Source organism: Mustela lutreola, chromosome 5 (assembly GCF_030435805.1).
Source record: "Mustela lutreola isolate mMusLut2 chromosome 5, mMusLut2.pri, whole genome shotgun sequence".
NCBI lineage: Eukaryota > Metazoa > Chordata > Mammalia > Carnivora > Mustelidae > Mustela > Mustela lutreola.
In genome coordinates, this window is record NC_081294.1 from 42,153,515 (window position 1) to 42,292,903 (window position 139,389).

The following is a 139,389-nucleotide window of genomic DNA, read 5'->3' on the forward strand; positions in this document are numbered from 1 at the left end:
ATCCACAAGTGATCGTCTCTCTCCCCACCTCCCCCACCTCCAACTGTGGGTCCCTTGTAGCAGACAGGATGGGATTAAGTGGGGCAAAAAGGCAGTTGCCATGGTAACGTCCAGTGGGTGCCACATTCTGGGATGGTCCCCAGGAAAGACAGGATGCAGTTACCCTGGCAACTTCATCTCCTCTGGAGAGACAGGTATTGCCCCGTTGCCCTGGCAACAGCCGGGTTCCAAGGTTTACAGGAAGCGATGGCTAATTCATTGGGATCTCTCTCCCAGTGGATCACTGTAGTCTGTAACTGTCTCTCTGCTCCCCTCTGTATTTTGTTTTTTGCCTCTGTCTCTGTCTTCCTTATTGTGTTCTCGTTCTCTGCCACCTTGTCCATCCCACTGGTGCTCTAGCTTGAGGGACAAGTGCAGAGGAGACATTGGGATTCTGGAGGGAACGGCCCTGCCGGCCCGCTCACCCCCACCCCTCTCCTCCATTCCATGCCCCCAGAGGGACCATGGAGATCTGGTCTCCTGGGGCTCATGTCCCAGTTTCTGCTTGTGCTTCAAGTCAAGGTGAAAGAGGCGGAGGCGGCAGTGCGGAGGGAAACATGGCCTGGCATGGAGGGGAGTGGCCATGGGCCTGCCCTGAAATCCTCATTCTCTCTTTCTCATTCCCCTTTTTCCCTGCCAAGTTCAACTCTTCAGGGCAGCAGCCAGATCCATGGCCCCAAGATCTCACTCAAGCCTGGGGGTGGGGGAGGTGTGGTTTGGAAGGAAAATGGTTGGAGTTTAAGGATCTGAGTTCAACTCCAGTTCTGCGGTTTGTGAGCTGTGTGACCCTGGGAAAGTCACTGCCCCTCTCTGATCCTCCGGCGTCCTTTTCTGCAAAACAGAACAAAGTTGCCACTGCAGAGGAAGGCTGTGAAGAGGGAGTGGGTTAAGGGCTGTGGAAGCCTTTGGGAAGTATGTAAACATGAGGCCTCTTTTTAGTTTCTGGAAGAGGAAAAGGAAGGTCTAAAGCGGGACCATGACCACCCCCATCACTCTCGCTTGGACTCAGAATTTCACACCCACCTCCTCCACTCAAGCTCATTTCACAGCCCACCAGGCTGAGGTCTCATGCCAGCATTTGCCCACAAGGAGCCCAGGTGAGATAAAAGGGTCCAAGATCCCAACCTTCGGAGCTGCTAACCCACCCTTCTGAACCTTCCAATTGCCATACTGGTCACCTCACTTGCTGAACATATTGTCCACTTCTTGGTAATCCCCAACCCTAGCGGGTCCCTGACTCACTACCTTGGGGCCTGGGGCCCCTGGAGACGTCTGGCTACCCTCTCCCACAATTCTGCCCCTCTCCCTGGGCATCAGGGGTGGGAGAGAATGATGGGATTGGCTCTCCAACTCAGGACGTAGCCACTTCTTCCCAGGAGAGAAACAGGAGGGAGGCCGAGGGGAGGGAGAGGAGGCGAGCTAGGGAGGAGGGGTAATGGCTTAGCCACTAATTGCACCATTACCACCTTCAGAAAAAGGAAAAACCACTCCGTTTTGTTTCTGCGCACAATATGCTTCCTGCTCCTGCCGCCAACGTTGCAATTCAGAGGCAGAGAAGAGAGGCCTTTGCTCGGGGCCGCACAGCTGGTGGGAGCGGGCTGGGCATGGAAAGCTGAGGCTGCCAGGGGTGAGAGGCAGATGCAGGGGAAGTGGGGGAAGGGCTGCACGGCCACCATCCCGCCCAGACCCTCTAGCCCTTCCTGGGAGAGGCATCCATTCATGAAGGTGTTGCAACAGACCTTAGTGACCTCTGAGGCCACCTCGGTCACTGTCCAGGGGAGAGGAGAGGGGCTCCACCATTTATAGGCTGTGGGATTTTAGATGAGTTGCCTAACTTCTCTGTGCCTCAGTTTCCTCATCTGCAATATTCCCTATCTCCCGGGCTGTTTAAGGAGGAAGGAGATGAGCAGATGAGCACAGCCGCTGACACTCTGTAAATGCTCAGAGATGGGAAATTATTACTATTAAGAGACTCAGAAAGAAACCTTCTCTCCTCACTCTGCTCTGTCTGAATCGTGGAAGCACGTATCATGTCTTTGCTCCTAGCACTTTGCAGTCCCACTGGAGTTGAGTTCCTGGTTTGAGCATCACCTGGCCCCAGCCAGGTCCAAGCAATGCCTGTAGGACAAAGGACAGGGGCTGGGATGAGAGGGCTCAGAGACCTCTCAGCTCACTTAATGAGGCTTTAGAAGTTAATACATTAAACAAATGGCAAACAGGTCCCTGTGGCTATATGAATGGGAGTCTAAAGTTCCAGACAAAGGAGGTGAAAGTTCTGCTCAGCTGGGAGCTGGCCTGACCATCGAGTTCCTGGGCTCGGGGCCCCAGCCCCAGCCCCCCACTGGTGAAGAGAAGCAGGTAGAATGCAGAACACCTGTCTGGAGGTCTTGCCCTCAGGTCACTGGAAGATCTAGGGGGACAAGAGGGTCAGAGGCTCATGGCCAGCTCCCTCCCTGTTTCTGACAGCAACCATGGAGGTGACCTGTGTGACTTCAGAGAGCAAGGGCGACCTAGCCCTGCACCACTCCATCCCGCCCCCCACCCCTCTTGGTCACCCTTTCCTACCTCTGTCTTCTTTTTCACTCCTCTTCCTCCTCTCCTTTCTCTTTCCCACCTTTACCCCACTTTCCTCCTTCCCCAAAGTGCTTTCTTCTCAATCCTCCCTATCCTTCCAGTGCCTTCCCCCGCCCCTTTATTTCTCCCTCTCTCCCTCCTGCCTCCTCTTGTCCTCCCCAGCCCAGACCCCGTGCAGGAAGGTGGGACACGGCATGACACGCAGGACCTGGTGCCAGAGAGATGGCTGGAGAGGAGGGAGAAGACCCAAAGGTCTCCTTGGCAACTCTCTCTTACGCACACACCCGCTTGGAATCTTGGAGAGCTTAGCTCAGGGTATGGGCACTGCCTTGGACGGGCCCTCCCGCCCCATCCTGGATTTGACTGTTGCCCCCCACGACAGCTAATTCACTGCCTCCCCTGTGCCCACAAGCCTGGCAGCTCTGCCTGGTGGTGGCGGGCAGTAAGGAGCCAGGCCTGCCTCTGGGATGTGGAGAGAATGAGCCGATTGCATGGCGGGGGACCGTTCCTGCCAGGGCCATGGCAGGCATGCGAGCCAGCACGTGTGTGCCCATCTGCAACATGCCTGTGGTACTCGAGAGCTGGCCTGCCCGCCACAGGCTGGTGGCTGGGGGCGGGAGCCCCAGAGGTCGCTGAGCACAGCCCCAGCATGCTAAGAGAGGGAACGGGAACACAAGCTATACCCCATGTCAATGGGATGGAAAAGAAAAGAACTAGGGCCATGGCAGCGGTGGGGGGTACAGGGGGAATCAGAGCTTGGGAAGCATTGTGCCAGCCCACTCACATCCCACCTTGCACAGCCCACATGTACACACTCGCACACACACACCCGAGTGCCTCAGGGTCCTACAGGGTCTGGGCAGGGTACCACAGAGAACATGCCATCGGAAGGGTCCCCACAAGGCCTGTCCCACTAAGGGCAGTGAGCGTGGGGGGCAGAATCGGTGGAAAGTGGGCCAAGGGAGAAATGATCCTGCAGGGGGTCTGTCTAGGTGGAGGGCCATTTGGTTCATGAATGGCAGCAAGTAAAGCCAGGCTTACACTTGGGAGAGAAGTCGGGGGGCAGGGGCCAGCACTGTCCCCTGCAGGGTCCCCCGTAGGAGGCACTGCTTGCAGAGCAGAGGGAAGCAGGGAGCCAGGGGACAGAGGGCCATGGCAGTTAGAAGACACAGCCTGCAGTTAGAGGACTCAAGTTCAAGTCCGACTGTTGGTTAGGAATACTTATGGCAGGTCTTTTTCCCACTGGGGCCTCCATTTCCTCCTAAGAAATATGGGGACAAGATGTTCCCTCGCTGACTCCAAAAATATGAAAAATAGTTATTTCTGTTTAGAGCCAGGCCCAGTGCTAAGCATACTGTACAATTTATGCCTCACAACACATATCTGTGGGATGGGTTCGGTCACCGCCTATTTTGCAGAGATGCGACAGGACTTGCCCGTGTAGGGTCTGGGTGACTTCTGCACCTCCGTCCTATGTTCTTTGGCCTGCATGAGGACTGGAGGGGCCCTGACAGAGCCCAGATGGAGACCAAGGCCCAGAGACAGGAAATGGCCCTCCCTCAGTAGCAGAAGTCAGGACCAGAGTCAGGACATAATCCAGAATTCCGGACTCCTGGAACAGTGCTCCTTCCCTTACCCTGCTCTGCCTACTCCCTTCCTGCTGCTGCCGGGCTGCTTGCCTGAGGCCCAGGGTAGCTAGTCGGTACCAAGTGAGAGGAAGAAACACTGCCAAGGTCCAGGGTGGATCTCAGAGCCCTGCTGTCTAGCCATGTCCGGGGCTCCCTCCTGGTTCCTAGGGGACTGGTCACGTCTGCTCAAGACTCCACAGGCAGGGCCTAGCTAGGATAGGGCCATCCCTGGCTCTAACCTGGCTTGCTGGGAGATGTGCTGCCATCTGATCCAGCCAAGGGGGAAACCGAGGGTCTGTCTGGCATCTCTAGGGGAAACCGAGGGTCTGTCTGGCATCTCTAGGCTCCATTCCCTCAGATCAGTGACCCAAGGGGCCAGAGCTGCCTCTGGTCCACCCTTCCATCCACTCCTCCTTACCATAGGTGTATGAGCATCTGTTCAGCAGTAGCAGTCAGGGGCCTGATGCAGAGTCCAGAGCCAGGTGCTCTGCCTGGAGGAGAATCTCAGGGGCCATGGGAGACAGGAGGAGGTGGGCAAAAGCCACACTGTCCGCTGGACAGAACAGAAACCACGACAAGGAGGCTGAGCCTTTCCTCCCAAGGCCCTAATCCTGGAGGCTCCTTATCCCAGTCCCTTCCACCCGTCTCGGCCCTGGGTAGGCAGGCTTGGGGACAGCCGGACTGTGGACCAGGTTGCAGGCTGAAGCTTCAGTGGGGCTCCTGGGCTGTCTGCTGGGTTCTGGCTTATGCAGGACTCTGGGCCAGGCCAGCTCTAGGCTGGGTTTGAGATGCTGCAGAGCTTCCTCCCCGGGGCAGCCTCAAGGCCCAGCTGGACTCTGTTGAAGGCCAGGTTAGCCACAGGGGGTAGGCTGTGGTGTCCAGGGAGGTGCAGAAAGGGTTTTTTATGGTCCTGCTCTCATGGCCCCAAAGGGTGGAGGCCCAGGAAAAGAAGCAGGGCTGCAGCTCAAAGTTAGGCCACCTAAGGGTAGTCTTAGGAGAGGCCTCCAGCGAACTGGTGGGAGCCGGGAGCTGCAGGAGAGCCCTGGAGCCACTTCTGGAAGGGCACAGCCCTACAGCTGGGGAAGCACCCAGTGGAGCTGGTGTGTCCTGGAGAACGGGCAGACTCTGACCAACCCATCTGTGGGATATGCTGGGCCCAGGACACCATCCCAGTGGACGACTTCTTCAGTCTCCCTCCTGAGCAGGCAGAAGCGCTGGCGGTGGCCGGAACCCAGAGGCCTCAGCCAGTCCCGGCCCCTGTGCTCTGTCCTGCACAGCGTAGGCATCAACCTCCTAGAGACAGAGAAAGATCCCGCTGGGGGCAGAGGAAGGGGCCCAGGCTATGGTCCATCACCTCGGCCCTGCAGCCCCAGGCTAGACGCTCGCTGCTGGGCTCAGCTAGCTCTGCAGAGGGGATGCACTCTGGAACCCGTCCCCAAACCCCCTCCACTGCACCGCACCCAGCCCACCCCGCCCCGCCCGTCCTGCTCATCCACAAGCTGACGAGTCCTAACAGGCCTCCTTTGCCAGTGACAAAAATAACTATTTTCAAAATTCACAGCAGGGCTTTCGCCTACACACGCTGCACCGACTGGAACCTGAAGGGAGATATGCAGAACGCAATGTGCGGATAAAGGCACGCTCTGCAGCAAGCAGGCTCTGAGCCCCCTAGGCCCCTCTTCCCGCCACTCAGCCCATGCTCCCCAGCACACACGTACAGGGGTCCCTGGAACGACCAAGTCGGAAGAGCTCTTAAATCATCCATTGTACACAGGGGGACACTGAGGCCCAGAGAGGCTCTGGGATTTGCCAGAGGTCGCCCGGTGGGCCTGTGGCAAGGCTGGGCCAAAACTCGTACATTCTGCTTCCCCACCAGCCTGTCTACCTCCTCTCCCACAGACTCGGTCAGTGGTGAGCTCCTACTTGCCCTCAGGAAGCACACACCCACACCGGTGCTCACAGACAGCCCTGCAGCCTTGGCGTCCATGTGACTGCATTTTAATCAAGTTCATGGGCTCCTCCACAACCATTACCTTGGCCAGTATATCTCTATAGCCCTTTGAGGTAGGCGGAGCTAGGGCTAACAACCCCATTTGCAGATGGGGAAATCAAGGCCCAAAGGGGAAGGGTTGGGTCCAAGGTCAAAGCAGCACCCAGTGTCCTGATTGTTAGTTCGGAGCTCTTTTCACAGCTGTTCCCATCACCCTTGATCCTGCTGTAGCTAACAGCCCAGTCTGTCCTCTGGGTGCTAGGGGCCAGAAGGAGAGCTTTCTCCCATAGCTCCCAGCACTTGTCTGGCCTCGAAATTGGCCCAAACCATGGGAGGACCAGGAAAGTCAGCCGCTATCCCTCCACTTCCGCCCTCAGCACTCTGGCCCGACCACCATGCCTCAGCGAGGGTCCAGGCCTAGAGACGCCTCCATGTGGCCCCTCACCCAAGCAGTATCCCAGAGGTGCAGGCTTCAAGGGCAAGGTCATCGAAGAGCTGGGAGGTGGCAAGGTCAACGGGAACTCCATCATGGCCCCAGGCGCCAGGTTCACTCTACGGAGCCACCAAGTCATTACAGCTCTTTCACCTAGTAAGACACGGAGGCCCTGAGAGCTCACACAGGCCACTTGAGGTCACAGAGCAAGTCAATGGAGAGGTGGGACTGGAATCCAGGCAACCGTGTCTAGTTTATTCTCCCCCAGGCCAAGCTCCCCACCCTTCAATGGAGGAACTCTCTGCTCCCCATTTCCCTACAGGTGGGAATTTGACCTCAGGCCCCTTGGTGGGGAGGGGCAGGGCCAGGCCTGATTGGGTAAATACATCTAGGGGGACAGAGATCATGACGTCCCCCCATCAGATCCGCTGGGACATCAGCCTGGTGTTGAGTTTACGAAAAAAGGATCGAAGCTTGCAAATCTTGCATTTTTTCTTGCGGCGCCCTCGGGAGAAGCTTCGAGCCCTGCCTTCCTCTTCCTCCTCTTCCTCTTCTTCCTCATCACTGGCCCAGGGCCCCCAAGCACCCCCATTAAAGTCGGGATGGGCCCGCGGATTCTCAGCTGGGTAGCGCACAGGGATGGCTGTGCGGTTATAGTCCACCAGACGGGCCAGAAGGGCACGGACCACATCGGGCCGTTGGCCAGCCAGGTCCTCCCGTTCGTAGGGGTCAGCGCTGATGTTGAAGAGCCACACCGCCTGGCGGGCACTGGCCATGCGCTCGAGGTTCCACCAGCTGCCGGGAAAGGCGGCCAGCGTCTGCGGTGGGATCCAATCCCCATAGCCAGGGTCCCCTGTGAGCAGCTTCCACTCACCCACGCGGATGGCAGCCTGCACAGCTGTGTTCCAGATGCCAAAGCCAGCCTCCAGGGAGCCATGCCGGGCATGGTTGTAGAGGGGGTCGATATTGTGCAGGATCTCTGTGCGCGGCGAGGCCCGGCCCTCACTGATGGTGGGCCACACATCATAGCCATCTAGCCCATCCGCCACCGAGGCAGTGCCACCTGCCAGACCCACCAGGGTCGGGTACCAGTCAGTGATGTGCACCAGCGCCCGGCTTGTCCGGCGCTTTCGCTTGAGCAGGGGGCTGTGGACGAAGCCGAGGCCACGCACACCCCCTTCCCAGTAAGTGCCCTTGCGTCCTCGCAGCGGCCAGTTGCTACCCCCGGAGAAGGTCTGGCCGCCGTTGTCGCTAGAGAAGATGATGACGCTGTTGTTGTAGAAACCGTAGCGCTTGAGGGCCCCGGTGATGTTGCGCACGGCCTCATCCATGCAGGTTACCATGGCCGCATACTTGCGCCGGGCCACATTGCCCATGCCGCGGTAGCGGTACAGGTACTCGCGAGGGGACTGCAAGGGCGTGTGCACGGCCTGGAAGGCCACGTAGAGGAAGAGGGGCCGCCGGGGGCTGTGGCTAGCGAGGATGTGGCTGACCCGCTGGGCGTAGAGCATGGTGGAGTACTGGCCGCTGAGCCCCCAGGCCACGCTCTCGCCCTCGTGCAGGTCAAAGCCACACACCCCGGGCCCGTCACAGTTGTCGTAGGTGTAGTAGTCCACGTTGCCGGTGAGCGAGCCCAGGAAGGTGTCGAAGCCCCGGCGGGTGGGCAGGCACTCCTTCCGGTAGAAGCCCAGGTGCCACTTGCCCACCATGTGGGTGGAGTAGCCTGCCTCCTGCAGCTTCTGGGGCAGCGTCACCTGGTCCAGGGGCAGGCAGTTAGGCTGCCGAGGGCGGATGATGGAGTGTTGAAGTCCGGTGTGGATCTGGTACCTGGTGGGAAGAGGACAGCGCGTGGAAGGCACAAGGAAGCTACGAACCACCACTCCAGTGCCCTCCCTGCGGGGGGCTCTGCTCCCAGCACTTCCAGCAAATGCACAGTAATAGGCATGCAAAAAGCACTCCAAATGCGTTGTCTCAACAGAATCCTCAAAATCCTCAAAATCAACAGAAGCTGATTATTTATTGTTTGACAGATGAGGAGCCTGAAGCTTGGAATGGTTCAACCACTCATCCAGGATCACGCAGCCAGGAAGGTGGGGGAGTTAAGAGTCGAACCCAGGTTAATCATGACAAAAAAAAAATAATAATAACTAATACCAAGTCCTCTCTCTGTGCTCGGCATTGTGCTAAGCCCCTTATACTAAGCATCTCACCAACTCCCCACTAACCTAGGGAGTGTATGCGTGTCATTATTATTCCCATTTTCCAAATAAGGAAACTGAGGCTCAGTAAGTTAAGTCATTTGCCAAGTGATTCAAACAATTAGTAACTGGAGTGGGGATCTAAATCCCAGGGGTCTTCATAGACTTCAGAATTCCTAAGTTCTTTCAAAGAATGAGTCACTTTTGTTTCTGGGTTAACATTTAGTACACATGATCATCATCCTATGTGGCCATTGGGTTCTGCTTAGTTGTACGTGCTCGTGGGTCCAGTGGTATGTAATGGGGCTGTCCTTTACTCAACTTTGTATTCCCGGCATTCAGGTGATGTTTAAACAATCCTCAATTACGTCTGGAAGGAAAGAAGGAAGGAAGGAAGGCAGGCAGGCACTCAGGATTTTAGAGGCAGAAGGGATCGAAGTCAATTTCTAGTGTATTTATTCTGTCTTTAAAAACACAGGTCCAGGGCGCCTGGGTGGCTCAGTGGGTTAAGCTGCTGCCTTCGGCTCAGGTCATGATCTCAGGGTCCTGGGATCGAGTCCCGCATCAGGCTCTCTGCTCCGCAGGGAGCCTGCTTCCTCCTCTCTCTCTCTCTGCCTGCCTCTCTGCCTACTTGTGATCTCTCTCTGTCGAATAAATAAATAAAATCTTTAAAAATAAAAAAAATAAAAAACACAGGTCCAGGAGCACCTGGGTGGCTCAGTTGGTTAAGCGTCTGACTTTCACTCAGGTCATGATCTCAGGACCCAGGGATGGAGCGAGGAGTGGAGCCTTGCATCAGGCTCCACACTCAGCAGGGGGTCTGCTAGTCGCTCTCCTTCTCCCTCTGGCCCTCGCCAGTTCGTGCGCTCTCTCTCTCTCTCTCATAAATAAATAAAATCTTAAAAAAAAAAAAAAGACAAACAAACAAACAGAAACCCCATATCCAGAGGAGGGGAAGGGCCTTGCTCAAGGTCACTCAGGGGTCAGGGGCAAAACCAGGACTTGAACATAAGTCCAAGCAGAGTCCAAACCCAGACTTGTCTCCAGCAAACTCAGCTGCCACGTCTCTTCCCCCATGGTGGCCTCAGTGAGCTCACATAGATGGGTGAGCTGGGTAGGATGGCAGGTCTCTGAAAACCCTCCAGTTCCCAAATTTTATGAGACCAGTTCTCACGTGCCTGCCTATACATTCATGTGGCCCCTGGATCTGGGTCACTCACCCAAGCTGACGCTCTGAGGCAGGAGCAAATGGGTTAGCAGAATCCTGCATTCCTCATCTATTCATTCAAATCCCTTCTGCGGTCAAGGTCCCCATGTGATCTGCTTGTGGTGTCCAGCCTTTACTCAGGTCTTAAAAGCCCAGAGTAAATAAGAAGGCTAGAACTTCACAAGAGTCTTAGAATCCCACAGCTTTTTCTCACCCCAGAGGAATCCTAGTTAAGCCAAGACCTGACAACCTGACTCCTTTAACCCAGGCCTGGGGCGGCGGGGGGGCGGGGGGGGCTCTCCTATTTTTGGTTTCCTTAACTTAGAGCTCTCATCCTTAGTATCACTAGCTACTGTTGCCATTTTTATATTTGTCTCTACACCACATATATTATTTCATTTAAACTTCATTAAAAGCTACAGGGAAGACTATTACTATCCCCATTCCACAGCTAATGAAACTGAGGCTCTCAAAAGTACAGCACGGGCCCAACTGCAGACGGCTAGCCAGCAGGGGCTCCGAGCTTGGAACCCAGGTCTACACAGCTTGTGCTCAAATCCTCTCGGTGATGCTGGCTCTGCAGCCCCCAATCAAGCTAATGAATGATTCCATTTAATATGGGAAGTACCCCAGGGCCAAGCGGTGGTGGGGCCTCATCACAGGGCTGGGTACCTCGGAGGACCTGTTTGTAAAGTGGGCGGACCAGCTATGGGTCACCGAAGCCGGCTGCAAGGGGGTAACATGAGAAACACTGACTCTCTCCAGCATTGCAGAGCACGACTGGATGCCTTAACAAACACTAATGAGAGTCGTCAGCATCAGTCAGATGGAGCCAGCTGCAGGGGGCGGAGGGCAGACGCTGCCCAGCCACGCTCAGCTAACTTCCCAGATCAGGGGGTTGGAACCCAGCCCTGCCGGCTGCTCATTCCCCTGCTTCAACCGAAAGTCACCTCTCGAGAGAGAAATGCTAGCTTGTGCACAATTCTTGGAGATGCAGGTTCTTTTTCCCCTGCTGGAGGTTAGTCCACATTTGGCCCTCGCCAACACTACTGACGCCCCAACCCATAATACATACACCAGCCCCTCTTCCACACTTCCCCGTTCTATCTCCCTCCCTCTCTGTTCCTGGAGCTGAATGCTGCGCTGGGAGCGGAGGAAGAAAAGGGACCTATTCGACTCCCAGCTCTGGGACCCCTGCCAACCACCTGGCCGCTCAGCCCCCTCTCCCACTGACCCCGAAGTTGGGCAGAGGCATGAGTTGGCCCCCCCATCCCCGACTCCATGCCTCAGTTTCTCCCACCCAGGGAAACAGGGAGAGCAAGGCTCTGGTTCCTGAGATCACGCTAATGGCTTTTGGGGAGAACTTTGGAGAAGGCATGACTTGGACCCTATCCAAGGAGGATTAGCTTCAGTCTTGCCAAAGGATTTTCTCCTAAGTGGCCAGAGTTTGCCTTCCACACCCCCACCTCCTGTTACCCTGCTCTTTTAATCCTGTAATCCAGCCGCCTTGCCTGTGGACAACTCCTTACGGAGAAAGCAGCACGTCTCCTGGGGGCTCCCAGCCAATTTAGGAGGATTTCGCAGATGAAAAAACAGAGGTTTGGAGAAGTGAAGGAACTAGTCACAGGTCAAAGCATCCTGTGTGTGTCTTTCTGCCCCCGCTACACGTTCCTTGGTTTCCTTTCCATGCAGCCCTCGGTTTGGGAACCCTGATCCCTCCGGTGACCTAGAAGCTGCCATTTATTATAGCCAAGCAGGATACATACAATTCATCTCATCCTCGCCTTCTTCAGGATAAACACTGCCCTCCACTCTGTTTACGGACAGAGAAGGAAGCAGAAGCTTAGAGAAGCTGAATGATTTGCTCATGGCCTCCGGGTCTGTAATTAGAAGCAGGGTTAAAACCTAAGCGTCAGAGACTGCTGTGTGCCTCTCACAAAGGGATGCCCAGGTGTCTCCTTCGCATGGTGTACAGTGTGTGTCCTAGAACATCAGAAGGAGGAGACCTCAAAGATGATCCCATCCATTCAGTGTACAGTTGGAGAAACTGAGGCCCAGAGAGGGCAAAGGACTTAACTAATGATCACACAAGGCAACTGGAGATAGAATTGGCGGAGTCCTGGTTTCCCAGGTCCCAGAGGGGTTGGGGGTAGGGGGGCTTCTGGGAATGCAGAGGAAATCGACAGGCAGGATTTATTTGGGGCACACGGGGCCAGTCCCAGCAGCCTGGGGCATACCTACCTGCCAGTGAGAAGTTGGCTCCGCGAAGGCGTGCAGATGGGCTGAATATAATAATTCTCCAGCTTGACACCCTCAGCTGCCAGCCGGTCCAGTGTAGGGGTCTCGATATCGGAGCCGTGGTAGCCCACGTCGTGGTAGCCCTGGTCGTCGGTGAGGATGAAGATGATATGGGGAGGCTGGGGTGGAGCGGCCGTAGGCTGCTCCACACCGGCCTCCCCAGGCCCGTCAGCCACCAGACTCGGCTTGGCCCAGTCCCAGGACAGGTAGCCGAAGCTGAGCAGGCTGACCAGCGAGAAGCCAGTGAGGGCGTGCATCGCCATGCCGGCCCGCGCGTCCCGGCGCACAGGGTTCCCGGGGCCTCTCCGCCTCGCGCGCCCAGGGCGCACGGCCCGCACAACGGCCGGCTGGCCCGCCTGGACGCTGCGAGATCGTTCAGCGGCCCCGGGGGCAGCCCAGAAGTTGGATCAGGACCGGAGGGGGGACCTGCGCGGCCGCAGCGGGGCGCTCTGGGGAGGTCAGGCCCGCGCAGAGCTGCCTCCCGCCGCCCGCGCGCCCGCCCTGCACCGCCCTCGCTCCCTCTTTCCCAGCTCAGCCGGGCCAGCCTGAGACGCGGCGTGGCTGCTTCCAAAAAGTGCTCTCCACCATCCTCTGACTCTCCCCTTCCTATTAGCCCTCGATTTCTCCCGCCTCCTAATTTCTCTCGCCTCTGCTTTCCTTTCCTCCTCCTCCCGACCCTCCAGCCCCCGGCCCTGCCTCTCGCCCCGCCCGAGTCCTGAGAACAGTCGGGCTCCCCGCAGGGAGGCGGGCAGGACCCCAGCGGGGAAGGGGAGGGAGGCACGGGTTGGGCGGGCCTGGGGACGGGAGGGGACACCGCGGGAGAGAATGCGAAAAAGTTGTAACATCTGCCGGGGCAGAACCCCAGGTGGAGGGGCGGGACGGGGAGCAGCGGCTCCGCCCCCCGGGCGGGAAGCCCAGGCCCGGTCGGCCCTCTGGCTCCCTGGCTCCGGCCCCCTCCCGGCCGTCCCGGGCGGAGAACAGGAGGGAGAGGGGCTGCTTGGAATTCAGTGGAACAGCTCCGGAATGGCCCGGTCAGACATTCCAAGATCTTGGAACCTTAGCACCCCTGTGTGCCAGCCCTGGAGGGGTCGCGCATAGTTTTCTATTCCAACCCGTTCGTTCTACAGTTGGAGAAACTGAAGCCCTGAGATAGGTAGAAACTGGTGTAAGTCACAGGGCATGTTAGTAACTTCTTCCCCGGGGGCTCGGTGGCTGCTAGAGTGGCAGTAGAGACCGCAGTGGAGAACAGGGACGCCTTTAGCAAGCGCCTGAGGCTGGAAATCAGGAAACAAGGTTCTTGACTTTGCCAGCTTCCCTCTCCCCATCCCGACCCCTCCCCCTCTTCATTCTGCCCTTCGGGGATAGAACGCCAGCGCTAAAATCCAGAGGGCTGGGGCTGTTGAATACATCTTGTATCCACAGGATCCAGAAGTTAATCAGCACGTGTTGCATGAATGAATGGATGAGCGGGCCTCCCGCAGGAGTGCAGGCCAACTCTCACCCAAGGAAATCTCCCCAGCAGAGAAGGCAAGCTGGAGGACTTCTATGCCAGGCAGGTATCATAAAGGGGTAAAGCAGGAGGATGGCTGTGTTGCCAGAGGGAAGGCAGGGGCTCCGGAGAGCCAAAGACAAGCCAAAGACCTCAGACTTGTGTCCTGCTGACCCTTGTCATGCAAGAATGTGGGCCAGTGTTTCCAGATCTTCTGATTTTCCAAGAACACCCAAATCCGGATTATTATGAGAAATATCCCAACTGTTAAGTGCTAGCAACTAATGTAAAGCAAATTTAAGCACTGCAAAGGCCAACTCAAACCTGAGGAATATGTTAGGCCGTCAGGTGCCTTTTGCCACTTCCGTTCTGCTTTATTGTTTTCCAAAGTTGTCCTAGGCTGCATTTTTAAATGGGAGAACTGAATTAAACAAAAGCAGTTAGGCTCCCTTACCACCAGCACTTCAGATGTTGGCTATGCTGAGCTCCAGGAGGGGAGCTGGTAAAGCTGTATTTTCCAATCTTATGTGGCCAAGGACCGTCCTTTCCACAGGGCTTCTAGAAGGGCCAGTGTCTGGGGAATTGAGGGGAACGAAGAGTGCCCAGGTGTGTCTTCTCTGCTAGCATCTTTCCCCTGCCAGTATGCTGTCATAATCTCTTCCCTCTTCCTTAAAACCACTGTGTGTGGGGAAAGAAACCAGACCTCCGGAATAGCAGCCGGAGTGAACCCACATTTTTTTGAAATGAGGGCTGCATGGAGCCGGCAGCTCCCGTTTTACTCAAAGCCCCATAGTGAGGGTGACCAGATTTATCAGAAGGGAAAACTGAGCCTGTTGTTCTGGCCAAAAAAACGTTGAGGACAGACAGGAAAAATACAGCCTCCTGAGGGGAAATGCTGCTAAAACGGTGTTTCTGGAGGCTTCAGCCTGAAGGCTGTGCTGGAGGTCAAAGTGGGACAAGTCACGAGGGTCAGACGGACTTGGGTTTTGAAGTCTTCGCATTGTCCCAGACCTCGGTCAGGAGGAGTAGAAGTGGCCCAGGGAGAATGGCAAGGGAGGTGGGTTGGGGAGGGATGTAGCCTGGAAGGAAAGAGGCCTGGGGACATGGGGAGGGGAGATCACAGGCGGCAGATCTCGGGGTGGGGGTGGGGAGGGGATGGGGTGTCAAAGGTACAATACAAGCTGAATTTCTAAGAATTCAAGAAGGTGGGCTCTGACATCAAACTGCCTGTGTTCAAATCCTCCCTTTTATTTGGGATCAGGCCCTAGGGCAGATTATTTGGCCTCCCTCAGCCTCAATTTTTTCTTCTATAAAATGGGATCATAATATAAATGAGACACAGTACAGTGTTCAGGAAAGTGCTCAGCCCAGAGTAAGTACTCCGTGAAGGTGAATGATTATGATGGTTGTTCTCTGCGGTTCAGGAAGAGAAGACTAAGTCCTGTGGTTGAATGTTACCGGGAGGCAGATTTCAGGCCAATTTAAGGGATTACTTTTGTAGGAAATCTGGCGGTTTTCTTAATAAAAGGATGGCAGTGATGGGTGAATCAGCACATGGAGAGGAGTAGGTGGGACTCTGGGGCCCAGCTCATGTTCCCCAGCATTCTTGTTTAAGGGCCCCTTAGTACTCCCCCAAACCCATGGTGGTCTCAGGGGACATCTTTCCCCTCTAACGTTCTAGGCAAATGGACACTGGCCAGCAACTCTGAATGCCATTACACAGCCGGACCAGGCTGGAACACTTAGGCCGGACATTTCCAAAGGCTTAAGGATGCCGGGGCGGGGGGGAGGGGGGCAGGGAATAAGCAAGGACTAACGTGAATCAAGTCGTATCAGTGTTAAGACGTGACTCACTCATCTTCCCTTTATGTTCCCTACAGGATGCCTACCTGCCTTCTTCCCTGAGACAATGTCCATCAGCCCTGTTGCCACCCAGATGGATTCAAGAACTCGAAAATGTCTCAAGTTCAGGCCCAAAATAAGTCTCAGAGAAACAGAAGTTCCCTCTTGAGCCAAGCTAGCCTTTGCAGTTTCTGTCTCAGGACCTACCTGTTTCCGAGGTGAATGACAGCAGAAACATCCATCCTCTACAGAGTGGGGAGATCTACCCCCTCCTTCACACAGGTGCACACTTCCCCATCACCCACAAAGAGCAGCTGCATTAAAACAGGACCAGAAACCTAACACCTGCTCACAGAACGCAGATCAGACAAGGTGGGGGTATAGCGCTGTTACTTCCCGCTGGACTTCAAAAAGCTCTGAGCTCCGTGTTACTAGCACAAGGCAAAAGGGGCAAAAAGTGCCCATCTGCCCAGGAGGGATAGAGATTCTGAACTGAAATGGGGAGCAAAACTGAAGGACTTTGAAAGTTCTTTCCAACTTGAAAATGTTATGATTTGGATTATTTACCCATAGAAAACTGTTTGGGATGCAGAGATCTAAAAGTGAAAAAGTGGGTGGGTCCGTTTTGTGGCTTTGTCTTTCATTGCTGTGTGTGTGGTGTAGGTGTAGGTGTGTGTGTATGTTTGGCCATTTTTGAGCTAAAATTAACTCAGTACAGATAATATTTTCTTCTGACTTAATTGACCTTGGCAAAGATCTTTTGCACAGATTATGCATGCTCTTGTCCTCTGGAGGTTAATCTGTGTAAACTGGGCCCAGTCAAGGACTGGAAAGATAACACAGAAGTCGTCTGGACAGTCAAAAATGTCTTAGAGTTCAATTCCTTAATTCAGAGTAGAGCTCTTCAGCCTTTCCCCAGTCCAGGCCTACTGACTCTTGCTTTGTATGCAATAGTTACAAGGCTAACGACTGTGTCTCCAATCTGAGAATATTGGAGAAAGTTCAGAGGGAATAAAGTAGACGGTGGCTCGAGGCACTTGCCTGTTTTGTAGTAATACAGATTCACAGTGAAAGTGTCAGGAAGAAACAAAAGAATAAACATAAAATCAGACCAGTGAATTTCCCCAAAGCCAGGGAGGTTAGGGCCATTTGGTGTCCAAGCAAAGAGCTATGTCCACGGGCACCACCAAATCATGGCCATGCCACAGAAGGGAATGTGGGGTCACCCTTCGGCACTTAAATTCTGTTCAAGATCCTCTTTTTAAGAAAGCTGGAGAAAGGGGCACCTGGGTGGCTCAGTGGGTTAAATCCTCTGCCTTCGGCTCAGGTCATGATCCCAGGGTCCTCGGATCCAGCCTGGCATCAGCATCGATGGCATCAGCATCAGGCTCTCTGCTCAGCAGGGAGCCTGCTTCCCCGCCCCCTCTCTCTCTGCCTACTTGTGATCTCTGTCAGTCAAATAAACAAAATCTTTAAAAGAAAGAAAGAAAGCTGGAGAAGGCATCCGCGATGTTTTAAGGTTTCTATCAAAACTGGTTACTTTGAGTGGTTCCTGCTGTAAGCCCAGCTTCAGCTTCAGCTGGAGAGCACCTTCCCCAAAGATTCAGGCTCAGGCAGGAGGATGCAGCTCTGCCCAGGTGCCGGAGGTCGGGCTCCCCAGCAGCAGGCCGGGCTCAACGGCCTCCTGCCTCTCCTCAGAGCCGTTGGAGGCCAGTATTCCATTCCTCGCACTTAAGCCCTGCAAGCTCCTGGGGCTTGAGAGGGCGTGGGGCGTGTGGGATGTGGCACTCAGCACACTGAGTGGGAGCCCAGAATTCGGCTCCTGGCATCCTTTCCAACAATCAGGCCGTCTCCTCCTAATGAGCAGTTTCTCTATTTGCAAAATGCCTCCCCGAGAGAAAATTCCACAGGTTTCTTTCGCCCTCCAGTCTAGTGGCCACAGGTTCTCACTTTAACTCCCACGCTTGACTGGTGCCTCGTTAGTTACAATGAATGAACGATCCTAGGTGAGGTCAGAGGTGTTTTAGGAAGCCGTGCTGGGTGCAGCCCACAGACGACTGACCGCCCAGAGAAGCCACTCTCTCCGGGGGGTAGGGGTGGGGGCAGGCTGAGGGGCATCCAAGACCCAGTTCTTGCTGGATATTATTTGGACAAAATGGTTCTAGGAGGAAGAGCATTTTCCCTCTTGATGGCGGTACACCTCCTTCTGCATTTCTGAGCAGGGAGACACACTCCCGACCCTTGCTTCCGGTCCTCTTGGTGGTCTCACCGAGTCCCCCTTGTTTTAGCATCAGGATCCCCGTATCAGACTTCTGAACCGCGAGTGCCAAGAGCCAGGGCACCCTGGTCCCTTGCCTTTAACCCTTCACGGGGCCCCAGTCCTGGGCATTTCAATGGCTTCTTTCTCTGGCACTCAATGAAACATTCTTCCAAGCAGGTTATTGAAAGCAGAGCTCCGGGTCCACAATGGGCGCTCTGTGCTCACAGCCGCTGCCCAATCTGTTTGCCCAGCTCTACTGCGGCCTTGCCTCTCCGCACACTCCCCACCCTCCACCCACCCGACCCCGGCCCCACCTCGAGGCCAGCTCAAAGGGAGGCCATATGAAAGGACTTGTTCTCCACCTTCTCAGAAGTTCCCGCCTGGCCTCTGCCAGCCTCGGGAGGAATTAGCCCAGCGGGACCCAGGCTTGCCTCCAGCCCGTCCATCCGGGGCTCTGCCCACTTTGATGTCCAGAGGTTTCCGTCCTCCCTGGTCAGCTGGCTTCTCTTTCACACGCTCACACCAGGTGGGACTTTCAGAGAAAGAGGTGAAGTCCCAGAGGGTGAGACTGAAAGTGAGGGGCCCTGAGATCCAGATAAGTGGAGGGGCTCGCAAAAGTGAGGCTGCCCGGCTGCCCACTAGCGTCCCCCCACCCCAGGTTCAGGGAAGGAAAGAGTGCCCGGTTGAGACCCTGGGAGCCAATGGCTGTGTTCCAGCCCAGCTCTGCCATTGGCTAGCTGTGTGACTTAGCTACCTGAGTCGACCTCTCGGTGCCTCGGTTTTCTTGTTTGTAAAACAGGAATAATTATAGTAGCTACCTCATAAGGTTGTTGTAAGGCTTACAGCAGACAAGGCATGAGCCTCTCTGAGCATGAAGACTGGTACGTTATAAGCTCTCATGAAAAGATAGCTGTTGTTATTATTGTTACTATATTTAAATTCTATTGTTATAATACTTGGAGTTTATTCCTACAAGTCCATAGCCTCAGGGACAAAAATCTGCATTCCCTTGATCAAGCCCTTTTTCTCTTCCAGAATTTTCCATGGCAAGCTATGCACAGTCTGTAGTAATAATGCTATAATAGCCTGCATTTCGTGAACACCCACTATGTACCACATTCCATGCGTGATGACATCATCTCACCGAATTCTCATGGACACAGGTAAAATTATTACCATCACCTGCATCTTCCAGATAGAGAAACTGAGAAGCAGAGAAGGAGGAAGTAATTTGCCCAACCTCACACAGCTAGGAAGTGTCAGAGCAGGATTTGAACACAGGTCTGGGATCCAAGGGCTGTTGTACTGAATGTGCCACTATTCCCTCTCCTGTTAGAGACCCTCCAGCCTCTCACTGGGGTCTTCGCTTCCGGTTCCCCCAGTGCCCTTGGTGCTTGGACCCCAGCTCTCTCAGTGCACTGGAATCCCCCGGCACTCTCCAGGGGTCCTGAGAGGCAGCCTCATATGCTGGCATCTAGGATAGAGCTCCACCACTTGGCCCCCAGTGTCTCTTGGCCCTGATCCCTGCCTTTTGCATCCCCTCCCCGAGGTCCCAGTGCCTGCTCCAGTAGCTTGGGATATCCCCCGAAGTCCTTTGAAGCAGAGGCTTCCCCTGGCTGCCTGACTTCTCAGAAACAGATATCACCTGTCACCTCTGTCTCCCTGTGAAACAAGAGCCTGTCTCCCAGGGCAGCTGTATTGCAGGGCTTTTCTTCTAAGGGACAGTGCAGCCCAGCCCCCGCTGCCTCCTGGCCCTGGCTAGACAGCTCCAAGCCAGGGATGCTCACTAATGACGGGGAAGAGGCTTGCCTCGGTTTCCATGGGAACGGCTGCGCTGCTCCGCTTAGTCAATCACTCTATGAATCTCCTGCTGGTCTGAGAGTTATTTTGCATAGACATGCTTCACTCTTACCCAGGAACTCTGCACTGGCTCTTCAGATCCTTCCAGATAGCTTATAAAGTTCATTTTCTCTTTCCTTCCTTGGTCGAAGTTCCTTTATCTTGAAAGCTCAGCTCAAATCCCACCTCTTCTAAGAGATCTTTCCAGGTCCCCTCCTCTCACCCCTCCCCAGGTGGAGTCAATCTCCTGCACCCCGCGCTCCCCTGGGGCATGTTTATGGCTCTCTTAGATCACAGTCTGCCTGTTTCACAGTTATTTATGTGTCTCCCTCTGAGCCCCCTGGTGAGTGATCAGCCCATAGTAGGTGCTAAACAAACATTTGTTTGAATTTATTTGAGTTTCCCTTTCAGGGTTTTAAAAAATTACTATTATTAACAGTACAGACCCTTACTAATAATCCCTAAGCTTGTAAAATTATTTACAGTTTATATATAGCTTCGTGCTCGAGGGCTTTAAACTTTAAACCCCAGCTCCTCCTTTGCGAGCTCTGTGACAACGTACAAGCCCAGTGACTGTTCTCAGCTTGCTTCTCGTCCGTAAAATGGATCGTTGTAAATATTAAAATAAACGTGTAAAGAGTTTACTTAGCACAGGGCCAGATGCTCGCGATGCCTCAGTGAAATGTTAGTCATTATTCTAACCACAGTCTCATTCGGACCCCACCAGAGCTCTAGGATGAGAAGAAGGGCAGGGTTTTTGTCAATGTTGTTCTTGTTGCCCAGGACACGCGAGAAGGCTGAGGCTCGGAGACAGGAAGGTTGGTCTAAATATTCAGACCTCTGCCGAGTGCTACGGTGGGTGCCCGTTGTCAGCCGTGGAGCCCTCTCCCCTTTCCTGGTGCTGGAAGCTGCATTTCCCTGTGCAGAGCCACTCCTTCCTCCTGGTGGGTCCACTCCGAGGCAGGCGTGGCTAATCAGAGCATCAGATGTCCCTGGCCACAGTGATTAGTGCAGGGACAGGCGAGGGGACCCAGCTCAAAGGGAGTCCAATGAGACTCACTTCTGAGGTTTTGTTTGCATTTCTGAGAACAAGATTGTCTCTTTGCTGCTGGACTGGAAGCCTAACTCTAGGCTGACTCTAGGGGCCAACTCTAACAGAGAGGAAGGCCAAGTGCAGAGGTGAAGACAGATTCATCATATTGTCAGTTGAGCCGAGGAATTCCGAACAAACAACTCTCTACGGACTTTGGCAATGGGAATGGCTACAGACCTTCTATCTTGCGCCAGGTTGCATTGGTGTCTGTCACCTACAACTGAACAAGTACCAGCTATTGCAAATATCCTGTCTCCTCCACACTGAGGTCAGGGGTCTCTCCATTGCGTTCGTTCATACGACAAACACTGAACACTTGCTATGTGCCATCTACTACTTCCCAGGGCTGAGACTGCAGGGATGGGCAAGACTAACCACCCAGCCCTTGGGGTGAGCTAATGGTCCACTGTCATCCCACTTGACATAGGAAGAGACTGAGACTCAGAGAGGGGGACATCGCCAAAGTACGTGTCCTTCAAATGAGTCAGGGTACCATGGTTCAGAATGAGGCTGGCCAGGAGCTGGGACAGGCAGCTGGGACTGGCCAGTCACTGTCAGGAAGGTATGGTTGGGGCAATTCATGAGTTTCTGCTTATCCTAGGTCAAAGCAGGAAGGTTCTGGACCCAAGCAAGAAGTGGGACACAGAGGCTGAGACTCTAGACCCCCAGCTCTAGCACTCCCGACAGGGGATGTTTTCCTGGGAACAGTGTGGTCTGTTTTGGGGGTCTGATTTGGGGGATTTGGCTCCCATGCTCCAGGCTGAGTGGATAGCCTCTCCTCCTGGGCTAGAACTTGATTACTAAAGGCTCTCCAGCCTCAGGATTATCCCAAGAGGAGATTTCTTCTCCTGGGATCTCTCACTACACTTCTCAAAGTGAAAGGCCCACTTTCCAGCCCAAGCTGAGACAAGTTTTTCTCCTCCATCTGATGACTCAGCCCCTGGGAGAGACCAGTCTCTCCAGGGCTGGGCCCCTTGGGGAGGCTGTGATGTCTAGAAGTTGGATGTGCTCTCAGCTTGCTTTGTTTGTCTCTGCCTCATCTGGATCTAGAGTCTGACATATAATAGATGAGTGCGTTTTTCTCGAATGAATGTTTGTGGGTTTTGGTGTGCTTGTTTACTTGTGGGGGGTTTTCCGAAGGAGAGAGTATGCCCATCCCGAGGCAAGCTGACTGTGAAGCTAGTATGGTTTAAGCATGCAGACCCTTCCCCAGCACTGGCCCCTCTCTAAGCCCTGGGAGGGGACCCAGCCATGGTCATGTGCTTCTATAAGACTTACACAAGGCATTTGAACTGCAATCAGTTGAGATCACTCACTTTTTCCATGCTGCCCTCCTTACTGTCAGGTCTTCCTTTTGTCCAGTGCCTTGAGAGTAGCTGTGGAATTTGGAGGATCTGGCTAAGAAGAAGTGGAGTTGGTGATACCTTTAGTTTGCATCTGGCAGCCGTCTAGGTTTTGCATATAGTTCAGTCAGCTGTTTCAGGATAGGAACGTCCTGAAGGACCCCTTGCTGTCTCCCGAGCCCACTCACCTGGCATAAAGACACAGAGATGAAGGCTCCGAGCTACATGGCGCCATGAACCTGTCCTCCAGGATCTGGCAAAAGAATTGTGTGTGCTGGACAGGAGGGCTTGTTTGAAATCTAGGAAGCTGGAAGCGAGGCTATAGACAGTTCTTCCGATGATCAGGCCTCTACGATTGTAAGCAGATAAGCCTTCCCTTCTTTATTTGTGGCTTATGGTTGAACTGCATCCCTCTGAAAAGATCTGTTGTTGTCCTCATTGCCGGTACCTCAGAATGAGACCTTAGTTGGAAACAGGGTCTTCTTGGAGGTAGTCAAATTAAAACAAGACCCCTAGAAGGGGCCTTAATCTGATATAATTGTGGTGACCTTATAAAACGGGGGAGGTTTGGACACAGAGATGGACAGACAGAGAAACCCCAGGTAGAGATGAAGGCAGAAATCAGAGTGATGCTTCTACAAGGCCAAGAACACCGAAGACTACCAGCAAACCCCTAGAAGCCATGAGAGGGGCCTGGACCAGATTCTTTCTCACAGCCCCCGGAAGGAACCGATACTGCCAACACCTTGATCGCAGACCTCTAGCCTCTAGAACTGGGAGACAATACATTGCTGTGGTTTAAGCCCCACAGCATGGAGCTTGGTTAAGGAAGTCCAAGTAAACAAATCCACATGGGGAACAGAAGTCATCAGAAGACCTGTGTGTGTGTGTCCCAAACCTGGGGCAACACCACACACAGTGAGAACAACCATGTGTGAAGTCCCATGTTTCGTGCATTCCAACTAACACAAATCAAAAGGAAAAATCCAGTTAATCCTGCAAGAAGGAGGAGCCGATTATCTTTCCATTTTCTTTCCAGGAGCATACCTTAGATGACACCGGTGCTCTGCCCCCCACCCTCCAAGAACTACACGGCTCCCACCATCTGGAACTTTCTCTCATTGTCTGCAGCTAGGACTTCCCTACCTCCACCACAAGGGCCTCCTCCCATTACCTGTGTGTGCTCTCCCACATCATATTTAGAAAACAACCGGCTGGACTCTGCTTCTATGGGCCCAGATCTCAAATTGAAGATTCTAGAGGTTTGAGGGGTAGAGTGACCTGAACCCTGTCCCCCAAACCACCCTTCCTCGTCAGTTTCCATTCCTTCCCCCAGCCCAGAAAACCAAATCAGAGTTCTTTCCTCTCAGACCCTGAAGGAACATTGCCTTCATGTTTGGCCCCAGGCGAACATTCTCAATTACCCTGGAAAGGCCATCTAAACATTGGCGATTCTGCTGGGTTTTTCTTTCCACCTTTTCCTCCTCCTTCCCCTGGCCTGGCCTCCAGCCTCTCTTCCATATTCCGTGCCCCACAGTGTCCTCAGGGGAACTCAGCCCTCCCTCTTCCTCTGCAACCCACCTCCCACCCACACTTACCACCAGCCTCCTTTCTCTTATCAGATGACTGGCCACTCGGGTTGTTTTTCTTAGGCGTCTGTCTGAGGCTCTTGGCTAAGGATGTGGGCAGAAGCAGAGGGAAACTACAGGGTGGTTCGTCTGTAGCAGCCAGGTAGGGATTCAGGGGCTCACCATGCGGAGGGTTCTAGAACAACCTCGAGTACAACTTGACTCATCAAGATTCTGGACTTGGCACTGAGAAAAGGGGATTGATCAGGGACCCTTGGAGAGAGAGAAACCCATCTTGCCTGCTTAATGCAAGAAAGGGGAGTTTTTTGACTGATGGAGCCATGAGGAAGAAGAAGGAGGGGGTGCCTGGGTGACTCAGTGGGTTAAAGCCTCTGCCTTCAGCTCATGACCTGAGGGACCCAGCCCAGGGTCCTGGGATCGAGCCCTGCATCGGGCTCTCTGCTCAGCAGGGAGCCTACTTCCCTTCCTCTCTCTGCCTGCCTCTCTGCCTACTTGTGGTATCTGTCCGTCAAATAAATAAATAAAATCTTAAAAAAGAAGAAGAAGAAGAATGGGGCTTCTGCAGGGACTTACATTATCCCATTTTTTCACCTTTGCCCCCTCTGTAGCTGTCACTTTTATTTTTTCAGGCTCACCAGGAAAACACTCACAGACCCTTCCTTGGCCCAAGTTATAAAGTCCCAGAGAGCTCACACATTACTGGTGGGATATTCAGAATGGTGCGGCCACTGTGAAAAACAAAAGTCAATGTGGAATTACCTTAAGACCCAGCAATTTCATACCTAACTGTATGCCCCCCAAAATTGAAAATAAGGACTCAAACATGTACTTGTACACAAATATTCATACAGCGCTATTCATGATAGCCAGAAGGTGGAAACAACTCAAACATCTTTCAGTGGATGAATGGGTAAACAACTTTTGGTAAACACATGCCATAGAATATCACTCAGCCATAAAAAGGAATGGACTACTGAGACATGCTCAGTGTGAATGAGCCTCAAAACCAATATGCCAAGGGAAAGACGCCAGATACCAAAGGTCGTGAATTGTCTGATTCCATCTGTGGGAAATAGTTAGAAGAGGACAATCCATAGAATGCAATTTGGTGGTTGTCAGAGGAATTGGAAAAAGGAAATGTGGAGCTTAATTGCTGTTGGGTTTCTTCTGGAGGTGATGAAAAGGTTTCTGAAGGAAGAGGGGGTGGTTGTCCAATGTTGAATTGCTCCCTCACCTTTAGAAAGTTAATTTAAGGTCATACTCATTTCACGACCATAAAATGTAAAAGCCCCTGAGAGCAGCTCTAGTTGGCCTAGCTTGGATCACGTGCCCACCCTCCAGTCAACAGGGATTAGGGGTGGGATCTACAAAGACAGGGCAGCTCGCCTTGGAGTCACATGGTTGCAGTTGGGGGGAAGTTCCTTTCCTGAAGAGGTGGGAAACAGAGCCCTCTTCTGAGACAATGAAACCTTAGTTTCATAAAAGAATCACCAAACAGCAGGGCTAAAAGAAAATCTGGAACTACACCATCTGTTTGGTGGCTACTAGTTAAATATGGCCATTTATTTATTTTTTAGTATTTTATTTATTCATTTGAGAGAGAAAGAGAGAGAGACAGAGGATGAGCAGAGGAAGAGGCAAAGGGAGAGGAGAGGGAGAAGCAGACTCCCCACTGAGCCGGGATTCCATATCCCAGGACCCTGGGATTGTCACCTGAGCAGAAGGCAGACACTTAACCGACTGAGCCACCCAGGCACCCCACGTATGGCCACGTAGACTTAAATTAATTTGGTTTCTAAATGGCATCAGCACCTTTCAACAGCTAGTGGCTACCATATTGGACAACAGAGATACATAGAACTTTTCCATTATTGTAGAAAGTTCTATTGGACAACACTAATTTAGGGATCATGAGTCCAAGCTCTTCATTTTTCAGGTGCGGGAAATGAGACCTAGAGGAGAGGACTTACATCAATGCACACAATATTTTAGGGCCATAGCCAGAACCAATACTCGGGCTTCTTGAGTCCTACTCCAATGACGGGCTTTCCCTACAGGGGCACCCGCTGCAGGTGCCGTCTCTCCTCAGGGGGCTCTCAGTTTCATGGGAGAGAAGACACACCCACAAGAAATGACTGGGCAGCCTGTTTGATTCCATTCACTGATCGTCTTGAGAGACTCTGGGGGGCCAGGCACCCAGTCACGCCGGGAAATCAGTGCACGCCACAGAGAGGATGATTGACAAAAGACCACACAAACATAGGGGAAGGGGAGATGAAGTTCTTAATCGGAATGAAATTCTAATGTCTTTCTGTTTATAAAAGCAACATGCTCGTTGCATACAACTTAGAAAGCCTCGAAAAATATTAAGGAAAAATAAGTATCACCACAATCTTCATGACTCAGAGATTGTCATGGTTAACATTTTTATATATATCCTTCTAGGCCTTTTTTTCTCTCTGCATTTCCAATTATAGACACATATATATGGATCAAAATGCATTTTATACACTTTATTCTGTCTCCTGCTTTTTTCTGCTTAATATATTTTGTACAGTTTTTTGTGTAATCAAATGTAGATTCATGTCATCACTTTAACATCTGGGAGAGTTGGATTTTGAATAGGAGGTTCTGCAGGGCTCCTTGATAAAGCAGCATTTGACCAGGCCCCTGAAGGATCAGGAGACAGACAGTGGCCACGGTGTCCTCAGCAGAGGGGATGATGTGGATGAAAGTCAAGTCAGTGTCAGTCCACTGTGCCCGCCGAGCTGGCCATCGATGGATGAGGTCATTGAGGCCCAGAGGCAGCAAGTGGTTCTACCTAGTTCACATGTGAGTTTGTGTTCAGGGTGAGACTTGAGCCAAGGACCCCAACCCTTCCTCCAGGGCATCAGTCCCCTCAAAGTCCAGCCCAGAGTCTCCCCCACCATGGGGCACTCAAGGCCCTGTACCTCCTGGTTCTTGTTCCCTTTCATTGTCTTAGTGGCAGATGACATCCCATCATGGATCATTCTGGGCCTCAGCTTTAGGCACCAACAGGGAAATCGAGGCCCACGGAGGAAAGGGCTGTCTGGGTCACCAAGCTCGAGGATGACGACTGCTCTCCTGGAGAGAGCCCTCTCGCGTGTCAGGCCACGGGCAGGGGCCTGGCCTCCATTCCCACCCAGGAACCCTCTCCTCCCCTCCCAAGGGCTGTGCCTGCGCCACGCTGAGTCACAGTCGGCCTGGCTGCCGTGAGTCAGCAGCATTCTTGGGGGCTGACAGCGCTGTGCTGTATCTGCAGGCCCTGCCTTATGCCTCGGTGAGCCTGGCACCTTCTCCAGAGAGGCGAGACGCGACAGAGTCAGCCAGATGAGTGGCCTCGGGTCACGGCCTGACAGCCTGGGAGCTGACCTGTAGGGACCTCAGGGATTCGGATGACTCAGAGAATCCCCAACTGCCTCTGTGCTGCCCAGGAGCTGGACGCTGCCCCTACATGCTCTCTCCGCAGGAACCCCGGGTGGAAGGCCTCAGCCACTGTCCTGGCCAGGAGAGGCTGTGGGGGACGCAGTGAGAAGATTCCCTGATCTCCTCTCTGCTTCAATTCGGGCAAGTCACTCTCCACCACCGTGTGTAGGGGAGATGTTAAGAGCATAGGCGTGGCCATGAGACAAGCTTGGTTCAGGATTAGAGCCCCAACTTGGCCTCCTACCACTCGTGAACTTGGCCGGTTCCTTAACCCTACAGGGGAGCAACAGGAAGAAGCGAGACGATGTATGTGCGGTACTTGGCACTTGGCACAGGGCAGGACACAGAGAGGACACTCAAGAATTGGGAGCGATCGTTAAGGTCGTAAATACTGTCCGGGGTCTTTTCTGGCTTTCTCCTTGTGTGCACTCACCCATTCACTCCTTCATTCATTTAACCAGTATTTACTGACCGCCTCCAGGTGGGGACAGAGCTGGGAACAGGGCTTTCCAGGGAGCGGAGGTCACCCGCTAGCTGACATTCATGGTAAAGGCCACAGCTGAGCCAAGAAAACACAGATGTCGACAGTCACGGTCCCTGCATCTTAGAACTTAACATTCTAGCGGGGAGAAGAGAGACCGCTCAAAATTAAATGGATAATAAGAAAGACAATTGCAGCTGTACACTTGAGGGTAGCTGGGAGAGGGGGCCCACGTAGATGGGGTGGCCAGGTGGCATCTCTGGGGAGGGTGATGTTTGTGTAGAGATGTGAGGGCGGACCCGTGAGAAGAAACCAGCCTTGTGAGGAGGTAGGAGGAAGGCCTCCAGGCCAGGGTGAGAGTTAGGCTGAGGACGGGTGCCAGGAGACAGTCTGTTGGGGAAGACACGTCAAGGAGGGGCGCGGTGCTGCTCTGAGAAGGGGAGCGGCTCGAGATGAGGACAAGGAGTGTCACGGCCTTCCAAGCCATGTGAAAACATGTTCATTTTCTCCAAAACACGATTCCATGCTTCTGGAGGCCAGGGTTCCCTAGAGGGCAGGACACCCCAATGCCTGAATCAGGACTAAAGCTGGCAAGAGGCTGGCCATTTTTCCCAAGGGGGCAGCCTCAGTTCTGTCCCCACTGCTGTACCTCTGAGGCTTCCCAGCTCCAGCAGGGCCCGTGGAGGTGAGCCTCTCCTGGAACAGAGACACCACGGCAAAGCCACCTGGAGGCTATTTCTGGCGGGGGGCCGAGCCCTCCAGCTGCAATCCCGGAGCAAATCTGCCTTGATAGTTGGTCCTGAGGAATGCAGAGTCCACATCTACCCTAGACACAAGGAGCCTTTTCTTGCCCAGGCCCCTGGGGTGAGGGTTTCCAGGGATGGAGGTCACCCGACCTCTGCTGTTCACGGTGAAGACCTGGGCTGAGCAGAGAAAACACAGCTGTCAGCCAGAGGCCCAGCAGGTGTTGGCCTGCAAGGAAGGACCTGGACAGGGGAGGGGAGGTGGCTGCCAGGCTCGCTGGGTCCTTCCTCACCTCCCAAAGTTCAGTCACACCGATGACCTGTATCTTCCTTGCCTATTCTAAGTAAGGTTGACAGCCTGCCCTACCATAGATCATCTCCTGAACCCACTTCAGAGACAGGGAAACTGAGGCCAGGGAGGAGAAGGGCCACCCAGCTAGATAACACCCAAACATTGAGAACTTGTCAGGGGTCAGGAGTGTGGTAACAGCTCGACCAACATTTCACAATAATCCTAGGATGCAGCCATTCACGATACCACCATTTTCCAGATGGGGAAACTGAGGCTTAGAGAGGTTCACTTATAGGCCCAAGGTCAAGGAACTACTAAGAGGAAAAAAATCTAGATTTGAACTCAGGCCTTCTGTGTGACTCTAAAGCTCATGCTAATTTTTTTTGTTGTCTTTTATTTACACAAATTAATTTTGTTCTCAAAGGAAACTTACTCCTACTACTAATGAAAAACCCGTCTTGGGCAAAGGCAAAAATAAATGCAACAAAAATCAAATAATGTCAGTAAATTCTAACTAAAGTCTAAAAATACTGTTGCTGTTCAAAGACCTGAACCTGAAAGGTGCTCTCAGTGGATGAGAGAGATGAACGCATGTCAGAAAGGGGCCAGTGATAGGCTAGTACCCAAGGGAGGTTCCTCCTTGAAAGAACCTCAAAGCTAAATGGGGTTGAAAGGAGACCAGCTCTTCACCACATGCTTCCTTGTCATTCGGGACAGCTTAGCTACGTGGTTCTCCTGCGTGCTGTCCACCAAGAATTTCTGGGTTTCTGCCTCCGGGGCATGAGGAAAGAGATGCCGCCCTGTCCCTTTGTGGTGAGATGGGACCACATGACCACAGCTGTTTCCAGAATGTACCATATTATGAGTTGGGACTTTGCACTGCTGTGCCCTCCAAAGCTCTCTTCTCCTGAGTGAGGGTCCCAGAGAGAAGGAGCCATAGTGGGTATGCAGCAGGAGTAAGAACTAAGCCCTGATGTTAAGAGCCATCAAGAGTTTTGGGTGCTCACTCACTGCTGCGGCATCTAAGTGTTCTGACTAACGTGGCAAACCACCCGGAATCATGCTGAAGATCCTGCCCCCCTTTGAAGAGCCCACAGCCTTATCCCCTCTGCTGTGTGGACACTGGCCAAGTCCAAGCCTTCGTGCTCCCATAGAAGCCATGTCTTCTTCCCTGAGATCACTGTCTTGGAGAACCAACCATTTCCCCAAAATGCCCTTGACTTGCCCCCTCCTGGGGCTTTGCTTATGCATTTCTCTCTAGCAGCAATGATCTTCACCTCCATACTGGCCAAAGCCAACATCGTGGTAAATACCTATTGCTTAGTTTGGATCTGCGCTCTGCTTATTACCAGCTGTGTGATCCTAGGTTAGTCACTTTGCCTCTCTGGAATGGACTCATAGAAGTATTCAAGTACTCAAATGGAGACTGAAATAGGGCTCCACTCCTCATAGAACCCCTGGGAGGGTTCAGTGGGTTACCATCTGTAAAGCAATAGAACAGTGTCTGGCACATAGTGAGAAGTTGAAAAGCATTAAATTATCAGTGTAATCCTTGCTTCCTGAAATCCTGCCTTGGCCTTGCTCCTGGCCTGTGCATTGAAGACCGGGGACCCTTCCCCTGATTCTGAGGGTCACTTTGCATACTGGCTGGAAAGATTGGAGACCAAGCATATTCCTTTGTCCATGCTCCCATAACAAAGTACCATAAACTGGGTGGATTAAAACAACAGAAAGGGATTCTCTCGTACTTCTGGAGACTAGATGTCTAAAATAAGGTGTTGGCAGGGCCATGCTCCCTCTGACATGCTGGGTTGAATTTTCCTCGCCTCTTCCTAGCTTCTGATAGCGACTGTCCACCCTCGGTGTTCTTTGGCATGCAGACACAGGTGTCTGATCTCTGCCTCTCTCATGCTGTGTGGTCTTTTCCTTACGGGTCTGCCATATTGGATTATGAGTTCATCTGTAAGGCTTGATCTCCAAGTAAGGTCATGTTCACAGGTACTGGTGTTGGGACTTTTGGGGGGAACACAATTCAACCCATAATACTAGGAGTCAGAAGGCCTTTGGCTTCTGGTTTTTGCTGGCAGGTGGAAGGGGGCATAGAAATAGAGGGAGAAGGTGAATGGGAGCTCTGATCCAGGTACCAGGACTCCTGGACTCTGCCAGCAGCTTCCTGGGTGACCTCAGACATTCCCCTTTCCTAGGCCTTATCATTCTTTATGGTAAGATGAGGAAAAGCATGCCCCACCCCTAACCAGATTCTCATGAGATCCAAATAGGGCAGGGAACAGGAAGGGGCTTTGCAGCTTGGAAACCCATACACAAATGAGAAGACTTGCCCCTTAGCCTTTGACTTCCCTCTCAGCCTCTCACCTGAGCTGGGCAGCATTACCAAAATTGTGGGTTTTCCACCAACCCTGCTAATTAGACATGCATGAGGCTGGGCCCTCAGCGCCCCCCCCCCCCCCGCTCCATTCCCAGGGTTTCTCATGAACTCATTCTTTCTCCTGTTCCTTAGTTCAGTTCCTTGGCTCTGAAAGTCTGTTTCCTCCCCTCTACAGTGGGGAGAAGGTTGCCACCACATATGGTTGTTGCAAGAATTAAATTTAGAGGCAATGCAGTTAAGTCAGCACGGTGCCTGACGCATGGTAAACTTGAATCAACGCTCATTAATATTGATTTGATTATCACCATAAGGAAATAGCCCCCACAACATACAGACACACAGTGCATTGCAACCATTGTGTCCCCCTCTTAGCTCTTGGGCCTTTGTTCCTGCCTTCATCCCCTAGCCTTAGATCCTTAGTGCTCCATTAGACTCCAGAAAGGATGGGTCTGGTTTGTTGGGAGATCCCACTGGTTCTGCTCACGGTGTGGCTTGGGAATGGCCCCTGTCTTTCGGGTCCTTAGTCTCCTCCTCTGTACAATGAGGGTGTTCACCTGAGCAGTCTCTGGCAGGCCCCAGCACCTTTCTTGCTGTATGGTTCTAGCCCACAGGGGCCTTTTAGGGCAATTTAGGCCCCGGATCTTGATGGGCTGAGCAAAGACACAATGGCTGGAGCTCAGACAAAGGCCAGGACTCCTGGTTCTGCTTCTTGCCCTGCTACTAACATGCCTGGGCAGTTCCTTTCCTTCTTTGTGGTTCTTCTCTCCATCACTAAGGAGGCTGGCCGGGACCAAAGCCCTTCCGGTCTGCTTGTCTGTAGTTCAACAACCAGCCCTCTTTTGAAACAAGTCAAGGTTGTCTTCACCACCTGGCCTGAACGTCTACTGTGCCCTCCTCCAGAAGGCATGTCCCCCATGTCCTCCCCACCCCCACTCTGTCTGCATGGTGCTCCCCTTCACCTCAGTCTGCTTGTTAGCATTCGGCAAAGCCTGCCTTTTCCAGCCTATCGGAAACCACAGGCAGACACACAGCCCTGAGACTGCTTCTCCCTAAAACATTTATTACCGGAAATCATACTACACACTTATTTGTAGCTTACTTTTCCCCAGGCTCCCACACTAGAATATAAGCCCTCTAATCTCAGGAACCTTGTCTGTCTTTTTCAGCATAGCACTCTAGTGCCCAAGATAGGTCTGGGCACATAGTAGGTGCTTGATATGCTGTGGAAAGAAGAGAGGGAGGAGAGAAGGAGAGAGGCAAGGAAGGAAAAAGGAAATGCTACCTCCGTCCGTGAATTCAGCCAAGATCACCTAAAATGCCTTTTCATTTTCCACCATTGCTGTTGCTAAGCGATATCTTTTTGTATTTATCTGTTCAACCAATATTTATTGCCAGCTGGCTCTGGCCCAGGCGTGGAGCCGAGCCCAGGGGATAGGGAGGCCATCTCCTCTGGGTCTTATATCCTCCAAGGAAGAGATAATTTAACATTTTACCCAAACAGTAAATCAGGCTTGTAGTCAGTACAGTGAAGGAGAGCAGGACACCATGCGACCCTGGAACAGGTCACAGGCTGGGGGGGGTGAGGAGGAATTAGGGAAGGCTTCTCCGAGGAAGTGACAAGGGACCTGAGTGGTCAATGAGGGGATGGGGAGAGGAGACTGGCTCCCTGGTGTGGACTGTGGCAGCCCCAGGGTCTGGCCTGCTTTCCTAAGAAACTTGCTCCTTGGCTACCCAGCTGGACACCCTCCTCCAGTCAACCCAGGGCCTCTCCCTGCACCCTTAGATGACAGATCCTTGCTCTCTGCCTTGCAGTGGGCTCGGCTGCCTGACCTCTCCATGGGCGCTCCCTCGCTGGTCCCTTTAACACTGGCCAGGGTTGGGGGGGGCAGGCCCTGGATGGACTCCCCGACCTCTGCCCTGCCACAGCACGCAGCGGCCGCCCTCTCTCCCCTGCCTCTGCGGCAATGGCTCTCTGATTGCCCTCCGCCTGTGGCCGGGGCACCACCCCACGCTTCTCTACCAAGTCAGGACCTAGCTGACCCTAGGTGGTGTTGGAGGCCATCCAGGGAGGCCGCTGTCAGGCAGGCTCTATTTAACAGCAACGGCAACCACAACAATAATAGTAACAACAACAACAATCGTTAAGAACAACCACAGCAGTAACAGGAGCAAGAACAGCAGGCATACAGTGCCTCCCTCTGACACTTGTCTCAGTAGGTGGTCAAGCAGGGGCTCTGCGACAGGGGCGCGACACTGAAGCCTTCTGTAACTGGCCGAAGAGCCCATCCTTTCCACACCCCCACGGCCGGGCTTTCTGGGGCCAGTGACTGAGCCAAGGGCCTTCTCCTAATTCAGGGAATCCAGCTGTGCTCTGTCACGAGGAAGTGGGATAGTGTTGGGTGGTGTTGGGATAGCGTGGGATAGCGTTGGGAGTCAGAATCATGGACATTTAATGTATTTATTTAAGAGAGAACATGAGAAGGGGGAGGAGCAGAGGGAGAAGCTGACTCCCCGCTAGCAGGGACTCCGATGTGGGGACTCCATCCTGAGACTCCAGGATCATAACCTGAGCCAAAGGCAGTCACTTGACCAACTGAGCCACCCAGAAGCCCCAGAATCATGGATCTTTTCAATGTTGGGCAGAACCCTGGAGAAGGGAATCAGAGGACCATGCTGCCCTCTGGACATTGCCATAAATGATAGTAATTACAACAGCTACCGTTTATTTAGTACTTACCATCCAGTGCCTGGTGCTGTTGTACACAATCACACATGCGGTCTGATCTCACAAAGCTGTTATCCCCACTTCGCAGATGAGTAAACCGAGGCAGGGAAAGTTACAGCGTCACAGCTGCTGAGCAACTGTGCTGCGGTAGAAGCCAGTAGGCTCCCGAGTCAAGCTCTTAAGCTCAACTGATAAAGCATCTCCGAGTCACTGACGTGGTCCCTGCACACAGACTCGCTCGGGCTCACCCCTGCCCCCACGAGGAACACACAAAGACAAGGGACCCGTCATCCCAGCCCACATACTCTCCCGGCCCCTGTCCTCCAGACCAGCGGCCGTGTTCACGGTGATGGGTCTGGATGCCTTTTAGAAGAAAAATACAATTTTCTTTTCCACTCAACAAGCCCATGTTTCTCTCCCCTACCTCCAGCCCCAATGTTTATTTCAGCCAGGAAATGGCCTTTGAAGTCCTCACTTCTTGAAAGCTGAACGGGAAGGGAGGCACTACAAACATTTCGAAGCATGTCCACATTTTGGTGGGAACGTGGAATTTTTTTAAGGATTAATAACACTTTTTGGAATCCACCGACCCTGCTGTTATTTTCAAGGAGAAAAAACAATAACCCCTTGAAAATCACTGCTGTTGGGGTCTGGGGGGAGAAGCCTGAGAGCCCAGGGAGCTGTGCCAAGGACCTTCGTAAGCAGAACCAGGCAGAGACCGATGGGGAAGAGCTCCAAGTGGGCTCCGAGGGAGAGATTTCATAGACCGTGGCAAGGTGAGAGGAAGAACAGCCGAGCTCCTAAAGCTCCATTCACTCAGTTTAACTCAGGGGTTATGCCCTTCCTGGTTTGCTTGATGTCAAAAAGTACTCTCTTTAAGGAAATCGTCACTATGATCAACGATAGCCTTCTTTCAAGTGTCTTTGGCAAAAGAAAATAGTTGCCAATCCTGTTTTGGTCTCCTGATTTTTAATTTTTTAATTTTTTTTTTGGAATGTGTCTGGTTTTATGAGATCTCAGGTCTGAGAGTGTAGTTGGGGAGGAGGAAAGAGCTGGACCCAAGTTCTCTTTTTTTTTTTTTCTTTTTTTTTTTCAAGGTTTTTTTTTTCTTTTTTAAAATTTGTTTGCCAGAGAAAGAGAGAGAGTGTGCACGAGCAAAAGCAGGAGGAGCAGTAGGCAGAGGGAGAAGCCGACTCTCGAATGAGCAGGGAGCCTGATACGGGACTCAATCCCCAGACCCTGAAGATCATGACCCGAGTCGAAGGCAGACGCTTAACCCACTGAGCCACCCAAGCATCCCAGGACCCAAGTTATCTTAATCCAAAGTGGAAACTGGTCTCCTAAGACTCCAGCAACGTGCCAAAGAGGTTCAGGGAAGGTCTCTCCAGACACAGATCCTAGGAAAGGCTTCTTGGAGGAGGGGGCGCTGAATTAGTCCAGGAAGGGCAGGGTCCACTGCTCCTCCTCCCCGCCCACCACACAGGGCCAAGGTTGAACTCCAGCGAGAGGGAAGGAAATGAGCAAAGCCACAGAGGAAGAAGCAGAACGTGGCCTTAGGGGACACTTGTTTGCCCACAGGCTCCCTCAAGCTGATCTCACAGACTTCTCACAACAGGCTGGCAGGGTACCCCATTTATCACCTGGCTGCCAGGCTAGGAAACAAAGTCATGGGCAGCGAAACACAACAAGCAGAGACGGAGATATGTTCTCACCTCAGCCACGCAGCATGCCTGCTACTTAATTTGCAAGCCCAGCGCAGAGCAAAAACATGGGGCCGTGAGTTCAAACATTATTAAGAATTTTAAAACAGTGACTACAGGACATTCATCCAAGCACAGGGCCCTCCTAATGCAAGGCCCAGTGTGACTGCATAGGTCACACACCCAGGACAAGAGCCTGGCCACCTGGCCCAGAGGTCTAGCTCTTTCTATGCTGCTGTTTTCCAGTAGACAGGAGAGTTATGTTAAACAGACCCCAAATCAACAACACACCACATTGTTCCTCCATGGCTATGTTTGGGGGGTTAAGACAATAGGTGGATTTTTTTCCTACTTTTCTATATAACTAACTTTTAATACAGGAGGAATTATGGAGTTTTCTGGTCATTTTCTGAGCTTCTTTTTCAGGATCACTTGGGTCTCCTTTGTCTGTCCTTCTCTCTGACTCTAAACCCCTACCCACCCCCTGTCAGAGCCCCAGCCTGGCCCTGGCCTATGGCTAACTGTTAGGACCAGAGTAGGCTGTGATAATCCAGAGCACATGGACCTACAGAGAGACCACAGCCTGGAGAGTAACTAGGTCTACTTCCTGCTCTGCCATGAATATACTGTGTGGCCTTAGGTAAGTCCTTTACCCTCTCTGGGCCTGATGTTATGGTAGGGCCCTTTCATAGAGAGCTCAATTATTGCGGTGGACCAGGAGGCAACCCCACCCACCAAGATACTTTCTAAATGTCCTCCTTTTCCACTAAGAGCACAGAGGGAGTGAGTCGGGACAGCCTGGGGAAGAGGCAGCGCCATGGGCAGAATGCTGAGCCTTCCATCAGGAATTCTAAGTTGGAGATTCTCTAGGTGGGTACTATCTGCACCTATTAGTACCTCTGTCTTCTCTGTTCCAAACTCTCCGTGGCTTCTAACTGCCCCCAGAATAAACCCTAAACACCTTAGCATGGCTCTACATGAGCTGTCTTACCGGCCTCATCTGCTCCCATCTCTGCCTCTTGCTCACACTCCTGTCCTGATAGCCTCTTGCCTTCCCCCCAAGCTCATTCACCATCAGGACCTTTGCACTGGCTGTTCCCTCTGCCTAGAACTCTCTTCCTCTGACCTTTACATGGCTGCTTCCTTTTTGCATTTGGAGCCCCAGCAACATTGTTACTCCTCAGAGAGGTTTCCCTGGCCCTCAGAACCATCCTGTGAGCTCATGTCTGCATCTCCACAGTCTTCTCCATCACCAGAACATTTCCTGCTTGTGTGTTTTGTTGTCTGTGTGTGTCTCCACTTCCCCTCCCTGTGGCCATCAGCAATCATATGAGCCAGACCTTCTGTCTGGTTCCCTACTGTGGGGCTCAATGCTTAAAGGTTCAGTAAATATTTGATGAAAGGGTTGATGGAGGATCTTCCATCCATTGATTCACCTATCAATGCAATGGGAGTGTAAGTATTACTCAGCTCTGGTCATAGATGACTTTTCAAATATAGCACAGTTTAGGAATCCCCTCCCTGAGAAAACATAGACACACAACATTTTTTTTTAAATACTTTATTTATTTATTTATTTGACAGAAAGAGGCAACGAGAGAGGGAACATAGCAGGGGGAGTGGGAGAGGGAGAACCAGGCTCCCCACTGAGCAGGGCATCCGATGCAGGGCTCGATCCCAGGACATTAAGATCATGACCTGAAGGCAGACGCTTAACCACTGAGCCACCCAGGTGCCCCACACATTTTTATTTTAAGATTTATTTATTTACTGGGGTGGGGTGGGATGGGGGACGGAGTGGCAGAGGGAGAGAGAGAATGCCCAAGCAGACTCCCCGCTGAAGACAGAGCCTGACATAGAGCTCTATCCCAGAACCCTAAGATCATGACCTGAGCCGAAATCAAAAGTTGTCTCTTCAACCAACTGAGCCACCCAGGTGCCCCAGATATGCAACATTTTACATCAACTTTGGAGAGGGTATCCCCAGCCCCTTTGAAGCCTACACCTGACTCCCTGATCTTGCTCTGAGGTTTTCAGATTTGGGAACAGAAAACAATGAGATGGAGGGGCTGTTCCTTTGATTGCAAAAGGTGCTCAGGATTTGGCCTTCCCCTTTCATGAAATTCGCATTTCCTCATTTGGTGGTGAAGGTGCCCCTCAGGGCCCCCTCTCACTCCTGCACCTAATTCCGCAGACCCCTTGAAGTCTGGGCCTGTCCTTCTTGCTCCTTGGTAGGCCACCCTGGATCCTCCTGGCCCTGTCCCCTCCTCTTCCTGCTGCTGGGATCTTAAGATAGCAAACTCAGGCCCCCTGGAGACATGATCTCCCTTAACACCAACATAGTCCCCATCTATAAAAGCTTTCAACTTCATAAACTTGTAACTGCAGAAATCTGTCCAAACATTCCGGGGCGGTTATAACTATTGGTGTTGGCTCGCAGGCCTGAGCCGAGCTGCCAGGGCTTTAATGAGGAAATACTTAACAGTCCCAGCTCAGGGTAACGGCCAGGGAGGGTGGGGAGCCCGCAGATGGGCGCCAAGGAGCCATGAGCTGGCCTCTGGGGCACCGTGGATAAGACATGCCAGGCAGCGTTTTCTCAGAAAAAAGTGAAATTGACTTAATCCTGTTACCCTTTGTGGGTGTGGGCGGAAGAGGCCGAGATGGGTCAGGACAGCTGTCAAGGGCAAGAGCTTAACCAGGGCTGAACTTTGGAGTTGAGAGCCATGTAGCCAGACAGATGAGAAAGGCGCTTTCTCCCTCCCAGGCTCAGCGTGCTGGCTTTTCCATGATTAATGTGGAGAGAATGGTTTACACGCTTTGGAGGGCCGGCTGCGAGGAGAAGTGGTCCTTTTTTTCCCTCCTCCTCAGGCGCCTGTCTGGAGGGTGGTGGGCTGGGAAGGGTCAGCCGTGTTGGTGAGGTCTGCGGTGGGGTTGCCTGGAACTTGAGCGGGAATCCACATCACTGAACACCTGGGCCCCCTCCCCACCCGCCACTGGCTCCCTTGTGGGGGTGGGGGGGGGGGGCGGGAGGCTGCTGCCCCAGCCAGGCAACTAACTACATAGAAGCCCTTGGTATTTCCCCTCCCACAAGCCACATGAAACAGTTCTCAGGGGAGAGGGAAAGAACACACTTGAGAAGTGGGTGTGAAAATTTGAGCCTAGTAGATGAAGTACCATCCATGAAAAGGGGGCAACTGGGTGACCTTGGAGACTGGTCTGAAGGAGTCCCCTTTGGTCTGATCACCGGGAGAAAGGGCACCCTGGCTGTGTGGCAGGAGGAAACGGCTGCCTACTGCAGCCCTGGTAGAGGTCCCTTCCCTCTACACAGTGCCCTCAGGGCCTTTGCACCTGTGCCTGGTGGGCAATTCTAGAAGTTGATACCCAGAGGAACCAAGTCAGAATAGCATACCCAACTACCCCACTGGCCCAGCCTGTTGCCATAGCTTGGGGCTTCAGTTCCCCAAGGTAGTTGGCGCTGGGCCGCAGAGAGCCTACACATTCCAGATATATGGAGAAATGAAGGTCACTGTGGTAGGAGCTGAGGGATAAGATCTTTCCCAAGAGTGTGATGGATTTCTTCTCCATTCATCACATCAGTAACTCTTAAGACCTTGCCTTGCCTAAGGTCCTGTGCTCCACTGAGATTGTCTAAGAGCTCTCCTGGATGGAGCACTATTCTCTTCCCAGATAAGACCCCGGGAATTATGCTTGAAGCCCTGGGGGTCAGGAAGAGCATTGCTTAGGTTTCTGACTAAGGAAGGGAAAAGAACCTCAGGCCCTAGAAAAAAGCTGAGTTGGAATTATAAAATGGATTTTCCCTTGATGGTCATCTGGCACCAGGCTGAATTTGCAGGTGGGACCTCTCCAGCTCAGAGAAGGGAGAGGACTAAATGTGCCTCGGACTCACTCCACCACATCACAGGGCTGCATGATTCCCTCTACCCTGGACTGCTGAACCTGGCCTCCCCTTTCCTTCCTTGGCTCCCATCTCTGGAGAGGGCCCGGCAGGCCATGCCCGTGCAGATGCTCCCGCAGCTCCCAGCAGAGGCTGGATTTGGGCAGGAGGAGCCTCAAGGACCTCATCAAAGCCGGTGGGGTGGGGGTGGGGGACTCATGGGCAGGAAAACGAGAGATGTAGGGACAGAAGTCAAGAAAACTGATTTCATTCCTAGTTCTCTACTAGAAAGCTTGTGACTTTGAGGGGGTGCTCTTTCAAATATCCCTAATATTTGAAGAGCCCATTATGTTTGACAAAGCTCTTTCACATAAGTTACTTCATTCTACCCTGAATTCTCTTGGGACTTCAGTTTCCTCCCAGCAAAATGAGGGATTGGACTTTCAAGGCGTTCTCTCCCCACCATGCTAATATTTTGTGAGAGACTATGTTTTCTGGTATCTGATATATTTTATTATTTGTTTTAGGATTTAAGATGCTAGGAGTCTGCATTCTGGCATTCTAGAATCTTCAGCTTCTGCAATTCAATGGCCTTTGGTTCTGAGAATATATGACTTTTTTGTTCCATGACTGCATATGTCAATGTTGCCCAAGATTCTATTGTACCCACATCACCTTCACCACCTAGGCGATGTCTGCATACCACCTGTATTAGTACTCATTTAGTATTTTTCTTTAAATAGACTCTTTTTAACTTAAATAAATGTCTTTAAAATGGAAACTTTATATCACTATGGCAAATGGAAAACCAGTCTCACCTGCCATAAATAGGACCTAAAAGTAAAAATAAATACAATAAAAACAATGTTATTAAATTCTAACTAGATACTGTTGCCTGCCAAAGGCTCAGAGCCCAAGGCCTGCTCTTTAAAAAACCTTTTTTCTTTTAGCACACACACTTGCGCGCACGCACACGCACACACACACACACACACTAGCAAGGCTTGGAGAGGTATTAAAGACATGTTAGCATCAAATTAAAACAGTATAGTGAGGAGGACTGAAAATATCACTGAACTTTTCATCTCCTTCTCCTTAAGTGTTGGTATGTTGGTGCTGTTCCTGGATACCACCTACGTTCATTGCCAAGGGTGTCCCTTCACCATGCAAATCACCTCGCTCTCTTATACATAGGTAAAGGAACCTAGAATTCTTGCCTCCCGGGCCACACAGATTCTCCAGGGACAGTTGTCCACACTTTGTCCAGTTGGTTTCTTCTCATCCGAGGTTTGAGCTAGGTCTTCTTTGCCTTATTGTAAAACCAGGCTCTGGGATTCAGGCCTGGGCCTTCTCTCTACTTGTCTCCCTCTGGCTACAAAGAAGCTAGAATTACCATCGAAGCCTCCTACCTGGAGACTGTTGGGGACAGTGGCTCCAGAGACACCAGCAAGACTCAGTGCCCATCTGGCAACAGTTGGGCCTACGGTGATGCCTTCGTCTGCAGGACAGAAAGAGCAGACACAGCCCAGGCCATGCTTCACCCCCAGGATTAGGGAGAGTGGGGCTGTAGAAAGAATCTGGGGAGGCTCAGCACACCCCTGCAAGTTCAAGGCTGTGCTCACCCTCTTTGGGGCTGGCTACAGAGCTAAAGTGGCATCGGGATGCACTGACCCGTAGGCAGGAGGACCCAAGTCCTAAGCCCCCCTGCCACTGCTGGTCTAATGTGGGACCCTGAGCAAATCTCATTTGTCTGCACAGCTACTTTCTCCCTGTGTGATTGGGTTGGATTCCCCTGGCTGTGACTAGCACATCTGATTACTTACCAGGTCACACTCTATCTTAAGCATGTGTTCACATTCAAGTAAATGGCTGCCGCTATTACCGTTCAAACAGTCATAATTATTATTTGAGCCTCATGATTCTTCAGGGAAGGCTAGGGTGGGCAGTAATTTTCTCATCGACAGGGTCAATAATCTCAACGTTTTGGTACACAAAAACACTTCATAAATTTGATAATAATTCTGTTTCCCTCCTGCCAGCCCCCCTCCCACCCCCTCCCACCCCCACCCCTACCCACCCCCCGGTGCCGAAGAGCGGTATCAGTCCCTAGACTGAAGTCAGTTTCTGGAGCTGGCCACATGACAACTTCTCCGTGGTAGTGACCTTGACCCCGCATCCAAGGCAGCCTCTGTCTATCTGACTCCAGAGCAATTTAGGAAAAGCCAGAGCCATCTCACTCCCTGTTCCCTTCACCCTATGTGCATTCTCACCGCTTGGCCTCTGTCCTTGCTCTTGTCCTTCACCGGGATGCTCCTCTCTCTGCCTGGTTTGATCCACCCCTCAGGACCAGCCTCTGAGACCCAGCTGATGGTCCTATGTGGACCCCTGGTTCTCTTCTTACTTTGGGTAAGTCCCATGGCTGCTTCAGGCCTTAGTTTCCATAGGAGGTAAAGCACTGAACCTCGTGTCCTCCAAGTTCCTTCCAGTCCTTGCATTGGGAATGGCAGATGCTCTAGCGCCCAGTGCAAGAAGGATGTGATCCCAGCTACTTAGACTCCCTTTACTCATTGAAGACCTGTCCGACTTGCAGTCAGGAGAGTGGGGACACTGGGCTCTATGGCGTGGGATGGTTAGAGCCATCAGGCAACCATATGATGACAGGCAACCAGAGGACAGGGCTGGGCCTGAGTTTCCTGACCCTCTCATTTTTAGCCCAGCATCGTGCTCAGCAGCAGTGGATGCGTGCATGTTTGAAAAGTGGTATGGTGGGGCTCCTGGGTGGCTCAGTGGGTTAAGCCTCTGCCTTTGGCTCAGGTCATGGTCTCAGAGTCCTGGGATGGAGCCCCGTATTGGGCTCTCTGCTCAGCAAGGAGTCTGCTTCGCCCCCCTCTCTCTCTGCCTGCCTCCCTATTTGTGACCTCTCTCTCTCTCTCTCTCTGTCAAATAAATAAATAAACAAATATCTTTAAAAAAAAGAAAAGAAAAGAAAAGAAAAGAAAAGAAAGCAGTATGGTAATTGTTATTAGTAAAAACTGAGATTGGAATCTGATGCAATCAAGCTAGGTCTCCTTAACCTTAAGCTTCAGAAAGAGAAGCCCTCTGACCACCCCACCCCTTCCACTTGTGCTTTCCTCCAGTCTCAAATACATGCATCAGCCCACTCTAGGGGTTGGGGTAGGGGGAAAGAATAAGATCCCATCAGCTGATTTTAACTAACTAGAGAAAACTTCACAAGTACAGGCATCTTTATCCCACCAATATTCATTCATTTATTTCAAAAACATTTCTTGAGAACATCTGTGCTGCTACAGAGAGGGTAGGGGGCATAGGCATGGGATCTGGTTCCTAACCCCAGCTCAGACTGGGTACTTTGTGTGTAACCTTAGTCACTTTGTTCTTTGTAGCCTACTCTCCTCATCTGTCAAGGGGGGGAGTTGGACCTGGTAATATGGAAGGATTCTTTCCTTTTTTATTATCTGTAATCGAGCTGCAGATCTCTCTGCAGGGGAGGAGTAGAGATTTCCTTAAAGATCTGGGAAGCTGTCTGTACCTCAAGCATTATCTGTAAACTAAATACATGAAATCATCACTCATCTCCTATCACGTGTGACGGAGTGGGATGGCTAATGCATTTCGCAAAAGGGACTCAAACTTCGAAAAGTAGCCCCTCCCCCCGGAAATAGCACTGGCTCAGTCCCAACTCGGATGGAGCTTGCAGTTTTGCAAAGAAAACAGAATCCAAGCAACTTGACTACAGGGTAAGAAACAGACGTAGGTCCTGAACATTCAGAGGTGGATGAGACAAGTGAACTTTGAGGGGTCTCACCCCTCTGAGAATCTGAGAAAAGTACTATCTGTCCCTGGTCAGGAGGCCCTTGTGCCCCAGATTTCATGTACAATTACCTGGTCTCTCGGTTCATCTCACAGATTTCAGATTAAGATCTCTTGATTTAGGGGCACCTGGGTGGCTCAGTGAGTTAAGCCGCTGCCTTAGGCTCAGGTCATGATCTCAGGGTCCTGGGATCAAGCCCCGCATAGGGCTCTCTGCTCAGCGGGGAGCCTGCTTCCTCCTCTCTTTCTGCCTGTCTCTCTGCCTACTTGTGATCTCTCTCTGTCAAATAAATAAAATAAATAAAATCTTTAAAAAAAAAAAAAAGATCTCTTGATTTAGATAAACTCATAAACAGAAGTTAGGCAAGTCCGGAGCAAATGCCTAACTTGAATTCTTGAACAAAAGCACCACCTAAGTTATTCAGAGAGGCTAGGGACACACAAGGTCTGTGGCCCCAAGACCTGGGGGCACAGGGTGCTGATCAGGGAGAAAAGAGGGGATGGGGAAACTTGGGTAAAATAAACCATGAGGCAGTCTCTTTGTTCCTTTTGCTAGACAAAGCAATTCTTGAACCTGTTTTAAAAGACCGAACTCACAAGCTTTGCATAAACAAGCCGAGCCTCTTAAATCATTGGGGAATTGTTTACGAATATAATTATTGGATTACATTGTCTGTTCATAATAAACAGAGACTGGGCTGAGAACTCCCCTGTCTCTGTGATTGGGTGGAGAAGGGCAGGGGATGGGGAAGAGCCCCTGTTGGGATGAGACCCCATCCAAAATGATCCTGCTCACAAGCAAGACCCCCAGCTAGAAAACTCTGCCTCTATTCTCATGAACATGTTCCCGGGGGTGCTAGAAACCTGACGGACAAGCAGGATTTTAAAATGAAATAGGCTTTTGATCCTTCACTGGTAATTTTGAAAATCACAGCCACAGCCGCCAGCACTAACAATTACACCCAGCAGTCTCGTGGCAAAGGACAAAGGACCCAACAGCCAAGTGCAGTTTGATTGAGGCTGCCTGGCAGCCGAGGGTTCAGAACCCCTGAGTGAGGGTGGGGGTGGACTGGCTGGGGTGGTGGGAGGAAGTTGGGGCCACTGAAAACAGGCTTCTTGCATTTTGATGTACATCTGAACTGCTGAAGCCTCTTATTACAATGCAGGTTCCGATCCAATAGGTCTGGGCTGCCCCTGGCAATCTGCCGTTCCAGCAAGCTCCCAGATAATGCTGTTGACACTGGTTCTCAGACCCTACTTTGGTGGTGAGCCTCATGGTCATGGCCACGGCAGCAGAGTGTGGCTAAGCTCATGCACTTTGAAGTCAGATAGAACTAGGTTCAAATCCTGACTTGCCCATCCCACTAGCTAGCTAACCTCAGCTTCTTAGCCTCCTTGAGACTCAGCTCCTTACATGTAAAATGTGAATTAGAGGCAGGATTATTTGCTCATTCTACAAAGAAGTATATAGCGTCGACTCTGTGTCAGGCTTGTGGAAGGCCCCAGGGAAGCAGTGGTGAGCCAGTGCAGGCCCGGTGCCTGACAAGCCCAGAGATAATGGATGTGGAGTCATCAGCCCAGTGCCTGGTACATGGTAAGAACGCAACAAATGTTATCTATTTTTATTAGGAGGGGGAGGAGTTTCATCCATTTTAAGCACCCAGGGGGAAGAACTCTCCTGTTACATGCTGACGGCTTAGAGGATTTGGGATTCATTCTGCAAACCAGGGGGCCCGGATACGCAGATATGCCCAGGGTACGCAGTCCTTCTCCTTGAGGAGCTCCTGTTCTTAGCGGGAAAATGGCTCTGTGGCCTCTGTGGCCCCAGAATGCTGCCCGGCTCTCAGCAGCGGCACACGTCAACGTGATTTCTGTCTGTTCACACGTTTGGTCCTGGCCACCAGCCTCGGCTCACTTCTCCAAGCTGGCACTGCGCCTGGCTGGACTGTCCCAGCCCAACTTCACTTTTCTTACTCCGCCTCCCATCTATGTACCTTTCCCTTACCCCCTTTGACTTGAAAAATGCCGTCCCTGCGCGCACACACACACACAAACCCCCGCCCGCCCGACCTCAGGAAAGATTGCTACACTGCCAGCCCGACAGCCTGGAGACCTCCCACTCCAAGCTGGGCACCACCCTGAGGGGCCTCCCTCCCCTCCTGACCATGGGGCCCTACCAGTCAATCAATCCAGACACTGAGCAAACAATGATGTTGTGGCTCAATGCAGAGGAAAAAGTCAGAAAGACTTGGCCTGCTCTCCAAATCGACATACCATCCTCAAGCAAAGACCTAGCTGGGCCGGGATGGGCTTAATTCAGAGGCTGGAGTTCTCAGAAGGAAGAATGACAGCCTGCTTCCGGGTGGGCTTGGCCTGGACGCCTGGGTCTGGGCCTCCCTGTGCCTTTTTCCTGGTACAGGCTTTGCTGCAGTGGGGTCCTGAGTCAAGGCTAGAGAGAAAGCACAGATGTCGGGGGGTGTATTTCAAGGAACAGCTAATGACTGGAGACCCATAGGAAGCCCCAACCTTCAAGTGAACGGCAAGTGACAGGGGCTTCTTATGAAACCATCATGGACAGTGCTAGTCCTTGGGGACATGAGGATCAGGGCTGAGCCCCTCTCCTCAGGGAGCTTACAGTCTAGCAAAGAAAGCTGAAGTATTGGCCTTCCGGTTCAGGGCAGTGGGCGCAGGTGGGCTCGGACGTCAGCAGCCCTTTCCCTGAGTCAGGACCTCAGTGGAGACCCACAAGAGAAGGAAAGCCAGGCAGGGAAGATGAAGGGCAAGAGTGTTCCAAGATAGACAAACAGCTGCCGTGAAGACTAGATCCAGAGGGCTGGTCTGTACCGTCAGAGCGGCAAGTATGAAAATGGGCATGGTGAGGAACAAGGCCAAGGGCAGGACAGCGAAGGCTGACGTCTCTAAGGGACTTGGGGGCTCTTCTGAGGGCAGTGGAGGGTTCTACGGTACAATGCAGCGGTACAGTGAATGATTAGTCCCCTTTTCTGGATGGGGAAACTGAGGCACTGAGGAGCCGTAGGTAACCAGTCTGAGGTCACACCACCACAAAGTGGCAGGGCCAGGATTCCGTCCCAGCAGCCTGAGGCCGAAGCTTACACTCTCCAGCACGTTGTTAAGTACACACACAGACACTAATATACATAACTTGAAATTAAAAAAAAAAAGCTGAACCCGGGGCACTGGGCTCAGCCAGGGGCCGTACAGGCAAACTCTATTTAAACCCATTTAACAAGGAGCCTCTTAATGATCTCATTAGCCCGGACAGGGCCCTTAGGAAACTTGAGGCAAGGCCTTGCTTTAAATGGGGCCCCTTTGAAGTGGCCACCACCTGAAGCAGCCATCTGAGAGGGCGGGAACAAAGCCAGCCTGTGAGCCCCGCACCCACTTGGGCGGGCGCCATGGGGCTGCTAGCGCGGTAAGACCCGGCCTCGGTGTGGCCCAGGGCGCCCGCCGGGTTTCCATTAGCTCCATCCCAGCCACCCTCTCCACAGGCGTGTACGGATGGGTGATTTCGCTGGCCACAAATGAGTTCATGCACCATGATGGCGGCAGCCAGGAGCCTGTGGCCTTCCTTAGGCCTCACCCTCTCAGGATTGGACTTGGGTCTCCCTCAAGCCCTGGTCTGGCTCTTGACCCTGCGTGGGTTCTCCCTGACCCCAGACTTAACCTCCACCCTCTCTGTTCCCCATTTCCTTTCATCAGTCCTCTCATTTCTGGACTGACCAACCTGATCTCTCCATGACCTCCTTAAGGGCGAGTGCCTGATCTTCCATGAGAGTGGCTGTGGAGACCCCAGCCAGACACTCCCCCATCCAGAGGGCATCCACCTCTCTGGCCAGCTCTGGGTCCAGCATGAAGGGGGAGGGTCAGCCTCCTGACAGGGCTATGCCCCCTTCCGGGTTGCCCCAGGAAGGCTCAGGGCAAGTGACCTTCTGAGCAATAAGCACCTGGCCTATCGTCCCACCACAGGGTGAAAAACCCAGACCGGCAGAAGGAACTGATTCACCTTTCCAGATCTACATGCTGAGGCCCTCCCAGCAGGCTGCGGCTGAGGCCCCTGCCTATTAATAGTCAAGCAGCTGTTTGCCTCTCTGAATGAGACTCTTTATTTGCAAGCTGCGTTGACAAAACAGATCCCGCTCCTTCCTGCCGGGAATATTTGGGACTGGAGGGGCCGCAGGGAGATGTTCCTTCCTTCCAGGGAAGTTGAGAAGGTCAGCGCAGGAAGAGATCTTAGTGGTGACCCCCCCCCTCAACACTGGGGAGGACAAAGCTGAGCTCATTATCACCATCCTCTCTGCCCCCTCCCTCCCTCCTCCTCCCATGTTCCCAGCTCCAGCCAAAGGCTCCATTCCTTCCCGAGTACTGCCTCCTTGACAGTCTCCCCTTCCTTTGTCCCAGCCCCAATCTAGAACCCTCGAGGTCAAGTCCTTGGGTGACTGCCCCTTGCTGACATCCAGGCCTCATCTTCTGTGCCCCCAGTCCTTCTATCCACTGTGTCTGTGCCAGCATGCCCTCCCTGAGATCCTGGCCTTGACCTATACTATTCCCTCTGCCTGGGGCTCCTTTCCACCCCTGCCTTCCCACATTAATCGTCCCTTACATCTTAGCCTTCAAGAGATCAGGAAGCCTTGCTCCCCACACCCACCTCAAAGTGCTTTCACACTCTGCTGAGTGTACCCCCTCATCTGAAGTTCTAGGAGGGTACAGTGACAACTTTTTTTCCCATTGTGTTTCTCCACCAGCCACAGGGACACTCTATGACATGGAACTAAAGCTAAGAAAGGGCATATGAATTTTTTTTCTCTTTCCCAGACCTCCATGATCTGATCAATCACCAAGTTCTGTTAATTCAAGCTGGTTCAGAACAGGAGATCTGGAGATGTCGGTTTGAATCATGGTTCCGCCACTTACCAGCAGAAAGACCTTGGGTAAATCACTTCATCTTGAAAAACCTCAGTTTCCCCACCTGTGAAACAGAGCCAACCATAGTGCCTACCTCGTAACATGGTCGTAAGAAGTCAGCGAGATAATGCTTACAAAATGCCTAGCCCGGTGCCTGACATATTCAGCAAATGTGAGCTGCAAAGATAACTTTCAACATGGTGATTCAAAAGAGTATCTCTCACCCGTCCCTGCCTCCCCATTAACCACTACCCATGATAACTGTCTCTCCACAGCACCTGCTTTGAGAAACAGCTGTCTGGGCTAACGCCCCTGCTACTGGATGGTAAGGCATGGAAGTCAGAAGAGTAGAGGAAAAAGCCATGAACCTAAGGGGTAGGCACTGTCATTCTCTGCTTATTGGCACGGGCTGGCCCTAGAGCCTGCCATGTCTGGCCTCCCAGGGAAAGACTAGTACCAAGGGGCTGGCTGTCTTCACATTAGAGCAGTCCAGGCACCTGCTTTGGGTTCCACTACCCCTCAGGGTGCCTAAGGCATATTTTATCAGGAGTTAATGGACTTTGTTCCTTCTCTGCCTGATGAAGGTATAGAGGGGCCTGGAGAGGGTTGAGAAGGAAGGAGACATTCATTGGTGTTCTCTGCTTCCAGGAGCGTGGCTGGCTATTCCTGCTCCTCTGAGCTTCAAAGCCTTCTTAAATTGTCTTCAAAGAGTGAGTACTAATCTCTGCCTGTACAGGACTTTTCAGTTCCCGAAGCATATTGACTTCCATGAGCTCACTTGGTCTCTTAGCTGCCCACCCTGTGGGCAGAGTAAGGCTCTTCCCAACTTGGCTGATGGTGAATTTGAGGCTTAGTAGAGGCAAATGCCTTGCCCAAGGCTGCAGAGTGGGGGTGTAACCATGCTGAGGGTAGAGCCCGGGTCTCCTGGCTTCCCACCCAGCACCCTTACCTGGCTGGCATTCAAGGTGAGTAGCCAGCAGAATGTTCCCCATGCTCTGAGAGGGCTAGACAATTTTTTTTAAAAGAATTTATTTATTTCTTTGACAGAGATCACAAGTGGGTTGAGAGGCAGGCAGAGAGGGAGAAGAGGAAGCAGGCCCCTGCTGAGCAGAGAACCCGATACGGGGCTCAATCCCAGGAACCTGAGATCATGACCTGAGCCAAAGGCAGAGGCTTGAACCCACTGAGCCACCCAGGCGCCCCGGGACTGGACAAGTTAAGCAAATAGCTCTAGGCCCCAAAACATATGAAAAGATGTTCAACCTCATGGAAATTCAGAGAGATACAAATTAAGACCATTATGAGATACCATTTTACGCCCACGAGATTGGCAAAAAGATAAGGAGCCTGACAATACCAAGTGTTGGCAAGAATATGGGTGCTGCTAACGGGAGTGTCTGCGGGGATAAGTGATTCAGAAAACCATCTGCTATTATCTTATAAAGTAGATCATTCACTTTCCCTACAACATGGCAGTTCCACTGGTGGGTATGTATATTTCCAGGTATGTATACACAAGTGCAGACCATTCGGACCACACTGGTTATGAAAACTTTGACTTAATTTCAGGCCTGTGGGTAAATAGCCACTAGTCCATGTCTCTCTCCACCCAGCCCCTTCACCGTGTGACTCCCCTGTGCTCTGGCTGCTCCAGCTCCTCTTCTTGGGGCCCTTGCAACATTCCCAGGATCCAGCAACTGTAAGGTTAACACCTGGCCTCTCCTTGACCTCCCGGACCAGGTTCCAGCATTATAGCATTCATTCCAATTCCTCAGGGCCCCTTACCTTTCCGGTTGTTTGTTGTTGTTAGTATGTACACCCTAGAGAAACCCTTGTTCACATGTACCAGGAGAAATGTACAAGTTTATTCATAGCATCAGTGTTATTAGTAGACACAACAGCGAGTGCAACAACCACAATAACAAATCAACTATAAATAACTCAACGTGCTTGGACGGAAGTTGCCCGTGTAAGCCGTCTCCTTCTGTTGGGTCAGAGAAGCTGCTCATGGGCTCTGGGCAGATGAAGGCCAGTCTTCCAGCGGGGTCCAAGACCCATCAGATATCATGCTGGATAGCAAGTACTGAGCCCTCATTTCCGTGCCAGGTGCTACATTCATTAGGCTAGTATCTTATTTCCCAGCGGAGGAGGCAATGACCGTGGTTCATCCCATTTCATAGGGAAGGAAGCTGAAAGATAGAGACGTAAAGTGGCTTGCCCAAGGTCACACGTTGTAGAGCTACAGTTTGAGGTCACATCTGGGATTCCCAAGCCCAGTATGGGAGACCTTCTTCACCACTGTGGGCTCATTGCCACAGAGTAGAGGTTTCTGGGGTACAGGACCTTCTCTGCTCAGGATCCCCAGCTTCTAGCTCGGAGCCTGGGTTACAAGAGATGCTCAGCAAACGGAGACTTCATACCACAAAGTAGTCAATCAGCCTGTTGGGTCTGACTTCAGCCTCTAGACTGGCCTTACTCCTGCCTGGTCTCTGAAATCCAGGCCAGAAGGCCATTTCTCCCCCCAATTCCTTTGCTTCCTGATGGCCTGATTTTGAACCTGGGCTTGTCAGACATGTCTCTGAGAGGCCCCTCCAAATCTTTAAACACAAAGAACGTGACTCTTCTCACAAATTCCTTTATTCTCTAAACATTGATTGAGCACCTATCACATCAGGTGCAGAGCTCTGAGGGGGAGAAACAGCACGGACCAGAAATCGTCCTTGCTTTCAGAAGCCCTCTGCTGGCCTCAGGTGACCCCAACCCTGAAAACCACATCCTCCAGAAGAGTGGGTGCCGAAATAAAGCCCACGTGCTTGGCTCAGGGGCCCTTCAACTGGTCAAAGTGGTAAAAATGGCCGGACATTGCAGTGACATTGAATGTTCTGTCCTCGTGTGCCTCCTGTCTGACCTTCTGCCTGAGCAAGAATTTGTTTTTTCTGTGGAAAGTTCAACGTGCTCGTTTATTTGTTTGGTTTCTTAATTTAATCTCTTTTGCAAATAAAAATAAAGATAGTGTGTTTGCCCAAATAGTGACAGGCTCCACCTGAGATGTCATGAGGACACTCGGGGAATGAAAATCCCACCAGTGCAGCTAATGGCCTCGGTGCCCTGGACAGTGGGGGAAAGTGCCAGGTGGGTTAGGATCCCAAGCACCCCAGCACAGCTCTGCCAGGAACTGATGTTAGAAAAGTCATTTGGCCTCTTCAGTCCTGTTTCCCTTTTTTAGGAAATGAGAGAGTCAAACATGTTTGTAAAGGTAGAACTTTCACATTCGCTACCTCATTTTGCCATCGTGATACCCTGGGAGGAAGCCTTTTTGATCCCTATTTGATTGGCAGAGAAATGAAAGCAGAAGAGTCAGAAGAATCCAGGGGACTCAGCCACTCAGCACTGGAGATGGGACCTCAGTTCAGGCTCCCAGCCCCTGTCTGGAATGCTTTGGTCTTTCCCAAGGTTTCTCAAATTTGGGAGACAGACACATGCCTTAAAAAATTCTCACTGACCTGGGATCTTTGTGGTCTGCAAACACAAAATATAAGAACCTGCTCAGTTTGATCTTTTTGAACATCTTGGTTTGTTTAGGAGGCCGTGGAGTCCTTGATCATCCCAGCGCCGATGCGACCGTAATTACAAACAGACCAACACGGGTACAGTCACGCGGCCCTGCAACATTATCAGGCAGACATCCCGACAATCCAAAAATATTATCTTTAATTGTTTTAGATTATCACTGGAATGAACACCAAAAAACTAAAGTCTAAAAGAACTTGTGGGGAACCCCACCCCCCAATCTGAGATTCTGTCAGGCTGCCTCCACATTGCCTGAAAACCCCTCCCAGTTCGAACATTCTTTGAGTTTCCCTGGTAACCATCTGCTGGTGGAAATGACAATTAAGCTGTTCAGCTGCCTGGTTCACTTAGTTCCCCCATTATGGCTCTGTGCCAGGGTCAAGAAGGCCTGAATGTACCCACCTGCAGTGACAGGCGAAAAGAAGATGGAACCTCCCAAGGTCAGGGGCGAGTCTCTAAATACCAAGTCCAGAAAGCCTAAACCGGGATGAACCTCATTCATTTATCCACCACCCCATCCACGAACCCATCCTGTTCTTCAAATATTCACTCCTGCCCGTTATATTCTAGGTCCTAAATTTGGGACAGAGAAGATGGGGTGGAAAAAAATAAGCAAAGTTTACCCAAATGTGTATAATGTGCTACTCTCAATGTTATATAAATGCGTGTATGTATGTACCCTCCAGTAACAGTGCTTCCTCCTGGGAAGCTGGGGAGAAGGGTGGGAAGCGAGGAGACTTTTCTCCACACCCTTTTTACACCTCTCTGGTTTTCACATCACGTGTGTGTATTGCCTACTCCAGAAATAAGTTTCAGTTGTAAATAACGCTCCTGACCGCGGTCCCGGTGCTCCGGTCACTTGAGCAGGTGACCCCTCTGTGATGGTGGGAGGGGTGGAGGAGTGATCTAGGGTCAGCAGAGAGGACAGTAAGCATCTTTTGGTCCTCCTGTCCCTGGGCTCCATGGTCTGGTCCAAATGGCTGCTCACCCCAGAGGCCTCTGCCCACCTCCCCCCAGGCTTGATCCTGCTCCAACAGGATGCTGTGCCCAGGATGCTGGGATGAATTGCTGGGAGGCAATGGGGGTAGCCCCCTGCTGTAGCCTCAAGAGACCTGTTTGTGTGGGCTGGCATGGGGTCACATGTGAGTGAAGGTGACCGGGTACGTCACTTTTCACTTTTCTTTCTTTCACTGACCTTCACTTTTCTTTCCCCAAATACTCTCCTTGGAGCCATCAGATGCCCCCATGGATGACTGACTTGCAGCTGCCATGGCATGCACCCTCCTAGCTCTCCTGCAAGATCAGGAATGTGACTCCCTACCCTTCCCTGCCTCCGGAGTCACCTAAATTGAGGGCTCAGGACCCAGGTCCTGAGTGGGAGAGGAGGGATGGTAAGGCTGGGTTCCACACATCCGGTTCCTCCAGAGACCTAGCCGTGTTCTGAGATGTGGTTAGATTCAAAGAGAATATATCCATCCCTTTGGACCAAACATCACTGGGCCATCCATGCTAGATGGGCCTCAGATGACAGCCTCTCTGGAGACTGGTCAGTGAGTCCTCCCCCACCTTCTGCCCTGCCCTCCTCCTTCCAGCCTCGCAGCATCCCTGGAGCTCCAGACTGTCCTGATCCCCGTTTTACAAGAGAGGAAGCTGGAACCCAGAGGTAAAACAAATTACTCCCAAGTTCACCTCACTTGTCCATCTCTCAGGAAGGACTCAGTCCAAGCTAGCCCAGCCCGGGAGCCCATTCTCTTTCCACTGCAGCGCCAGGCCTCCTACGGAGGGCGCTATGCGGCCGAAACGGCCTCTGCTTTCAGCAGACCGCAGCCACCCAGGCCACAGAGGGAGATTGACGCTGTAATTATACTGAAATATAAAATCTTTGTGCATCAAAAGACGCCATAAATAAAGTACGAAGACAGGCCACCGACTGGCAGGAGGTAGTAGGAACAGGCCCAGGTTTTGAGCTCCCACAAATCAGGAAAAATGACCAGACAGTGCACTGGAAACATGGGCCAGGGATACAAAGGCAATTCGCAGGAGAGGAAATGCAAGCGACCAGACAAATGATGAAAACATTTCAGCCCCACTGATCAGAGACATACAAATTAAAAACACCAATGAGAGGCATTTGGCCCCCATCAGAGCGGCATAAATTCCAGTCTGACAACTGCCAGTGTGAGTTTGGATGGGGAGCGACAGAAACCAGCCAGCCCTTCAGATGCAGCCAGGCGATGGCGGTCTGGGAGACGCTCGTGTGCCCGGCGACCCCTTCCCAGGCACACACGGGAAACTTGTGCAAGGACCTTCCTGGCTGTGAGGCTTGGGTTGTGAAAAACGGCAACTAGCTCTGATGCTCACGGATGTGAGAATAGATTAGTAAGTTGCAGCACACAGTTACGATGAAACGTATTAGAACAGTGGCAACGCCTGTCCTGAGTTCCGTATACAAGGCAGATAAATTCCAAACAAAATGTTGAAAGGAAACGAGCAAGTTGCAGAAGGCTATGTGCAATGTTATAGTGCCGACAAAAACTTTAAAAATCTGCAGCGCAATACTTTACATGTTTTATGGATGTATACATATATAGCATAAACATAAAAATATGTACAAGAAAGATTCACGCCAACGTCAAGGAACACGGTGGTGACTGTCTCCGGGCAGGACGGAGGGAAATAGGCTGAGAGGCTGCTACTTATTTGTGATGTCTTATTTCACAACCTTGGCCCGGGAACATGGAAGCTATATGCACGTGTTCCTATGTTTTTCATACATTGAATGTTTAATTTCTTTAAAAAAAGAAAAAAAGCAGGGAACCAGACAACGGCTCCAAGGTCAATTGTCTCCCAGGTCACTGATCGCTATTGGAAAATTCTAGCTGGAATTTACCCCCTAGTCAGGGCTCCTAATTCTGTTCCTTGAGGATCCTGTGTGACTGTGCAGGCTGGCAAAAGCAGAGAGGAGGCTGCATCGCCCAGCCACCCCCTCCATCGCCACCCCCTCCGCCCCTCGCCACCCCTTCCAGTCTTTAAAGCAGATGGCTCTTCACACAGCATGTTCTTTTCTGTGGAAAGTCCTTGAGAAGCCCAGACGCAAAGGAGGCTCAAAGAAATCCCACCACATTTGTCAGTGGAACTCTCTCTGCTAACCAGGGACTAGGCTCAACAAGGGATGCTCAGTGAGAAGCACGGAGCAGTGTGTCAGGACATCTGCTGTTGATATGCTGGGTGACTCTGGGTAAGCGACAAACCTCTCTGAGCCCCGGTCTCTCCCCAGGTGCACTGATTAAAATGTGTGGTCCACCGTGGCCGTTCCGGACCTAGAAGCATCAGAATCAAGCGGCAAGGTTTTTAAATGGTTGATGCTGGGGCTCCATAACCAGAATTGCCTGAGGTGGGACCCGAGAATCACATTTCTATTGAATTGCCAGGTGATCGCACTGCACGGCACATTTGGGGATCAGACGGTCATTCCAGGTCGGACATTCACATATGTCCGAGAACTCGGTCCACGTCACTTTCTTTTCTCTCCCCACCCCCAGTGCCTTCCTGAATCTTTGTTAATCATCACCCTGAAGAGCTGATGCCAAGCAGGGTGCTGGGTGAGAATGAGGGAGCAGATGAGCTTCCAGAATGCGGCCCCTCTCAGCCTCCCACTCCTTAGTAACCGCAGGGAAGCTGAGAAAGAAGGCGGGGAGGAGGAGCGGGCCCGTGCACCCCTCCACAGGTGGAGGAGGGTCTGGTGGTGGGGACATGGCCCATCTGCTGGATTCCTACCCCTCGGCTCTAAGGCCCAGTGCCCCAGCTCCTGGAGGCAGCGCCTTCCTTCCGGCCCCCATCCTTGGCATGGATCACCACAAATCACAGAATTCTAGAACATCAAAAGCAGACCAATGTTTTCTCGACGGAAGCCATTCACCGCCGTCTTACCACCTGTACTATTATTTAATTGCTACTTTCTTTTACATTGACTCACTGTTTTTTTTTTTACTTGAATGCCTACTTTAGCCCCATCCTAAGCAATAATATCTGTGAAATAACAGGTTTGATGTGCTAGTTATTTTTTGTCTAATACACATTAAAATAAATACATAATGATTTCCATTTTAAAATGTCCCTCTATTTATCTCCTGAAGTCGCTTTGTGCTTAACGGCGCTTTCAGAAACGCGGAGCTGGTCCAACCCTCTCCATTGAGAAATGCAAACTGAGGCGGGATGGGGGCGCTGCCAAAGACCACACCATTGGGGTGGAACCCCGTATTCCTACAGGCATGCACACTGGAGATGAGGGAGAGCACACCAAAGGGCTTGTGCCCAGCCTCTGGTCCCCTGGTGACCTTGACCTTTAGGGAGACCTTTCTTTGATGGTGCACTGCCCCCTTCTGGTAGGCCCTTCTGTGATGTGGCTCCTTCCAGCAGGAGTGGCCAGAAGAGAGGGGCTCCTTGCAGAGCAGAGACTACTGTGCTCTGTTGAGAAGCTGAGGCAGTCCGGGAAGACACCACGGAAGAGGTGGTATTTGCATTTGGGTCTGAAGTGTGACTGGACAGGGCTGAGCTTGAATGCCTGTAAGGAAGCTGTGATTCGTTCTCCTGGTTAGTGGTTGACTTCCGGTGGAGGTTTGATAAGCTGGGGAGAGAAGTTATGCGGAATGCGGTGTACAGGGGAGGAGAGAATGGGGCAGACACAGCTGGAAGGAAGGCAGGTGTGAGGCCGGAGGGCACCTACCTCAGCCTTGAACTGGCTGGGACCTCACCAAGCTGATTCCTGCCTCTGATCGGAGCCTGCTTCCTTATCAGTGAGAAGAGAGAGAGCCAGGCTTCATGCTCTCCAAGGACACTTCCAGCTCTGAGAAATAAAACCACATAAATAGGAAATTATGCTGATGAAGTTGTGAATTGCTACACCCTTTTTGGCAGTTAATCCGGCTTTAGCTATTAACATAAACCAGAGCATCCCCTCTGGCCCACTTTCATTCCATTCTACAAAAATTAAAGCTCCAGTCCGCAAGGATGTATTTGCCAGGGCGTTGAGAGCAGCGCTGTCCTATTAGCCAGAAAAAAAGAAGTAAATAAGCTGTCCCAAGCTATCTTCCACCTCTGTCAGCAGAAGTCCCCCCTCCTCACACTACCCCTGCAGCTGGCCCTCAACCTCACTAGCTCAAAGCTCATGGCTTGGGGCCTTACCTCGCTGAGCTCGACTTCTTCCTCTATGAAAGGGGCAGAGAACCAGGGACATGCTCCATAGGGGGCTCTGAGGGCTAACGCCATAAACACTGGTTTGCCTCACAGCACAACTGTGGGGGGCTCCTGGTAGATGAGCTGCCACGCTTACCGAGAAGGCTGCCGGGATCCCAACATCTGGAGAAAAAGCTCTGATCTGACCCTCGGTGAAAAAAGCCAGTTGCTGAGTATGTATTTAGGATGATCTCCTTTTGCAAAAAAGAAAGAAAGGAGAGATGAAAATAGGGAACTGGGAAGGGAGGATTAAAACCTTATAAAACCTGGTGCAGGTCATCTGTGTCTATCTGAGTCCAGAGGGATGACATGAAGGGACCTGACACCAAGCCCCCTAGGGGTTGCTGGGTGTGGAGGTGGGGGACTGGTGGTGCTGGAGGGTGGGGAAGGGAGCTGGGAGTGGATGACCTGGAGGGAAGGTCTAACTTTATCTTTGTACATCCCTGAATTGTTTGACTGCTAACTGCCGTAATCACTTTTTTTTTTTTTAAGATTTTATTTATTTATTTGACAGAGAGAGATCCCAGGAGACAGAGAGGCAGGCAGAGAGAGAGAGAGGGAAGCAGGCTCCCTGCTGAGCAGAGAGCCCGATGCGGGACTCAATCCCAGGACCCTGAGATCATGACCTGAGCCGAAGGCAGCGGCTTAACCCACTGAGCCACCCAGGTGCCCCTGCCGTAATCACTTTTAAACCTTTTGTAAATCTTTAAAATCTCCAAGACTGAAGAGAAAAGAAAGCGAGAAATTATTATCCTGGGAGCGGGAAGGAGACTGTGGGAAACCTACATGCCCAAGTGACTTGGCCCAGGGAGAACCCATTGTTACCATAGATGATGAGGCCATCTTCGGGTTCCAGGGGCAAAGGCAGCCTTTCCAGATGGGGCCCTCTGTAGAGTTCCAAGGCCAGAGGGGCTTTTGTCCAACCAGTAGAGGTGTTGAGGATCAGAGAGGTCAAGAGACTGGCCCAAGGTCACATAGCAAAGCCTGGCCAAAAAGCAGTTTCCTGACTCCTGGCTCAGTAACCTCTCCCCTATATTGTGCTACCTTCCAACTGTGTGCAGGAGTCCTCCTGCTGGGAAAAGAAGGGTATAGTGTCCCACCTGCTTAACTTCGTTCCCCTCTGCTGACAGTTCCTCCTTCTCTCATTTCCTGAGTGCCCTCACTGTGCCCTGCTTGAGAATTCAAGATGACTAAGGCCTGCTGCTTACCCGAGAGGCACTCACAGTCGAGTGGTCTGGAAGCTTCTGGCTTCTACCGCTAACAAAGACATCTTTTTCTAACTGTTAAAAAAAAAAATTGCTCTGAGGCTAATTTTTTTTTAATGCACTGTTTTGTTTGCTGCTGTCTTAATTGTTGCCATGTTGTATTTTATCAGTTTAATGTTTTAATTTTGTGCTTGGGCCCTGAGGCAATTCAGTGAAGGGTATGATTTAGAAAATCAAGGAAATTAAAAAAAAAAATGTCCACACAAGAGGCAGCCTCCCAGGAGCCAAGGACAAAGCATAAGTGCTTAAGTGCTTAAAATGAATTTTATTAGGAACAAAACAAAAACAACCTGTTGCCAGACAGAAGGTATTAGACCATCCTGGTTTTATTTTGTTTTTGTTTTGTTTTGTTTTTATCAGTTCTTCCTTTTTCCCAGGGTCAGCCAAAGACTCACGCCCTAGTATCCTCTCCACTGACTTCTAGAAGCTTCCACATTTCTGCTTCTAGGCTTGTACTCACAACGTTTGCCCTGCCTGCTCTGCCCTCCTTTCTTCCTCAGGAGTCAGGCTATAACCACCCCTTCACTTACCAATATTTGTTGACTGGGGTTGGGGATATCATAGCCAACAAAACAACCCCAGATCAGCCCTCAGGAAATTTATATCTACAAAAGTGTTCACTCAACAAGGATGATGATACCCCATGGGGGTGAAAATAAGAGCTTGGAGTAGTGAAAAAGAGCTTTGATTTGCCCAGAGATTTTATGTTCATCGGCCTATTGACTTAACTCAGTCAGTGGCCCATCCAGGCCCCCACCTTGCCCCCAGTCAGGAACCCGGGCATTGCCGTCAGGTGGAGTTGCCAACTGTCTTACAGCACAGGCTGCTGGTTAATCATCCTCAAGGTGGCCCAGTCCCCGGAGGCTTCCACTCTTTTCCTGAACATTGGCTCCCTCTGTCTCCACTTCCCTCCCTGCCCAGTGTAGATCCCAGAGCTCAGAGACTGAGCACCTCTCTTGCCAACACTTTAAATCCCTGTGCCTCTTTCCCTCACTCATCTGGCAAAACCCGAGGCCTCTAGATAAACCCCACTAAGTACTTTCCCCTGGCCTGCTCCTGGGTAGGTGAGCTACAAAGAGGGAAATCTCTCAGTGGGACGGGAAGGACACGCGTAAATTAACGATCACCAGCCTCTAACTGGGTTGTCGACACTATCAGGCAATTGGGGATTTTGTGGGCAAGTTTGCTTCCCAAGTCGGAATGCTCATTCTCCTCCCTCCAGACTCCTCACCACCTCTTCCTCGCTCTCAGCAGAGGACCTTGCCTCCCACTTTGCAGAAAAAATAGAAGCTCAAGATGAAATCTCCCTTAACATCCCACTACAAACCTACATCTACATCTGCACCCATCCTCTCTTTGTTCCTTCTTTTGGTTCTAGAGAAGTCATCCCTCCTCCTCTCTGAGACCAACCCCTCCACCCACATGCCTGAACCCATTCCCTCTTGCATATGCTCCTGAACGTCACTTGCTGATTATCTCCCCTGTTCCCTACACCCCTAATTAAGCTCTCTCCCCTTGATCTGCCTTTAAACAAACTCAGCTCTCTTGCACCTTATAACACACCTCCCCCAGCACACACACCGACCCTGCCACACTGTCTCTCTCCTCCCCTTTGCACAGAAACTTCTCCAAAGACACACTGCCTCCTGCTTCCCTCCTTCATCGTCAGACCACGGCCACCTGACCTTCTCCATCACTCCACGGAAGTAGCGCTCCCAAAAGCCGTCAACAGTCGCCACAGCTGTCATTAAGCCAAAGCTCACGGTCCCATGCTCATCCCATCTGACTTCTTGGAGCATTCCCCATGGGCTCACTACACTTTCGCGAAGCTCGTCCCTTGCTTTCCTTCCCTACACCCACCCTCCTGGGTCTTCTGCCTCTCTCTTCCCTCCTTCTCTGCCTTGCCAGGCACATCCTCCTCTGTGCAGTTCTACCCTGTGGGTAAGCCTCAGGTCTCCCTGCTGGGCCACCTTCTCTCCTCTGTCTGTGTTCTGCTCCCCAGACAACCTGGCCCTCAGCCACAGCCTCGATTATCATCTCTTCTGACAGCTTCCCATTTTCATGTGGGTCCAAACCTAGGCCCCCAAGTGCCTACCGGACACCTGCTCTCTGTGTCTCAAAGGCATTTCAAGCTCCAACCGCCTAAAGCAGAACTTGCACTTTTCATGGCCCACCTCGTCATCCTTCCTTTCCCACTCTGCCCCCATCCCTGTCGTCTCCAGGCTTCCCTTTCTCGGGGAAAGTGGCTGCCTGCTGGGCTGCCCAGAAACCTCACAGTTCATCCTGACGCTCCCTTTGCCTTGCCCTCCATTCCAACACATCCCTATGATGATTTTACTTCTCGACAACCCTGGAATCTTCCAGCACTCTCCACCTCTGCTGCAACCAGCATTGTCCCATTATATTCTCCCTAAACGCCTGCCTGCACTCCTAAGCTTAACTTGTCATCTGGCATGGACACATACACACCCTACTCCACTCTCCACTGGGCATTCACACAGACCACATTAAAATGAAAAACCATCCTGTCCTTCTTAGGCCTACACTGTCAGTGGCTTCCTATCATGCTTAAGATGAAAACAAAGATTCCTTAATGTGGAATCTCTCTGTGCCCACCTTCCACATTCCCCAATCCCCTTGCTCTCCCCCTATGGCCTGCTCCCAAGGCCTTTTCTCATCTCTCCTCTCAGCTGCACCTTCTGCCTCAGGCCCTTTGCACAGGTTCTTCCCTCTTCCCAGGAATACCCCCCCCCACCCCATCCTCACCTACACACAGTTCAGATTTCCTCACAAACGTCACTTTCTCAGGGGCTCCTTCCCTAACCCCCAGGAAAGCATAGATCCCTCCTTCCTGTTAAATGCTTTCACAATGATGGCTAACATACATCTAGGCACAGCACTATTGCTAGAAGCTTCTGAGCATTTCTGCTTAGACCTCAGTTATTCCCCAAGCCTGTGAAGTAGATATTACAATTATTTCTATTTTACAGATGAAGAAGCCAAGGCACAGAGAAGTTATGTATGTAACTTATCCAAGTTTCCTTAGTTAACAAGAAGCAAAGGCAGAATTTGAACCCTAGCTGTGTGACTCCCACACGGTGTTTACTGTTCCATAAGAAAACTCTATTCTTTTCCTTTCTGCATGACCTCACTGTTTGTAACAAAGTGTTCGTATAACTTTTAGCATGTGTCTCCCCCTTTAGACTTCAAACTCTACTGGGGTGAACACTACTTTATCCCAATAGTAGGTACTCAATAAATGTTTCACTAAATAGCGGAATGCAGATTACTCTCCTCCCTCTTCCTCACTCGCTGCTTTCAGTCACCAGGTCCTATCCCTGTTTCTTCTGGAGCAGTAGTTCCTAACTCTAGGAGGTTCAGTTATGTGCTTATCCACGTCCTAAAATCAGTGTGAAACGTTATGCGTCTGTGCACATTCAAAATTTTCGGCAACAAAGTCTAGGTGGTTCATGCTATCTTCAGTTTCTCAATGGGTCCGTGAAGTTAAAAAGAGCTGATTCAAATATTCCCCAGCCTACCTCATCCTCTCTCTGCCAGCCTCCCTTCAACAAGTACAACAGCCTCACATCTAGTTTGCTCTCCACAAATCCGTCCTCCTCATTCCGGTGATAGCAATCTCTTAAAAACACAAACCCAGGTCACCCTCCTACATAAAACAAGTCAGAGATTATCTATCACCCTTGCAACAAAGTGCCAGCTCTGCTCGGCAGGAGAGGGTGCTGCAGGGCCTGTTTATTTCTCCATCCTCCCGTGTCCTTACTCATCTCCTCTTTCCCACAACCACAGCCCACCAGCACAGACTGGGTTCTATGTTTGGGCTTCCCAGCTTATAGCGGTGGTTTCTCCTCTCTGTGTACAGGCAGTGTCCTCTGCCTGGAATGCCAGTCCTCTCTTCTGCACCTAGAAATTCCTGTTCCGTCTTTAAGCCTGAAATTAGACGTCTCTTTGGGGTTAGGCGCCCCTCTTCCCGGCTCCCATAGGCTGTGTCTGTCCCCGACAGTGCACTCAAGACCTTGAACCATCGTTGTTGGTTACCAAATCTCCTTGTGAGCTTTGAGGGTAGCCACCGTTTCTTATCCATCTTTTCATCCCTCCATTCCAGGTGAGCACTAGCCTAAAGTATAGTGCTCAGAAAACTATTTAGGCAATGAATGAATAATGACAAATAGTCATGGGTCCTAAAAACTCTGTGAAGTGAATAAATGAGTGGGTAACTGGAAGTTCGGGACTAGAGACATGCAGATTAAGATGTACAGAGATGAGCAAAACGCTATCGCAGACGTCACAGCGAACAGGGAAGACAAATACCCGCGGAAGACAAATACCCCTGGAGGGCTTAAGGAGTCATTCAGATCAAGGCCAGGAGGCGGGACTAGGTTTGACCACGCCCTCCCTGCCAATGGGAGGCCTCATTATCCTCCAAGCCTCCGCCCCTTTCACCCACCGGGGCGGAGCCGGCCACTCCAGGAAATAAGACTACATTTCCCGGCTCGCCGCGCGACGCGGGCGAAAGAGGAGCCGGAAGTGGGGCGCGCGAGGTCTAAGGGCACGAGGGAAGTGGCGGGCGGGGACTGAGGGGGGCGTGCAGGTGAGCGGACGGCCCGGTTTCGTAGGCATGGCCGAGGCCAGGAAACGCCGGGAGTTGCTTCCCCTGATCTACCAGCATTTGTTACAGGCGGGCTATGTGCGCGCGGCGCGGGAAGTGAAGGAGCAGAGTGGCCAGGTAAGCGTGCTTGGGCCGTGTGCTTGGGCCGCGTGCAACATTTGGAGAGCGACTGCCTGTGCCCCCTCCCCTAGCGGCCTGGCGGGCGCCTAGAGCCGGACCGTGCGGTGCTCTAGGAGGCGGCCGGGGCTAGTGAAGGAGCCACAGCCTCTGCCCTCGCTACGGCTCCCTGTCCTTCTGGGCCTCAGTTTCTCCAGCTGTGCAGTGGGCGGGCCCCGATGTGAGATCCGACGCTCAGGGCTTTGTAATTCCCGCGCCCCTTACCTCCACTGCCTTCCCGGTAGTGGCGGTTTAAAGTTTCCGAAGTCTCGGGCCACGTGGCTCAGCGCGGCCCTGGAGGGCTAGAGGGTTGCTCAGAGTCTGAGGGGTGAATTGCGAGCAGACCCCAGGAAGGGTGAGGAGGACACAGAGCGCCGAGGAAAGAGGCTTGTGGTCCCTTACTTGAGGTGAAACTCTGGCCCTCGTCCCACCGGTACGGAGTCAGACAGCTTTGGAATGCGAGCTTGTGATGGAGTCATTGCTTACTTCATTCATTTTTTTTCAGCAACTCACTCTGGTACTCAGGGTGCTGTTGATAGAATGTTGAGCAAGGTCCCCCAGCCCTCCTAGGTTTTATAATCTAAATCTGGTAGGAGAGGTGGACATAAATCAAGAATCACAAAAGTAACACGTTAGGTGCCAAGAATGAGAGGTGTAGGGTGGTAAGACAGGAATGGCAAATTGCCAGTGTCAGGGACATTCAGGACTGCTTTCGCCAGGATGTGGAAGTTAATTTGAGACCTGAGAGAAGGGAGGTGGATATTCCAGGCAGAGGTGCTAATGCCCTGTGGTGGGAGGGAACTTTCTGCATTTGTACTGGCCTCTGGAAAGTCCGTTGTGGCTGTGAAGTACAAGGTGACAGACGGGGTAGGGAGCTGGCTAGAGCCTTGCTCTAGTTGGTTTGGTCTTCATCTGAAGATCAGTGGTAAGTCACTGGAGGGTTTTAAACTGGATAAGTGGATATTGGCCTGATTAGTCTTGCCTTTGGCTGTGGTGTGGGCTCTGGTTCTGATGCTTGCTTCTGGGATCTCCCTAAAGTGTGATGGGCCAAGACTTTATCCAAGCTTTTCTCAACCCTCTTTGGACCTTGATTGCCTTTCTATTCCATGTAGATCACTTAACAGGTAAGTGGGGTAAGAGATAGTACCCATCTTCACTGGGGCATTTGTCTAGGCCAAAGTATCCTGAGCATACAATGTAGCTCAATGTAGCTCAATGTAGCAGGAGCAGACAGATGACAAATATTTGAAAAAAAAAAAAGTTAATGATACAGTGTGTTCAGTGATCATAGGTATTAACTATAAAAGTAAGGCAGGCAAGAAGGATAAGGAATATCAGGGCTCAGTTATAAATAGGGTGATCAGGAAGCCCCACTGGGAAGGTGACATTTCACCTCTGAGAGGACAGAGACCTTAAGGAAGTGAGGGACTGAGCTATGTAGTTATCAGGAAAGAGGATTCCAGGCAGAAAGAATAGCAGCACTTTTGAGGGCCAGTAAGGAAAAAGTGTGCCTTGGGCAGAGCAGAGTGAAATTGACAGTTGGAATCTGTGTGTTACCAGCCCCTGTGCTGGACACTGACTAGAATATCTTGTTCAGGCCTGATAGCATCCTGCTAGGGGGGGGTCTGCTCTTACCCCTGTGTTATAAAGAAGTAGCCCAGAGTCTGATGAGGTGAAGAGATTAGCTCAGCCTATTAGTGGAGGAGCTCTACCTGACTCTAGATGCAGCCTCTTGGCCATTCTGCCCGGATTCCTGATACTTCCCTCACCTCACATTGCTCACTTGACCTCTCTGGGGCACTTGACACCCTGGGTTCTTGACATTTACAGAGTGGGCCATCTGGCCTTGGCTCCAGAGGGCTGGATTCCACCCGGTTCCCTCTGCTTCTACCAAGGACTGGCATCAGTCTCTTCCCAGCAGAGGAGTGGACCGTGGAAATGCCACTGGACACCTTGGATGTCTGGGCTGTGGTTTGTACTGCCCTGAGAAGGTTGACCCACCTGGCCTTTCAGAGACTCTTGAAAGGCTGGGGATGGAAAAAATTCTGTCTTGTGACCTCTAAGCATGGAGAGTGCCTGGAAGGTTCAGGGCTGCTGGATAGATGCTAGCCTGGAACATTCTAACTCCAGTCTTTCAGAGGTACCTCTCGCTAACAACATTGTCTTAAGTTTTTAGCTGGAAGTACTTGCCCTCCTTGTGTCTGAAAGGTTTGAGTGGTACTGACTGGGGCAAGCAGACATACTTCCCAGCACAAAAGGTCTCCCATGAGGTCGTGGAGAGTTGGGCCCAAGGAAGACTCATATTGTGCTGGGAGTTAATTGCTGCTTTCTCTTTACTTCTCTGCAGAAAAGTTTCCTGACTCAGCCTGTAACCCTTATGGACATCTATACTCACTGGCAACAGTAAGTCTGACGGGGTGGAAGAGTGGAATAGGGACACCCCAAGCCATCAGCTTGAAATAAGCTAGGATTCTAATCTGATCTGCAGTCTGTCTACATGGCCCACTGTGGACACTGGCTTTGCCCCTGAGAAGCCAGGTCACAGCTATGGGTGTCTGATAGTGAGAGAGGACATTGAGAGCTGTGTTCAGTGCTTCCAAGGACCACAGCTTCTCAGCAGCTTGTTACTCATTCAGTCACCAAACATTTCTGGAGTACCTACCTGCTAAATGCCAGGTCCTATTCTAAGTATGGAGAAAACTGTTGTGAGTGACACAGACATGGTTCCTTCTTTCCTGGAGCTGACACTGGAGTCATGTAGGCATGCCTCGAGAATGAAACAAATAAATATAAAATTAAAATGGCAGTAACGATTATGAAAAAGGACCTGGTGCCAAGACCCCATAAACAGGTTAGCTGGGCCTCATTTAGGGGTTTCAGGGAGGTTTCCCTGTGATGACCTTTGGTGTAAGGGCTGCAGGGAGTGGGGGAGGGAATGAAGCAGTAGGTCTGGAGAGGCAGGTAGAGTGGGACTGGCAGAAGGAACTGCCTGGGCTGAGGCCTGTGGCTGCAGCCACAGGGCAGAGGAGGCTGGATGGCTCGCAGAGTTGACCCATGCAAGGCCTCATCGTCCGTGGTGAGAAGTTGCGTCTTTGCCCCAAGAGCAGTGGGGGCCATGAAAGTGTGCAGTGGAGAGTGGTGAGATCACTCTGCAGGATGGCATGTCTGGTTGGGGCTGTAGACACCATCATCCAGGCAAGAGTTGATGGGGCTTGAGACAGGAATAACAGAGGGGGTGTAGAGTCAGTCAGTTCCAGGAATATTAGGGGATGAGACCGAGAGCTATGGATGGTCTGGAGGGGTGGGCTCGTTGACTCCCCTGTGCCTGGTCTGTGCACTTGCATGGAAAGTGGGCTTGAGCATGGAGCAAGAAGCAAGCCCAGTTTGGAGGGAGAGGGAGGACATGTTGCATGTGAAATGTCTGTGAAACATGCAGAAACAGGAAAGGCGAGGGGTAATCCAAAGGCATATCAACAGAGGAATGGTTTGAGAGGGAGGGAAGGGGTAATCATCCTCTCTGTGAACTGGCCTGACCACAGTCATCCAGGGGAGTGAAGGACCTGCAGTCATGTCCCATGTTGAATGAATAGAAAATACTGAACTGTCCAGGATGGACAAGAGATGGCAAAGGGGCAGGTGATAGGTGTGCACATCTCTGAGGACAAAGGAAGTGGGCTGTTGTCTGGGGTCCTGAGAGACTGAAGTGCGACCCAGATGTACTGCTTTAGGGAGACAGGCTTCAGCTTCTGAATGAGCTATCCAGAAATGAGGTAGGCTACCTGTCATCAGAGGTGTGTAAGCAAGGGTGAGAATGATGTGGAAGAGATCCCAGCTTCCAGTGGAGAGCTAAGGTCTGTGAAGACCCTATCAGCTCTCGGTTCTCAGCTACCCTCTGCTGTAAGGTAAGGTCAGAGTGCAGTTCCCTCCCTGCACTTCCTCTCCCTCACCCCCTTCAGCATGTCGGGTGTCTGGCACTTCCCTAGAGAACCGCTTCAGTGAGCCCCTTGTCACTGGTTCCTTCTGTGGGTGAGGGGTACTGAATGAGGACCTTACACCCACCAGAGGCAGCCTAGTCTAATGGTTCTCAGCAGAGTTCAAACCCAAGAACTAGCTATGTGACCTTGGGCAAACTTGGCTTCCTTGAGTCTATGTCTTCATCTGTAAAATACAGTAATAGTAAGTAAGGTGCGAAACCTGACCATTGGAGGTTTATCCTCCCCTATGCCCAGTATTTATTGAGTGGCAGCTACTATGAGCCAGAACTGTTCTTAATATACCTGGGACAAACCAGAGAAGAATCCCCACCCTTATGAAACTTACATTCTGTTGGGGCAAGAGGAGCAGAATGAATTGATAAGTATAATAAGTGAAACCTGTATTTCAGGGGAGTCCCAACAAGTGGCCTTCCTGGGAACAGGGGCCCACAAACTGTGACAGCACAGCTAGCCCAGCTGGAGAACACAGGGCACAGACAGTGACACTGTCGGGATGGGAGGGTGAGGTCAGAGGAGATGGTCCTTGTACACTGCAGGGGCTCAGCCATCTGGGTGCATGTCCTGCCCATGCCCCAGATTTCCAAAATTCCTCCTCTCTGACCCTGAGCAAGTCAGTTGTTCATTTTTTTTAGCTGTAAGCTGACGTGCCGAAGATACATAGTGAGCCAGCCGAGGTTCCGGCCAGCACCCCCTCCCCGCCCCAGGGTTTGATGATGTAGCTGGGGAGGCAGGCAGGAAGTCAGGAGAATAGCAGGAGGGAGAAAAGTGCTCTGAAGAAAACGAAACAGGATGGCAGGGCAGAGACTGGCAGGGGTGGGCGTTTGAGGAGTCTATATTGGCGCTGAGGCCTGAAGCACAGGAAGGAGCTGAGCAGGGTCTTTCAGAAAGAGGGTAGTGCTGGTCCTGCAAGTTCTGGAGGAGTGGGGGAGTCTGGATGGTCCTAGGAACAGCCTACAGATGCTGGCCCATCATACACAGTGATGGTTGGCCATTGTTATGTAATGTTATTGACCTTTCCTGGTTATTTTGAAGACTAATAGTTTATGAAATGTGTAAAAATGCAGAATACAAGTGTATTACACCATGTTCTCAAATCCTCCGTGCACATTTCCTTGGGGAGCAAAGGGGTGGTGGGGCGGGGGCATGTCTTTCTTTTCAAATCTCCTGGAAGTGCCCTTGCCACCTGGTTGGTACAGCCAGTCACTTGGTCCTGCAGAACCTCAGAGGTTGGCCAGAAGCGGAAGGCGGAAGAGGATGCAGCGCTGCAGGCTAAGAAGACCCGAGTGTCAGACCCCATTAGCAGCTCTGAGAGCTCGGAAGAGGAAGAGGAGGAGGAGGCAGAAGCTGAAGCCGCCAAAGCCAGTAAGCACCCTGCCCTCTGGGAGAGCTCCGGCCGGTGTGTTTGTAGGGGCTCAGCCCAGGGCCCTGCAGCTTCGGGGGGCAGGCATTTGAATATTGGGTTGTTCTGGGGAGAGAGCCCACCTCCAGCTTCTCCTCCAGTGAGCCCTGGGAAGACCAGGACCTTTTAGAGAGAAGATTGGAAGCATCTCACATACCTCTTGCAGTATTTAGTTGAGCCCTTTCTCGTGCTAAACATCGTGTCCCAGATACTGGGAATCCAGTGGTGAACAAAAACTGAGCTGGGCCCTTACAGTCTGATTTGAGGTACAACAGCTACATTGTTGCAAGCCCCCCCTCACCCCCTGGTGATTCTGATGAAGATGGAAAGAAGCCCACATTTATAGAAGAGCTGCTGGAAGGATCTCAGAGGGCAGCTGACAGGCATCCCTTTTGTTTGGCCTGTGGGCTGCCAGGGGAGGGGCTGTGCTTCCTGTCATTCTGAAAGAGTACTAGGTAGCACAGGGAGGCTCTCCTGGGCACTCTGGTCTCAGAGCTTTCAAGGGATGACCCCATGAGGCCTGCCCAGCCCCTTCTCCCCAAGTCCTCAGGACGGTTCGTGCTTTAACCAACATAGCTGAACTCCACAGAGGAATCGTCCTTTTTCTTTGCAAAGTTATTGGGTTTTGCTTACAAAGAAGGTAATTTCTTGATTTTAGGTATATTTTCCGATTGTAAAAGAAATCCAGGATTCACTGTGGACTGTTCGTTACAGGATTTACGAAAATGGTTAAAAAGACGGGGAAAAAATTACCCATACTCTACCGCCTACAGTTTGGCAAATTATTTTTCCATTTATTTTTCCTGAGCATGTTTTAAAAAATATTCAAGATTGTATTGAATATATCTTATATCTTTCTTAATCTTCTAAAATTATAAATGCAGAACAGGTTCACTTTGAATCATACAAAAGCATGTGGAAGAAAAATGAGTGGTTTTCTGATCTCCTATCCTGGTTCCCTTCTCCCCCATATGTATCCTAGCGGGTGGCTTTCCAGCTGTCCCCTTTGCATCTGAGCCTACAGAAAGCTGTCCGTATGTGCATACATCCATAGCTCCGTGCTGTGAAACACAAAAACTGGTCAATTTCATACTGACTTATATCTGATATTAATGAATTTTTATTTAGTGAGTCTTATTTAGTGATATTTTATTAATATTCCTGTGATAATGGAATCGTAATCGAGTCCCCGTTGAGAGAAGCATATGGAAATATTTGTGGGCAGCGTGGTACATGTCTGGCATTCTCTTCAGAATCATACTTGATGGGGAAGGGTGCCAGAGAGGCTGGTTGACATCACATTGGCCACAAGTTGGTAATGGTTGGTACTGTATGGTTCTCTCTACTTCCTCTCCACTTACAAATGCATCTAAAATTAAAAAGAGAGGGAGATGGAGTTAAATGCCAGGAAGGGAGTTAGACCATGCCATTTATCTCCGCAGTGTCCTCTCGCATTCACAGCATGCCCTAGAAATCTTGTCCTGTCTGAGCTGTAGGGAGACAGTCCCCTGGTATAAGAGCACCAGGAATCTCTAAGTCTTAACATCTGACCAGTTCCTGGGCCCATGTTCAGCTGCCTTTCCACTAGAAACCCTTGAAATCCTGAGCAGCTTTCTGTGTGGCCCGAGGAAGGGTGGGCTGACCACCGTCCCTGTCCTGCTGAGTGACTCGGGCTACAGCGTGGTCACCTGCGGGGCTGGCCCACCCTGAAGTGGGGCCTTGCCGTCGAGGTAGTATGCAGCACGCCTGTGAGCCAGCCCTTTGCTCTGGGCGCTCCAGTGTCTCATGCCAGCCAGGGCTCCCTGGGGGACGCAGATCCGTGGCTTTCATGTCCCCCTGCCCTCTTGCTCCTTCTGGCTGTGGCTCCTGCACCCCAGAGCTCTTTCCCACAAGTCTGGGCTCAGCCTCAGGTCTTCGTGCCAGCACCAGGCAGCCATACCAGTTGAACCATCCGGTGAGCTGAGAGACCTATTGTCTGTTCTCAATGAGAAAAAGCTCACCTGGCTCAGCCGGAGGGTGTTTCTGTCTTGCAGCCCCAAGACTAGCGGCTACCAACTCCTCAGCGGCAGGGCCGGTTTTGCCTTCAGACGCAAAGGAGAAAGCCAAGGTGAGTAGGACCACCTTTGAAGCTGTGGCCTGTGGGAATGAAGTGCCCTACAGGGGGACAGTCTCCTGTGTCAGGCAAGGATAGGGTTGTGGATAACAGTCTGACTTGGATTCAGATGTCAGCCTTTATCACTAGTCGTGTGACCCTAGCTCGTCCCTTCACCTCTCTGGGCCTCAGTTTCCTTTCCTGTAAGGTGGAAACATTGCACACTGCTCCAGGCCACTGGGCACAGCATGCACCTGTAACAGCTTCTTTCCCCGTTGTATCTGCAGTCGCCTGTTCAGCCAACAACTTGTGACCCATCCAGTTATTTTCCAGGCACCGTGGAAGGCAGTGGGGGGCACCACAGTGAATGAGACGCCTGTGGTTCTGAAAGCACGAAGCTCATTTTCTAGACTGAAACCACTCAGAGTGGAAGACCATGCACTGGTAGTGGAGGAGGCAGCGTTAGAGAACCGAGGACGCGTCCCCGACTGCTGGGTGCGCTCTCAGCCATGCCAAATAGTGCTAGGAACCACAGCAGACCACTCAGTACCGCTTAGCAAGTAATTCCTGTGTCCCAAGAACTGCCACTGGGCATTCTCCAAGCCTCCATGAGGGCGGGTACCACTGTCAGCCCCACCTTAGAGATGAAGTAACGGACGGAGAGAGGGAATTTGCCCAAAGTCGCATGGCTGGGAAGAGGTCTGGGCTCGTCATTCACCAGGCTGTACCCAGCGTGTCTGTCACCCCGTCCTTTGTAGGCGAAGACCAAGAAAGCCAGCAAGATGATGAACTCCACACCACATCCGGCCTCTGGAAAGGCAGTGGCCCACCTTCTGTCTGGGAGGTCCCCCAGGAAGTCAGCAGAGCCCTTGGCAAATACCGTTCTGGTTTCAGAAACTGAAGAGGAGGGTGGCGTCCCAGCCCTCGGAACCACAGCCAAGCCTGGTGAGCAGTGCTGACCTCTAGACTCCAAGCCCCCTGAGTTTGGGCTGGGGAGGTAGGCCCCGGGCACTGCTTTATCAGGCTGTGGGACCTTCTGGAATTTAAAGGTGTGTCTTCAAAGCTCCACACCTCGATGAGCGAGGATCTGCTGCAGAGTCAGGCTTTGCCAAGGTAGTTGGAGCAGCCCTGGGGGGTGATGGAGCATTTTCTGGTTTACTGTTCTCAGGTGGGTCCAGGGCCCACTGTAGAAGTTGAGACTCAAGTGAGAGACTGGATTTGCCTAAGTCTCTCATGTCAAATGAGAGACTGCCTGCCTGCCTCAGTGTGATATTGGCAGATCTCCGAGCCATCAGACCCTGGCATGTGTGTAGTAGGACCTGGTCTCTGACCCTTCCCAGGGCCACAGTGTGTGGGAACACAGGGAGATAGGTGGCCCGCGCCTCAGCTGTGGGGCTTCAGGATAGGTGGGGCTGAAGCTCCGCACGCAAGAAGCGAGCACAGGGCCCCTGCCTCTCATTGGCTGACATGGCAGAGTGCTGGCGAGGGGAGGGCGGTCTGGAAGGGCAGTTCCTCAGTCCTCTCCCTCTTCCTCCCTCAGGAATGGCCTCAGCCAACCAGGTTGACAGCTCCAGCGAGGAGACCTCCAGCTCGAGCGATGAGACATACGTGGAGGTAATTGCCACTGTCCTCAGGAGCTGCTGTCTAACCTCTAACCTTCCCAGCAGCCTGGCCGGAGCTTCACACACCAGTGGGGCCAAATCAGTTCTAGTGTTTCAGGCAGACTGGGAGCTGGAAAGGCCGAGGCCTGGGGAGGGGAGCCAGGTGCTGTTCGTCATACGTTGGGCATGAAAGAGGTCTCAGATTGGCAGGGAGAGACGCCAACCTGTCTGTGAGACAAGGGAAGGCTTCCTGGGAGAGGTGGCACTGGAGCAGAGCCTTGATGCATAGGGGACTCACCAGGAAGGGATGTGGGGAAGGAAAGAGTGTTTCAGCAGGAAGAGCTGCATGAGCCAAGGGCCGGGGTAGGAGGGCGGCCGTCAGGTGGTATGGTCAGGTGAGTTGGGTGAGGGGTTCTGGGCCTGCTGGTGAATGCCAGGCCTAGGTGCGTGGTCAGTGATGGTCAGGTGTTGGTCTGTGGCGTTAACCCCTCTCGTAGCTGTGGCCAGGGAGTCACTCTTGAGGGGGCATCCACACTTTGGGGATATAGGGGCAGGCAGGAGAGACGTGGAGAGGACATGGAGGCATTCTGGGACGTTTGACTACAGTGTCGCAGGTCGCTAGGGGAAACAGAGCCGTGAGGGGCAGCAACAAGGCTGTGACACTGTGGATGAGGTGCAAGGGACAGAAGAGTTGTCAGAGTAGGCGGGGTCACAGGCCGCTGCCAGGCCAGGAGGATGGGCAGGAGGAGGTTGGGTTGTACTCTGGGCTCTGTGAGAAGCCATTGCAAGGTTTCAGGAGTGGAGGTAAGATGGTCTGATTTATGTTGGAGGGAGGTTGCTGGTTGTGGCCTGGGTTGGAGGACAGGGCAGAGGGAAAGCAGCAAGACTGTTGAAGCAGCTGGTGAACTTGGAGGCTGATGGCAGGCCCCAGGGTACCTACTAGAAAAGGCGTGTGGAGGGAGAACCAGCAGGATTTTGGGCGGGGGGAGTTGGTTTGGTGCCCAGAGTACTTCTCCCTTGTCTCCCGCCTCACCCAGAGAAGGTGGAGACCTTCCTCCTATCTACTCCAGGCCTGGCCAAAGGCCACTCCCCACATCCCATTGCCACCCGGATACAGCCATCAGGGCTCCTCAGGCTCCCATCCCTCCCAGCCCTGCCATGGGAAAAGGGACCACTTCTGGCCCTGGAAAGCCAGCAGCCAGACTCACAGCTTTGGTAGGCTAGAGGCCATGGCAACTTGAGGAGATGGCTGCCCCAGGAACCCAAGGTCAGATGAAATCTGATGACAGAGGTAGAGGTTGGGCACTGTCTGCCTTGGAAATGTCAGGGTTTTAGAAGTATAAGAAAGCCCATAGTGGAAAGAAACGTGCCCCAGGAAGCGAGTAGCAAGACCAGAGTTCAAATCCTAGGCTCCTGGCCCTTGGGATGGCCACCATGATCAGATCCTGCAGTCGAAGGGGGGACGGGGTAAGCCTCTCGGTGGAGAGAGACTGCCCCTCTGGGCTGGGTGGACTGTGCATGCCAGGCAGCAGGGGAGCATAGTGTTAGAGGGTTCTGCCCCCAAGGCCGCACAGTCATGGTTCTAGTCATGATTTTGCCCTTCATTTTGGTCCTGAATGACTTAAGCTCCCTGAGCTTCTTGTCCTTTTCTGGAACGCGAGTGTAAAGATGGCATCTGTCTCAGGGAGTTGAGAATCAGAGTATACAAGGAAAGGCCTTGATAAACTATAGAGCCTCTCCTACCCCTCAGAGGCAAAGAGGAGTAATTTCTCCCTAATTGCATTTTCTTGTTCCAGATGAAACCTTCAGTAAAACCACCCCAGGTCAAAGCCTCACCAGTGCCTGCCAAGGACTCTCTCGGAAGAGGAACAGCCCCAACACCTAGGAAGGCAGGGGATGTGACCCCCCAAGTCAGAGGAGGTGCCCTGACCTCAGCCAACAAGGCCAAGGTGCCAGAAGAGGACTCGGAGAGCAGCGAAGAGGAGTCTGAGAGTGAGGAGGGTGCCCCTGCAGAGCCGCCCTGCCAGGTGAGGCCTGGGGCGGACTACCCCTCGGCATCCCGGGCCCCCCTGCAGCCAGAGACTCTTCCATGGCCCCCAGAGGCCGGCCAGATGGCTGCATGACCAGCCCCTCCACCAAATGAGCCTCACCTTGGTGTTTGGAGGGCAGGAGATGGGGGTGTGAAAATTGAGGGGTAAGGACAGTTGGGCTTGCTTCAGCCATCCGTGGAAATTGCCCTTCTTGCCCGAGTGGCAGCTTAGAAGGGCTGCTTCCCAGGGGGTGGTCCTAAACCCCGCTCTATCAGTAACTCCCCTTTACCTCAGTTTCCCCGCCTAATGAATGGATGTGGCCAGCTGGTCTTGTTGTGAAGGGATTTAAGTTTTAATTGCTTGGTCATCTGGTTTTTCTGGCCAAATCATGGTTTGTTAGCTAACAGGAATCCTGTTAACTTCCATCTGCTGGGATCCCCTCCCCTGGGCAGGTGGACACGGGCTCCTGGATTGTCTGAGGGAAAGCAGGGGGGGCTGGGAGGCTGATGGGGTTGGAGTGCCAGGAGGAGGAAGCATCAGACAGTGGTGAGAAAAGGCCCCGCAGCCCTGGGCTGGCCAGGTGAGGCCCAGGAGGGGAGGTCCCGGTCCCCACGCAGGTCTGGGGAGATGCAGTAAATAAGGTTCACTTTGCTGGGTGTTTAAGAGGAGGGTGAGGTGGGCTGTGCTGTAGGAATGGCAATTAAAATAGAGTCCTCAGGGAAAGCCTTACAGAGACTTTGAGGACCTGAAGCAGGACGGGGGCAGGGGCATACACATGGACATTTAGACAGAAGTCATTCTGGTGGGGAGCACAGCAAGTGCCAAGGCCCCGAGGCAGCAGTGGGAGTAAGAATTGTTACACACAGGGTGCAGCAGTGGGTCAGGCCAGACCTGGTGCCTGTGCTCCCAGAGCTCTCCCGCTGACGGGGGAGTCCAGCCGAGGGCAGCTCTGACCCCTGTGTGGGCATCAGAGAGGACTGCCGAAGGAACTGGTGTCTGTCTCGGACCCAGAGGAGGAGGCAGTGGTGGCCAAGTGGGATGGGCAGGGCTGGGAAGGCCCCAGAAGTGAGAGTGAAGCTGATAGGCCAGGCCTGAGCACCAGTCAAGGTAGAGAGTGAGGAGAGTAGTGGGGGCGTCTTCTGAGCCCCAGCTAAGACCTCCACTTTGTCCTGAGGTCCCCACCAGAGGGTGAGGAGGAGAGGAACAAACCACCCCTTCTCTTTTACTAGGCGAAGGCCTCAAACACAGTTGTCCAGGTCAGAGCTGCGTTGGGTCCTGTCAAGGGGACCTCTGGGAAAGGGGCCGCCCCAGCACCCCCTGGGAAGGCAGGGCCTGCAGCTGCACAGGCCACGGCCGGGAAGCCAGAGGAGGACTCAGATAGCAGCAGTGAGGAGGAGTCTGACAGCGAGGAGGAAGCGCCGGCTGCCAAGACACCACTTCAGGTGAGGCCTGGGAGGGGAGGGTCCATGCAGCCCTAGCCCCTCCCCTGAAGGCCCTCTGAGGACTTGCTCTGCCATCTGCAAGAGCCCTAGACATGCTCAGAGCCCCACCCCAGCTCACCTCAGGTTTGTGTGGCGTCCTCTTCCCTGTCTGGTCTCTTGTTTCTCCTCCTCCTGTCCACTCTCGGCTCCCTTCCCTGATTCCATTTGTCTCCCTCCAGGCGAAGTCTTCAGGGAAGACCCCCCAGGTCAAAGGTGCCTCAGCTTCTGCCAAGGAGTCCCCTAGGAAAGTGGCCCCTGCACTGCCCCCTGGCAAGGCAGGGCCTGTAGCCGCCCAGGTGGGGAAGGGGAAAGGGGAAGACAACGCAGAGAGTAGCACTGAGGAGTCTGACAGCGAGGAGGAGGCCCCAGCAGCTGTGCCCCCAGCCAAGAGCCCTGCTCAGGTGAGGAGACAGGTGCCGCTGCTCGGAGAGCCCATCCGTTGGCTTGTCCTCCCCCTCCTTGCCTGGGGCCCTGCGTCCTGCATTTGCCTTCCTCTCCTCCTGTCTCCCCTCACTCACAGTCCCCTGTGGGCCCCTGCCCTGATCTCGTCTTTTGTTACTCCCAGGCAAAACCTTTGGGGCAAAACTCCCAAGTCAGAGCTGCCTCAGGTCCTGTCAAGGGGCCCCCTCAGAAGCTGGGGCCGGCAGCCACCCCAGTAGGGAAACAGGAGGAGGACTCAGAGAGCAGCAGCGAGGAGGAATCAGACAGCGAGGCAGAGGCGCCGGCCCAGGTGAGGCGCCTGCCTATAAGGCTCTTCTCTCCTGCTCAGGGCCAGGAGCCGTCTTCCCCAGACCACATACACACACACTGACTCTGCTTGCCCTTTTGGTCTGTGTCTTTGCACATAGCCATGCTGTCCACCCCCTCCCCGATCTTGTGTGTCTCACTACAGGCAAAATCCTCTGGGAAGATCCAGGTCAGACCTGCCTCAGGTCCTGCCAAGGGGCCCCCTCAGAAGGCAGGGTCTGTGACCACCCAGGGCAAGGCCAAGGTGTCCAAGGATGACTCGGAGAGCAGTGAGGAGTCAGACAGTGACGAGAAGGTGCCTGCAGCCCCGGCTCCAGCCCAGGTGGGGCTCAGGAGAGGCCTTGGTGCAGCCCAACCACCCCCACCAGTCAGCTCCCCAGGGAGCAGAGGGGAAGGATGGCAGGGGGCTCCGCCCCAGAGCAGATGGGGCCTCTGAATTCACGCTCCTTCTCTAGCTTCTGACTTCTGCTTCCTCTCAGGCAAAACCAGCTGTGAAAACACCCCAGATCAAGGCCTCCCCAAGGAAGGGCACCCCCATTACCCCAGCAACTGCCAAGGCCCCCCCAGTGCGAGTGGGCACGCCAGCTCCTTGGAAGGTGGGAACAGCAACTTCTCCAGCCTGTGCCTCATCCCCAGCTATGGCCAGGGGCATCCAGGGGCCAGAGGACTCTTCAAGCAGCGAGGAGTCCGACAGTGAGGAGGACCTCACTCCTACCCCAGCCGTGGGACAGGTGAGGCCAAGTTTATTCAGCTGACTCAGGGCCAGTGCTCACGTGGCCCCTGGGGCACCTGTGACCCGCTTCTGTCCCCTGTCATTCCAGGCAAAGCCTGTGGGGAAAGGTGTCACCGTGAAAACTGCCTCTACACCCACCAAAGGGCCCTCAGGCCAAGGGACTGCCGCAGCACCCCCTGGGAAGGCAGGGCTCCCAGTGGCCCCAGTCAAAGTCAAAGCTGAGCTGCCGGAAGACTCCTCGGAGAGCAGTGAGGAGGACTCGGACAGTGAGGAGGCAGCCAAAGCTCCTACCCAGGTGAGGCCAAGGAAGAGCCAGGCCATCCCACCCACACCAGAACCTGAGGCAGGGCTGAGGAGAGGCTTTTCTGGGCTGTTCTTGCCCCCACCCCCACCCCCTGCGTGTGCAGAAACCTTAAGGGCAGCCTCAGCCCAGCCTCCTTCCCCACTTTTCACTCTGTCTCCTCCACCTGTCAAAGGCAGCAGGGTCTTGCCCATGGCCTTTTGAGCTCCTGTTGAGAGTCCTTATGCCTTCCACAAGCTCTGTTGAGCAGCCCATCTGCCAGACACTGTCCTGTCTCCCTTCGGGAGTTCCCAGTGTAGGTGGGGGCATGGACGTGTGCCCAGGTTACTCCAGCATGGTGTGCCAAGGTTGAGAGTAGAGCTTGTACGTGGGCTAACAGCATGGCACTTGATGGCATCTAGGGGTTTCCAGGAAGGAGGGCCTCCTGGAGGAAGTGGCATTGGGAACTGTGGGCTGAAAGAGCCGGCCGGGTGAAGCGGAGTGTTCTAGACAAAGAAACTAGCCTGTATGAAGGCCCAGAGGGTGGGAGGGCACTTGGCCTGAGTGAACTGCCCCAAGCAGAGCATTTGGTGGGATCCCTGAGGGAGCAGGTAGGGCAGGGGCAGACGGCAGGGGGTTTGGAGCCAGACTGCCTGGGTTCAGGTCCTAGCAAGTGAGGAATCCACGCAGGACCTTGGTTTTACTCATCTGTAAATTGGAAATCAGCCTTCGCAGGATTGAGAAGGTAATGGGGTCTCACCTGCACATAGCAGGGGGCCTGCGCACTGTAAGCTCGTTCATCGGCCCTGGGAGGGGGCCAGGCTGATGGGGAGCAGACTCAGGAGTCCCTCCCAGCCTGGAAGAGAGAAGTTGGGGAAAGTGAAGATCACTCATGCCCTGTTCTCACTCACCATCTTATTATTTGTAATTGTCGCTCTTTAGTCATTTCTTTTTTTTCCCTATATCAAAGCACACATTTTCTATAATTTTTGTTCGTTTGTTTGTTTCCCTCTCCCTTTTGCTTTGTGGGACATAGGTTCCTGTGATTCTGCTAGTGAGGTTTTGACCTGTGTGTAGGCCCTGTTGGAGTCCTAGCCCAACAGCTCCTATCCAGTTTGTAAGCTACAGACATGTCCCAGTGCCTGAAAAGTTTCGTTGTGCTCATTGCTTCAGTGTTTGAGCCTCCCACCAGTACCATTAGACGGGTGTTCACTCGCTTTGGTTTCTGGAGGAGGAAATTAGAGCTTAGAAGAGTTGGTTGCTGACCTGCTTCAGCCCAGCCAGGGAGGGTCCAAGCTGGGCCTAGGCCCCAGCGTGCCTGCCTCAAAAGCCTTTGACTTTCATACATCCTTCTACTGCATCTTGGCCCAGACTTTTCCAACCACAGACATGATTATGCCCTGGGGCCTTACTTTCTTCCAATGCACAAAATAAAACGGCTAATCCCTCTCTAGGGGCCCAGCTTTATAGCCTGACGCCCTATCAGAAGATGGTGCCTTACCCCTAGCTTCAGGAGGCCTGCCTTGCCTGTGCTGAGACAGGCAGCTCTGATAGGAGTCTTGTCTGAAGGATAAGGATAATCAAGCCTCTGTTGCAGGGTTCTGGTGGGGATGAACTGAGAATCCTTGTATGGCTTCCCTCGCAGAATGCCATCTGTGCACACCGAGTGCGTCCCGCATGCTCAGTACTGCTGGGGTCAAGTGAGTCACACAGTCTCTGGTCTGCTCAGAGACCCTAGCCAGCTCAAAGGAAGCTGTCCATGTGGGAGCTGAGGTTCAGAACAAAGTAACAAAGATAGGAGTGGTTCTGGAAAACCAGATGTGTCAGAGACAGAGAAGGAGGTGATTCTCCATTGAAATGCCATAGGAAGAGAGCCCTTGTGTGAAAGGGGTGGGAGAAATGGCCAGCTGGCCTGTGATGATTGGCTGAATAAGTGCCTTTAGGGCCTGACCTTGCGTTGTATGTTGACTGTACATCTTTTTCTTCTTTTCTTTCCTTTTTTTTTTTTTAAGATTTTATTTATTTATTCATCAGCACAAGCAGGGGGAGCAGCAGACAGAGGGAGAAGCAGGCTTCCCCACTAAGCAAGGAGCCTGATGCGGGACTCGATCCCAGGACCCTGGGATCCTGACCTGAACTGAAGGCAGTCATTTAACCAACTAAGTCACGCAGGCGTCCTTGTTGACACTACATCTTTCGACATTACATTTGCTTACTTGTTTTCTTGGCTTTTGTAGATTCCTTGGGATTTTCTATATACAAAGTATGTTGTCTGTGAACAAGGGCAGTTTTACTTTTTCCTCTTTAGACAGTGTGTATTTCTTTTTCTTGCCTTACTGCCCTCGCTAGACCCTCAGGTACAATGTTGAATAGCAATGGTGGGAACAGCCAGCCTGGCCTTGTTTCTCATTTAGGGTATAGCATTCAGTGTTTTCACTGGTTAGTATGATTTTAGCTTTTTAGCTCCAAGTTTTCCAGAGATGCCCTTTATCAGGATGAGGAAGTGCTTTTTTCTTTTCTTTTTAAGATTTTATTTTTTAGTACATTCTACACCCAACGTGGGGCTTAAACTCACAACCACAAGATCGAGAGTCCCATGCTCCACTGACTGAGCCAGCCAGGTGCCCCCAAGGAAGTTCTTTTCTGCTCTTAGTTTGTTGAGTTTTTATTATGAGGTTTGGAGTTGAATTTTTGTCAAATGCTTTTCTTCTCTTGAAGTGATCTTACTGTTTTGTTTTGTTTTGTTTTCCTGTCTTTAATGTGATATTTAAATGTGATTTTTAGGTATTAAATCAACCCTTCGTTCTTGCAATAAATCCCACTGGGACATGCTGTCTGCTCCTTTTTTGTTGTTGGATTTGGTTTGCTACAGTTTTTGCATCTATATCTGTCAGGAATATTAGTCTGTAGTTTGTGTGTGATGTGTTGGCCTGGGTTTGGTATTCGGGTGACACTGGCCTCATGAAATGGGTTTGGTAGTATTCTGTCCTTTGTTTCCTGAGGGTTTATGTTAGATTGGTATTACTTCTTCTTAGTAGAATTCACCAAGAAGGATACGTGGGCCTGGATTTTTTGTGTGTGGAAGAATTTTTAATTATTAAGTCAATATCAAAAACTATTATGGGTCTATTCAGGGTTGGTTTTTTTTTTTTTTTTTTTTTTTTGCTTCTTGAGTCATATTTCTTACTGTATTAACACTTGTGAGGTTACCTTAGTGCTGGTGTCTGTATTAAGTGAATGTAAAAGACCTTGCTCCTCTCTGGAGGACTTTTCTATACTGATGAGCACCTTGACCTTTGCCAGACACAGTCTGTGCTTGAGAGGGCTTTCTTTCTTGAAGTACTGATTCTTAGTTTCACTTGGTCTCGTGTGGATGGGGAAGTCACTGATCAGATGACATCTCTGAATGAGTCAGGGGCCTAGAGACACTTAGATTCCTCATTCTACCTCACATTAGCCCAATTTGCTTTCACAGTCCTGTCCGCAATCTAACCATCAAAGGTTTTACTCTTTGTTGCCCTCATCTTTCTAGGTCTGTGTTTGCTTGGATACCCCGAGAGAGTTTGGGGGGATCCCTTGGATATCATTTAAGATTAGGTTAAACTGAAGAAAACCTCAGACGGCCATGGTTTTCTATCTTCTTCTGCCATCTTGAGTACCTGGCTCCTGCCTCATATGCTATTATGGCTGCTAGAGCTCCAGCTGTTACCTCAGCATTTCTTCCAGCTGGAAGGAAGAAGACCATGTTTTCGGGGTGCTGGGTGTCTCAGTGGGTTAAGGCCTCTCTGCCTTTGGCTCGGGTCGTGATCCCAGAGTCCTGGGATCAAGCCCCACATCGGGCTCTCTGCTTAGCAGAGGGCCTGCTTCCTCCTTTCTCTCTCTGCCTGCCTCTCCACCTACTTGTGATATCTCTCTCTGTCAAATAAATAAATAAAATCTTAAGAAGAAGAAGACCATGTTTTCAACTGTGTAAGAAAGTTGAATTGTATACTTGACTTCTATTCTGTTAGCCAGAAGTTAAACTCGCGGCCAACTAGCTGAAAAGGGAGCCTGGAAAAGTACATCTGCTCTGGGTCGACTCATGCTTAGCTAACACTAAGAAAAGTGCTCACAATAACGAGTTTATGTGCCAGGAACCATGCTAAACACTGTGACTCTCCCACTTAATCCTCATGGTAACCTTGTGGGTGGGCATTGTTGTTAGCCCCGTTTTACAGAGGAGGAAGCTGAGGCCACAGAGGTTAGTGATTTGCCCAGGTTTGCACAGCTATTAAATGGAGGAGCAAGAATCCAAAGTCCAGCATCTGACTCCAGAATCAGAGTTCTTGGTTAACTGCATCTCATCTTCTCCCTTCTGTAATTCTTGTTTCTCTTTCCAGATGAAGGCCTCTATGAAAACTCCTCAGAACAAAGCCAACCCAGCTCCCACCAGAGCAGCTTCAGCCAAAGGGGCAGCATCAGCTCCAGGAAAAGGGGTCATGGCAGCTGCTCAAGCCAAGCAGGAGTCCCCAGCCAAGGCAAGTGGGTCCAGAAGCCCAGGAGGCGCCAGAGGTGGGGTGGAAAGGAGGACCACGCAGTTGGCACAGCCTAGCCAAGGCTCTGCACAGGCGGGACAGACTTCTGCACAGTCACACCGTGAGTGGGCTAACCTAAACGGAGCTGTGCTGTCTGCTTCCTTTCCTAATGCCGTTACCTTCTCACGATGCAGGTAAAGCCACCAGCGAGAACTCCCCAGAGCAATGCTGTCTCAGGCAGGAGCCAGGGGTCCATGCCAGCTGTGGGAAAGGCAGTGGCCACAGCAGCCCCGGCACAGCCAGGGCCAGTCAAGAGCCCACAGGAGGAGGACTCCGAGAGCAGCGAGGAGGAGTCGGACAGTGATGGAGAGGTCCCCACTCAGGTGAGGCCCGGGGAGAGTAGAGAGCAGCTCTTGCAGTTCCTTTGGCTCTTTCCCCTAATTGTTTCTCTCACTCCTGGTGAAGCCTGCAGGGAAGAGTCCCCAGGTCAGAACTGCCTCAGCCCCCAGCAAGGAGCTCTCCAGGAAAGGGGCTGCAGTGGCCCCTCCCAAGAAGACAGGAGCCATAGCCACCCAGGCAGGGAAGCCAGAGGAGGACTCGGAAAGCAGCAGTGAGGAGGAGTCTGACAGCGAGGAGGAGGCGCCAGCCCAGGTGAGGCCTAACGAGGAAGCCGCTGCAACACCAGGCCTCTGAGCTGCCACCGCCCTCTCCGCACTCAGGACTTGGGTTCAGGGCCAGGTGAGGAAAGAAGACCAGATGAAAGCCATGACTCCCGGACCCTTACCCCAGCAGCCATCCTCTGTCTCTTTAGGCGAAGCCTGCTATAAAGCACCCCCAAACCAAGGCCTCCCCGATGAAAGGTGTCCCGGGCACTCCTGTACCCACTGAGGCCTCCGTAGCCCGAAGAGACACGCCAGCCCCACAGAAGACGAGACCAGCAATTCCTGCCAAGGTAAATGAGCCTGAGAATACCAGGATGTCACAGGGCATCTTGAGGCTTGGGCTGTGATGCAAGTACCAGGAGGCACCAGGGAGCTAGAGGAGTCCCCTCCCTCACCTGGGATCCCAGGGAAAGTTTAACCGGATGAAGCCTGGGGAGTGGGGAGGGGGAGGGAATGAGGAACCGACTTTGCTGTGAATGGTTTCCCTTCTGTCTGTGCAGAAGGCAGCAGGAGTAGCCTCGTCCTGCCAAAGTTCAGGGAAACAGACTCCAGGACAGAGAGGGCTGATGCGTGTGATGGCCTCGTAGCCAACATTGAGTGTTGGTGTCCGAAGAGGCAGTAGAAGGTGGTGGCAGATAGGGCAAACTGGAGAGCTCTGGTGCCAACTAGAAAGATGGTCCCTGTCAACTCCAGCAGCCGATTATGACCTTGTGGAAATGTACCTGTGTGGCCACATCTCTGTTTCTTAAGGAAAGCTGGAAATCCTTGTGCCAGGCCGAGCTCCTCCTCTCTTAGGTTTCTGGGTTTGTTTGGTTTTTTTTTTTTTTTTTTCAGGAGCTAAACAAGCACCAAGAAGTCTGTTAAATGCTTCTAGCACTGACCACTGTCTTCAGTGCATCAGACCAACTACGAACAGTCTTTCTCACTGGCAGAGATAAAGGGATGAAAGGTGTTGGCCCTGCCCTCATGGAGCCTATAGTCAGTGGGGCAAGATGAAGTAGCTGGATTATTGGAGAATATTCTGGTAGTGCTCTGTCCAATGGAGCTGGGAGAACAGGCATCTAGCAGCTGGAAGAGATGATTGAGCAGAGCTTGAAGGAAGTCCAGGGGTTCACCAGACAAAAAAGTAGAGCCAGGCACTCCAGGCTAGGGGTTTGCCAAGGGGAGGCAATGTGAAGCCAGGCAGGATCCACCAGGGCCAGCCGTCCTGTAGGCAGTAGTCACTTCTAGTTGCTTGTCACGTCTATGGGGGCCTAAGTGCCAGACTGAGACACAAGGGTCCCAGGCCTGTTCAAACACGGCAGTATTTTGGTTTGTTTTTAAAGTTTTAAGTGGGCTCCTGAATCAGGACATCCTAATTTGGGAGAGAAAACCTAATTCCAAGAGCTTAAAGGGGATTTGTTACCTCACAGAGCACAAGGCTTTGGGGGAAAGCTGCTCCAGAGGTGGTTCCTTCAGCTCGGCCTCATGGGTGACCCAGATTTCTTCCACCTTCCACTCGCTGTCATGGCAGGGCCGCAGCGTCCCCAGAAGAGCTAGGACGTCCACTAGCTGACCTCCCTTCCCCTCACCCCCTTGTCCAGATCTAAGGCATGGGCTTCCCCTGCTCAGTGATGAGGGGCCTATGGTTCTGCGATCGGCTGGGAGAGAGGGCCTCCAGCCCTAGCAGAGCAGAGTTGGGTTTCTGATAGCGAGGAAGGCATGGGGCACAGCTGTTGCTGTGTGCGGTGTTGCCGACCCATTTAAAAAGTAGGAGGTGACACAATTCAGGATCTCGTAGCTGCTCTTGAGAAACCGGACTCGGACAGTGTAGGTGGCTCTACTGCTTTGCCTGGCCGGACTGAGTAGCGAAGGGGGTGGGGGACTCTGGCCCCTGCCCTGGGATCCCCTGTTCTGGTCACCACTGGTGCCTGCTGCTCCGTGCTCTCCTCCTCTGGCCCCCCGACTGTGGCTCCTGCCCAGCCAGCCCCTCTCCTTAATGCCTGGTCTGGCAGGAGGGGGTGAAGCCTCGGGACACTTCTGGCTGGCTCCTGCTTTTTTTTTACCTGGGGGTGTTACAGACAGATAGAACATGCTGGGACCACTGGCTCACCTCTGCAACCTTGTCCTGGACTGCTGTCTCCTCTCCTCTGGACACCTGGCCAATAGCACTCCAGTCCTCGGGTCTTAGTGGGGTCTGACTCCTACGTCCCTTTCATGTTCAGAGTCAGCCTTGGAGGGGGCATCGGCAGAGTGCAGGCCTGGGTTTCCGGGGGCCTCGGGGCATGCCGAGCCAGCCGCTATCCTCCCGTGCATGTAGTAGGGGGGCCATGCTGCCACCGTGGACAGCCAGCATATAGGAAAGTCCTTGCTCCCTGGCCGGGGTTTCCCCACCCCAGTCCCTCAGTCGCATTCCCCATCGGCTAACACCCCCTCTCCCCTGCCTGTGTGCTTGTTCCCCCAGAAGGAGGGCATCTCCAAAGCTGCCAGAAGCAAGCCCCTGGCACCAGTAGCCCCAGAGAAGAATGCAGAGGGGTCCTCGGAGAGCAGTGACGAGGAGTTGCCGTCCAGCCAGGTAGGCCCTTCCTTCGGTTTGGACACCACAGACTCAGGGCAGCAGGCGCTAGGGGTGGGGGGAGAGTGAGGGCAGACCTTTGCCATTTAAACAGCACCTCACAGTCTCCTGGTTGATCTGTTTATCTTCACGGTGACCCCGGGAGGTAGGCCGCAGAACATCATTGAACATCCAGGCTTCAGAGCCAAACCGGGCTGGCTTTCCTAGCTGCCAACTCCATGACCCCGGGCACACCCTCCCCATCTGAGGCTGAGGTGTCTGCCCTGGCAGCAGGCAGGGTGGCGTCCATGCACAGCGTGCTGCCTGATGGGGCATGCCGGTTCCAGGAGGGCCTATGCTGTGGCCCACTTGAGGCATCAGGACTCAGAGCCCAGTGAGGTGAAATCCGTTCCCCACATTCTCATGATCTGTAAGAAGCCAGGGCAGGGGCGATGCTGCCCCCCTGCTCCCTGTATATCCCTGCTTGCTCCTTGGAATTGAAAGCCTTCACCATGGGGCTTGTTGGAAACCGATGGGCACATCTGGGATCTCACTCCGGTGCCTGTGGTGCACGTTCACATTCTCTGCTGCACCCGCCAGCTTCCCCAGACTCACCCCCAAAGGTTGGGACCAGGCCCACCTTGTCTCCCCAGCTTGCTGAGTCCAGGCCTCTGTGTAAGCCCAGCCTTCCCAGAGGACGGCAGTGCCCTTGTCCTTTAGCCCCAGCTGCCTGGACGCCTCCACCAGGTCCTCTCAGGGGCCCTGGAGTCCTACAGTTACCAGACCCTCTCCTCAACCACTCCCTCGTACACCTGCCGTACCATGTGCTGATTGGCCCACCGGGGAGGTCAGATGCCACGTGCCACCCCCAGTGACAGGGTGGGGTGCTCGCTGCCGTTCCCTGCTCTGTAGCACAGGTGACAGGAATCCTGATGAACAGCTACACCTGCCATTACCGGTCACTTTCTGGGGGCCAAACCCCATCCTCTGTTATCCTGCTCGGTCCCCACCGCAGCCTCTTGAGGGTAGTCCTTTTATTCCTGTTTGAAGGAGGAAGGAGTGAGGCTCAGAGAAGTTGAGTGACCTACCCCGGTGTCCCATGGCCAGAACAAGTGGACAGACCTGGCGTTTGAATCCAGGCCATCCATACTGTGCCCATGGCCTGGCACTGCGTGCGCTGGCCTCTCACCAGGGAAAGAGCAGGGCCGCCGGGCCTTACTGTCCGGCAGTCCCGGCACCCTTAGGAGGCCACCTCCTTCTCTGAGCAGATCGGGACAGCTGGGAGGAGGGGGCTGCTGCGCCCTGCAATGCGGGGGCCAACACAATTAAAATGAACATCATGCTTAAGCTCAACCATTTAATTGGTGTGTTAGTCCTGAAGGTTCTGGAGTCCCTGTTAAAAAAGAAGCAGGAAAAAAGTTGGCATTTCATGTGTTTCCCTCGGAGGATTCAGGGCAGACGGCACAGCCTGAGGAAGCTGCAGCCTCTCCTCCCTGCGGGGTGCTGCTTAGCTCCTTCATCCCCAGCTCGCAGAGCATGATTAGTCTCACTGTTATGCATTTGTCAGGTACTTCTCCATTGACACGTTTCCCTCTATTTTTGTTACTGTCCTGTCTGGAGAAAAGGGACCAGTGTCCATGGAGGACAGAGCCTCAGGCTGGGAGGCGGGCGATTGTGGCTCCATTCCCAGGCTCCCTCACTGTGCCCAGTCTCCCCACCTGCACTGATGGACCCCAGCCTCTTTTTCTGAGAGAGACCTCAGAGGGGAAGGTCTGTGGCTCCGCCCTCTTGGGCTGGCATAATGAACCCCAGGCCAGGGTCTGTGCTAGGGTATGTACCATATTAAAAAGACCTGAGCTCTTCCCTCAACATTTTGGGTCGAGTCTGAGATAAAGACCATAAAAAACTGAATTAGAGTGTTAAGTCGGAGCCTCAGCATGGTTGGTCCCAGAAGGAGTTCCTGTCTGGTGCTCCAGGACTTTCAGTGTAGCTCTGGCAGAGTTTGCTGGTCACCCTGGGTGAGGCCACTTGCCCTCTCTTGAGCCTCAGCCTTTTCATCCCGTGGGGTGACATTCCCTGGGGGCTGGAGAACCACGAGGCTCCAGGCCCACCCCTGGAGACTGGGATTTCCCAGCCCTTTCGTGTGGGGCTGGCCCAGGACCTGCTGACTAGCCCCCAGTCAGTTCTGTGAGGGGCTCTTGGGTGCCTTCTCAGCTCTGTCCCTTATTCCCATAGTTAACAGCCGGGGCTGGTCAGCCCCCCAACCCCAGTCGGCCCCAGACTGGAATGAGGGCACAGCTGGTGAGCCCAGCTGTGACAAAAGGCCCCCAACTTTGGCTCTGTGGTAGGAAGGGAGTCCCTGCCTCCCCTGGAGGCCCTTGCTACCCGGCACCTTCAGGGAGGCTCAGCCAGTGTCTGGCTGCATCAGCTTCCCGTGAATCTGTCACCTCTGTGTGCTGTGCTGTGCAGTTTCAAAGCACATCAGAGCCCCTCTGGTGAGCGAGCCCAGCCTGGGATTACTAATAGCCCTGTTAACAGGTGGGAAACTGAGGCCCTCAATGCTCAGGGGCCTCTGCACATGATGAGGTCCAGCAGAGGTGGGATCAGAGACGGGTTTCCTCAATTCCCTGGGTCCCACGACCCACCTTTCCAACGGTGCGCTGGCACTGCACTGCTGTCGGGTCCTGGGCTCAGCCCCCGACCCCTTAAGTCCCTGCCCTCCTGCTCCGCCCACGGCGCCAAGGCCGTGTGGGCAGGTGCAACAGGGAGGAGGAGGCTTTGCTGCTGAGCTGCTTTTAACATCCCAGACGCTATTGTTTGCCTCGGTGGGTTCGGTGCCTCTCTTCGTCCCCGACAATCTGTTCCTCTGTCTTCTCACATATATATAGATCCCCCCTCCCTCAACTGTAAGCCTTCTCCCACTTTCCATCCTTCTCTCTTTCATCATGTGGGAAGGCAGGCTCTGGAAGTGGCAGATCAGAGCAGCCGCGGGGGAGGCTGTTTGGCAAGGGTGGGAAGGGCCCCAGCCCAGCAGAACTCCCACCCTTGGGCGGGCCCCTCTCTTCTTGACTTTTCTTGGTGCCTCTCCCACCGCACCCTGGGCCCCAAAGGTAATGGGTGAGATGGGGTCCCAGACCTTGGCCTTGGGCAGCTTCCTCCGGCTGCCTTGTGTTTTCCCCCAGGCCAAAGAAGGCATGGAATTCAGACAGACTCTGATCTCTGGGGATGGAAGGTGTGGGCTCATCCGGCTCGCTGGCTCCAAATATGTGAAGTGACTTCGCATGCCGTGGGCATATCCACTGGAGCTGTGACCTTGGCCTGGTCACAGGATCCCAGGGAGCAGCCTCTTTCTCTCTCTTGTGCTGCCTCGCTGGAAGCTGTAAAGCCTGCCCAAAGATAGAACAGTGTGAAGAACCCCCACGAGCCTTCCCCAGCCTCAGCAGGGCTGCCCTCGTGACCAGGCCCACTTTGTGCAAACCCTCCACTCCTTCCCCAGCACCCCCAGGTTCCTTTCTTTGAGAGGACAGCCGCCGTACATACAACATCACCCTAAGAAACTGGCCTGCGCGCTGGGGATCCCCGCTTCCCAGAGTGTCTCACGAACAGCGGTCTTTATCTCTGGTGTGTTCGGATAAGAGTTCACACAGGGCCTCACATGGTGTTCGGTCCCTTAATATCTTCGCCTTGGCTTTTCCTCTGTGCAGGTGGTTTGCCAAAGATGTGGGCTCAGAGTAGATGGCTTGTGGCACCCCGGGCCACAACTTAGTGGGCCGCTCCAGTGTCCCTGGGGCAGGGGCAGCTTGGTTGTGCGCAGCTCCACAGGGGCATCTTGGATGACAGCCAGGCTGCTGGGGGCACGCTGCTTAGAGCACCCAGCTTGGCCAGCGTCTGGCCCTGGAGTCAGCCAGAGGAAGGCAGGCTGAATTGGCTCCTCTGCGCTTGGCTCTAGTTCAGGGAAGGTGTGCAGCCTTGGGCAACTCTTCTCTCCTCTCTGGACTTCTAGTTCTCCCAGCTGTGCAGTAGAGCTAGCACTGCTGACCTCAGGGGCTCCAGGTCTGTGGGCTCAGGGGCTCAGGCTCAGCCCCTCAGGGGCTGTGAGGTGCTGTGTTGGTCTTAGCAGGTGCATGGGCCTGGGGCGTGCGAAGAATGCTATGGGCGGCTGGGGTGGCCTCTGCCTGCCCGGTGGCCCTGAGTGCTCTGGACCCCTTGCATTGGCAGCCCCCCACCTGCCCTCCCCTTTGCCTGGCCAAGCCTTTAATCACTGGGGGGATATGTTTTGTTTTTGTTTTTCAAGGTGATTAAACCCCCTCTGATTTTTGTCGACCCTAACCGTAGTCCAGCTGGCCCAGCTGCTACCGCCACGCACGCCCCAGCTATAAACACCCCAAGGAAGGCCCGGGCCTCGGAGAGCACTGCCAGGAGCTCCTCCTCTGGGAGTGAGGATGAGGATGTGATCCCCGCGACGCAGTGTTCCACTCCTGGTGAGCACAGGCCTGCCGTGCAGGACTGAGTCCCATGCAGGGCTGAGTTGTGTGCTGCGGCCGCCAGGCTCACCCGGCAGGAGCTGCCGGCACATGCATGCACGCACACACACACACGTGTGCACGCATGCAGCACACGCACAGACCTCACCACGACCGGAAAGGGGAGGCTGCTGGCTGAGTCACACGGCACACAGTTGTGGGTCCGGAGGGGCCTGAGGCCAGGTCTCTGCACCCGACATTGGTTCGTCCTGATCTCTGTTTCCAGAGACAGTTTGCCGGGACTTCTCTGTACCAGCTCCAAGGGCTAGAACCCACGCCAGTGGCCAGAAGCTGCAGGTAGCAGATTTCTACGTAATGGAGGAAAAGCTTCGTAACGACTGACTGTGTGAACGGGGAGAGGGCTGTGAGGTGGTAGTGAGCCTCCCAGTCCTGGTGGCATGTATAAAGGGTTAGGTAATCCCAAAGGAGACATCGTAGGCAAAGATCCCATCTCTCGGTAGGAGACAGGACCCTGTCTGAGGTTTCTATGACTGAGAATCTGTGATACTCCCGTTGCCATCAGGAAAATGGCTAATGTTGTTATTATGACACTCCACAAGGATGATAAGAAGACTTGGTTTTGGTAGGCTCATTAAGTACAGAATAGCTCCGAGGAAAAGATGTCACTATAATTCCACTGTCTGGAATAATTACTGCCATTTTAGAACTGTTCACTTTACAGGAACCACGGCTGTATCTGTGTTTTTAGTGAGCTCCTACTGTGCATGCATGCGCCATAGTTTTTACCTGACCGACAGTGACATTACGCGTTTACCATGTGATTCCTGCTGGCCATAGAGCTGTCCTTTGGGTGGGCAGTGCCATGCTGGAGGAAGCTATGGGCTTCGTGCATGGGCTTTGGGGCATACACGGAGCACTAGAACACACAGAACTGAGCCTTTGTAGATCACCATGATATTCTTACGGAGACTCTTCTAAATGCAGAGTCCACTCCGTAGCAGTGCTCCCCAGCATTGCTCAGAGTGGTGGCCCGGCCAGCTGAGGGGCGGTGGTGTGGAGGACTGAAGGGTGGGAAGAGCCGGGGTGAAGTCCTGGGGTCACTGCCACAGCTGATTCCCCTGAGCTTGCAGCACGGAGCTAGTGATGGCTCCTGCCTGTGAGGCTGAGGGAGGGAGCTTTGTTTTTTCTTTATTTATTTATTTTTGTGAGAGAAAGAGAGAACATGAGCAGGGGAATCTGGGGACAGAGGGAGGAGCAGACTCCCCACCAACCAGGGAGCCCAATGCAGGACTCGATCTTAGGACCCCAGGATTGTAACCTGAGCCTTAGGCAGACGTTTAACGTACTGAGCCACCCAGGCGCCCCGAGGGGGAGGGCATTGGACAGGCTTCTGCTGCAGGTGCCGTGAGCACTGGGCCGTGTCCCCAGGAAGGGCTGATAATTGGGGATTATGACTTGTGTACCCTAACTTGCACCCCGCCCTGCTCTGTTTCAGCCAGTAGAACCAGCACAAGTGTGCTCACGGCCCAGCCAAGGCCAGCCGTCAGAGCCAACGCCGTGGGGACCGGGAGCGGCGCGGTGTCTGGTCGGATGTCAGAAGGCAAGAAACAGGAGAAACCCATTGCTCAGGTACCGGATGGGCAGGGGTGGGCCGTGCGAGCTGGCAGGGGTGAGGGGGGCTCCCTCGCTCCACGGGTACTGCTGGGTGGGACTGCCATTGTTCTCCTCCAGCCCCGCGCGAGGAGCCGCCTCCTCGCCACCAGCACCTTCCCCGGCTTGGCTGCAGTGCCAACTGGGCTCCTGGAGACCCCTGGGCTGAGGAGGAGGAGTAGCATGGGAGCATGGCCTCCAGGCAGAGCCAGGGTGCAGCTCACGCCCCGCGGCAGCCCTTCGAGCACCCTTGCACTTCTGGTTTGTTTTCTTTTTCCCTCCCGGTTTGGAAGTGCTGTGAACAAATCTTGCTTGTTCTTAGTGGGCATAACGGTGATCTCCTGGCCTTAACCATTTGTGGTGCGTTTCTTTTGGGTCTTGGCCTGAACCTGCCGCCTGAGCAGGGTGAATTTAGCGGCTCGTGGCGCACGAGCTGAGGGCTGCCCCTCAACAGGACCACAGAGGCCCGTACAGGATGAGGCAGGGCCGGGGCCCAGGCCTCTTCACTCCTCACTGCACTCCTGGGCCTTGCGGGTCAGCTTTCCCAGCCCATTGCATGTCACCCCCCAAAGAGGACAGGAAGGAGCTGGGCACCCTTAGCCCAGAGGGGCTCATCTCAAGCTCCGGCTCGAGAGAGGCTTCCTGGGAACATGGGAGCTGGGTAGCTGCACACCGGTCACTGGTCACTGCAGCCGGAAAGCCCACCGCCGTTCAGCCAGCGGGGTTGCCGAGTGCGTCTGCACGCTGGGCACTGGAGACACCATGGTGGGGACAGCAATGGGGGAAAGTCCCTTCCTTCATGGGCCGGGCCAGGAAACAAGGAAGCCAGAAAGTAAAGCACTCGCCAACTAGTGGGTACTTTAAGAGAAATTGGGTATAAACTAGAGAATAAGGCGGTGAGTGGCTTTAGGAAGGACAGGGGGAGCAGCCTCCCTGAGGCAGCAATATTGACGCTAGAGAAGCAGCCAGGCCAGGGCAAGCCAGTACTCCAGGCGGGGAACCTGGGCTGGGGCCCCCTGGGGAAGCACGTGGGCAGGGAGAGCTGGAGGAAGCAGTAAGGCGAGTGGGGCCAGGCCAGACAGGCCATGGTGCGGGCCGTGTGGGCCACGCAGCAGCAGAGATGCGGGGGTGGGGCTGGAAGTTTCCACGGTGGGGAGAGCCCACCCAGCTCCTTTCCAGTCCGTCTCCCTGAGGAGGGGTCTGTGTGTGGGCAGGAGGGCCCCCGGGAGGCCTGTGAGGAGGCTGCAGCCACCAGGCTGGGGACTGTTCCCCAGTGCGAGCGCAGATTGAGTTGGGGGCTTCGGGTAGGACCCAGGCTGCTTCCCTCCCCTGGGGGGATCCCCTGAGAACGGTATGATCAGCTGATAACTGAAGCCTGGCCCCGTTTCCTGCCCCCATGGTGGCATCAGTCTTGACTATCCCTCAGTCTCGTCCTCCAGCCCCACAGCTCTTTGTGCAAGTACAGGTCCCCTCCTCCCCCAGCCAGGATCTGACCTGGGCCTAGCACAGATGGCATCCTAGGGACTAGCAAGTCTCAGGGCTGCCTGTGGCTGTCCACAGGTGACAAAGAGGAGCCCTGCTCACCTCCCGCTGACCCAGGCCGCCCTGAAAGTCCTTGCCCAGAAAGCCAGTGAGGCCCAGCCTCCTGCTGTCAGGACCCTGTCTTCCAGTGGGGTGAGCTGGGAGCCTGGTGGTGGTGGTGGGACCAGGCGTCACCCTGGATGACAGAGCACAGAAGGGAGGGCACAGACAGGGGCCCGAATCCCAGCAGCAGCACTTACCCGCCCTGTGATTAGCACATACATCCTGACCTCTGCTGCCAAGCTGAGCGTTTGTGGGAAGGGTGCTAAGTGAGGCCTTGGTGCAAAGCAGCTAACAGGCGCCTATGTCGGAGGTAACTGGGGTGTTCGGTAGGCACCGAGTTTATTTCCCTTCAGTTTATCTTCTATTTCCTTTTTTTTTTTCTTACCAAATCAGGTTGATAATGCTCTGGGAACACTCCCTGTGCCAGCCAAGGGGACCAACAAGGTCAGAAAGCCTGAGGTCCCTGTGCTCCAGTGTGCCACAGCTACTCCCACTGGACACACCAAAGCCAAGGCCTCTGACACCTCCAGTGACAGCAATGACAGCAGCGGCAGCTCCTCAGGGAGCGAGGAGGATGCTGACAGGCCCCGGATGGCTTCCTCGGCCCCCAGGCTAGGTGAGGGACCCAGGATAAGGCTAGGTGGGCCCAGAGCAGGGGAGTGGTGGCGTGGTGGAGTACAAGGCTCAGGTCTCAGCTCTATATCTCCAGCTGTTCTGTGGCCTGGCCCTGTCATCCCCATGCTGGGCCTCAGTTTCCCCACCTATACAGCCACACGAGGTGGTTGGTCCAGATGATACCAGAGACTTTCCAGCCCTACTGTTGGACTGCTGCCAGCTTTTTACCATCAGGCTCCCATAGCTGGCCCCCTAAAATCCCAAGATTATGCTTCCCCCACGGAAAAGCAGGGAAGCATAAGTTGGGCGTTGGGAATTAGAACGGAAGGTTTTGGCATTCAGAAGTCTTGCTTAAAAGGCTGCAAATAGCCATTGACCTTGGAGGGAGTCATAGGAGCAGGTAAAGCCTGGGCAGGAGGGCAAGGGACCAGTGGAAGGCTCAGGCCATCCCAGGTCCTCCCAACAGGTGGCCTGTGCTCCCCCAGTAGGTCCAGCCCCCTCCACAACAGAGACCTTGGTGGAGGAGACCACAGCAGAGTCCAGCGAGGAAGAGGTGGTGGCACCCTCTCAGGTAATGGTGAGGGAGGGGACTGGCCCCTTGGAGGCCTGGGGGCGGGCGCTGACGGCCACCTGCTACAGTGTAAGGCCGAGGCCGTCCCCCACAGCGGGGCCCTCTCTCTCCCCCAAGGCTCTGTTTTAGCATGCCATGAGGGGTGGACTCTGAGAACCTGTGGAAAAGGCTTGCCTTGATTTTAGCTGAGTCCCAGAAAAAAAAAGACATTTCAGAACAGATGGGATTTCTTTAAGGTTATCTTCTGTACACGGCAAGCAGTAGTGATTTTCCATTCTCGTTAGTAGTAAGAGATTGTCTTCTTAAATGTACCCGGTGAAAGTCTGTATTAATTAAAATAGTGCAGGAGGTACATTCAAAGGGCTAACATGCCCCCCCACTGGGCCTGAGAGCCAGCCTGATCTTCAGGGCTCCTGGGATGGCTTCTGCACGGCAGGCTCTGCCCTCAAGGGTGGAGCAGGGTTCTGCCTCGTTCAGTTGTTCAAACTGGGTTTCTTCAGTCTCTCCTCTCAGGTTATGTGACCCCTGGGCCGACTCTGGCCAATTCCCAAGCTTCAAAGGCTACTCCTAAGCCAGACCTCAACCCTTCGGCTTCTTCTACTTCTGCCACCAAAGATGCCCCAGACAGCAAGCAGGAAGTGGAACCCCAACATGTAGCAGGTGCCGTATCCCCTAAAACAAGTGAGTCAAGGGCCACAGGAGAAACAGAGTGGGACCCGGAGGGACAAGGCAGTGGGCCCCTTCTTTCCCTGCCTTAGGAACAGGCCTACCGATAAGGTCCTGTCTGTCGCAGGGGCATCTCCAACCAAGGCCTGGTGCCCCACACCCAGGTGTCTGGCTTCTATGATATGGAATGGCCTGGAAGTCAGGTTTTCCATCTCTGTGGGATTCTGGTTTAGCCGTAGGGTGACCCTTGCCCTAAGTGGTCTTGGTTCTCTGTCTCCGTTAACTTTGCTTCCTAACAAAGGGGCTTGTGGTATGGGGGCTAGGAACTCAGGGCAGCTCAGACAGAAGGCAAGAGCCACTTTTGGAGAAGTCTCTAGCACATGGCAGAGACCTCTGGTGATGGGCTGACTTCTTGTGAAGCCTTGGACAGGACCTTGGCCACACTGGGCCTCTGTGTCTAGTCACACAGGGCACAGTAGAGCCATCCAGGGAGTGTCAAAGCATGGCACACAGAATCGTCACATAGTGTTGAGAGGGCAGACCAGAGTTGCTGAGGTCCCCCAGCCAGGGACTTCAGCCAGCTCTGACTTCGCCAGCGCTGAGAAACAGGTAGCTGTGATGGGCATGCCTGCAGCAGCCCTGGGCATTCCCCAGCTTGGGTGTTCTGCGGTGTTTGCAGACAGGCAGCTGAGAAGTGGGCTGCGGGGAAGGAGGTTGCCAGCGCGAACCGTGCCCTCCTCAGCTTCCCTCTCCCCGCACCCCCTGTCCTTGCCAAAAAGCACTAAACAACTGAATCGGGCCTCTGTCTGCCTTGGGGACCCTTCCGCCTCCTGCCGTCTTCGCCTCCCCTAGCCCACCACAGCCCTGGGGCCAGAGCTGCGTGAGCTCCCAATGGGGGCCCACTGTCTGCTGCTGGGAACAGCCCCCAGCCCCGTGACGGGGAGCCGGGCCAAGCCCCTGGGCACAGCCCCCGGGCGTCTTTCAGAGCCTGCATGTAGGCACTCTTGTGTCTGTGAGGCCCAGAAGGAGCAGAAACCTGCTGAGGCACCTGGGGAGGTAGGGGCAGCAGTGGGACACCGCTCATGTCGCCCTGCACCCACTGCCCCAGCCTTGGCTTTAGCCGCAGCTCGCTGCTGCTGGGTCAGCAGAAGAGTCATTGCTCACTTTCTTCCCCAGCCTTCTTGGTGAGAGGCGGGTGCTACAGGGAGACATTTTAGAGGGGGCTGTGGTCGGTTTTTTTCACACGTGTAGTCAGCACACAATTATCAAAGGAGAGCAGAGGCGTGGAAAATTCTAAACAAAGGCTGCACCAGAAGTCACTCTGGCAGGGAGCAAACCTGCTTAGTCAGCTGCCACGTGTGTATACACCATGCCCATCACCCCCTAAGCTGCCTTGTCCTCTGACCAGCTTTTACCATGAATCTGTGACTTGGAACAGAGGCCTCACTGTTCATCTAAGCCCTTATCTTATAAATGGGGACACCGAGGCTGTGGGAGGAGCATGGTTCCCCAGTGCACTGGTGATAGGCAAACCTGGAATCCAAGTCCCTGGTCTCCCATCTCTGGACTTCTGACTGGACAATACCGTCTCCCTCCTATCTGAGCTTTCATTTTGTTGATAGAGTTCACTCCCCTCCTTAAGATTCTGGAGTCCTTTTCCATCTCCAGCCTGACTTGAATGCAAGGAGACGAAAGAGCTAAGTTAAAAAAGCTAAGTTAGAGGCTGCTGGAAAGGTGTGAGGCCAGAGGTTGGGCAGAGTGACTGCTGGGCCGCCCTTTCCCTGTCTGTACCATCGTCAGAGGAGGTGGACTGTGTCCCTAGATCCCCTCCTTGGCCCTTGTACGGTAGCCTGTTTCCTGGCTCTCCCCGATGGTGACCCCATGTCCTTTCTCCACAGGCAGAAAAGAGGCTAATCCCACGCCTCAGAAGCCCCGGAAGCCCAAGAAGGAGGCCGGGAACCCCCAGGCCTCAGTGCTGGCACTGCAGAGTGACATCAGCCGGCGCCTCCTGAGTGAACCCTGGCCCCTGAATGAGGCCCAGGTGCAGGCCTCAGTGGTGAAGGTCCTGACGGAGCTGCTGGAGCAGGAGAGGAAGAAGGCTGCGGACACTGCCAAGGAGACCGGCAGGAAGGGCCGGGTGGGCCGCAAGAGGAAGCTCTCGGGGGACCAGACGGCCGCCAGAGCCCCCAAGAACAAGAAGAAGAAGCAGCTGGTGGCCGGGGAAGGTGGGGAGGGTGCTGGCTCGCCAGAAAAGGCCCTCAGGACTCCCAAGGGGAAAGCCAAGAAAGATGGAGCAAGTGGTAACACCAAGGAGAAGGAGAAAGAGGCTTCCGACTCCCGAGGAGCCAAGGAGAAGCCAGAAGGGGAGCCAGGGACACTGAAGGTTGAGGTTGGAGACCAAGGCAACCCAAAGAGCAAGAAGGAGAAGAAGAAATCTGACAAGAGTAAGTGGCCGGCCAGCCGCAGCCCGGAGCAAACTCCTGGGCCCAGGCTAAGAGCCTCCAGTCAGCACGCCGTGGGCGGGGGGCAGGGGCGCAGCAGGCACCGAAGGGAAAGACTGCCGACTGGTTTGTGTGGGGCCAGGGGATGGTAGTGGCAGAGCCAGAGTGGATCCCGGAGCTCCTGGGCTGGCCTGCCCGGAGACGCAGAGAGGCAGCCACAGGGCACGGCCTACTTGCAGACCCCCAGTGCTCGCTTGCCGTGCGCTTCTGCTTCCTGCTTCCATGGCCCAGGCACCTAGATAGCAGGTTCCCCTTGGAAGTCACGGTCACCGGCCCTTCCTGAGCTCCGCGCTAGACCTTGTGTACTGTGGAACCTCCTTTCATCCAGCCTTGTCTCTTCCATAGGTGATATTCCCGTTACGGTAGAATGTCACTTCTTTTTTTTTTTTTTTTAAGATTTTATTTATTTATCAGAGAGAGGGAGGGGGAGAGAGCGAGCACAGGCAGACAGAATGGCAGGCAGAGGCAGAGGGAGAAGCAGGCTCCCTGCTCAGCAAGGAGCCCGATGTGGGACTCGATCCCAGGATGCTGGGATCATGACCTGAGCCGAAGGCAGCTGCTTAACCAACTGAGCCACCCAGGCGTCCCAGAATGTCACTTCTTAAAGTAAATGTGTACAAGTTTTAAAACATGAGTAAAAGAAAAATAGTAATAGTCCAGGTGGTCCGTGTATGGGGCCGAAAACCATAAGGCAGGCCCATGGCCACTTGGACCAGTGTAGGTGGTTGCAGGCCTGGGGCCTGTGTTTTTTTTTTTTAAGGTTTTATTTATTTATTTGACAGAGAGAAATCACAAGTAGATGGAGAGGCAGGCAGAGAGAGAGAGAGAGAGGGAAGCAGGCTCCCTGCTGAGCAGAGAGCCCGATGCGGGACTGGATCCCAGGACCCCGAGATCATGACCTGAGCGGAAGGCAGTGGCTTAACCCCCTGGGGCCTGTGTTTTGATGGGTCCCCAGAGTGTGGGCAGCACTGGGGACCTGGCATTGGAAAGAGTAGTTCTAGGATCCCTTGAGACCAGCCCTATCTCTTGACATTGACCTCCCCCACCACCAATGCTTCTGTTACTTAGGGGGTTTACTTTGTTTCTTTAGAAAAGAAAGACAAGGAAAAAAAGGAAAAGAAGAAGAAAGTGAAAAAGGCCTCAACCAAAGACCCTGACTCGCCATTCCAAAAGAAAAAGAAGAAAAAGGTAGCGTGAGTTCTTGAGCAATATCTAGCCAGGAGAAGGACCCAGACCTAGTCCCCAGGGTGAATGTGATCAGCCCCATCTCGTATGTGCCAGACCTGGTCCCCACTCCATGCCCGTTCTCAGGGTCCAGGGGTTGGGGGCTTGTGAATTGTGACACACTGAAGATGGGTGGAAGGCAGGTGCCACCCTGAGGGGAAGGGACTTGTGTGTGTGTGTGTGTGTGTGTGTGTGTGTGTGTGTGTGTGTGTAGAAGCCATGGGAGTGACCCCCGTCTTTTAGAAGGATGTTCTTGGGACAGATAAAGAAAGGAGAGCCTCGAGGTCGGGGGCAGGGAGGCCAGCCAGGTAGGCTGAGGAGAGAGGAGACATTCCCCAGGATTTGTGTACCCCAGCCAGGATCGTGTCCCCACTGCAGAAATACACCCCTCCACCCCTCTACACTATGGGTTCCAAAGGCTGATCACCGGAATAGAGGGCCCGCCACACCTCACACGGGTCCGTTCTCGCTGTGGCCAGTGGAGCCTCAGCTGTGTTCAGAAAAGCTGAGCATTTGTTGTCTTCAGCCTCCTGGGCAAATGGGGCCCCATCCCTGCCCTTGGGGACCCCTGTATACCCAGTATCTGTTCTGGGGAGAGCTGTGAGTCCTCAAGAAAGAACCATCACATATGCTTCTGGGGTGGGCGGGGGTGGACAGCGTACGGGGTTGGCGGGGAGCTGCTTCAGGCACAGGAGCCTCATGCTTGTCTCCTCACAGAAGAAGACGGCAGAGCAGACAGTCTGAGGGGCCCGCGGCGACAGGTATGCTTTGGGGCCCGGGGATCCCTGCCGACCTCCCCTTGTGGTGAGGGTGGGAGCGTAGCTCTAGCATCTGGCCTGGTCGCAGGGCCCAGGCAGAGGGAAGGAGCGGGGACCTCAAGGTCCGTGGGGCCACTGAGGCGGTGCCGGGAACAGAGCTGCAGAATCAGAAGGATCCAGAATAGTGATGGCAGCCAGCAACACAACCCTCCCTGGGTATGGGCACTGGGGTAGTGCTGCTTTGCAGAGGAGGGTGAGGCTTGAGGTCAAGTACAGCTCAGAATCTCCCCACCACTGTTCACTTCCTCTTCCTTGTGTTCTTGTCATTTGAGAGCATTCCTCGTTGGGAGGAAGATGGTTTCCTCAGGATAAGCCATTCCGATGGAGCTGTGCTTCCAGGTGGTGGGGAATGGGCTGATGGGACCCCAGCAGCCACCAGCCTCCCGGAAATGGCAGGGACCCAGAGCCCGCCTGGCTGGCAGTGAGGATTGAGTGAGGCAGGGCACCAGAGCGCTTGGCTGCGTTTCTGGGACCCAGTCCGTGCAAGTGTCTGCTGTGGTTCAGGCTTCTCCCCTGCATCAGAGACCCCAGGTTTTGATTTTATTTTTTTCTCTTTGGAGAAAATGGTCGGGAAATCTCACGTCTGGATGTGTTTCCTTCACCCAGGGATTTCCTAGCCAAGTGGCGACCAGCCCTGTGCCTCAGCCCTCTGCCCACCATGGGCTGGAACTGAATCTTTAACTCCCCTTCCTCCCCAGAAGAAGCCCGCCAGCCACTGTGTCCGCGCTGGCCGAGCAGTGAGCCCTGAGGGGAGTGGCGGCCAAGCGTCCAGCTCTGGGGACTTGCACTCACTGACTCCACGTCTGACTTCTGTCCTGACACAGATTGCTTCCTAGAGATGTGTACAGTATATATATATTTTTTTAAGTGACCTGCCCCTCTCCCTTCAAACCCAACAGGCCCAGAGGCCTTGGACTTTCCACCTCTGGGCCCTGCAGACTTAGCAAGGCCCAGCCTACAGCTCCTTCCACGTCTCTGGTCTCTGGCTGATGCAGAGGCTTTGTCCTCTATCAGTTTTCCCTGTTTGTTTGTGGTTTTTTGTAACAACTCAGAAAATAAAAGGCTTAAAGGAAAGGTGTGAGTTGCCAGTGCATGCGCGACAACTGTTTTGCAGTTGACTTACTCCTAGAAGGGAGAGTCTGGCTGACACTTGGAGGTGAACAAACCACAGCACAGGGTTGGCTCTTGACTACACACCAGGGCTCTGGGACGCTGTGGTGAGTGGAATGGACAGGTCGCCAGAGAACGAGACTCTCCAAAGTGGCCTCTCCGCTGAGGGGGACCTTGCACGTCGTCACGGTTGTTGGGTTAGGGGCAGGCCAAGATCCAGAGGCAGGAAGTAGAAGAGGGGCAGTGGGGGGTGACCACCTTTGGAAGTTCGGGTGTGAGCTGGAGGCAGGTTCCCCAGAGGTAGGACCGTGGGCAGAGTAGGAGCAGGTAAACCAGTTAGGATTGAGTTGCCTTCGTGTTCAGATAACGAAGGTTCTAGAATGACAAAGGCAAGAAATGTATGAACTCCATAGCTACATCAGGGTGACACGTCTCCAGGATGTGGTGAGGGCAGCAGTGCCGTTGCCCAGAGCAGTGTGGAGCCCCAGGGGACAGGGAGCTTTCTCTCCAGGGCTTTGAGCCTTCTGCCAATGAGAGTAAGAAGATCTGCAGGAGAGGAGAGAGCTGGGCAGAGATCTGAGAGACCTGGGTTGGCATCCGTCTGCACCCTTCTCTCAGGGCCCTGCCCCGCATTAGCTTCTCTCCCCTGCTAAGTGTGTTGGCCTAGAACAGGGGTCTGGTCTACGTAGGGCATGAGCTCCTGGTTCCCCACAGCCCCTGCTTCCTGGCAGCCTGTGTCACTGCCGTCCATCCTCACTCACGTGGTCCTTAGTAGGGAAGTGAAAACAGAGCTGGGGAAAAATGGAAGCTGGACCAAGAGGAACTTGAACTTAAACAACTCTGGGTAAGAGCCTATTTTTTTTTTTTGGAAGTAGAGTATGCCTGTGTGTTACCATGGAAACCAATAGCGTCTGTGTCCAAAGTGCATGCCCGCAGCCTGGCCAGGCCCCACGGGCATCTGGGGTTGGGCTCCCTGGGCTATGCCCTCCCATCCAGACCACTGGATTCAAGGTCTCGGATACCTCCTTGGGGTCCATGAGCCAGATCCCAACAACAATCAGGAGCCAGAAGTGTCCTACTTACTACTTTTATTCTCAGAGATGTGGCCCTGAGGGCCAGTGATAAGCTTGGCTGCACACAGGGAAGGGCTAGGCAGGGTGGGGGTGTTGTAAAGAGGCTGGTTCTTCTGGGTGTGCTGCTGGAGAGGGGAAGGATGGCTCTTTCCCCCAGCTAAACAGGCTAAAAAGGCAAGGTCAAAAGGGCAGACATATTGGGTGTGGGGGAGCACTGTCTCTTCTCCGTGCACCCTCCGTGTCATCCCTGGGCCTGGATCTTGGGGCTCCCATGTTGGAGGCTGAAGCTCCCATAGCACATACCTCCTAGTCTACCGCCTTGGGCCACACGTTCCTGCTGATCGATGGGTCGGGCCACAGGGCCCTCCTGCATCATTAAATCTGTGTTCCCTGACGTGACTGGTATCTAAGGATGATGGAGAGCCAGGAGCCAGGGTGTCCCGGAAGGCGGCGCAGAGTGGGAGACAGTGAGTGTGGGAGCAGTTTGGGAGAGGGGCTAGGGTTGGGGGATGGAGGGGAGCAAGGAGGCAGTGGCCATGCAGGGCGGGCTGTGTGCTGGCGTCAGCGTCTGCTCTTCTCACACGGCCACTACAGAGAAGCAGCAGCAGGTTAGGTTTGGGGTCCCCTGTCGTCCCTGCCCCTTCCCAGCATCCTGGGATCTCAGAGATGAGGAGTCTCCACCCCTACAGGCCCTAACGGTGGTCGTCAGGTGTGAAAAGGATGTCCCGGGGAGGTTGGAGGACAGCCCACGGTCGTGCTATGCCGGCCCGCCGGCCCTGAGGGATTCGGCGTCCCGGGGGATAAGCTGCTGGAGCCCGAGTGACCCCTGCAGGGGCCCTCACCTTGACCCAGGTCCTGCTTGGTCATACCCAGCCCGGATGACAGATCTTCCATGTCCAGTGGCTCTGCAAGGGAGCAGCAAGGCCGTGTGTCAATTGACAGTCCAGCCTCCCACACCCATTGGCGAGGGGCCAGGGTTCTCCTTCCCAGCCTTGGCCACCGGCCTCGTGCCTGGTGGAGCAGGACTGTTGCTGGGTGTGCTCAGGGCAGGCCCAGGGAGGGAGTGATGACATGAGATGGGTAGACCTGTAGGACCCCTGGGTGGACCATGGGCCATGGCCAGCTGTGTGACGTTCACAGAAGGACAGAAGGACAGGTGAGTGAGTAGATGAGTGGATGTAAGGAAAGGAAGGACCGATGGACAAACCGATGACGAGTGCATGGTAGGTGGATAAAAGGGGGCCTGTCCCAGGTGTGCCAGGAGGCCCTTCTCACGCTCCGCCTTCTCGGCCCTTCTGCTCCTTGGGCACGCCCCGGCTGAGTGGGCACTGCTTACCCCTGCAGTTATGGTGCCCACGGCTCCTGGTGTGGGGGACCTCGGTGCCGTTGGGGAAGACGCACCAGCAGTAGCCGGTGCTCCCATAGCACTGGAGCGGCTTATAGTTGCCATTCTCGTCGCACTGGGGCCTGAATGTGCCAGGGTGGACGGCGGGGACGCGGCTGACCTCCTCCTGGCACTGGGTCAGTGCTGAAGCGACAGGCATGGTGAAGACATAGTGAGTGAGCAGACCCTGGGCCAGAGTCTCAGCAGAATCCACATAACCACTGCTGTGGGCCTAATGCCTTCTGCCCAGGTGGCTGTGCTCACTCTACCCCTGGCACCGATGGGGGAAACTGAGGCCTGAACCAACAAGGTGTGAGATCGAAGAGGGCCAAGTGGCACACTTATCCTAGAACTTGGTGATTTCTTCGGACACTCAATGCCTATTAAAGTTAGGAATTGCTCCTATGATTCTTATTTCTGAGGAAAGCAATGGGCATCTCAGGAAGTCTGAGCCTCTGTTACTGAGTTATCCAAGTGCAAATGGGCTTTCTTTGAGCACATTGTAGAGGGCTTCAGACATCAGCTGAGAGCTGGTCACAATGGCATCAAAGTGCCTTCTACAAATCTAGGTTTAGAAAATCGTCCGGCCCATACTGGCTGTGTGAGCTCGGGGAGGTCCCTCTGCAGCTGGGCTCATGAGCCCTGCCCCAGCCCCCTCATGAGAGCCTGTGCAGGGTCGAGTGGAGAAGGTCACTGTGATGATATGTGATGGGATGTGTCGGGTCATTTTGCTCCAGGCCCACGTGTGCAGTGCCGTCCCCCACGACGGAGGTCATCCTCTAAGGGGAGTGCAGAGAAGCAGCCAAGCCCAGAAGGAACAGGCAGAAGAGACAGGAGGGAGAGTTAGAGACTGGGAGAGTGCCAGGGCTTGGATCTGGGAGTGCTCTAGGTCCTAACCTCTGCAGCTCCCAGAGAGCCCCGAGGGAGCTTCCAGAAGCCCTGGCATCCCAAGGCTCGCGCTCCGCATACCTTTTAGTGGAACCTCAGGCTTATTCTCCAGGGAGTTCTTGCTCATTTCGAACAGGAGCCACTGATACATCCAGCTCTCAAAGACCTGACAGGATCGAGGCAAGGGGTCAAGCTCCATAGCTTCCTCCAACCCTGCCCAACTTTGCCCCTGGGGACAGATGTGGAGGGTCCGAGAGGGACCCAGCAGCCGAGTCCAGCTGTAGCTGAGTTCCTGCTTAGAGACCCATGGAGTTTGGTCGAGGTGGTTCCTCAGCTCCAAGCCCTCTTCATGGCTATGGCTTTGTTGGTGCTGGTGCCCCACCTCTAGCTTCTAAGGTGGCCTCCCCGGCCCAGCCCTCGTGGAGCCTCTCCCAGCCCTGTCCTAGATGTCAGGGATGAGAGGGAGCCAGCGCAGGGGGTGGCTGCTGACCTTCCATTCCAGGGGCCCCATGGTGTTCTTAAGGTGTTTCAGGTTCTCTAGGAAGCTTCCCTTCAGCTTCGGGTACACCTTCAGGGGGTCGGTCTCCTGTGGGGTAGCAAGACAGGAAGGAAGGTCTAAAGAGCTCTCTGGCAGACAAGGTGAAACGTGCCACCCACCTTCCCTTGGACCTCTGCCATAATGGAGCCAAGGACAGGGGAGGCACCAAGGGCCTTCCAGCTGCACAGCTGTACGAGCCCAGGGCCGGGAGTTCAGAGACCCAGATTCCAGGCCTGGTCTTACCCATAACCCCCAGTCTTCCACTCCTTGCAGACCCCTACCCATCCTCCAGGTCTCCCTTCCTCAACACCTCCTCCACTACCCCCACTTATTTGGGTCCTCTGCTGCTTTCTCCTGCCTGTCCCTTATCACCTAGTCACTTGTCTATCTCCCATGTTAGCCTGGGACCCCCGTGGGGTCGAAAGCAGAGTCTGATTTCTTCCCAGTGTGAGCCCAAAGCCTTGCACAGTGCCTGGTACAGAGTAGAGATGCAGCAGAAACTTGGGAAGGAAAAAACGGGCATCTTGAGCAAGTCACTTCTGGGCTTTGGGCCTCAGATCCTCCATCTCAAACACTCAAAAAAGTGGACGGCAGGGCTAGACTACAGATGATGTTGAAGGGCCACACTGGCGTTCTTTCACTAATCCAGTGAGTCCAGAATGGTGCAGGCCCTGGAGCACAGTATCAGGGGAACTTGAGTGGGGAGGCAGGGCCATGGCCAGGCACTCACCAGAAGCACATGCATCACGTGGTCCTGTGTCATATTGCCATACTTGGTGGCATTCTGCAAGGGCTGTGGAAGGAAAGAAAAGGGGGTCACCAGTACTGACCCACAGAGGAGGGGCCCTGGAACAGAGCCAATGCTCCAGGTCTGGGTAAGAGGCTGGAGTTCCAGGTGCCCCACAGGAACAGGCCTGTCTCCACCACCCCATGAGTAGGAGCCCAAGTAGGAGAGCTCAAACAAGTCACTTCACTGCATCAATGTCCTTAGTGGTCAGATCTGCATAAGTTTTTCTGCCCAGGGCACTGTGGGCAGCGGATTTTTTCGTGACAGAAACATCACCCACTTATGACAAAAGGGAGGCGGCTGTGAGATGCACTGGGAAACGAGAAGCCTTTCGTAAACATCCCAGGGATGGACTGATGAGGCTCTTTCCTCCCCCTTGAGTGGGCTTTTGCTGCTCAGCTGTCATCCCCTGTCCCTCAGCACCTGCCCTCCCCATGCTAGATGACACCTCCCTGTTCTACTGCCCTAAGGTCGTCCTTACCTCCTGGAGCAGGTCTGGCATGGGCAGTGCCTGCATCAGCATGGGGGTGGCAGCCCTCATCTTGTGCAAAGGCTTGGGAGCTGTGGGGACAGGAGGTAGAGTGTGGGTGTGGTCCCGGTGCCCAGGGAAGAGAGTACTCATCTTGGGAACCGAGATCTCCAACCTAGTGAGAAGGGGCTGGAATCCCAGACCCGAAGGAGAAGAAAGTGGGCCCAGGTGGGGGCAGGGATGGGGTCTTGAGGGAAGGATGGTGGGTGGGAGAGGTCAGGATGGAGGTGGCGCACGCACGTTTGGGAAGCTTCATGCGCAGATTCTCCAGCTGCAGGTTCTGTGATGTGACGGTCAGCTTGTCCAGCCGGCCCTGCTGCTGGTACAGGAAGTAGGCGGTGGTGGCCTGGCCAGCCAGGAGCAGAGCCACCAGGACAGAAAAGCCTGTGTACAGAGCTCCTCGGCTGCACTTGCTGTTGTGGGGAAGGAGATAGGTCAGGGCAGGGTCCACAGAGGTGGCTGGCCCAAGGACTGACTGAGAGCAGAGGAATGCCCCCCATTTCCGTCAGCTCCGCCACCCCCTCAGCTACCCCTAACACACCCCCCTACCTACCCAACCCCTGCAGTGAAATCAGAGAAAAGGGAAGGAAGTGGGCCTTGGACAGCAGAGCATGTGGCCCACCTGAAAACGAGAAGTGAAGCCTTGACATTTTATTTATTTATTTAAAGATTTTTTTATTATTTATTTGACAGAGAGAGATCACAAGTAGGCAGAGAGGCAGGCAGAGAGAGAGAGGAGGAAGCAGGCTCCCTGCTGAGAAGAGAGCCCGATGTGGGGCTCCATCGCAAGACCCTGAGACCATGACCTGAGCTGAAGGCAGTAGCTTAACCCACTGAGCCACCCAGGCGCCCCCCGAAGCCTTGACATTTTAGGAGCAGGTTGGAGCCAGTGGAGGAAGTCAGACAGGAGCAGGTCAGACCACCCCCTCTGGGGACACATCCTCTGCCCCACACTCTCCTTGGCTTTGAGCAAGTCTCTGCCATTGTCTGGGCTTGCCATGTGGGTGCCTCTCACCTGCACAATTCTAGGATTTGGTGGTTTCTTCTTTGAGGTAAGATCTGTGACCACCTACGTATTTCAGATGGCACTATCCACCAGGGTAGATTTCAGTAGGAGTACGGTGCCTGAGCCTGTGTGACTGGGAGAGTGTCTCACATTCTCTAAACGAATTGGCTGCACAGGGCTGGGTGGCCAGACCTCAGATAGTCCTTGGAGCTGTTGGGCTTGGTTTTGGGAGCACATGAACATGTCACAGTTTAGGGAATGTAAGGATTCTGCCTCAGGACCCTGAGAGCTCCTGGCCCATTTTCTCCCACCTCACTGGGGTGGGACTACCAGAACCCCACTAGAAACTGTCAGTCTGTCACTGTACCCTGCTTACTCTGGGAACCAACAAGGACAGTTTAGGAAACTCCAGGAGACCCTTCTGCCTAGTAACTGATGACATCACATATATAGTTCATTTTCATTGGTTCTTTGCTTGCCAGTCCTCTCTATGTTCTGGGCCAAGGTCCAGCCCAAAAGATTGCTGTTCTGTTAGGAGAAAGCAAAAACCCCATGTGGGGAAAAGGAGGAGACCAGACAGGAGTGGAAAACAAGTACTGTTTCTTGGCCTTTTCCAGAAACAGGGGTGGCCTGGCTTCTGTGAACGTCCACCCAAGGATGGGTCTTGCCTGGTTCAAGATCTCCAGCTCGTCTCCATGCTCACCCCTTCCACAACCCCACACGCAATCCAGTCCCAGTTCTTCCTTCCACTGTACCTTCTCTGAACCTCAGTTTCTCAGAAGGCCAAAGAATCTACACGGTCATGTTGGAGATGACACCTGGCGTGGAATCCTGGCTCTGCCACCCCCTTAGTTCAGGGAACAGGGGCAAGTCAACCCCTCTGAGGAACTTGAGGTAGGAATAGCTACTTAAAGAATTGCTACATAAAATAAGATCATGAGAGTAGGAGCGCCTGGGTGGCTCAGCAGGTTAAGGCTCTGTCTTTGGCTCAGATCATGATCCCAGGGTAGTGGGATTGAGTCCCATGTTGTCGTAGGTTCCCTGAGCCTGCTCTCCTTTTCTCTCTGTCGAGCTCTCTCTCTCTCTCAAATAAATAAAGTCTCAAGACAAAAAAAAAAAAAAAAAAAAAAATCATGAGAGTAAAGCTCTTGGCTCCATACCTAGGGACAATTAGCACTGAGTATTCTCAGAGGAGTTAATAGTTAACTTTAGCATCTGGTTTTCTTCCTCTTTTTGCCTCTTGAATGTGGATACCCTGGTTCTGGCTGACTGCCAACTCTTGCCACCACTCTCTTCATTTCCTTCTTTCCATTGCCTCCTTCTTGAATGAAAAATAATAATAATAATTGGCTGAAGTCAGGAGCCAACCAGAGCTAGCAGGAACCATGATACAAATGTTGTGAGGCAGAAGAGTTCACAAAGGGGTCTGAGGAACAGGCTCAAGCTGGAATGGACCTAGCACACAGGACTGGGGCCATTTTTAGAAGCAGTCCCTGAAGGAAAGGGAAACCAGGCAAGGATTTGAGGAGGGGGCACCCTCTCTGTACACTGAGCTTGCACAAGGTCTGCAACTTACTGGGTGGCCCTCCCAGCCCTCTCTGAAAGTCCTGCCTCTACAAGGAGGCCAGACGGTAGAGCCAGCTCACACTTTGAAATCAGGCTAGTCCTGGATTCAAATTCTGACTCCAATACTCACTAGCTGTCATAACTCGGCAAGCTGCTAACTAATAAAGCCTAACAACGTCTCAATTTTCTCTTACGTAAAAAGGAGCTAATAAAAGTACTGGACTTATAAGAGTTAGGGTTGGGGCGCCTGGGTGGCTCAGTTGGTTGGACGACTGCCTTCAGCTCAGGTCATGATCCTGGAGTCCCGGGATCGAGTCCCACATCGGGCTCCCAGCTCCATGGGGAGTCTGCTTCTCCCTCTGACCTCCTCGCTCATGTTCTCTCTCACTGTCTCTCTCTCAAATAAATAAATAAAATCTTTAAAAAAAAATAAAAAAAATAAGAGTTAGGGTTGGATTTAGCACGTAACTCATCATAGAAATTACCCTGGCTGAGGACTGGGGACAGGTGGTCAGTGAAAGGGAACTATTAGCATGTCTAGTATCATCATTGCTTTTATTATTACTGAGACCCAATAAGAAGTAGCAATTGTCTAAGTCCCATATGACAACAGCAGAACTTAGACCAGAATCTAGCCCTCACAGGAGAGTCAGCCCTCCTAGCCCTGGAATTCTTTGGGATTTTCACAGGCATGCTCTATGGTCTATATCTGGTCACCCCTGTCCCCTAGAATGCAGTTCCTCATGATATCTCTGAGTGTCTCTCCCAAAGCCCTTTCTGCCTGGCAACAGCTGACATCACAGCTCTGAGTCCCTATAATTTGTAAACTACTTTTTTTTTTTTTTTTTTTTAAGATGTTGAAGTCATCTCTACATCCAACATGGGGCTCAAACTCACAACCCTGAGATTAAGAGTCTTGCTCTACAGACTGAGACAGCCAATTGCCCCAATCTGCAAATTACTTTTTGAAGACTGGGGAGAGTAGGGCTATGGGGTAGCTGCATTCTAACTTTCTTTCTTTCTTTTCTTTCTTTCTTCTTTCTTCTTTTCTTCCTTCTTTTCTTTCTTTTTCAGGGAAACACCTGGATGAAACAATGCTGGGGCTGGGAAAGGGGTCCTGGGGTCCCCTGGATGGTTGTGCTGGCCCCTTGCTACAAGGGAGAGGGACACAGGCAGGGCATGACCCATGTCAACCTTCAATCCCTTCTAAAAATTTAGCCAGAAGCCCTCCCCCACCCTTGTCTTTTCCTGCCTCCCCCCAGCATCTCTCCGGTAATGGCAGACATGTCCATCTACTCTACAAACACCGGCAACTACACTTCCCTGATAAAAACCCATACACCTATCCGTGGTGATTAGGGAGAAACTCCACTGTGATGAGCAGCTTCTACCATCCTCTTTGAGAAACTCTGGATCCATAACATTTTCCAAATCTAGTCCAAGGTTTCAAACCCAGGATTCACAGTTCACCTTCAGGCGGTTTGTGAAGCCGCTGATACTGTGTGATAGTCTAGGGGGAGAATTTGCGGCTGTCTTGAGATTTTGAGAACAAAAGTGTATCATGCAAAGAAATTTAAAACGACTGCCCTGGAGAAGCGCCCCCATTTTACAGGAGGGAGGACAGAAGCCCAGAGCAGGCCAGAGACTTGCTGAAAACCACCCAGAGTCAGGGCCTGGACCCATCCCCTTATGGCTCCCTGTCCAGTGCTCCCCCTGCAGCACCCAGGCCTGTCTGTGTGGTCCAGGATTTGTGTGCTCTCTCCTGCAGCTCACACGTACCTCTCTGGGGCACTGGGGTGCTGGCCCAGCATGGGCAGCTGCTCATGGTTGGAGATGAGGTCGCGCTGGTCTTCCATGGTTCTGGCCTCTGGACTTCCCCACACTTCCTGCTGCTCTTGCTGCTGCTGCTGCTGCCTCCACCGGTGCCTGGGTGTCTGGGACCCTGAATGCCTAGCTTACCTCTTGAAGCTGGAGCTGAGGAGGAATCTGATTTGTCCACCGGAGCCTACTCCGCCCACCTGGTAAAAGTGGAAGTGAAAACCACAAAGCTGGAAATACCCCCCACTTGGGCAAAGCTGCCTTAAACAGGGCAGGATGGGGAGGCGGGGGCTCCCCAGACAGGTAGAAAGGCCAGCATACTTTCATTGGCTGCTCAGGGCCCTCATCACTTGTTTCTGGGCAGACCTGTGGATTCACAAGGCACTTTGGATATTGTGAGAAATAGGCAAACATTCACTCCCTAGACAGGAAATCACTTTGAAACAGAAAATGCCTTTGTCTCCCCTGCTCCCCCACTGATGAGTGGGTGCAGAAGTGTGGGGGGGGGGTGATGGGCTCCATGTTCCCCATGCTCCCTTCTAACTTGAGGATTTTATGAACCCACGTCCACGGTTCTAAGGCTCTGGTACTGACATTTGCTGCCACTTACTAAACTTTCCTTTGTGCCAGGCACCGTATTAATTGTTTTACATGGTTTGTTTCATTGAATCTCTACAGCGACCCTTTGAAGCCTGTTATATTTTATATATAGGTAGGGACATTTATAAGTAGGGATACTGCCGCTTTGAGAGGCTCTGTGCTTGCTCAGGATCAGGCATCCAAGAAGTGGGGAATCCCTGGTTTTAACCACTCTACTCTTACGCATGAAGTCCAAACCATGTGGTTCAAATTCAGGGCAGTGGGGGCCTCTACAGAGGGCCCGGGAAGCGTACCCAAGGGAGATTTAACTACGTTGGCAAGGTTTCATTTCTTACTATCTTGTGGCTTACCTACCATATTTGTTTTATTAATCTTTATGTCTTTTGTGTATTTCAAAATTTACATTATTTTTTTTTAGTAATTTATAGTAGTTTTTAATTTAAAAACGTTGTGGTCTGGGCACCTGGGTGGCTCAGTTGGTTGGGCATCTGTATTCAGCTCGGGTGGTGGCCCCAGGGTCCTGGGATTGAGTCCTGCATCAGGCTCCTGCTGCATGAGGAGTCTGCTTCTCTCTCTGCCTCTGCCTCTCTCTTTCTGTCTCTCGTGAATGAGTAAATTAAATCTTTTTCAAAAAATTAAAAAAAAAAAAACTTTGTGGTTTGAAGATTCAATGAGTCTTAGATTTCAAGAATAAAGGGAGATAGTGTACATATTTTGAGGGGAGGGGGAAAAAGCAGACATGTCCTTCAAAGCACCAGACCCAAGCTCAAATCCCAAGTCAGAAAGACCCTAGTCCCATGACCTGAGTCAGCCCCTTGACCTGTCTGTACTGGTTATAGTCTTTGGAAAGTAAGGACTATTAACACTAACCTTGCAGAGATGTTAGATTAAATAAGCATTTAGCCCAGAGCCTGGTACTACCAGAGATGCTCAAGAAATGAAACTGTTACTCAAATATTTAACAGGTATTTTCTAGATAACCAAGACCAGTGAAATCATGTATCCAAACAAACTTCAGCACAAATGTTCATAACAGCCCCAAACTGGAAACAACCCAAATGTCCATCCACAGGTGACTAGATAAACTGTGGTTTATCCATACAATGGAATACTGCTTAGCAATAAGAAGGAATGAACTATTGATACTCATACTACCTGGATGAATCTCAAAATAATTGTGCTATACGAAAGAAGCCAGAACAGAAGAGTATATACTATGTGATCCCATTTAGATAAAATTCTAGGAAATGCAAACTAATATACAGTAAGAAAAGAGACGAGGATGGAGGTCGGATGGCACAGGAAGGGACAAAAAGGAAGGAGGACTAAGGGGCAGAAAGAAACCGTGGGGCATTATCTGGATTGTAGAGCTATTTTCATGATGTATGCATATGTCAAAGCTTGCCAGATTGTGCACACTAATATGTAAAATTTAGTACATGTCAATTATAACTCAATAAAGCTATTTTTAAAGTAAGACTTTTGAAAGACATTTCTTTTTTTTATTTTCTTTTTTTTAAATTAAAAAAAATTTTTTTATAAACACATAATATATTTTTATCCCCAGAGGTACAGGTATGTGAATCGCCAGGTTTACACACTTCACAGCACTCACCATAGCACATACCCTCCCCAATGTCCATAACCCCACCCCCCTCTCCCTCCTCCGCCCCCAGCAACCCTCAGTTTGTTTTGTGAGATTAAGAGTTACTTATGGTTTTTCTCCCTCCAGATCCCATCTTGTTTCATTTCTTTTTTTTTTTTTTTAAGATTTTATTTATTTTTTAGAGAAATGGAGAGAGAGCACAAGTAGGCAGAGCAGCAGGCAGAGGGAGAGGGAGAAGCAGGCTCCCCACTGAGCAGAGAGCCCGATGGCGGTGCTCTATCCCAGGACTCTGAGATCATGACCTGAGCTGAAGGCAGCCGCTTAACCTACTGAGCCACCCAGGCGCCCCTTGAAAGATGTTTCTTAAAAGACAAGTGCCAAAGAAAAATAGTGTGTGTGCTTCAAAGATCACTATTAAGAAAGTGAAAAGTCAGCACATAAAATAGGAGAAAATAGTTACAAGTTATATATCTGATAAGGATCTAATGTCCAGAATATAGAAAGAGGTGTTAGAACTCAAGAGTCACAAGACAACCTAATTCCAAACGGGCGAAGGATTTCAGATTTTTCTCCAAAGATGTGGAAATGGTCAATAAGTGCGTGGGAAGATGCTCCCCATTGCTAGTCACCAGGAAAAAGCAAATCAAGGCTTCAGTGAAGGGCCACTTCATACCCACTATGATGGCTATCATCAAAAAGATAATAACACATATTACCAAGATGTGGAAAAAGGGGAGCTGTCATTATTGCTGGTGGGAATGTAAAATGGTGCAGCCAAGTGCCTGGCTGGTTCAGTCCGTAGAGCATGAGACTCTTGATCTCAGGGCCGTGAGTTCGAGCACCATGCTGGGGATAGAGTTCACTTTAAAAAAATAATATAGTTCAACAACTTTGAAGAACAATTTGAGGGATGCCTGGGTGGCTCAGTTGGTTAAGCAGCTGCCTTCAGCTCAGGTCATGATCCCAGCGTCCTGGGATCGAGTCCCACATCGGGCTCCTTGCTCCGCAGGGAGCCTGCTTCTCCCTCTGCCTCTGCCTTCCACTCTGTCTGCCTGTGCTCGCTCTCGCTCTCTCTCTCTCTCTCTCTGACAAATAAATTTTAAAAATCTTTAAAAAAAAAAAAAGAAAAACAATTTGATAATTCCTCAAAAAGGTAAACACTGAGTTACCATGTGACCCACTAATTCTGCTCCTAGATATCTACAGAAGAGAAATGAAAACATACACCCCCACACAAAAACTTGTATACAAATGTTCATAGCGCCATTATTCCTGGTAGCCCCAAAGTGAAAACAGCCCAATAGCCATCAGCTGATGACTGAGTGAATAAAATGTGGCATGTCCACAAAATAGAATATTACTTAGCCATAAAGAGGAGTGAAAATCTCAACAGAACTGTTGTTTTTTAAAAACAATGAAGTACTGATTCATGCCACAAAATGTTTGAATTTGGAAAACATTATGCTAAATGAAATAAGCCAGACATAAAAGGCTACATATTGTATGATTCTATTTCTGCGAAATGTCTAGAATAGGCAAATCCATAGAGACAGAAAGGAGATTAGTAGCTGCCAGGGGCTGGGGGTGGGGAGGGGGCAGGGGAGGGGGTATAGAGAATGCTTGTTAACGGGTACAGGGTTTCCTTTTGGGGTGATGAAAATATTCTGGAATTAGATAGTGTTGATGGTTATACAACTTTGTGAATATATGGAAAACCACTGAGTTGTACAATTTTATAAGCTTGAATATTGTGGTATGTGAATTATAGCTCAATTTAAAAAAAGATTTCTTGGTAAGGATGGCTAGAACACACATATAGCTTTGCTTCCTCTCTCAAATGACTTTTTTTTATGTAAACTATAAGGACAAAGAGGACAGAAGAGAAAACAGCAGCAGAATTTTGGAAGCTGTAGAGCATATAGACTAGTGGTAGATCCCACAGCAGACCCCAGAAAGCTAAATCCTAAAGCCACAGCTAGAAAAGCCGAGAAGCTACCTATTTACATGGCAGAACAGGCTCAGGAACTGGGTTATTAGGCAACTGGGTGGGCGTAAAGGTGGGGCTAAAAGAAGAGGATTGGTTGCAGGTCGGTTTATGAAACAGTTGGATATTCCCACTTCCTCTCCCTCCCCAAGTACACCTCCCTCTCTGAGAGGACTGGAAGTTTATCCCCAGGCATAGTAAAGGGCATGGGCTGGTACTAAAGCTGAGAGTCCCAACCTTCTCTCCCTCCCAGTTCCCAGAATGCTAGAAGGTAGGGTCTTTCCCTCAAGATAATACATGGAAAGATCCTTCTTTGGGGAACATGACCATACCAGGAGGAATGATCTAAATATACTAACATTGGGGGTTCCCCACTGGACAGATAATGCTACAGGGAAGCCCTCGATAAGCCCTACTCATGGATCACAGCTTCCATTTGGTTTTTTAGACAATCAAAGATCATGGAACATCTGAAGAAAGCCTCCAGCATAAAAGAGAATGAACTAAACAAATAACCAGACCTCAAAAAAGCACCATGGAGGAAAGCAAATGGGCATGAATAGCTTTAGGGATATAAAAGATGCTCCTGCTCCTGTACCCAGGAAACAAGAATAGGATGCTATAAAGATATAGGTGCTGTTAGAAGAGAAACACAGCTATTGAAGATTAAAAGTACAAAGGAAGACACTAAAGTCAGTAGACGGAAGATAAAGTTTTTTTTAATATCTCAGAAAGATAAATTTCCCACAAGGATAAAAAGAAAAATTTAAAAGAAAAGAGAATTAAAACCGATCTGGGAAGCCCAACAGCCAAATATCAGAGTTTAAGAAACAGAGAACAGAGAAAATCAGGGGGAAGAAATCATCAGTGAAATAACTCAGTGCCATTTCCAGAACTCAAGGACATACATTTCCAAACTGAAAGGGCCCAATGAGTACCAAGGAAAAGGCATAAAATAGTTTCAAACCAGGGGATATCATGGTTGAGGTTTCAGAAAAATAAAGACAAAGATTCCACAAATTCCAAATTTCCAAAAAGGAAAAAAAAAAAAAAATACAGAAACCCAGGAATCACAGTGACTTTGGACTTCTTAGCAACCCCGGAAACCAGAAGGTAATGGAGCAATGCCCTCAAAAGTCTATGGGAAAATGATTTCCACCCTAGAATCTTTACTAAGCCAAATTATCAAATACAGGAGGGTGTTGTTAAGATATTCTCAGACATTCAATATCTCAAAAATGTTCCTTTCTCAGAAAGCTTCAGGAAGTAATGTTCTACCAAACTGAAGTTGACTAAAAATAAGAGAAGACCTGGGACAGGGGAAACTGAAATTCAGTTCGGGAGAGGGAACCAGGATTGCCAGGAGGGTAGCGCACAGAAACTCTAGGAGTTAAACAAAACATTTACATTGGATCAGGCCCAAAAGTTCTGAAAGACAACTCCGCAAGACAAACTTGATAGATATCTAATATGCCTGTATGTACTGAGAGGCAATTTAGATCATTTTTGGAGAGTATATGATTAAATTATGATAATTTCATAGAAAATTAAGTAAATGAAGGAACGAACACTCATGTACCATTTGTGGGAACGTGAACTGGTGTAGCCATTCTGGAAAACTGCATGGAGTTTCCTCAAAAAGTTAAAGATAGAACTAACCTAAAATTCAGCAGTTGCGCTACTACGTATTTACTCAAAAAAGGCAAAAACACTAATTCAAAGGGATACAAGCAACTTTGTTTATTGCACCATTATTGACAGTAGCCAAACTATAGAAGGGGACCAAGTGTCCATCAAAAGGTGATGGATAAGAAGATGGAATGGAACACAATGGAATATTGTTCAGCCGTAAAAAAACCTGAAGTCTTGCCATTTGCAACAACATGAATGGAGCTAGAGAGTATATAATACTAAGCAAATAAGTCAATCAGAGAAAAGCAAATATATGATTTCACTCTTGGTAAAATTTAAGAAACCTATGAAAATGAGCAAAGGCAAAGAAAAAAGAGAGAAAGAGAGAGGGAGACAAACCAAGAAACAGACCCCTAACTCTTGAACAAACTGACGGTTACCAGAGGGGAGGTGGGTGGGGGATGGGTGAAAGAGGCTATGGGGATTAAAGAGTACCCCATCAGGATGAGCCCTGAGTGATGTACAGAATTATTGAACCACTATATTGTACCACTGGAACTACTATAATACTGCATGTTAACTATACTGTAATTAAAATTAAAAACCTAATTTTAAAAAAAGAAAGAAAATTAAATAAGTGAAAAATCAAGACAACTATTAAGTCTTGGGAAAACAAAAGTTATATAGGAAATGTAGAGTAATCCTCGTACACTGTGTGGTTCAAATTGAATGGTATACACACAGTCCTAATACGGCGAACACTGAAAGTTGATCATACGTAACCATCCACACCACGGAGACGTAAGGGAGGATGAGAGGACAGAAAGAGTGACACGGAGGGACAGAAGAGGAAAGAGGGCTCAATCTTCCTCTTCCACTGTGAAAAACCAACCAGATATTGTTTAAAGTTGAAAAATCGGGAAGTAATACCAGAAGTTATTCAGAGATACAGAGATAAATACCAAAGGAACTGGCTAAAAAAGTTTGAAGCAGTATAAAGAGGAAGGTGAGGAAATGTTATTTTTCACAGCAAGCTTTATAGAAGTATTTGATTCTTTAAATATGTAAATTTATAGCTTGGATACAAAGTAAAACTAAATTTTAAAATCAAGAAAAAAAAATGCATCAAAGTCAATTGATTCTAAGCTGATTGTGACAGCAAAATGGCAGCCTAAACACTTGCCCTTGTGAACCACCTTAGGTCAAGCGGAGGATGACCCCAAAGGTCAACCTAGCCTTGCCCAGAAGAGGCTGTAGACTAATTCCAGCCAGGAGGGTGGACCCCAAGACCCAGTTTCCCCAGGATGGGTGGGAGAGGGCTCCCTGCATCTTCTCTAAAAGAAGAAGTCCCAAATGTCACAAAGGCCCCACTGCCCAGTACAGTTCTGTGCCACCCATCTCTCCTTGCATGGGGAAGGAGACAAAGTAATAGAAAGTAGAAAGGCTTGGTATCTAACACATCCTTAGAGAGATACAGGGTTAAGGTAGGATTTGGCTCCCCCATTTTTCATATGGAGAAAGTCTGGCTCAGAAAGGGGAAAGGAACTGGCCCAAGGTCACACAGCAAGGTCAGTGCTGAGACTGGCCCCTGCAGTTAAACAAAAGAGCTCTGGGGCAGACTTCTTACATCCAAGTTCCCATAGCTGGATCACAGGGCAGAGGAAAAGAAAATACAGATAGGTGTGTTGGAGACATCTTTTTTTCCAGAAAGCAAGGAAGTGCTCGGACTACTGGGATTTGTCAGAAGGATTCAGGAGCTGGGGCAACTGTGTGGCTCAGTTGAGAGTCTGACTCTTGATTTCAGCTCAGGTCATGATCTCAGGGTCATAAGATTGAGCCGAGTCAGGCTCCACACACAGTGCAGAATCTGCTTGAGATTCTCTCTCTCCCTACCCCCTGCCCTTCCGTGATGCTCGTGCTCTCTGTCTAAATAAAAAAAATTTTTTTTAATGGAACTCCTTTAAAAAAGAGGAAAAAGAAGGATCCAGGATCCACCTTGAATGGGCACCTGCCACCCAAATATGGAACAATTCCAGAACCAATTAAAATAATTTACCTTGCCTCTTTGGAAGAAACTATTGTTCAATCCTAATCGATAAAGAAAAATTCTTCTTTACAGAAGAATGTCAGAAAACTAACAGAAAAGAAAAGATAGAATTAGAAAATCACCTTTTTCTAAGCCCAGTGTAATAGCTGGTTCAGGCAAGGGTCACCAATGGATGCCAAAACCATGAGATGAAAGATTGGAGAGTGACAGGATATCCACACACTGCAGTATCATCCCGAAGGTCCCTGCTGGTCACAGAGAGGGAAAGGCACTTTACTGCTGTCACTACCAAGTGATCAAACTTAGTATTGCCAACAGTGGGGCAACCTGACGTTATGTTTCCTAATGGAGTATAAAACTCAGCATCAGCTGGGAAATATCTTTTCTAAAATTCATTAACCTGAATCTACCTTTAAAACTAAGTTCCAGGGGGTGCCTGGGTGGTTCAGTGGGTTAAGCCGCTGCCTTCGGCTCAGGTCATGATCTCAGGGTCCTGGGATCGAGTCCCGCATCGGGCTCTCTGCTCAGCAGGGAGCCTGCTTTCCTCTCTCTCTCTGCCTGCCTCTCCATCTACTTGTGATTTCTCTCTGTCAAATAAATAAATAAAATCTTTATTAAAAAAAAAAAACAAAAACAAAAAAAACCTAAGTTCCAGGGGCGCCTGGGTGGCTCAGTGGGTTAAAGCCTCTGCCTTCGGCTCAGGTCATGATCCCAGGGTTCTGGGATCGAGCCCCGCATCAGTGCTCAGCTCTGTGGAGAGCCTGCTTCCTCCTCTCTCTGCCTGCCTCTCTGCCTACTTGTGATCACTCCCTCTCTCTGTCAAATAAATAAAATCTTTAAAAAAACAAAAAAACCCCTAAGTTCCAGTTTACAGTAATTAAAGGAGTAGAAGAACAAGTGAAATGACAGCATGAGGAAATAATCCAGGGACAGTCTGCAAGACAGTGACTGTTACCATCAAATGGCCAATGCCATGAAAAAGATATGTGTGTAGACAGGGTTTTATATTTTAAAAGATTGAAGAAATGTAGGGGTGGAGCACCTAGGTGGTTCAGTCGGCCAAGTGTGTCTCCCTTCACTCAGGTCATGCTCCCAATGTCCTGGAACTGTGCCCTGCATCAGGCTTCCTGCTCAATGGGGAGCCTGTAACTCCCTCTCCCTCCCTCCCCCTGCTCATGTACTTGCTCACTCTGTTCTCTCTCAAATAAATAAATAATCTTTAAAAAACAAAGAAAGAAATGTAGGGGAGCCTGGCTGGCTCAGTCAGTGGAGCATAGGACTCTTGATCTCAGAGTTGGGAATTGAAGCCCCATGTTTGGTGTAGAGATTATATAAAAATAAAATCTTTTTTAAAAAGATTGAAGAAATGTAATAACAAGATGCAATTTGTGAATCTTTTTTTTTTTTTTTTTTTTTTTTAAGATTTTATTTCTTTGTCAGAGAGAAAGGGAGCACAAGCAGGGGGAGCAGCAGGCAGAGGGAGAAGTAGGCCCCCTGCTGAACAAGGAGTCCAATGCAGCACTTGACCCCAGGACCCCGGGGTCATGACCTGAGCTGAAGGCAGCCACTTAACCAACCGACTGAGCCACCAAGGCATCCTTGCAATTTGTGGATCTTGACAAGATTCTGGTTTGAAAAGAAAAGCTACAAAAGGTATTTTTGAGAAACTGAGGAAATGTGAATCTGGATAGAATATTAGAGGCTATTTGGGAATTACAGTTTTTCTTAGGTGGGATAATAGAATTTTTGGCCATTAAGTGAATATTTCCTTTTAGGCGCTGAAGGCTAAATGAAATACTTGGAGGTGACATGACATGATGTTTGCATCATATTTTCAAATGGTTCAGAAGAAAGATACAGAGAGATATTAGATAAAATTAACAATAGTTGACTATTGTTATGGGTTTAGGAATGATCACTTTTAGGAGCTCCCGAGTGGCTCGGTCATTAAGCACCTACCTTCAGCTCAGGTCATGTTCCCAGGGTCCTGGGAAAAAAGGCAATTGTACACAAATCCTATACAGGCACTGTGCTGGCTGCTAAGAAGACACTACATTCCCATCACTGTTAACACTGACACTTGTGAGGACAGTGGGCTCTTTCACAGCATAGACACATAATGTGTGCTTTTTTTTTGGACTTTCTCAGTAATTATCAAAAGTTGTTTGTTTGTTTGTCTGTTTTGATAGGAAAAAATTCCAGCTCTACCACTTACTAGATATTCAATTTTAAGTAGATTACTTAATTCCCTTTTGCCTCCATTTCCTCATCTGTAAAATAGGCACACAATAGAATCTAATAGACATACAACAGAACCCATCTTACTGGGTTGCTGGGAGAATTGAATGAGCTAGCATACACATGCCTGACATAGAGACTAACTATGCAATAAAATTTTGGTAGCTCAATGTGATTTTTCCTGCAAACTTGCTAAATCTGAATCAGGGACCCTGACCGTGTCCAGAGATTTGGAGCTGCTCAACAAAAGGGAGCAGCAAGCCTGTCTGTTCAAGCTTGTGTATCCTCCCACCCAGGGCCTTCCTGGGAGTCTCATACTGTACCCTTCGAGCTGGTCCGTTGAAATGCCTGCCCTTCCTTGGCCTGGATACTCTAGGCTCCAGGGGTGTGAGTTCCTGCCAGTTCACTTGGGTAGGCCAGGAGGTGAGTTGCCCAGGGCCTCAGGCATGCCCTGTTCTTCTCCTTAGTCCCTTAAGTCCTGGAGAAGGAAGAGCTACCCCAGGTGACAGGCAGGCTGTTCATGTCCGGCTCTGTCCACACCCCACATGGCCTGGCGTGGGGCCTTCGTGGATCCTAGTATACTTGGGCCATGAATACCGAGCCAGAAAAGGGGCTCTTCGTGGGGAAGGAGCAGGTCTGGGCTCCAGTCTCATATCTGCTACACCTGCCCCAGGCAAGTCACTTGCTTTACTTCTTCCACTCATTCAACAGTTACTGATTGCACATCTGCTTTGTGCCAGGTACTATCCTGGGTACTTGGGCTACCTCAATGAACAAAGCAGATAACCATCTCTGCCCTTATGGAACACATGCTCGAGAGAGACAAGTAAACTATTCTGTGGGAGACAGGTGAGCGAGCTGGGAAAAAGGGAAGGCGTTGCTGGGGCAGGCGGATGGGGGCAGGCTGCAGCACTTCATAGAGTATTAATTAGGATGGGCCTCACTGGCAAGGCCAGATTTGAGGGTAGGCTTGAAGGAGGTGAGGTGGTTTATCAAGCCCATGTCTGAGGAAGTGTCCTCAGCAGAAGGAACAGGAAGAGCAAAGGTCCCATGGTGGGGATGTGCTTGGCTTGGTTGAGGAGTAGAAAGGAGGCTAGTGTGGCTGGAGTGGAGTCACTGAGCTGCAGAGTAAATGGACATGAGATCAGTGACGTATGCAGCCAGACCCTGTGGGTATGTTCGTGACTTTGGCCTTTCCTCTGAGTGAAATCAGAGCTCTGGGAAGAAGCCTTTGAGCAGAGGAGTGCTGTTATCTGATTGCGCTTTAACACAGTGCCTCCGGCTGCTTCCTTGACAATCTGTATGATAGGGACAGACAATCCCCACTGCCTCATGGGACTGCTGGGAAGGTCTAAGGAGAGCCTGGACGAAAAGCACTTAGTAACAGAAGGCCCTGAATACAGTACAGTGCCTCTGGGAAAAAGAGACTAGCTATTCTGTTTCTTCCCATCTTATCGAAGGGATAATTGAGCAAAAAAAGAATCTGATTTGCCCAAGGTCAGATGTTCTCCAACCAATTTAGGATCTGGAACTCCCAGACTCTTCTCCAGGTGCCATCTGGCAGGCAGGTAAATAGCCTTTCGTCTTGTGATCTCAGCTAGTGCCTCTGAGCAGGACAGACTGAGTAGTCCTCCCCATGACTCATTCATCCAACACATATGTACCAAGCACCAGTTCTACACCAGGCACTAGGATACAGGGGCATGTGAAGACACCCGGCGAGGACTGAGCCCCAGTCTCCAGAGGGTGGAGCAGGATTCAGATATCAATCAGATACCAGGCTACCAGAGACTGGGGTTAAGCTTAGGGGTCAGGGATCGATCTGGAGGCAGAGAGACCAGTTAGAAGACTGTCGTGACAAGTCAAGCTGGAGAGGCAAGGCCTGATGGAGCCTGTGGCTGAGACATTGAGGAATGGGGACGAAGAGTAAAAAGGTCAGGAGGAAAGTCCACAGGACTTGGGCCAGACTGGACTTGGGCCTTTCTGGAAAAAGGAATGGGACCAAGATGCTGCGGAGCATTCCTGCTTGGGTGACAGAGAAGATGATGTCATTCACAGAAATAGGAAGTCGTTGGCACATTTGAGGAACAAAAAGAAATGCCATACGTCTGAGCATTTTGAGCAAGGGAGAGAGTGGTTTCAGATGTTGTTGAGGGGCTAGGCAGGGGCCAGATCATGCAGGCCTGGGTGCTAGTGGGTATTATTTCAAAACAATGGGAAGCTAGCAGAGGGTGTGAGACAGGAAGGGGCTGGGTTTGGTTAATGTTTTAAAAATGATGTGTGAGGGGCGCCTGGGTGGCTCAGTGGGTTAAGCCGCTGCCTTCGGCTCAGGTCATGATCTCAGGGTCCTGGGATCGAGTCCCGCATCGGGCTCTCTGCTTAGCAGGGAGCCTGCTTCCCTCTCTCTCTCTCTGCCTGCCTCTCCATCTACTTGTGATTTCTCTCTGTCAAATAAATAAATAAAATCTTTAAAAAAATAAAAAAATAAAAAAATAAAATAAAAATGATGTGTGGCGTGCAGATTTAAGGGGAGCAGGAGTGGGAGCCTGGAGACCAGCTAGGCGTGAAGTGGCTTAGATGAGAGATGGTGGTGATTTCCGGTAGTGGTGGAGACTGAGAGTGGATGGAATCCACAGCTGTTTTGAAGCGAGAGATGTCAGCATCTGCTTTGGGAATGAGATCAAAGATGGTGCCGGGGTTTGGGGCACAATAGATGGTGGCATTCAAGATGGGAAAGATGGAAGAGCACATTCTGGAACAGGCAGACTTCAGAGTTTGGTTTTGGCTGTATTCTGTGTGACACCCCCACACAGACATCAAGTAGATGTCTGATGGTACCAGACTGAAACTTAAAAAAAGAGTGAACACAGACTTTTGTAAATGATCAACTTGCAGATGGAATTTACAACCCTGGGACTAGGGCTGCGCTCTAGGGACCCTCAACATTTAGAGACTGGATGGAGGAGCAACCCTGACCAGCGTAGAGGAGCCGTCAGAGAGAAGGAAAGCCAGGAGAGGGTGCGCTCACAGATCCCAGTAAAGGAGTGGAGGAGTGTTAACTGTGGCAGATTGTGCTGAGGACAAGGTGGAGGAGAAGGTCCCTGGGCATGGCCACGTGGAGGCCATGGGAGATGGAGACACAAGATCAGTGAATTGGGTCGGAAGGTGACTGGGAGAAATGGCGCCAGTGTGCAAGGGGCAGCATGGGGAGGTGGAGGGTGGGGGGGGGGCAGCAGCCGGAAGAGGACTCAGGTCATGGCTTTGGGGCAGGTTTGTGGATGGGAATGACTCAAGAGGGAATGGGGACAGACGGGGCTGAGAAGTGTCCTGCCCAGCTCCTGCACAGTGAGGGTCTTCTGCAGAAGTTGCCCCCCAAGCAAGGTTACTCTGTCACACAGCCTCCTCCCCAGGGTCTCCCCTCCATGGCAGCCAAACGAGTGCCCCGACACCTCCGTGCTGTTCCTCAGGACTCAGCCCTCCTGCCTCAGCATGGCAGCTCGCTGCGCAAAGGCTGCCACTGACAGCACCGTCTACTGGATTTGAGGAAAAAGTGAAACTTCCCGAAGTACACCAAGGCCTTCATTCCTGGCTTTTGTTCCCCATTGGTGTCTCACCTCTGTGAGTGAGTATAATGGATTCCCATAACACGGTTTCTCATTTCATTGTCAAAACAGCCCTAGGAGCCTCAGGGAGATTAATGAGATAAGTATAAGCTAAGGACACTAGTAAGTGTCAAAGCTGGGATTTGAATGCAGGTCTGAGCTGTCTGCAGATTCTACTCTCTTAACTACCATGCCATGCTGCCTCCAAAGACCCCTTATTCACTTTGGCCATGCCTCCTGTACCCCTAATTCCTGTGGGAGAGATTTGAAAGGCAGATATGGCTGTTTCCCTATCTTTGTCTCAGGTGGGCAATTTCCACACTCACTCTCCAGACAAGCTTAGTATCGGTTCACCAGGCTCCTGTCCTACCCAGGAACGACCTTTTCTGAGCATTTCCTCACATCCCTGATAATCTATTTGCATGCCTCCAGAGATAGAAGCAGACTGTTCTAGGCAGTAGGAAAGCACAGCAATCCAAAACACACACTCCAGACCGAGTTACTGTGGCTGAATCTCAACTCTGCTAACTAGAGAGTCCTGTGCCTCAGTTTCCTCATCTGTAACATGGTAATGAGAGTCGTACCTATTTCCTAGTGTGATTATGAGGATTCGTAAGATGCTACATTTAAGTTGCTTGGTAAGTACATAATAAATTTTGGTTATTAACATCATCACTATTTTTCCTGAGGGAAACCTACCACTTATTTGCTACAACGTCTACCCATTCTTCTGCACTCACCTGTAGTTTAATCCTATTGTTCTGCAGTTCTCAATTTTCATTTGCTCCCGATGCAAGGGTTTTTTTTTTTTTTTTTTTTTGGTAAGCTCAGTTACTCATCATGCAAACATGATTTTCCTAAGATCATGATTTCTCCTTGACGGAGTCACTGGTGGTTTGCCAGCCAAGCTCAACGTTGCCAAATACACAACTAGGGTAGGAGAATGACAGCTTAAGGCCTCGCCTCCTACCCTCACAGGCCCTCTTGTTGGCTCCAGGCTTTTGCACTCCCTGGATTTGGAACCCTGTCAGTGGGACCCCATGACTGAGTATCTACCAGCAGGGCTAGATTATATCATGATGAAGAGCCCATTTCCCGGAGACAGACAGAGCCAAGCTCAAATCTAGACTCTTCTGCTTACTTGCAGTATGTGATCTTGCCTAAGACACTCAGTGTCATGGAGGCTTAGTTTCTTCATCTGCAAAAATGAGAGGATAATAACCTTGCTTACTTCATTGGGTGCTGTGAGGACTAAGATAATGCATATAAAACACTCAGCCACAGTTCCTACCTCAACAAACATTTGCCATGAATATTCTAGGACTGTGCTGCCTAATAGGGCAGTCACTAGCCACATGTGGCAGTTGAAGTCTTAAACATGGCTAGTCTAATTGAGACGTGCTGGATTTCAAACACTTACAATAAGAAAAGAATGTAAAATCCTTGATAATTTTCATATTACTATGTTGAAATGAAAATATTTTGGATATACTGCATTAAATAAAATACATTACAATTTATATTATTTTCTACTCTATTAACGGGTCTAGGAAATTTGAAATTACATGTGGCTCGGTTTTGTGGTTTATATTTCTTTTGGACATTACTGTTATAGCGGGACTTTTGTAGTTTTTTTGGGGTGATGGTGGTTGCACTTTTTTTCCAGTGGGGGAGAAAACAATAGTATAACTAGTTTTGGGGTGTTTGAATATTAGTGCCTGTACCTGTCTCTTCAAGGTGGTATTTGAGCTGCAAGGGTGCTTTGGAGATGAAGGAGATCTGATCTCTTCTCTGTAAAGATGGGGAATCTGAGACCTACCCATAGGCCCATGGGATATGCCTAGGACGGGAGAACTAATGGTGGCAAGAACTCCGATCAGAACCTAGACACCATCACTATCCCAAGCAGGCAGCTTCCTATCAGAATGATGCTGCCACCTAGTGCTCACCCATAAGTGAGTGCCACAAGTAAGGGCAGCTGCTAGGCTCCCTTAGGAGCAGGGCTCTGGGGGCACCTGGGTGGCTCAGTCGTTAGGTGTGCCTGCTTCGGCTCAGGTCATGATCCTGTCGGGGCTCCCTGCTTGGCGAAAAGCCTGCTTCTCCCTCTCCTGTTCCTCCTGCTTGTGTTCCCTCTTTCACTGTGTCTCTGTCAAATAAATAAAATCTTAAAAAAAAAAAAAGGAGCAGGACTGCTGCCATCTACTTCCCTGTCTTTTGCAGAAGCGAGGATAGGCGGATCCCCTTCCTGTACCTCCTTGCCAGTCAGACTGTGCCCCCACCTGCCCAGGAGCCCCAGGAGCCCCCACCTGCCCGTGTGACAGTGTAGTGATTAAAGGGCACTATCTGTGGTTACAGACAAGCGCAGCATTAAATCCCAGCTCTGCTCCTTTCTAGCTGTGCCCCTGCACAAGTCACTTATCTCTGACCCTTGGTTTCCCTAATGTGGATAATAACAGTACTTACCTCAAAGCGATTAAATGAGGTAATGCCAGGAATTTGAGTCAACAAATAGCTACAAAGGACCACCACTTATGCACCGTTCCTGCTACTGGGATAGAGCAGTGAACGTAAAAAGCCATGTCCAGTGGTTCTCAAATGGTGGTCTTTAGACCATTGACAGCAGCAGCACCTACCTCTTGTTTGAAATGCAAATCTTTAGGCCTCCATCCCAGACCTCCTGAATCTGATGCACGCTCAGAGTTGGAAGACCATCAGACTTAGACACACAAATACATACACACACACACACACACACACACTTAGATGTATGTATCAGGTGGAGTTAAGTGCTACGAATATGGCAAGTAAATGGCTAAATATCTTGAAAATAATGGCTAGGTGGGGGGATAGGTGGGGAACACTAATTCATCTGTGATGGTCAGGGAGAGCCTGTCTGATAAGGTGAAAGGTTCCAGTAGGGATGTGAAAGCAATTATATAAAGGAAATGTTAAAATGGTATGCCTCTTCCCCTACAAGACACTTCCTATACTTATAGTAAGTCTTGGGGATATAATGTAGGTGACTATAGTTAATAATTCCAAGATACTTCCTGCAAATTGCATACACAAATTATCCTTACATGTCATTGACCACAACTTAAGTCATATGGACCACAATGAGCTGCCTGAAGAATCCTTTTTTTTTTTTTTTTTAAGATTTTATTTATTTGACAGAGAGATCACAAGTAGGCAGAGAGGCTGGCAGAGAGAGATGGGGAAGCAGGCTCCCCGCTGAGCAGAGCCTGATGAGGGGCTCGATCCCAGGACCCTGAGATCATGACCTGTGCTGAAGTCAGAGGCTTAATCCACTGAGCCACCCAGGCACACCCCCCCTTTTTTTAAATTTTTCAAGTAGATTCCATGCCCAGCATGGAGCCCAGTACAGGGTTTAAACTCACAACCCCAAGATCAAGTCAGATGTCTAACCAACTGAGCCATCCAGGCGCCACTGAGTCTTTATTCTGATCAACCATACATCCAGCTAAAAATTGAGACTCCTTTTTATAACAGAAAATGAAGAAAAGGCATATTGGGAAACAGTGACCTCTGCCACACTAAGAGATTCTGATGTAACTAGCTTTGGGGGTCTGGTTCATACTTGTATGCCTCCAATGATGGGGAGACCTCTAGTTCATTAAGCAGCTGTATTCCCTCTTCGAGCAGCTTTTTTAGAAAACTCTTTGGTAACTCAAGTCTACCTCTTCCCAACTCCATCCGATGGCCAAATCCTACCACCTCAGGACTACACGCAACAAGACTGCTTGCCCCTTTCTCTCCAAGACAGAATTGACCAATTTTAAGTTCCTAACCCATCTTCTCTTTGCACTACTAAGATCAATGGCTTCCCTGAAGTCATGTCTTGGGAAGTTTTCCTGATTCTGCATTTAGAGATTAAAAATGACCTTCAAAGTAAACTCCTAGATGACAGGGAGCCACATCATCACCCAGGTCAATGAAGATTAACTGGAAGGCTAGTGTCCTCACTCAGGCAGAATGGGAAGGGAGCAATCCAGGACTACATTCAGTTCCAATCCCACTGGACTTTTCGGTTTTGTAATTTCTTTAAATTTTATAATTTCTTTACTTTGGAGTTCAGTAATTCTTTCTTCTGTTGGCTCTCATCTGCCATTGAACCCATCCACTGAGTATTTAATTTCAGTAACTATTGTACTGTTTTCCTTGCTTCCTTTTCAAAGGCATCCGATTATTCATATTTTGTTGATTCTAATATTGAGTTGGGGTCCCTGGGTGGCTCAGCCGTTAAGTGCCTACCTTTGGCTCAGGTCATGATCCCGGAGTCCTGGGATAGAGTCCCGCATTGGGCTCCCTGCTCTGCGGGAAGCCTGCTTCTCCCTCTTCCACTCCCTCTGCTATGTTCCCTTTCTGTAAATAAGTAAAATCTTTTAAAAATTCTAATATGGAGTCCTTGGGATATGTTAAAAACTTTGTTGACTCTCATTTGGTGCCTATTTTCATGTCTCAGTATTTTGGTTGGTGGGGAGGGTCCTACTCAATTGAACCTTATCTGTAGGAAACCAGAGGGCCTCAATTGTTCTTTCCAGAGGATTTGCTTTTGCCAAGGACCCAGAACAGCCCTATTAGGAATATACTAGCCCAGAAATCTGAGCACTTCTGGCTTATTGTGAAAGTCAAGCTTCAGCTTCCTCACTTTGGACCTGAAGTGAGAGGTAAGGGCATAGCCTAGACTTAACTTCCTGGCACTGATTTGGTATTTGCCAGAAGGGCTACCTCAACTCTCTCTGCCTACAGCTGTGTTCCCTAATCCATTTCATCTTGAACTATCCCCCCTCATTTCTGAGTGCCCTTGGGGAGTTCCTTTATCTCTTTGAAGCACAGGAACGCATGTTTTAATTTATCAAGTATCTACAAGGCTCTTTAAACAATCTAGTTTAGGGGGATCTGGGTGACTCAATCAGTTAAGCGTCTGACTCTTGGTTTCAGCTGAGGGCATCTAAGGGTCATGGGATCAAGCCCCACATGAGGCTCCATGCTCAGTGTACAGTCTCCTTGAGAATCTCTCCGCTCCTCCCCCGCTTGCCCATGCACACTCTCGAAAAAAAATAAACATCTTCAAAAAAATTTTATGGAAAAAAAAAAATCTAGTTTATAGAACCTATTTGGTTTCCAGAGGGAGGAAGCCCATTCACCTATTCTTTCAGTGATTCATTAATTACTGAGCCCATACTTGGGAGACTGGGCTGGGGTGGAAGACACTGAACAAGACCCACTTGGCCCTCTCAGAGCTCACAGATTAGTAGGGAAAGTTAGAATGTTACAGGGGACAGTGGTGGCGCATGGGAAGTAGGGGTGCCGTGGGAATTCAGTGAAGCACGTTTGAGGGGCACCCAGGAGGGTGATGAAGAACTGATACTAACAGATGAGAAGATAGTGAGGTGAAGTGAGGGAGAGAAGATGCTGAAGGAGCCAAGCCAGGAGGTAACATGAGCAGGAGACTGAAGCCTCGGAGAACTGAAAAGTGAGAGGAAGTAGGTTTGGCTTCGGCAGGAGAGGGTGAAGTGTGGCAGGACCAGTAACAAAACCTGTGGTCTAGGGCTAGGCAGGGGCCAGAGCGGAGACAGGGAGGCGTGTTTAGGAGGCTTCCAGGGGCTCAGGTCAGATAAAGGAGGCAGGAGGCAGAAGAGACCATTTCTAGAGGCTTGGTCAGGGTTGTAGCTGTAGCCCATGTCATCAGGCTCACCTGCCAAAGCTGGGCTCCCACGGTCCGAGTCACAGGTGGGCAACGGCTCACCCAGTCCTCCTGCCCTGCGTGCCTGTGCCCAACAGACTACTCTGTTCCAAACCAAGCTGTGCAAATTGGCTCTCCTTGCAAACCACTGAAGAAACTGCTTTCAAAGACCTGCCTGATTGCATCCCTGGTTACCAGGAAACAGCAGGACAAGTTGCAAAGTCCCATCACAGGAAATAAAAAGAATGCTCTAGCAACTGCCAGCATTTTTCCACCAGGATTCCAGCCAGCTGTCATTCACGCTCCTTGGCATAAGAACTCAACAGGCATAAGAATAGCAGTAGCTTCTTCAGAGCCAGGCACTGTGCTGAACACTTGAATCTTATTTCTTAGGATACCCTATGAAGCAGCCATTATCACAGAAATTTTCACTCAGTGGCTGAGTTGTCATTTGCCGAAACTACAGTCTGAAGCTGGGGGTACTGGGTTATTTTTGCCCAGGACTGTTTACCACTCGAGGGTCTATACATACCCTGCCTCAGAAACCAGGCTGACCGTAAGTAGTACCCTCGTTTTTCCCCCCTTCACATTTTTACTTTGGATTAATTTTAGATTTGCCAAAAAGTTGCAAAGATTATATATGGCTTTTCTATATACCACTCATCTAGCTTTCCCTAATGTTAACATCTTACACGACCACAAAACATTTGTCAAAATTAAGAAACGAATGTTGGTACATTACTAATTGAACTTCAGGTCTTACTTGGATTTTATGTTTTCACACTAACGCCCTCTTTCTGGTTCAGGATCCAGCGCCGCATTTAGTTCTGTCTCCATAATCTCTTCTGGTCTTCTGTCCTTGTTTTTCATCACTTTTGACAACTTAAGCACTGGTATTTTGTAGAATGTCCTCCAACTAGGTTATGGGTTTTTAAACAGTATTACAGAGTTGAAATGCTCCCCTCTCCTTGAAGGACTATAGCTGAAACCTTGAACAACATATTTGAACTGCGTAGGCAATTCAACCCATGTGGATTTTTAAATACAGGAAAGTACATGTTTTTTCTCCTCCTTACGTTAATAACATTTTCTTCTCCCCAGCTTACTTTATTAACCACCCAACTTCGTAGCAGCCACCATCACTGGGCCCTATGCTAATCTCTCGCAGAACACTCCATACCATCTGGTGCCACTGGGTCCTTGGAGGTGGATGCAAGCTTCCGGAGAGCAAAAACTTTTTTTAATCACTGATGAAAATAGGGCTTGGTGTGTATTTGTAGGGTGACCAAATCTCTATGTACTTTATGTACTGATGTGGAACAATCTCCAAGATCTGCCAAGTGAGAACAAGCAAGACGCAGCAGAGTGCGCTCCCAATTCTGCACAGAAGGTGTGGGGGGCGAGTACACACCCACATGTGTTTATATATGGCTCAAGTCTGGAAGGCTCCTCTTCTGCTCAGACTACACTTGGCTCAACAGTTTCCACTCTGCTCCAGCTCTTTAAGAATTAGTCCATTTTTGGAACCAACATCTCCGCTTTCAAAACAAGGTCTCTAAGGCCTTGGCCTGCTTTAGATGGCGGCCACAACAAGCTGTGTGGAAGAGACCCACCTGTAGCACAGGCATCTCACCTCTCCTTAGGTGACTCCTCCCAGGAAGTCACTTCACAGAACACAGGCTCACCCTGTCACAGGTCAGGGGCCTAACCAATCCCTCCTGTGTTCCTGTTGGGCAAGTTATCTACATCCTCTGAAGCTGCGTATCTACTAAATGCCTCCTCTGTCCTGCACCTGTGACCACCAGTGAGTCTCCCATCCTGGTGAAATGTAGCTAGGAAGAAAGAATCCAATATTCCTGAAAGAGAAGACGAGAGTCGAAATAGCTTACACAAAGGCAATTTATTAACAGAAAACAGTAATTTGAGGAATCCTGTTCACAGACGGCGACCACGGCGACCCCCCTTCCTGCGGGTGCTATCGGAGGGGATGGGGGTGACATCCTCTGTAGGGAGGAAGAAAAAACATCATTGCCTAGAGATGGATGGGAAAGAGTCCAAGCCTCCCTAAACCAGTGGAAAACAGACCAACAGTGAATCCCGCTGCTCCCCATGTGTATCCTCAGTATGTAACACATGGACATGGACTGCCCCATCTGCTGCTTCCTCAACATTTCTGAGGTGGTCTGAACTCACTTTTCTGAAGGGAAAACCAGGGTTCAGAAAAGACACTCAATTTACAAGATCAAAAGGGGAGATATCCAATTTCTGACATCTAGCCCATGGACTCTCTAGCGGAAAGATTATTCTAAACAGGGGCAACTGAACACTACCTCCTTTTCAAAAGGTAAAAAGCTAAACCATTAACTAGACCAGGTGGTTAGTATATGATGCTATTACATGCAGAGAAACAGGGAAGAACTAATACCTTCTTAGGAGTAAGGGGCCAGGAGATCATGGGTGTGAGGGGGCAGACACTAGGCAGATGTAGGGGACTCGCCACAATTCTCAGCCACGGGAGTTGCTGCTCCCTGCATTCATTTTTCATCGTTACAATGACTAGCACACTCTAATACTTAGTAGGAAAAAACCAAGTATGCAGACAGCCTTACAATTCAGGGGACAGACCACACAAAATGCCATCTCCCTTAAGGAGCACTGAAAAGGACAGACAATTATCTCCCATCAGTTCCACAAGCCAGTCTCTGGCCCTGCACACCAGGCAGTGTGGGGCAAAGGTTCAGAAATGAAATTGTGCAGTCAACATTCACATCAAGGTGACAGGGATGCTCTGGAAGAAATTCTGTCGTATGATGCCTCTTGCAACCCCCATTACCTCTGGCACCCTAACTGCCAATAGGCCCCGGACTAGGCTCTGTATCCTACTGGGTACAACACAAGTTTTCTAGGGTCAATGACTCAAAGCAAATCCAAGTGGTAGCTAGAGGGAGGCACTTACCAATCCGCCCGATCTTCATTCCTGAGCGGGCAAGGGCTCTGAGGGCTGACTGGGCCCCAGGTCCAGGGGTTTTGGTTCTAGGGAAATGAGGACCTACATTAAGAAAAGCTTTGTCCAACTCATTAGGGGTTCTTTCTAGATTCCACAACCCTCTATAGTTCAGGAATCTGCAACTTTTCAGAAAGGACCAAAAAATAAATATTTAAGGCTTAGTGGGCTACATATGGTTTTTGTTGCATACTTTCTGGCCCATGCATCAGAGTTCAAGCTCTGTTCTTGCCTGCAGCGGACTGTCCTTGCCAAGGCTGTAATTTTTGGGGGGCAATCTGTCCATTTCCAGCCGCTCCCCGACCCAAAACCAAAACACTAATATCTCTCCAGAGGATCACTTTGGTCTGCTGCTCACAAAGCATAGGTTTTGTTTTTTTTTTTAAAAAGATTTTAATTATTTATTTATTTGACAGAGGTCACAACTAGGCAGAGGCAAGCAGAGAGAGGGAAGACAGAAGCAGGGTCCCCGCTGAGCAGAGAGCCCTGATGCAGGGCTCAATCCCAGGACACGGAGATCATGACCTGAGCTGAAGGCAGAGGCTTTAACCCACTGAGCCACCCAGGCGCCCCAGCATAGGTTTTTTGTTGTTGTTGTTGTTTTGTTTTGTTTTAAATATAAGCTATATGCCCAGTGTGAGGCTTGAACTCATGACTGAGGTTAAGAGTTTTGTGCTCTATCAACTAAGCCAGCCAGGTGCCTTGAAACAGGAGTTATCTTAAAAAACAAACAAACAGAAAAAAAAACCCCCATCTCTGGAGCACCTGGGTGGCTCAGTCAATTACAAATCCAACTCAATTTTAGCTCAGGTCATGATCTCAGGGTCGTACTGAGCAATGGAGTCTGCTTAAGATTCTCTCTCCCTCTATACTGCTTCACCCCCGCCCACCTCTGCACTCACATTCTCTCATCAAAACAAAACCCCAATTTCATCAAGTCATTACTATTAAAAAGTTCCTATGCCCCCACCCCACTTTGGCTAAAGTCTAAATCCTTATGCTTCCTCTAATACCTAGCAGGAACTTGCTCCTGCCTATCTCTCTGATCATACCACACGCAACTCTTCCCCACAGATGTGCCAAATTCATTCCAGCTCAAGACCTTTTCCCTGCAGTTGTAACTGGCTGGAATATTCTCCCCTCTGCCCTTCCTTCACTGGACCAACTCCTGGCGTATTTAGGTCTTAGATGAAATTAAACTTTATCACTAACTCCCATCCCTCACACTGTACTTGCTTCCCAGCACTTGCCACAAATGGAAAGCACAGGAACCCCTACTCAGGCTGTTTAAAGACAGACTGTCTTGGGGCACATGGGTGGCTCAGTGGGTTAAAGCCTCTGCCTTCGGCTCAGGTCATGATCTCAGGGTCCTGGGATGGAGCCCCGCATCGGGCTCTCTGCTCAGCGGGGAGCCTGCTTCCTCCTCTCTCTCTCTGCCTACTTGTGGTCTCTGTCAAATAAATAAATAAAATCTTTAAAAATAATAATAACAAAAAATAAAGTCAGACTGTCCTACCAGTCTAGGCACCTCTACACAGAACGAGAAGAGGGTATAGCTATCCTTTTCCATCCTTCTTTCCTAGCACCTAGAACACAACACCTTGTATGCAGCTGAGTGCTCAATGAACAGTAAGCTTGGTGGGTGGGGGGCGAGTAGAAGTAGTGGTGCAGCAGTCAACTACTGAATCTGAACACACTCGTGAATCTTGCACAAAGTCACAAGAGAAAAACCAAGCCTCAAATCTAAGTGCTCTGGCTCCCAAGCCCGGGGATTTTACCACCCAGCCCCTGCCTATGTACCTATTTCCTCCTGTGGCCCGTAGTTTGATGTGGAGGGCAGTGATGCCCAGCTCCTTGCATCTCTGGGCTACATCCTGGGCAGCCAACATAGCAGCGTAGGGAGAGGACTCATCTCGATCAGCCTTCACCTTCATTCCACCAGTCACACGGCAGATGGTTTCCCTGGGAACAAAAGCTCAGTGATTTCTCTTATCCACCAAGGACTGTGAATGCTTATCGCATTCTTACTGAGTAAATGGTGCCAGTCAGGTATGGCAGAGGATGAAGGTCCACCTGATGGGTCATGAAGACCCAAAGTAACTGAACACTGTATTAACAATATAAATTTACTTTTGCATTTAATCCTCCCAACTGTTCCAGGGGGCAGGCACAATTAACCTCACCACAAATATTATGAGAAAACCAAAGCTTCAAATTTGAGTGATTTCACGTGTCACAAAAAAACTGGCTAACAGCAGCCAGAACCTGTACACAGAGAGGACTTCCTGTCCACCCCCGCTCCTACAAAATACCAAGACTGAAGATTCAAGGATTATACTTTAAGGTCATTAAGGGCACAAAATGTGTCTCTAACCAAAGTGCTTGGGAAATCCCAGTATTTGTGGCCGAACAACCAAATACATTTTCTTATCTGAACATTCTTTTTAATTCTTTCAAGACTCTTTAAACTGCCACCCAGTTCCACGGGCATTTCTTCCTCCAGACCTTACCAGTTTGGCCTGTGCCTCTTCACCCAAGTACTCACTTGCCAGAAAGGTCGGTGACATGGACAAAAGTGTCATTGAAGGATGCAAAGATGTGGCAGACACCAAATACATTTTCTCCTTCTGCTACTTGAGGTCCAAGGCTGATGACCTGTTCTTCCTTCTTTTCCTTCCCCTTGCGAGGTGCCATTTCTAAAAGAAGGAAAAGAATCCAATATTAGCAATGGACAAGGTTTCCACAGCCCCTTCTTCCCAGCAATTGAAGGAATTCTCCCAAGTTTTGCTCTTCTATGTCCTGTTTTCCTCTATCTAGTCTGTGAGATCTCATCTCTGCCTAAAACTCCTTTCTCCCTGCATTTAGGGGCTTTTGATGGATGGGAAAAAAAGCAAAGTACCTTGAGATAACCTTTTTCCTGAATCCACCGAAAGCACAGCTCTTAGCACTTATAGGAAAGGAGCCTAGAGTTCTAAGCAGATCGTAAGTATCCCTCAAATTTTTACCAAGTGGACTCAAAAACTTGAAACACACACTGGCTTAGGTCTCTGGAGACCTCCAAGTTCAACTGACCACTCTGCAAACCTGGGCAAAGCCATTATCCCTGGGCTTTACTGATGCCAATACATATCCTGAGGAATTTCTAATGATCTGTTTAGGATGACACAACAAGTCAGTTGCAGAGCAGAGTGGAAAACCAAGTTAAGAGATGCCCTGTCTTATGGACATGGGGGAAGGTATGTGTTATGGTGAAGATGATACACAGACCTGTACCCCTGGGGCAAATACTACATTACATGTTATTATTAATAGAGATTCCCTGTCTACATCTCACAATACTTCCAGTGCCAGGAAGTGTTTCTGGTCTCCTGGCCCCCAAGTACCATTTACAGGTTAGGCTCAAAGACTTTAAGACCACATCCAAAAGGGTTAGTAGGCAGTTAAGCCCAACAACCTACTTATGAACTGGTGACACCTTTAGACCCTTTATGGAAGGCACCTGCTGCCTGAACTCTGCACCAATTTCTTGGCTTAGAATTCAAAAGTACCTTGGGACACCTGGGTGGCTCAGCTGGCTAAGCCTTCAGTTCAGGTCATGATCGAGGCCCATGTTGGACTCCCTGCTCAAGCGGGGAGTCTACTTCTCCCTCTCCCTTTCCCCCTGCTCATAGTCTCTCTCTCTCAAATAATTAAATTCTTAAAAAACAAAAAAACAACTCAAGGGTCCCTTCCCACATATCCCTCTAGCTTCATCTCTCACTACATATCCTGTGCTCTACCAGATCCTTCCAAAAGCCAATTTGATCTCCTGCTATCCTTCCACAACTCATTAAAACCAAATTCTTAAAATTTTTACTAGAATCAAGCATTAAAGGCAATAAAACATCTCCTCTTGGAAGGCTAAGAGAAAAGCCCCATCCCAAAAACTCACTATTAGTGAAAGCAGGTAACTCTTCTCTGACACACACTCACAGACTCCAGGGGAGGGAGACGCGAACAGGAGAAAAGCAGGTGAGGATAATAATGCGAAGACTAAGTAAGAAGAGGACCTCCTTTCTGACCAAAGCCCCAGGCCTTCCGGCCCTGCTGAGACTCAAGAATCAGAACAGCTTCCCAACACCTTCAGAAGACACTAAAGATAACGAGGGCTCTGATGACTTAGGCTGTACCCTTCCAGATGAAGACAAAACACAGTGTTGCCTAGGTTTGTAAAGAGTGGCAAAACCAAACCTAAAAACCAGTGTCCCAACCTCCGGCCCAGCACTCTCTGGCCTGCCTCGAGATGCCTCTATTCCACGAATAACCACAATTCCACACCCGGAAAAGTCCACGTCTCCCGGTCCCTGGATCTCCCCAGTGCGCGCACAAGTGTAGGCCTTGGGTGTATGAAGGTAACTGCTCCTGAACTCAGATTAGGTCCCACAGAGTAAGAACTGTAAGGACGTCGCCAGGGGAGCTCACAGAAGAGAAGTTTAAGTTCTGCCTGATGAAGCCCAGAAAGACTCCGGCAGATCTGAACTAAGAAGCATGAATACGGATGCCTGCGGTGCCGTTTCCCCACCCCGTGTCGTGTCGCCGTGAAGTGATGACAACGCTCCCTGGAGAACAGATTATAAACGCACAGCAAAGGTGCTCAGCAAACACTGATGCACACTTCCCCGCCCCGACTCCGGGTTCGCGCGGCGCGTCCTAAGCGCCCAGTATTTGCAACGTGCCAGGTTTAGCAATCACCCAGACTTAGGCAGCACCCAACACAGGGCCGTTTCTCCGGATTCTCTCCGTGAATCCTCACACAACCCTGTGGGATCGGAGCGACAGGTAATCCCATTTCCCAAACCAGGAAACCAACTGCGGATTAGAGGCCGGGCCCGCGACGCCCCAAGAGCCTGGCGGAGAAGAGGCGAGGCCACATCACGCTCGGCCCCGCTCCTTCTCAACCAAGCCGTGCGGTCCCTTACATGTGGCGGTGGCGGCAGCGCGGAGGCAGAGCCTTCAGGGTTGCGACCGCACTCGGCCCCATTTCACAGGCTCCTCCTCGGGGAAGACCGCCACCTTGCGAGACAAGGCACGCCCCTGACTCTGGGGTCGACCGGCCGCGCCCCTCGCCCACAACTGACTCGGCTTCCACCGAAACCCCCCAGTCCCGCGTCCCCGACCCCGACGGGTGACCCCTGCCGCAGGATGCCGCTCGATTGTTCTCGCCCAGGCCTCCTACCTGCGCGTCTTCTCCAGACTCCGCTACCGGAAAGAGAGAGCGGGAGCAGGCGGGGCGACGGGACACGTTCGCGTCCCCGGAAGTGTACGCCCGAGGTCACGGAGCGAGGCCGGCACCGGAAGATGCCGGCTTTAGTGTTTCCAAGGAATTGAAGAATCACCCTCGGCAAAGGCGGTTTACCTAAGAGAGCACCAAAGGAGACAAGGTCAGGGTGTCGCCGCGAGTGGGTCTGCCTCTGAGACTGCACGAAACAGCTACATCTACTCAGTGAGGCGGGCCAGTGTGCAAAGATGGCGGCGGCCTCGGCTAGATGGACTTCCTGTAGCCTGACCCCGGGCCTGGTCAGCCTGGAGGTGGCAGCGCTCCTCGCGGCGCGGAGGGCAATGACAACAACAACAGCGATCATCACAGATTTTGGTCTACTATGTACTGGGTAAAATACGAATAAATTATTCAATATTTATTACACACCAGCTTGGACTGAGCAATTTATAGACGTTGCTTAATTTAATCCTCACAAAATTATCAAATAGATAACTGGTTTGATTTCCCTTTTTACAGATAGGGGATGTTAACCGAAATCACACGTTTGTGGCTGATTTGGAATTTTTACTTCATAATCTACCCGTTTAAGAGCCACTTCCATATATCCCTCTAATACTGAAGGACCTTGAAGTGTTGGGATAGTGTATAGATGGAGATATGGGGACCAGCTGAGAAGTAGGTCGTGTGTGTGTGTACATAGATTTGTATATAAAGCCCATGTAGTGGACTGTATATATTGCATATATGTATGAAAGTTTTTTTTAACAAGATGAGCGATTATACAGAATAACAGATCCCTTTCTTCTCTAGTATTGGTGCCACTTGAATAGACTTAGCTCAATTTAAGGAAGAACTTTTTTGAAAAGTACTGCTCCTTTTTCCTTTTACAAAAGTAATTAATTACAGAAAACCCAGAAAATACAAACATTCAGAAAGGAGAAAAAAGAAATGACAGTCTTACCCCCCACAATTAACATCTTAGTATATGTCCTTTCCAAACATAATCTATGCAAATACATGCAGAAGAGGCACTTCCTTTTATTTTTTTTTTAAGAAAAGAGAATACCTTTATAATATCTTTCCTTGATGCTTTTTTTTTTTAAAAGATTTTATTTATTTATTTGACAGAGAGAGATCACAAGTAGGCAGAGAGGCAAGCAGAGAGAGAGAGGAGGAAGCAGGCTCCCTGCCAAGCAGAGAGCCCGATGCGGGACTAGATCCCAGGACCCTGAGATCATGACCTGAGCCAAAGGCAGAGGCTTAACGCACTGAGCCACCCAGGCACCCTTTCCTTGATGCTTTAAAAAAAAATCCGTGCTCAATATAAACAATCTACACAACAAAGGAAAACTTGTAGAAAAAAGTAAAAATCATCTCTACATTCTTTCCTCTAATGATACCATAATTATCAAATTATCATTATTGAGGTGGAACATCATTCCAGAAAAAAGTTCTATTATCTATGTCTATATTTTTATTGTATAATACACAGGCTTAGGTAAATAAAATTGTATTCCATTTGTCATTTGGTAACTATCTTTTATTCAACATTGTGACATCTTCCCATAACAACTAGTAGGGATCTTCAACATTTCTTTACAAATATTTTATTTTATTTATTTATTTTAAAGATTTTATTTATTTATTTGACAGGGAGAGAAAGCACAAGCAGGGGGAGCAGCAGACGGGGAGAGAGAAGCAGGCTCTCTGTTGAGCAGGAAGCCTTATGTGG

The 139,389-nt window shown here is 51.5% G+C and overlaps 4 protein-coding genes and 1 long non-coding RNA gene across 15 annotated transcripts; 1 reads left to right on the forward strand and 4 right to left on the reverse strand.

Annotated features, from left to right (window-relative positions):
* Positions 1-6,197: 6,197 nt before the first annotated feature.
* ARSI (arylsulfatase family member I) lies at positions 6,198-13,177 on the reverse strand. Its single transcript, XM_059174035.1, has 2 exons — positions 12,311-13,177; positions 6,198-8,491 (listed from the first exon to the last, which is right to left on the reverse strand). Exons 1-2 carry the CDS (start codon positions 12,628-12,630, stop codon positions 7,084-7,086), a joined length of 1,728 nt encoding a protein of 575 aa, XP_059030018.1. The 5' UTR covers positions 12,631-13,177; the 3' UTR covers positions 6,198-7,083.
* Positions 13,178-50,196: 37,019 nt separating this feature from the next.
* Positions 50,197-58,113, reverse strand: LOC131831337 (uncharacterized). The gene is made up of 4 exons (XR_009353604.1): positions 57,876-58,113; positions 57,148-57,244; positions 56,542-56,661; positions 50,197-50,434 (listed from the first exon to the last, which is right to left on the reverse strand). It is a non-coding gene; the product is annotated as an uncharacterized LOC131831337 (long non-coding RNA).
* A 4,765-nt stretch (positions 58,114-62,878) lies between these two features.
* TCOF1 (treacle ribosome biogenesis factor 1) lies at positions 62,879-100,352 on the forward strand. Of its 10 annotated transcripts, none has more exons than XM_059174036.1 (28): positions 62,879-63,059; positions 65,446-65,501; positions 68,310-68,455; positions 70,526-70,599; positions 71,343-71,529; positions 72,125-72,198; positions 73,982-74,212; positions 75,445-75,657; positions 75,876-76,097; positions 76,262-76,426; positions 76,589-76,765; positions 76,923-77,174; positions 77,265-77,471; positions 81,836-81,973; positions 82,165-82,353; positions 82,436-82,621; positions 82,782-82,922; positions 85,076-85,186; positions 89,460-89,646; positions 91,145-91,278; positions 92,860-92,973; positions 93,277-93,499; positions 93,984-94,069; positions 94,570-94,750; positions 96,634-97,179; positions 98,327-98,424; positions 99,178-99,221; positions 99,885-100,352. In XM_059174036.1, the coding sequence occupies exons 1-27, from the start codon at positions 62,952-62,954 to the stop codon at positions 99,202-99,204; spliced, it is 4,473 nt and encodes a 1,490-aa protein (XP_059030019.1). In that variant the 5' UTR covers positions 62,879-62,951; the 3' UTR covers positions 99,205-99,221; positions 99,885-100,352. The 10 variants fall into 10 exon arrangements, with proteins under 10 accessions (XP_059030019.1, XP_059030020.1, XP_059030022.1 ...); XM_059174037.1 differs by having other exon boundaries at positions 99,977-100,352; XM_059174039.1 differs by having other exon boundaries at positions 85,079-85,186.
* Positions 100,353-101,459: 1,107 nt separating this feature from the next.
* On the reverse strand, positions 101,460-110,180 carry CD74 (CD74 molecule). 2 transcript variants are annotated; one of them, XM_059174046.1, is made up of 9 exons: positions 109,939-110,180; positions 105,828-106,000; positions 105,540-105,619; positions 105,002-105,064; positions 104,224-104,319; positions 103,815-103,899; positions 102,798-102,989; positions 102,304-102,366; positions 101,460-102,049 (listed from the first exon to the last, which is right to left on the reverse strand). In XM_059174046.1, exons 1-9 carry the CDS (start codon positions 110,013-110,015, stop codon positions 102,039-102,041), a joined length of 840 nt encoding a protein of 279 aa, XP_059030029.1. In that variant the 5' UTR covers positions 110,016-110,180; the 3' UTR covers positions 101,460-102,038. The 2 variants fall into 2 exon arrangements, with proteins under 2 accessions (XP_059030029.1, XP_059030030.1); XM_059174047.1 differs by lacking the exon at positions 102,798-102,989 and having other exon boundaries at positions 109,939-110,169.
* Positions 110,181-131,274: 21,094 nt separating this feature from the next.
* RPS14 (ribosomal protein S14) lies at positions 131,275-137,772 on the reverse strand. Its single transcript, XM_059174048.1, has 5 exons — positions 137,613-137,772; positions 134,943-135,093; positions 134,198-134,359; positions 132,350-132,426; positions 131,275-131,396 (listed from the first exon to the last, which is right to left on the reverse strand). Exons 2-5 carry the CDS (start codon positions 135,089-135,091, stop codon positions 131,329-131,331), a joined length of 456 nt encoding a protein of 151 aa, XP_059030031.1. The 5' UTR covers positions 135,092-135,093; positions 137,613-137,772; the 3' UTR covers positions 131,275-131,328.
* Between the last annotated feature and the right edge of the window lie 1,617 nt (positions 137,773-139,389).

Coding starts and splice junctions, on each gene's coding strand:
- ARSI (XM_059174035.1), bottom strand. CDS start 12,630: ATGGCGATGCACGCCCTCACTGGCTTCTCGCTGGTCAGCCTGCTCAGC. Junction 8,492..12,310: donor AGCCAACTTCTCACTGGCAG/GTAGGTATGCCC, acceptor TCTTCCCACCAG/GTACCAGATCCACACCGGAC.
- TCOF1 (XM_059174036.1), top strand. CDS start 62,952: ATGGCCGAGGCCAGGAAACGCCGGGAGTTGCTTCCCCTGATCTACCAG. Junction 65,502..68,309: donor ATCTATACTCACTGGCAACA/GTAAGTCTGACG, acceptor TTGGTCCTGCAG/AACCTCAGAGGTTGGCCAGA. Junction 81,974..82,164: donor AGCAGGAGTCCCCAGCCAAG/GCAAGTGGGTCC, acceptor CTCACGATGCAG/GTAAAGCCACCAGCGAGAAC.
- CD74 (XM_059174046.1), bottom strand. CDS start 110,015: ATGGAAGACCAGCGCGACCTCATCTCCAACCATGAGCAGCTGCCCATG. Junction 104,320..105,001: donor ACGTGATGCATGTGCTTCTG/GTGAGTGCCTGG, acceptor GCTACCCCACAG/GAGACCGACCCCCTGAAGGT. Junction 103,900..104,223: donor TGGGGCCCCTGGAATGGAAG/GTCAGCAGCCAC, acceptor CGATCCTGTCAG/GTCTTTGAGAGCTGGATGTA.
- RPS14 (XM_059174048.1), bottom strand. CDS start 135,091: ATGGCACCTCGCAAGGGGAAGGAAAAGAAGGAAGAACAGGTCATCAGC. Junction 134,360..134,942: donor GTCACCGACCTTTCTGGCAA/GTGAGTACTTGG, acceptor TTTTGTTCCCAG/GGAAACCATCTGCCGTGTGA. Junction 132,427..134,197: donor CGGGCCACAGGAGGAAATAG/GTACATAGGCAG, acceptor TCATTTCCCTAG/AACCAAAACCCCTGGACCTG.